General features: G+C 39.5%; 3 protein-coding genes, 3 long non-coding RNA genes and 1 pseudogene across 11 annotated transcripts; 4 read left to right on the forward strand and 3 right to left on the reverse strand.

The window, feature by feature from the left end:
• Nucleotides 1–42536: 42536 nt before the first annotated feature.
• Nucleotides 42537–44760, forward strand: LOC147566963 (putative serine/threonine-protein kinase PBL7). Its single transcript, XM_086653559.1, has 4 exons — nt 42537–42802; nt 43000–43308; nt 43871–44250; nt 44335–44760. The coding sequence occupies exons 1-4, from the start codon at nt 42739–42741 to the stop codon at nt 44548–44550; spliced, it is 969 nt and encodes a 322-aa protein (XP_086509685.1). The 5' UTR covers nt 42537–42738; the 3' UTR covers nt 44551–44760.
• A 21501-nt stretch (nt 44761–66261) lies between these two features.
• LOC147566964 (uncharacterized) lies at nt 66262–69698 on the forward strand. The gene is made up of 5 exons (XR_015230625.1): nt 66262–66448; nt 66711–66842; nt 68373–68477; nt 68565–68944; nt 69502–69698. It is a non-coding gene; the product is annotated as an uncharacterized LOC147566964 (long non-coding RNA).
• A 1310-nt stretch (nt 69699–71008) lies between these two features.
• On the forward strand, nt 71009–72610 carry LOC147566965 (uncharacterized; annotated as a pseudogene).
• Nucleotides 71284–77237, forward strand: LOC147566966 (uncharacterized). Of its 6 annotated transcripts, none has more exons than XM_086653560.1 (9): nt 71284–71462; nt 71666–71712; nt 74248–74314; nt 75242–75497; nt 75545–75748; nt 75828–75917; nt 76034–76144; nt 76239–76537; nt 77008–77237. In XM_086653560.1, the coding sequence occupies exons 4-8, from the start codon at nt 75252–75254 to the stop codon at nt 76473–76475; spliced, it is 888 nt and encodes a 295-aa protein (XP_086509686.1). In that variant the 5' UTR covers nt 71284–71462; nt 71666–71712; nt 74248–74314; nt 75242–75251; the 3' UTR covers nt 76476–76537; nt 77008–77237. The 6 variants fall into 6 exon arrangements, with proteins under 6 accessions (XP_086509686.1, XP_086509691.1, XP_086509688.1 ...); XM_086653565.1 differs by having other exon boundaries at nt 75647–75748; XM_086653562.1 differs by having other exon boundaries at nt 74248–74310.
• LOC147566967 (pectinesterase 3-like) lies at nt 73527–74051 on the reverse strand. The gene has a single exon (XM_086656299.1). It carries the CDS (start codon nt 74049–74051, stop codon nt 73527–73529), a length of 525 nt encoding a protein of 174 aa, XP_086512425.1.
• A 27714-nt stretch (nt 77238–104951) lies between the features above and the next one.
• On the reverse strand, nt 104952–106254 carry LOC147566968 (uncharacterized). Its single transcript, XR_015237516.1, has 3 exons — nt 105690–106254; nt 105223–105608; nt 104952–105143 (listed from the first exon to the last, which is right to left on the reverse strand). It is a non-coding gene; the product is annotated as an uncharacterized LOC147566968 (long non-coding RNA).
• Nucleotides 106255–107493: 1239 nt separating this feature from the next.
• Nucleotides 107494–121367, reverse strand: LOC147566969 (uncharacterized). The gene is made up of 5 exons (XR_015230626.1): nt 121089–121367; nt 120764–121003; nt 120160–120252; nt 108107–108249; nt 107494–107637 (listed from the first exon to the last, which is right to left on the reverse strand). It is a non-coding gene; the product is annotated as an uncharacterized LOC147566969 (long non-coding RNA).
• Between the last annotated feature and the right edge of the window lie 14866 nt (nt 121368–136233).

Raw genomic sequence — 136233 nt, forward strand, 5'->3', positions numbered from 1 at the left:
AGCGGAATCAAATAACAATAGATCTCCAAATTTTCGGTGTGCGTCCTTCTTGCGTGTCTGCCCAAAATTTTACTTCTCATAGATTGGTTTTCACCAGACTCAAGTGCATAGAAGAATCCAGGATGAACTGCTTGCATTCCCGAAAAGTATTCCAGAAGACTATAATTTTCGACTCTTATGTTATTCCTTTTTTCTTTTTTCATTTCGTTTTCAGTCTTGTTCATCACTAGGTATAGCCCGTGCCTTCGGCACGGTGAAATTCATTACGTAGTTAGCATGTATGAAGGTCTAGTGCATTTGCTTGGATTCGTATATTGCATTTGTGATAGAGTTGCCTATAGGTGGCTCTGCTCTTGCTATTGGGTATTGGATTTTTTCTTTAGGAATAAAAAAGTTATTTTCTACTACATAATGTTGGACGTTTCTTATTTTGTATCGCTATTCTAAAACCTTTAAATGTAGCAATTAAAACTGTTACTACCATTTACTTTCATTTTAATGGCATGTTTACTTGTATCCAAAACTATGAGGAGTGCGATGAACTATTTAAGGCAGTTCCAAACTTTAAGAGAAATAAATCGTAATAGATTCAAAGTCTATGCATCTGGGATCAATGTGAAGAGCGTCCTAATTGAGAAGAAATTTTCATCTCAGGGATGTTAAAGTGGCTATTTTGGATTGTAGTCGTATTCTACAATTTGAATAATTTCATTATTTGACTAGAGTTTTGTAAGACTTCTTCGCCGGATCCTCAAATATTTAATATGACTATATATATATGTGTGTACTTCGCGTATCGTGCTCGTAAAACCATCAAAACCCTATGCGCACATTGGGAAAATGTTTTTCTTTCTCTCTATTTTTCTCCCACAAATATATTTTCTACTTATGAATAAATATTTTGAATTTAGTTCCAATTGTTTATAACATAATAATTTATTTTTTTTAAACAAATAAACTACCATTTTTTTAATACGGAAAGATTCCCCTGTTCAGCTCTGCTTCTCCGTTATGATGGAATATTCTGTTGTGAGATGAGAGATTCCCCTGTTCAGCTCTGCTTCTCTGCTCCGCTCCTCTATTCCAGCTCTTCGCTCCTTGCTCCTTGCTCCTTGCTCCTGTTCGTCTGTTCCCAAGGGGGGGAAAACCTGCAAAGGGTTCGGAAACCCTTCCGACGCTCAAAACAGCCAGGGTGCTCTTTGCAGTAAAAGAATGAATGTTGATTGATCCTTTTGGGGGCGAGCTGTGATAACTCTGTTTTTGGGGGTGATCCTTCTGGTATGAGGAGATCGTATTTTTGGGAGAGAAAGTGTGTCTGTTCTCCAGAAACCGTGTCCGTTCTCCAGAAACCGTGTCCCTGTGAAGGACGATGTGGGGGGCCTTTTATAGGCGAAGTTAGGCCGACGTGATTAGTGCCGGTGGTGAGGCGGTGGCCGTCAAACCGTAATAGAAGTTACCTCTTTTGCGTATCTAGGGTTTCTCTTCGAGTCTATCCTGGATCTTTGATAAGTGAAAGTTCCTAAGTTCAAGGATACTTCGTTAATATCTTGCCGGAGTGATAGAGTCAAAAGGAGAACTTTCCCCCTTTAGATACGTGGAGTCCAATCGGGCTTAAAATACTTCAAAATGTGTAGTCGACTGAGATCTTTCAGGAAAGTCCGGGATTAAGTCATTAGGTCGCGCAGCGCTGATATCTCCCCAGTTCTGGGCGTAAGATATGGGTCAAACCAAGATCCGCAGTTCCTCCCAGATGCCGCAGTATCCATTTCACAGCCTGCCAATGACCTTTCCAAGGTCTACTCATGTATCTGCTTACTACACTAACAACATGTGAAATATCAGGCCTTGTGCACGCCATAGCATACATGATGCTACCTACTGCATTTGCATAAGGCACCCGAGACATTACTCCGTCTCGTCATCAGTTGTTGGTGACAATTCCCTCGAAAGCTTGAAGTGTGCTGCTGATGGGCCTAAAAGGTTACCCTAAATAGGTCTACACCCGCAAGTGCACGGGTGTCAAGTTGTAAAATTCCGGTAAGACCGGTTCGTTCCTCAGAGACTAAGTCGAATCTCAATTCTAATCTTAAAACTATTAGGTTTTCAAGAAATGATTTGATGGGTAATATATTTTTTTGAAATAATAAAAAGATAAATAGTAATTCAAAATTAAATAATATTAAAGTTGATATTCAGATAAAGGGAACCTAGGGTTTTCGAATCCGTTTTCCTAACAATTCTAAGGACAAATTAATTTAGTCTAATTCGATTGTTCTTTGTATAACTCAGGTTTTCAGTCCATGGATGGTCTAAAAACCCGGAAGATATTATCGTTAAAATAATAAAAACTGTAATAAATTAATCATTAGAATAATTATTGAAACTTCATCTAAAACCCTAGATAGAAAAATTAGTTACTCATAGGCATTATGTAAAAAGAATTGGAAAATAAAGTAAAAAATCGGAGAGAAAACACCTTTTTTCGCTTTTTTTCCTTCTGCCCAGCCAAACAGAACCTTAGGGAAAGGATTTCCTGCTGATTTTCCACTGTTCTGCCAAACGCGCCCTCTGGGAAAACGATTTTCTAGTCTTCCCGGAATTGGTTTCCCTCTGGGAAATTTATTTTCTCACCTTCTTCAACCTCCTGTTTCTCTCTCTAAACTTTCTGCTTCTTTCTCTTTTCTTAATCTTTCTGTTAATTCTCTCTCTCTATCTCTCTCACAAAGACAAAGTAATTAAAATCAAAGAGATATAAAATTGAAATCAAAAATTGCCTCCATTAAAGCTCTCGGGTTTCTCTCTCTCTCTACAATTTCCTTCTCTGTAAACTCTCTATCTCTCTGTAATCTTCCTATCTCTCACAAATAGAAAACCTAAACCAAAGAAATAAAAGGAAAACAAAGAAATCAGAAACCAAAACCTCTCGGTTTCCCTCTCTCTCTCTCTACTTTTCTTCTCTCAAAACCGAACTGATATCTCTCTTAATCTCTCTGTCTCTCTCTATCTCTCACCAATAAAGAAGGAAACAATCCAAAATAAAGAAAAGAAATCAAAACAGAAATAATAAACAAAACTTTCTTTCTCTCTCCTGTTCTATCTTCTCTGTTTTTCTTTGTTCTCTAAAACCCGATTCTTCTTAGTTGTGGAGAGATAATTCCATGTGATGGAGCAGCTCCCTGTTATATAATAGAAGAAGCTCCTCAATCCGAATCGACTCCCTCTTTCTAGAATATCCCCTCCATCAATCACTCTCCTTCCTTCTTTCCATTTTCATCCTTTCTATCGATCTCTCTTTCCTTCCCTGTTTCTATCTTCCCATTCTCTGTTTCTAAGAAAAGGAAATAAAAACTTTCCTTTCTCCTTCTTTCCATTTCTAAAATATCTCTCTCTCTCTCTGTTTCAGTCGGTCGGACTTGGTGAACCTCTGTTTTGGGAAGTTTAGATAGCTCTCGGTTCTAATAAAAGGAAGAAGAAGATGATGACGTCAGCTGACGTCATCGAGTCGGGTTGGGTCGGGTCACGCGTACAGCTCGGTGTACCCCTGGACGTGACAGACAGTAGCCCGCTGTCACGGAGTAAAGTTTCGGCCTATACTTTATCACCGCGCGGCACTTGTCTTAGCACAAGTCTAAGCCTTCTCCACTAAAATGCCTAAGTAACCTTGACTTATTAGGCAAGTTCCAACACTATGACTCCAAGAAAAGGAAGCTATCAAAGTAAGCACAAACTTGAGTGAAGATGATCTTTGTTGATAAAACTTAAAGATTACAAGGAAGCTTTTGGGCACAACTCCCAAGTCACTCAATCTCTCTCTAACACTTCTTGAATCCTTACTTGGATGTCTTACAAATGAGGGGTGATCCCCTATTTATACTAGTTCCTAGATACAATGGATGGCTAGGATTTACCCACATGTAACACATCTAAGGGTGATGGAAATCTCTAGATTACTTGGGCTCCAAGTATCTCTAGGAAATATCTCCTTGCCAATCTCTAGAAAACTCCTTGGGCTGGGCCAAAGAGTGCACAAAATGAGTTATCCAACTATGCACAAAGCAGCCTAGTGTATAGGTGCTGTTTGGGCTGCTGTATAGGTGCTGTTTGGGCTGCTGTTTGAGCTCCCTGTCCGGCCCTCTTAGCTGCTGTCCGGGCCTTCTTTAGCTGCTGTTTGGGTGCTCAAAATGGGTCAAAATGAGTGGGTTGTGACATTCTCCCCCACTTAAGCCGCGGACGTCCTCGTCGCGATATCCTCGTGGTACTTGCTGATAAGATCCTTGTGCTGCCACAGAGTGTCTTCATGCTCCCAGCTTGCTTCACTATCTGGTAGCCCCTTCCATCGTACCAAGTACTCCCTGTAGATGCGCCCGGCTCTGGAAATCCGCCTATGTGACTCAATGCTTTCTACCTCTTTGTCAAATGAGGTAGTCATAGTGACAGGTGCTCTACTGCTTTGGCCTCTGGTTGCATCTTCTGGATCTGCATGATACGGCTTTAGGCAGCTCACATGAAAGACGGGATGGATTTTGAGATGTGCTGGAAGCTCCAACCTATAAGATGCCTTCCCGACTTTCTTAAGTATAGGGAATGGTCCCTCATACCTCCTGATCAGCCCCTTGTGTACCTTCCTAAGGGACTTGAACTGATTTTGATTGAACTTGAGCATTACCAAGTCTCCATCCTGAAACTCCAAAGGACGCCTCTTTTGATCGGCCCATTTCTTCATCTTCTTGGCTGCCTTCTCTAAGTATGACCTGGCAACGTCGAGTTCCTTTTGCCATCCTTTGGCAACTTGATAAGCTGCCGGGCTAACTCCTCTATACCCACCTGCAACAGTATGGGGAGTAAGTGGCTGTTGGCCTATAGCCAACTCGAAAGGACTATGCCCAGTAGATTCACTCCTCTGCAAGTTATAGCTAAACTGGGCGATGTCCAAGAGCTCCACCCAATTCCTTTGGTTAGCGGTCACAAAATGCCTCAAGTATAATTCCAACAATGCATTGACCCGTTCTGTCTGGCCATCGGTTTGAGGATGGAAGCTCGTAGAAAAGCTCAACTCCGACCCAAGTAGCCTGAAGATCTCGGTCCAAAACTTTCCGGTGAACCTTGGGTCTCGGTCGCTTACTATGTTGGCCGGGACACCCCAATACTTCACGACATGCTTGACAAACAACCGTGCTGCTTGCTCTGCTGTGCAATCAACGGGGGCAGCTATGAAAGTTGCATATTTTGTGAATCTGTCCACTACCACTAGAATGGAACCCAAACCATCAACTTTTGGTAAGGCAGATATGAAATCCAAAGAAACACTTTTCCATGGTTTTTCAGCGATGGGAAGTGGTTCTAACAGTCCCGCCGCCTTCTTCTGTTCCACCTTATCTTGTTGACATATAAGGCAGGTTCTCACATATGCATCTATGTCATCCTTCATTCTGGGCCAATAATATTTAAGCTCGAGCAAGGCCATGGTTCTCCTTTGGCCAGGGTGTCCAGCCCACTTGCTATCATGGCACTCTCTCATGAGAGTTCTCCTAAGATCACCAACCTTTGGCACATAAAGTTGGTTCCTTCTGGTGAAGAGAAGACCATTATACATCATGAATTTCTTGGTCTTTCTCTCTAAGGATGCCTGGATAAGTCCCTTAGCATGGGGATCTTGTTGAAGACCCTCTCTAATCTGCTCCAAGATGGTAGAGTCCGGCTTACTAACCGTGGCATGGAACTCCATGGATGCAAGTTCGGCTTTCCGGCTTAGTGCATCAGCTACATTGTTGGTGCGTCCGGGCTTGTACTCCATCTTCATGTCGAATTCGGCCAAGAAATCCTGCCACCTTGCTTGCTTGGGACTTAGCTTCTTCTGAGTTTGGAAGTAGCTTGTTGCCACATTATCAGTATAGACGGTGAAGGAAGTCCCTAATAGATAGTGCCTCCAAGTCCTTAGACAATGCACTACGGCTGTCATTTCCTTCTCTTGCACCGTGTACCGCCTCTCCGTGTCATTGAGCTTCCGGCTTTCATAGGCAATGGGATGACCTTCCTGCATAAGAACACCTCCTATGGCAAAGTCAGAAGCATCAGTATATAACTCGTATGGCAGCAAATGGTTTGGCAACTTAAGAACAGGCTCCTTTATGATTGCATGCTTAAGATCATCAAAAGCGGCTTGGCACTCGTCTGTCCACGACCAAGCATGGTTCTTCTTTAGAAGATCCGTCAAAGGGGCGGCCCTTTTTGAATACCCTTCAATGAATCTCCTGTAGTAATTCACAAGGCCCAAGAAGGACCTAAGCTGAGTTACCTTAGTTGGCTCCTCCCAGTCTTTGATGGCCTGCACCTTCTTGCCATCCATCCAAATCTGCCCATCCCCAATCCAATGTCCAAGAAAGGACACCTTGCTAGAAGCAAATGAGCACTTCTCCCTTTTGACAAAGAGAGAGTTTTCCCTTAAGGCTTAGAAGACAGTTCGTAGGTGGTCGATGTGCTCCTCCATAGTCCGGCTATATATAACAATGTCATCGAGATATACTACTACGAACTTGTCTAAGTATGGGTGGAATACCTTGTTCATCAAAGTACAAAATGTAGCTGGAGCATTTGTTAGTCCAAAAGGCATCACAAGAAATTCATAGGCTCCGTACCTGGTGACGCACGTAGTCTTTGGTTCATCTCCTTCGGCTATCCTGACTTGATAGTATCCCGATCTCAAGTCAAGTTTGGAAAAGACCTTGGCGCTTCCCAGTTGATCGAACAGGTCTTCCACTCGTGGGATGGGATATTTATTCTTTACTGTCACCTTGTTTAAAGCCCTATAGTCTATGCAGAGACGAAGGCTTCCATCATGCTTCTTCTGGAACAGGACCGGTGCTCCATAAGGTGACTTTGACGGCTGAATGAACCCTGCATCTAAGAGCTCCTTGAGTTGCTTCCTTAACTCTGCCAACTCAGGTGGGGCCATTCTGTATGGTGCCAATGCAGGTGGTTTGGCCCCGGGTTCCAGCTCAATCTCATGATCCACCTCCCTCCTAGGTGGTAATTGCTTTGGTAACTCAGCGGGCATGACGTCCTTGTACTCTGCAAGGACAACATCAACCTCGAGTGGGACTAAGGCATCAGTCCCTTCATCTTCCTCCTTCAAGGTAGCCAGGAAGGTCTCTTCTCTTTTGGCAAGCCCCCTACTAAGTTGAATAGCAGAAAGAGTACCTTGCTTTGAGGTACTTCTAGTAGCTTGGACCATGCACGGACTCTTTTCATCGTTGATGCTCACCACATTGAGATATGGAATGACTGCAGCTCTGGCGGCTTCCATGAACTCTAGTCCCAACACGATTTTAAAGTCGTCCATCTCAGCTACCATGAAGTCCACTACACCACCCCATGTGCCAATCTTCAGGGGTACGCTCCGTGCTATGCCGTGTACGGTCTTAGGTGGGGCATTCACTGACTTCATCTTACTCCGGTCTTCTTCAAACTTAAGTCCGAGCCTCTTGGCTTCCTCTGGCCTGATGAAATTGTCTGTGGCTCCGCAATCAACCATGGCTTTAGCCTCCTTCCCGTTCAATGCTATGCTCACGTACATGAGGGACCTTCTCTTCTTTGGCTTGCCAGCTTTTGTCCCCTTTAGAGCATTCAAGCTGAGTGCTCCCATCTGTGGCTCATCCTCTTCTTCCTCTTCGAGATGCGGCTCCGCCTCCTTTGTGAACATGGCATTGACTTTGGTCCGGTTCGGACATTCGTATGCATAGTGATCTCCCGTGCAGATGAAGCATTTTCTGGGGCGATCTCCTCCGCTCTTCCACCGTGCCTTCCATTCTTTGGGACCTCTCTGGGTTTCCTTGGGTGCATCCTTCCTTGACTCCTTTATTGGTGGCCTCTCTCCCCCACTTTTGCTCAGGCTACTCTTTGGTTTGAACTGTTCCGTCCTACTGTACGAGTAGTCTTCTAGCTTCTCTACCGTGCACAAGGCTGTGGGCAGATCTTCGACACCTCTTCTTCGTAGCTCGGTTGCTGCCCATGGCTTGAGGCCATGAAGGAAGTGGTACAGCCTATCCTTCTCGTGCATATCTGGAATATCAAGCATAAGGGTGTTAAATTGTTTTACATAATCTGTGATGGTACCTGTATGCTTGAGGGTCATGAGCTTATCCCTCGCTCGGAACTCCACGTTCTCCGGGAAGAACTGCGCCTTGAACTCCTTCTTGAAGTCCTCCCATGTATCGATCCGACATAGCCCTCTCTCAACTTCCACGGTTTTGCGTCGCCACCACAACATTGCATCTTCCACGAGGTACATGGCCGCTGCATCCACCATAGCATCCTCGTCTTCAAGATGGAGGGCCTTGAAGTACCTCTCCATGTTCCATAGGAAGTTGTCAACTTCCTTGGCACTCCTGGCTCCACTAAAGCTCATAGGGTCTGGCACCTTGACCCTAGCTCCTCCTTGAGCTGAGCTACTCCCACTATTGGCCACTGCCTTTTCCATCAATAAGTATCGAGTCTTGAAGTCCTCGAACTCGGCAAGCATCTTCTCCGACGCTCTAAGCTTGCTGGCCATCTCCCTTTTCATCACATCTAATGTCGCCTCTACCGACTTCTCCATTCCATCGAAAGCATCTTGCTGGCGTGATAAGATGCCGGTAACATCATTAGCAAACTCCTCTTGCTTCTCTATACGTTCCAGCAGCATGTCTAGCTTCTCTTCAGCTGCAACCAACCTTGCCTCCAAGGAAGCTTCCCGGTCCCTTGACTTCTCTCGGGCAGCCCTCTTGGCTTTTGGACGTCCCTCCTGTGGAACATTCTCAATTTCACTCGACATAGTTTCGACGTGGCTCTGATACCAACTGTCACGGAGTAAAGTTTCGGCCTATACTTTATCACCGCGCGGCACTTGTCTTAGCACAAGTCTAAGCCTTCTCCACTAAAATGCCTAAGTAACCTTGACTTATTAGGCAAGTTCCAACACTATGACTCCAAGAAAAGGAAGCTATCAAAGTAAGCACAAACTTGAGTGAAGATGATCTTTGTTGATAAAACTTAAAGATTACAAGGAAGCTTTTGGGCACAACTCCCAAGTCACTCAATCTCTCTCTAACACTTCTTGAATCCTTACTTGGATGTCTTACAAATGAGGGGTGATCCCCTATTTATACTAGTTCCTAGATACAATGGATGGCTAGGATTTACCCACATGTAACACATCTAAGGGTGATGGAAATCTCTAGATTACTTGGGCTCCAAGTATCTCTAGGAAATATCTCCTTGCCAATCTCTAGAAAACTCCTTGGGCTGGGCCAAAGAGTGCACAAAATGAGTTATCCAACTATGCACAAAGCAGCCTAGTGTATAGGTGCTGTTTGGGCTGCTGTATAGGTGCTGTTTGGGCTGCTGTTTGAGCTCCCTGTCCGGCCCTCTTAGCTGCTGTCCGGGCCTTCTTTAGCTGCTGTTTGGGTGCTCAAAATGGGTCAAAATGAGTGGGTTGTGACACCGCGTATCCCCTGGACGTGACAGACAGTAGCCCGCGTATCCCCTGGTTCATTCGATTCCTTGCCGGATGCATGCCACGTGTCCCTCTTGACTTTTAGTATTCCAAATTTGACCCGAACTTTGACTTGCTCTAATTTATTCATCCGGACTCCGATTTGACTTCCGTTTTCGCCTACGGGTTCGTCTTGGACTCTACTTTCCATCCGAGCACTAATACTGATCATGAGATCAGAATCACAAAATGACCAAAATACCCCTAGTCTGCATTTCTCCGACTTTTATCCGTTTTTCACCCTGAACTCCGTAAAAGACACCTGAGAAAGAAAATCAAGCCAATAATCAGAGTAATAGCTCGAACTGGACTAACTAACCGGAGTTAAGAGATTCAAATGAGACATTTTCACGTCTCATCAAACATCCCCAAACTTAGATTTTGCTAGTCCTCGAGCAAAACAGAAAAATACAACCAAGCCCAGTTCACCACTTTCGTAGGGAATCACGATTGCACTTAGCACGTGTAACAAGCCGTTAAACCTCTAGGTTACCCTAAAGGACGAGTTTTGTCTCGTGAGGGTTTGCAGTGAATATACCCACAAAATTCAAAAATTACAAAAATGCAGAAGGGTCTAAATATGGTATGGACTAAAAATGTTTATCCGGTAAGTTTTCGTAAGTTAATAGAAATCAAATCAAAGTTGACCAAACCATACAAATGCTAAAAATCCCTTCACTAGTAATCAAGACCTAAAGTGCACATGACCAGCCAATATGAGTATCATTTCGGTTCCAAACAGACAAGACCTCGATTACCTTCTCAATACATTTCGCCTCGACTGCTGCCTCACGGTCATACACTCAAAAATTAAAGTCACTCAGAAATGTTTCACTCAATGTGCGAGTATGAGCATGAAGAAAAACTCAACACATTACAAAAGACAGACAAAATTTTTGGTAAACGACTGATCTCAAAGAAGGAAACAACCACTAATACGGAATGGGGAAGTTAACCAACTCTTCTCACCTAATCAACTATCTAACAATGCTTCCTAGAGGTCAATAGACTATAATGATGATGTGACTAGAACTCCTGAGAACTCGACGTCTTCAAATCTTCAAGAATTACTTCAAGGGATAAACACTTAAACAAAACCATATAAACACATTTTTTTTCTTTTTTTTTTTTTTTTTTCTTTTTTTGATAATATAACTCAAAATACACATCTTACTTCCTCAACAATTTCCTTGGGTATAATTTTCTCCACTTTGCTTCATGTTTTATTCTCAGGGTTCTAACAAATGGATTGGATCTATTTTCCTCTAGTTGACATTGCTTTCAAGTTTCTCAGACTACAAGAAAAGGGTTTACTTCCTGATGACATCCCTAGTGGTTGTAAAATTTGAACTCAAGAGATCATCAAATGAGTTCTAATGAATATTGCGAGGTTGAGTAGCTCTTCACTCTACTCGGAATTAGCTCAGAAGAGATCACTCAAAACAACAAGAAAGGCTCAGAATCTCACATAGGTTAAGTCTCCACTAATGATTAATCAGGTTCTCTCAGAGAAATCCACTCTTCACCTATCTAACACTCACATGGCTAGTGCACAGACAACTTCAAGACTCGAAATTCATGGAAAAACCTTTAGCAAACGGATAGTCTGACGAACTAGACTCTATAACTATTAACAAGCAAAAACAACTAGACTCACATTTTCAATCCAAAAAATTAAAAATTTTGAACCCTTTTTGAATTTTTGAAATAAGGACTAAAAATTCAATCCCCTATCCCCAAACTTAAACCGAACATTGTCCTCAATGTTCTGAAGACTATGCAGAAATAATAGGATGTAAGGAAAGATGTTACCAGATTCGGAAGTCCTATGCATGGGTTGCCTCCCAGAAAGCGCTAAGTTTAACGTCTTCAGCCAGACGATACAGATGTTTCAACAAACCTTAAGTAACAGCTCCATAAACCAATAGGCGAAACATCTGAGGATCTACCCAAGACACGAAGTGATTAGTGAATGGTAGTCTCACACATGTGTAAATGTGTTGTAATGCATGTGAGACTATCGTGATCAGATAAGAATCCCCAAACTTAGACGACAATAAAGTCGTTAAGTTTGGCAATGGACTAGCAGAACTATAGTCCTGATAGAAAGGATCTCTGTAGGGAGGAGAAACCAAGTGAGAGATTGCACAAACTTCCCAACATGCTCCCGATGGACACAATGCAAGAGGATCTTGAGGACTATCAAAGACGTCTATACTTAGACTAGCGGTTTCCAAAACATGTATGTTGGGTACTTCCAAAGGAATAACCCGACTTCCCGATTCAAGCTCCCTAGAAATCGGTTTAGATAGACCTTCTATACTCTCTCTTATCCCGATGTAAGCAGGGTCCTTAAAGGCATCTAGATCTTCACCTAAGTCAAGTGAGCTAATGGTCTCATTCAACAAGTCAAGTAGCCTTGACTCTTCATCTTTGGTTGAGGAATGACTCTCAAGTTTATCCACATGAAAATGGGATGAAGGTGTTGACGTCGGAGATAACCAAACCTCGACTTTTTGCTCCTCCAAAAGGGGCACAAAAGTCTCCTCAGAACTAACAATGGGCTCATACGGTGGGAATTGCGTCTCCATGATTGACAATGTAATTGGTTCAGACACCAACAATGAGCTAGATTCCAACATGTTATCCATCTCATTAATAATACCCTCCTCATCTAAGCTCAAAAGGGCTAATAGAGTTTCTAAGGGATCTCTCGACTGAGTCGTTGGTAATGCATCTTGAACTAATATATCTATTAGGTTCATCTCACTAAAATCATTAACATCATCAGGGAAAAGTCCAGCCTTAAAGATGTTCATCTCTACAGTCATGTTTCCAAAAGATAATTTTATAAGTCCACTCCTACAGGATATGACAGCATCAGATGTAGCTAAGAATGGTCGTCCTAAAATGACGGGAATTTGGTTTTGGGTATCACTAACTGGTTCAGTATCTAAGATGATGAAATCTACCGGAAAGATGAATTCACCAACTTTTATCAAAACATCTTCCACTATCCCACGTGGACGCCTAACAGACCGATCTGCCAACTGGAGAACTATAGAAGTGGGTTTTATTTCTCCTAACCCTAACTGTAAGTAAACCGAGTAAGGAAGTAGGTTAACACTGGCACCTAGATCTAACAATGCTCGTTCGATCTCATGTTCCCCTATGGTGCATGGTAAGGTAGGGCTTCCTGGGTCTTTATACTTAGTTGGAAGGGTTTGTTGGAGAATAGAGCTGACTTGATTAGTCAAGAAGACTTTTTTATGCACATTCATCTTACGCTTCCTAGTACATAGGTCTTTAAGGAACTTAGCGTAAGCTGGGATTTGTTTAATAGCATCTAATAATGGAATGTTAATGCTAACCTGTTTGAACATTTCCATTATCTCCTCAAACTGAGTCTTCTTCTTTAGTTCTACCAAACGCTGAGGATGTGGGGCTCTAGGAACATATGGCTCAGGTACAATGGGTGGGTTTTCAGACTCAGAAGCCTTCTCAGGCTCTTTACTAGGGATACTAGTTGGTAAGGTGGGTTGTTCAGAGTTTGGTTCACTATCTTCGGGAACTCCTACCTTATTGTCAATTACCCTACCACTTCTAAGGGTGGTTATTGCATTGGCCTGGTCCATCGACTGTTTACCCTTCGGGTTTGGCTCTGGTTGACTAGGAAACATACCCTGATCTCTTTGCCTAAGGGCTTCTACCTCGGTTTTTAGACTAGAAATTTCCTTGGCGGTTTGTTGCATAAATTTAAGCATGGTTTCCTCTAAAGATCCCTGAGGAGTATTTTGGGTATTAGGCTGACCTTGATTTTGAGCATAAGGATTCCTAGGAGCATTAAACCCAGGAGGGTTCATGGAGCTACTAACCTGACCCTGATCTTGACCCTTGGACCAAGCAAAATTGGGGTGATTTCTCCAACCCGGATTATAAGTGTTCGAGTAAGGATCATATTTCTGACGGTAATCTTGCCTAGAGTTTAGGTAAAGAGCATTAGCTTGCTCTTTTTCGTCAGAAACAAAGAATAGGGTACACTTATTCCCTGTATGAGATGGGTCTCCACAGACGGAGCATGGATAAGAGATGGATTCATTTCCAACACTCATGGCCTGAGTGGGATCCTCCCTAACTGCTTTAGGCTGACCAAGCTCTAGGGCTTCTATCCTTCTCGTCATGGCGGCAAGTTTAAGTTCAGAGTCATCAACTCTATAAATGCCGCCTTTATTCGGAGTAGGGTTTGCCCTAGTAGGAGGTCCTCTAGAAGTTTCCCATTGATGGGATTTCTCAGCTAAATCTTCTAGAAACGTCATGCAGTCATCGACGGATTTATAAGTAAATCCGCCACCACAGAATGACTCTACCATGGATGTAGTGGGATAGTCTAGTCCGTCATAGAGAATCTGGACTAGTCTGCTCTTATCGTAACCATGGTGTGGACACTGTAGTTCCAGTTCTTTAAATCTCTCAAGATATTTGTAGAGAGATTCTCCTTCTTGTTGCACAAAATTATTAAGACTTTGCCTTAAAGAGGTGGTTTTGTGCTTGGGAAAGAATTTCAGAAGGAATAAACTGGTTAATTCTTCCCATGTGGTGATGGAATGAGGTTGTAAGGCATACAACCAAGATTTTGCTTTCTCTCTCAAAGAGAAAGGGAACAACCTAAGCTTCACTATTTCATCAGACATATTGGGGAATCTTATAGTCCCACAGATTTCTTCAAAATCCCTAACATGGTGGTAGGGATTCTCGTTCTCAACTCCACGAAAGAGTGGGAGCATTTGGATAATGCTCGGCTTTAACTCGAAGTGAGCCGTGGAGTGGGGTAACTGTATGCTTGATGGTTGACATGTTCTAGTAGGGTTCATATAATCCCTGAGTGTCATAGGTGGATTTCCATTCCTGGCTTGGTTTAGATTTTCACCCATAGTGTCACTCAAAGAGAGATTGGCTAGAGATTACTTAGATGAGTTTCTCTACTAATGAAACGACCTCTCTTATCACGATATCTATCGGGCATAAACTAGAGCCCAATGACCAAGGATATTCTCAACAAATATATTTTTTTTTTTTTTTTTTTTTTTTTTTTTTTTTTTTTTTTTTTTAAATCGAAAACCGATGAATCACTACGAAGACCCTAGAGGAAAGCAAACACAATCAGTCTGACTCCACCAAGCAACCTAATCAGAATCTAGACGAAAGACAAGTTGGTCAGATTCACCCTAAAATTCTAGACAGCTCCTACTCCGTTACAAAGCTTGAACTATAATGTTTATGAGGGTTATTCCGTCCAAGTACTACGATCAAACAACTCTTGGAGACGACCAACGATAAACGTTGTGATAGCCGTCCAACCTGGTAACGTTTCCTCTTCTCGAGGCGACCTTATAAAGAGTTGAATGAACTATCCCTTTAGGAATGCCCAAATAAAAATTAAGTCCCTGAATTGTGTCAAAGATTCTATGAGCTCGTCACCTTAGGGGCTGATGTCTAATTCAGATTTTAGATTTTTTAGGTGAAGTTTGGGATCGTGAATGTTGTTACCTATTTGGGCAAGAGAACGGTGATGAAATCCGTCTCCTATCTTTCAATTGGGTTATTGCCCTTACTAGAATGCTTACACTAAGCAATTCGATCAAAACAATTAGGCACACAAAACACGCAAATACCCACTGACAAGGGCTTCGTGGGTGATTAGAGAAATTACCTCCCGTTCCAGACGGGCGATGACCCTTGCAGACGACCCGGGCCACTCTCCCCTTGAGTGTTCCAACCCGAGGCTTCGATTTTTTTGGTTTTTCGGTTACAATTTATAAAGCCCTCCAATTTAGGGTCAAAACTTTAATACCAAAAATAAAAACTAGAAAGTCTAAAAGTCTCTCTCTCACCAAAAATAAAAAATTACTAAAAATAAAATGTAAATTTTCCTTCTTGAGCTCCTCTCCTTGTTGCGCCTTTTCCTTCGCTCCTTAGCGTTCTACACACCAAAAATGGAAAAGCAAGTCAAAGTGTCCAAAAATAAAAACTTACCAAAAATAGAAATAAAATTAGATTCAATTCAAACTAAGTCCCCGGCAGCGGCGCCAAAAACTTGATGGGCCTAAAAGGTTACCCTAAATAGGTCTACACCCACAAGTGCACGGGTGTCAAGTTGTAAAATTCCGGTAAGACCGGTTCGTTCCTCAGAGACTAAGTCGAATCTCAATTCTAATCTTAAAACTATTAGGTTTTCAAGAAATGATTTGATGGGTAATATATTTTTTTGAAATAATAAAAAGATAAATAGTAATTCAAAATTAAATAATATTAAAGTTGATATTCAGATAAAGGGAACCTAGGGTTTTCGAATCCGTTTTCCTAACAATTCTAAGGACAAATTAATTTAGTCTAATTCGATTGATCTTTGTATAACTCAGGTTTTCAGTCCATGGATGGTCTAAAAACCCGGAAGATATTATCGTTAAAATAATAAAAACTGTAATAAATTAATCATTAGAATAATTATTGAAACTTCATTTAAAACCCTAGATAGAAAAATTAGTTACTCATAGGCATTATGTAAAAAGAATTGGAAAATAAAGTAAAGAATCGGAGAGAAAACACCTTTTTTCGCTTTTTTTCCTTCTGCGCAGCCAAACAGAACCTTAGGGAAAGGATTTCCTGCTGATTTTCCACTGTTCTGCCAAACGCGCCCTCTGGGAAAACGATTTTCTCGTCTTCCCGGAATTGGTTTCCCTCTGGGAAATTTATTTTCTCACCTTCTTCAACCTCCTGTTTCTCTCTCTAAACTTTCTGCTTCTTTCTCTTTTCTTAATCTTTCTGTTAATTCTCTCTATCTCTCTCACAAAGACAAAGTAATTAAAATCAAAGAGATATAAAATTGAAATCAAAAATTGCCTCCATTAAAGCTCTCGGGTTTCTCTCTCTCTCTACAATTTCCTTCTCTGTAAACTCTCTATCTCTCTGTAATCTTCCTATCTCTCACAAATAGAAAACCTAAACCAAAGAAATAAAAGGAAAACAAAGAAATCAGAAACCAAAACCTCTCGGTTTCCCTCTCTCTCTCTCTACTTTTCTTCTCTCAAAACCGAACTGATATCTCTCTTAATCTCTCTGTCTCTCTCTCTATCTCTCACCAATAAAGAAGGAAACAATCCAAAATAAAGAAAAGAAATCAAAACAGAAATAATAAACAAAACTTTCTTTCTCTCTCCTGTTCTATCTTCTCTGTTTTTCTTTGTTCTCTAAAACCCGATTCTTCTTAGCTGTGGAGAGATAATTCCATGTCATGGAGCAGCTCCCTGTTATATAATAGAAGAAGCTCCTCAATCCGAATCGACTCCCTCTTTCCAGAATATCCCCTCCATCAATCACTCTCCTTCCTTCTTTCCATTTTCATCCTTTCTATCGATCTCTCTTTCCTTCCCCGTTTCTATCTTCCCATTCTCTGTTTCTAAGAAAAGGAAATAAAAACTTTCCTTTCTCCTTCTTTCCATTTCTAAAATATCTCTCTCTCTCTCTGTTTCAGTCGGTCGGACTTGGTGAACCTCTGTTTTGGGAAGTTTAGATAGCTCTCGGTTCTAATAAAAGGAAGAAGAAGATGATGACGTCAGCTGACGTCATCGAGTCGGGTTGGGCCGGGTCACGCGTACAGCTCGGTGTACCCCTGGACGTGACAGACAGTAGCCCGCGTATCCCCTGGACGTGACAGACAGTAGCCCGCGTATCCCCTGGTTCATTCGATTCCTTGCCGGATGCATGCCACGTGTCCCTCTTGACTTTTAGTATACCAAATTTGACCCGAACTTTGACTTGCTCTAATTTATTCATCCGGACTCCGATTTGACTTCCGTTTTCGCCTACGGGTTCGTCTTGGACTCTACTTTCCATCCGAGCACTAATACTGATCATGAGATCAGAATCACAAAATGACCAAAATACCCCTAGTCTGCATTTCTCCGACTTTTATCCGTTTTTCACCCTGAACTCCGTAAAAGACACCTGAGAAAGAAAATCAAGCCAATAATCAGAGTAACAGCTCGAACTGGACTAACTAACCGGAGTTAAGAGATTCAAATGAGACATTTTCACGTCTCATCAGCTGCCAATGGAGTACCGACGGGTTTTGCCTCAGTCATACCAAAACGTTCCAACACCTTCTCGATGTACGTTTTCTGACACAAGAACAATTTTACAGCAGATCTGCATCTCCGTATTTCCATACCCAATATCTTCCTCGAAGCAACCAAGTCTTTCATCTCAAACTCACCTTTTAACTGATCCTTTAACATGTGGATTTCCGCAATATCCTTGCAAGCTATTAGCATGTCATCCACATACAGGAGTAGATATACATTAGAACCATCCGATACTTTCCTGTGGTACACACAACTATCATACCTGCTTCTGTCATAGCCGTTTTTAACCATAAACGTGTCAAAACGCTTATACCACACTGCCTAGGAGACTATTTCAGTCCATACCAAAACTTCTTGATGGGCCTAAACGGTTACCGTAAAAGGTCTCTACCCGCAAGTATACGGGCGTCAAGTAATAACCCGGTAAGACCGGGATCGATCCTCAAGGATAGGGAGGTAATTCGAATATCGAAAGAGTCTAGCCCACCGGTCTAGGTGTCACTGACTAACTAAGACTAAAAATGAAAAGATGATAATTGGGTTTTTGATTGGTTTATAATAAATAAACAAATAAAACGAACTAATCTAAAAGTGAGAGGTGAGAGTGAATCGGAAGAAGATCGAGTAGGAATCGAGTGAGACGGGTACTTCGATCCACAAAATTGATAGTGACTAGTACTAATTATCTATTGACATGCACGTTTGTTAACTTCACCCACATTGACAATCATAAACATAATATGTCAAACCAAGCATAGTCGATCAAAAGTTACTAAGCATCGACTATCAAACTAATAACATAATATCAAATGAGTTGACAATGATCAAACTATGACACTCCTAAGCATAGTATATCAAAATAAGTATAACCGATCAAAAGTCATTAAGAATCGGTTATCAAATTAACTACGAACTATCAAATGATATGTCAATAGACGATTACGAACGAGGCTTCTAATTGATAAAATTAGACAAAGTTAATGAAACTAACATATAACACACAATGAGTCTTTCATCACAAATCAATTCATGCTTCAAGAGTATCCAAATACAAAAGTTAGCTACACATGGCGATACAAATAATAAACGGGAAGAAAATAAAGAAAGACATGAGTTAAGGTGAGAATCTCCCTATTCCGATGAGGCGCGAGACTAAGATCATTGGAAAATATATGTGTTTAAGTGTTGTCGATCTCCCTGTAACAGAATGCAAGAGTCCTCTTAACAATATAAATGGGTGTCCTCTCAGCAGAACTTGACCTCCCCTTAACAACAGTGTCTTCTTCTTCCTCAAAATAAAACCACTATGAAAGCTTCACCAAGCTTTCTCTCTCTAAGATTTTAGCACCAAAGCAAAATCAAATCATATGGGAAGCAACACACACAATCATGTAATAAGTAAACTGTAAAAGCCCTAAACTTTCCGGCCAAAACACTGGCCGGAATCACCACGAAAGAGTCCGGTCAGATCTGGTTTTTCCGGTCAGGGCAAGTACCAAGCTCTTCCGTCCCTAGCTGTTGTTGTCATCCCGAGCTATGCGCGTTGCTGCAGCTTCTTCAAGTTCCGAGCCTCTGTGGTCGCGTCCCTTTCAATCCCGATCAAGTCCCATACCGGAGATGATTTTCCGAGCTCCTTCAATGGCAAACCGAGCTGCTGTCCGAGTGAAAACCCGAGCTGCTGCTGTTGAAGAACACCCGAACTGCTGTGTTCTTCCTTGCCCGATGCCTTGCTTTCGATTGTGGTGCCGTGCCGGCCAAGCTCAGGTCGGCCTAGTCTATTGGACGGCCAAGCTCTGGCCGGCTTTTTCTTGTCGTCCCCCTTCTCTCTCTCACCCTCTTGAAACCCCAGCTAATAGAGAAGATCTCAATCAGACTTCCCCTTTTTCTTTTTGTCTCAAAACCCTTGACTTAGTTTATCTATTAAGACTATGTGGACCTAAAAAGAGGTGCTCGTAGAATCTCTGTTTGTGTTTTCTTCTTTGGAATTGTGGGCTTGGGTTTAGGCTTTGATTTAAAAGTCATGGGACTGCCTTAATCATTCTCTCTACATGTCTAATTTTCAGAAAAAGACTAAGATGTCCCTCTGCTTCTTTCTTTTATAACTTTCTCGTCTGAACTCTGATTCGACTTCCGCTTTCGCCGTCGGACTCACCATTGACTCTACTTTCTATCTAACCTCTGATTTTCTTAAAATGACCAAAATAACTCTGGTTCTTTTTCCTTTCGATCTCTTCGACATGAGATGAAATAGTGATAAATGCTCTTTTTTATTTCGAATTAAGCGTCAAACTCCAAATAAGGTACTCCAAAATAACTCTGGTTCTTTTTCCTTTCGATCTCTTCGACATGAGATGAAATAGTGATAAATGCTCTTTTTTATTTCGAATTAAGCGTCAAACTCCAAATAAGGTACTTACCAAGAAAAACACATAAATAATTAGAAATAAAACCCGAAACGAACTAACTCATCCAAGTTACGTGATCCAAATGTGGCATTTGAACGCCACATCAAACATCCCCAAACTTAGAATTTTCTAGTCCTCGAGCAAACAAACAGAACAAAATAATAAAGTAAAATCCTAACTCACTTTCGGAGGAATCCCGGTTGCATTTAGCATATGCAACAAGCCGTTAAACCCCTAGGTTACCCCTAGTGGACGAGTGTCGTCTCGTGAGGGTTTCCAGTGAATATACCCACAAAATTCAAGATTCCAAAGATAAAAAAGAGTTCAACATCGATATAAATAAGATAATGACAACAAATGACACACTCAAGCATGCTAAACAAGCGAATCAAAATCGATAAACGCATATAAATGCTAAAAGTCTCCTCACTAATAGTTTCATCCTAAAATCTAAGTGTCCAATCATAATAAGCATCATCTAAGTTCAAAGTCACAAAACCTCGATTCCTATCTTAGTACATTTCGCCTCGACTTTAGCCTCACGATCATACACTCTTAAACATGAAATCACTCAAAAATGGATAATAATGGGTTCACTCGAAAGTGTGAGCATGAAATAAAGTGAAACTCAACACATACAAAAGAAATGAGGATAAAATGTTTTAGAACGAAATGATCTCTAAAGAATGGAAATAACCACTAAAATGGAATGGGGAAGTTAACTCACCCTTCTCACCCACTATACCCTCCAACAATGATTCCTAAAGGTCAACGGATACAAGTAATGAGATGGAAGTGATGAGATCCCGAGAATGTCGACGCCTTCAATAGAAAGAACGTTCAAACAACTTCTAAACATAGCTTTTTGCTTTGAATACTTTATTCTCACAACAATTACACATAAAAAAACAAATAACACATAAACTCAATTTTTTTTCTTTTCACTTTTTTTTTTCATAACAAAACAAGAACACTAACACTAGTATTCTCAACAAACAACTTTTTCTTCATTCTCACTTTGTTTCACATTCTTCTTTCTACAACTATCACGTATTCATTCTCGGGAGTAAGATGATGATGAATAGATGGTGGAGTATCCGTCTACCTAAAGTTGACACTATTATCGGGTTTTATGGACTACAAGAGTAAGGTCGCTATCCTGATGTCACTCCTAGTGGCTAAGAAAGTTGAGCTCATGAGATCGTCTAAGCTCTTTTAAGAGTTACGAGGTTGAGTAGCTCTTCATTCTACTCAGAGTTAGCACAGAAGAGTACACTCGAAAACAATATAAAGACTCAGATATCTTACAAGGGTTTAAGTCTCCACTAATGACTAGTATAGGTCTCTCAGAAATGTTTCTTCTTCCTTAGGATGCTACTCACATGATCAGACAACAAACGCTAAAGGACTCGACATTCATGAAAGAGACTAAGAACATGCATAACATTCACCAAAACTGAAACACATGCATCAACATACTTAAGCATACCACTAAAGTCATATCAAATCTACCAAAAAAAAAAATCAAATTTGGTCGAATTTATTGAACCCTCTTGTCTTTTGAAACCCTATGGTCATGGCTAAAAGTCATACCCTATCCCCAAACTTAAAACTAACATTGTCCTCTATGTTTCAACCATATACTCACCAAAGATAAGACATATTAATTTAAAGAGAAGAATGGAAAGATATTACCATAGCCGGAGGAGATAAGAGATACTACTACCGAGACTCGTGTATGAACAGGTTCCAAGTTGATGTCGAGCTCGTCGCCATCCCCAAACTTGGAACAAACCATGCCTCAGAAGCAAAACAAGTAAGAAATTCTCCTATGATCAACAAGAAATATGAGAATGAAGCACATAAGATGATGACCATAAAAATGACCACTAACGCGGGTAAACACAATTCCATTGAGCTATGCAATTAGCCGTTGATTTTCTTGCTTTCGCAAGAGCACGAGTTCTGTCTCGTGGAGGGTTTCCAGAGATGATATCCACAAACATCAAGACCCATCTCAATCAATCAAACGATCATACAATAAGAGACGAAAATTTTGGGGGTCAACCCAAAGAAAGCTATAAGCCGGTGCTAATCGTCTCACAAAAAGATAAAGAAAAAGAAGTGCACATGAGACGATAAAAGAAAATAAGTCATCCCAAACTTAGTGGGTGCACAATCCACTAAGTAGGCATAAATACAAGGAGCGACAACGAAGAAGTCATCAAAAGGATCGGCATACGCGTGAAGGGTCAATGTATCAGTCGAAGACAAAAAATCATCTGGAAGCTTAGTGGACAGAATATCCAATATGTCCATAGACGTCTTCAGAAAGACGTCTAAAATGTCCCAAAAGGGATCAACAACCGAGTTTGAGATCATGTGGAAAGTCGAACTAGACTCTAAGGGTAAGACAATATGCTCAGGGACCAAATCAAGGTCCATGGTTTCCTTAGGTAAATAGTCTGACAAACTATCCCACATGTCTCTAACTACTAAGTCATCAATATCCTCAAAGGCATCTGGAGCCTCGCAGTCAGCTATAACTTCAGGCCTCCCTAGCATTGCATCTAAGACTGACTCCTTACAAGTGTCAAAAATCGAAAAGTTTATAATCGTGTCATCCTCAAACTTGTTCATAGAGCTATCATCTTGAACATCAAAGTCTGGTGGAGTCCTATCATAATGAGACGGTTAAGATCGAGGTAAGGAGACCATAAGGTCATCAATCTGTTCAGAATCTTGGATACTATCAGTAAATTTATCGACATTTAACTTAGTACTAGGGTTAGACGTATTACCCTCGTCATCGTACCTAGTACCCTCTTGAGTTTGGGGTGGTGAAACCCCTTCCTCGTCGACGAATGACTGTGACTCAAGCATCTCTATCTTTTGAGTTAAGAACTTAATTCTCTACGTCGTTTGAGTAGCAAATTGTGACATCATCTCACTAAGACGACTCGCGGACTCTTCAAGAGTCTCCTCATAATAAGGCTCACTAGTATAATTAAATGAAGACTCTTGATCATAACTCCTACCGTACATATTAGGATCATACCTGCCGCTAAAGTCATTGGTCTCAGAATAGTGTGGACTATAAGGTCTCTCATACATATTTGGTGTCAGACCATATCCATCACTAATCTGACCATCGTCATCCATCTCTAGTATCCGCTACACTTTAGAAGGCATTTTTAGAGGGTAGAATGGGTTAGAATGGCGAGTGAGCTTCCTTACTCTATTTAGTGGCTAATTCATTTTCGAAGATCATTTGTTCCAAAATGTTGTCCTCACCCTTTTTTATGTGTTGAGTTCAAGTTAAGTGATCACACTCACACATACGAGCGAACCATTCTTAAGTGATTTCATTTTTGGACTGTATGTCCGTGAGGCCGAAGTCGAGGCAAAATGTACTAACTTGGGAATCAAGGTTTTGTGACTTCGGAACATAGATGTGCTCATTATGGTATAACACTTGCATTTTAAGGTAAGACTATTAGTGAAAAGATCTTTAGCTTTTACAAGAACTTGTTTACTTGATTCATTATGTTTTGACATGCTTAAACCCTTCACTATATGAACCATGCTTATCTATGATTTGGATGTTGGACCCTTTTGTTTTATGAAAATCGATGTTTGTGGGTATCATCTATGGAAACCCTCACGAGACCACACTCGTCCACTAGGGCAACTTAGGGGTTTAACGGCTTGTTGCATACGCTAAATGCAACCGGGATGCCTCCGAAAGTGAGTTAGGTTTTTCTTTTATTTTGTTTTGCTCGAGGACTAGCAAAATCTAAGTTTGGGGATGTTTGATGGGTCATGAAAATGTCCCATCTGAGTCGTTTAATTTAGTCGAGTTCGTTCGTTTCGAGTATTTATTATAATAAAATGGTTGATTTTCTTGATTAGGTGTTGTTTGTAGAGTTAGGTGTGAAAAACGGTTAAAAACGAGGAAAAGATGCATGAAGGGTATTTTGGTCATTTGGAGTCAAGGACATTCTGGTAATTTGGCCAAGGTCAGTGCGTGGTTGAAAAGTAGAGGTCGATACGAGTCCGTAGGAGAAAACGGAAGTCGAATCGGAGTCCAGACGAAGGAATAAATCAAGGTCAAAGCTAAGTCAAAGGATGTTGACTGGTGGGACACCTTCGGGCACGGTTCTGGCATGCGGTATTTCTCTAGACACGTGGCGCAATATGGAGACCGGCGTATCCAATTTCCACGATTCCGCTGAGCAGCGAAATGGACCCTATAGGCACGATCTGGTGTAGCGCGTTGCAACTTTCCTCCGTGGTCCCGCTCCCACGTTCTAATCTTGACCGTTCCCCTCCGCGCTTACGAGATCTAGCGGCTGTTGTGTGTCCCGTCCTTTATCATAACCCCGTGCACCCGAAGCTGCTTAACTTCTGTGCTTCCGACCACGTGGCGTTGTCTCGTCCATCCAGATCCCGTGCTCTCTCCCATCCGACGCCTACTGTTCCCGAAGCACGTTAGCTCTTTGCATCCGTCACTACCTTAGCCGAGACTCTTTGTATTTAAACCCTAGCCGCACCTGACTCCTTTATTGCTTTAACTTCTACTTTTAAGTCCTTGACAATTACCACTTTGCCTCTCTTTTTGTCCTTCCTTAATTTTCAACCAATAAGAATCCAATTCTTGAGTAGAAAGCAACCCTAACTTCCTATTTTAACCCTCTTTCTCCCATTTTCTCCCAATTAACTCCTAAAACCCTAGCCATCAACCCATCTATAAATAAATCTCTACCTCTTTCATTTCTCTTTAGACTTGAAAACCCTCTCAATCCCTCTCCTCTTTTAGCCTCCATTCTTTTCTAACCTACCTCTTTCTCTAACTCTAAAATCTTCTTCTTATCCCCTCTTACCTATTTCTTTTTCTCTTCTCTACTACTAAATACATCTTTCCCATTCTTTTTCCATCTTTCTCTAATACTACTACTATTACTTCTTCTCTACCACTATTCTTTCTTCAATTAATAGTCTTCTCCTTCTTCCTTCCATATTCTTCTATCATTTTTATCCCCCTTCATCTCTTCTTTCTAAATTCTTTCTACATCTAATTTCTTCCTTTTCTTTCTTTTTCTTATTTGAGTGGCAATAAAATAGCTATTACTTGGATTTCTTGGGGTAAAATTCTTGAGCAAAAATGGAGCAAATCTGGGATAAAATGGAGATACATGGGAATATGGATCTTGAACATTCTTGTTGATTTCTTTCCATTAATTTCTTACTATTTTCATTTATTTTACAATGTCAATGAATGTTATTCTAGATTTCATGTATAGTTAACTTAGCAATCTAAGGTTGTGAATGAAACCTATTTTGGATCTTTTTAATACTTGTTCTTGATTAATTAAATCCTTTGATGTGCTTTAATGCCTATTGATTGTTTATCTATATAGATTGGATTTTCTTTCCATTACTCATGCCTCATAATTAGATATTTCATACTTTCGTTAAGTTGTTAGATGGAGTATGCTTTTTAGATGATGAATAATAGTTAAGCAATCTGAATCTCTATAAGGAAGACAATTAGAATTAGTAATTATGAAATTGTTTTATCTAGAACATCATCCGGAATTCAAATAGTTCATTATATTGGATCCCGAGTAAATACAAAAGAGATTGGAGTAATTAAGTGCTTGTTTTATAAAGTGAAATTATGCGGTGGATTTTATACCCTTAGATATCCCCTTACCCCACACTTAGATAGTTTATTTAATTTTATTTGTTTTCTTATTTCTTACAAATCAATCATCAAATTCATGAAGTGGGGTGTGTGTGTGTTTTAGTCTAAGTAGTTATTGACATCTTGATTATTGGGTTAAACTCGCCTTCAATATCTGAAGTTGCCTACCTATCCCTTGGGACGATTCACGAATTTACTAACATACTATAACTTGACCCCGTATACTTGCGGGATTAGACCTATTTTAGGCCTATCAAGTTTTTGGCGCCGCTGTCGGGGATAGGTTTAGTAGTTTGGATATCATTTGCTTGTTTCTTCATTAGTTTAGTGTTAATTTCTTACTTAGACATTTTTGCTTTATTTGTTTTTCTATTTTCTTAATTGTATTTTCTTTTAGATACCATTTCAAGGAAATAGCCAGAAGAGACATAGGAGCGATGGAAAGGAAGGAATCGTGAAGTAAAGCGAAAAGTCGATAGTATCGCATTTTATCTCTTCCTTCTTACTTGTGTGTGATTGTTTAGTTCTATAATTGTTAGTTCCCATTTTGTGATTATGTGTTACCATCTTTGAATATTGTTAGATCATGGCCCGTTCTTATAACGGTTGGCCATTCGATGTTGATGATGATGAGCTTATTTCGAGGATTCCCCGCACTAACCGACCTGATATGACCCTTAGGTGAATACCAAAGGATGTGTAGGGATGCTCCGATTAGTGAGGGGAATAGACCATTTGAGCCTGACCGATCTCGTATGACCCTAGGAGAATACCGATGGATGTGTAGAGACGATCAGATTAGTGATGGATATGGTCCGACATCAAATATGTATGAGAAACCTTACATTTCACATTTTTCTGAGACAAATGATTTTAGAGGTAGGTATCATCCTAGCGTGTATGGTGGGAACTATCAACAAGAGTCTTCATCTCGTTACACTTGTGAGCCTTATCATGAAGAGACTCTTGAAGATAATTCTCAATTAGAGTTTGTGAGTCGTCTGATTGAAATCATGTTACAACTTAAAGAGACACAAGATCGATTTCAACAGACGCAAACTCAAATGCAACAAGAGTTACAACAAACGCAGACTCAAATGCATCAAGAGTTTCAACAAACGCAGACTCAAATGCAACAAGAGTTACATCAGAAGTTTGAGTCTCTAAATCATCAATTAGAGATGATTGCTTCACAATTATTAGCCGACGAGGAAGGGGTTTCACCACCCCAAACTCAAGAGGTACTAGGTCCGATGGCGAGGGTAATACGTCTAACCCTAGTACTAAGTTAAATGTCGACGAATCAACTGAGAGGACCCAAGAGCTTGAACAAATTGGTAACCTTGTTGTCTCGTTTCCTCACCATGTGTCATCTCATCATGATAGGACTACATTAGACTTTGAGATTCAGGATGATGGCTCTATGAACAAGTTTGGGGATGACACTATTTTGAACTTTTCGATTTTCGACACATGTAGGGAGTCAGTCTTAGATGCTAGACATGATGTTATAGCTGACTATGAGGCTTTAGATGACTTTGAGGACATCGATGACATAGTACCTAGAGACATGTTAGATAGTTTGTCGGACCATTTACCTAAGGAAACCATGGACCTTGACTTGGTCCCTGAGCCTATTGCCTTACCCTTAGAGTCCAGTTCAACCTTTCACGTGATCTCAGACTCGGTCGTTGATCCCTTTTGGGACATTTCAGACGTCTTTCCTAGAGTGTCTACGGACTTAGTGGATGTTCAATCCACTAAGCTTGCAGATGACTTTTTTCCTTCGATTGACCTCTTAGTCCTTCACTTGTATGTCGATCCTTTTGACGACTTCTTAGTCGCCGCCCCTAGCAGTTATGCTTACTTAGTGGACCGTGCATCCACTAAGTTTGGGGATGGCTTATTTTCTTCAATCGTCTTACTTGCACTTTATGGTTTGTACATAGTTGTGAGACGATTACCATTTGTATATAGCTTTCTTTGGGTTGACCCCCAAATCTTCCGTCTTTTGCTTTATGATCGTTAGACTGATTGAGATGGGTCTTGATGTTTGTGGGTATCATCTCTGGAAACCCTCCACGAGACATAACTCGTGTTCTTGTATGAAATCAAGAGAATCAAAGGCTAATTGCATAGCTCAATGCAATCGTGTATACCCACGTTAGTGGTAGATTTGTATGTGATCATGTCTTTTTTGTGATTCATTCTCATGATATTTGTTGATATTCTAGGAGCAATTCTTATATGTTTTACTTCTAAGGCGTGGTTTGTTCCAAGTTTGGGGATGGCGCGAGCTTGACATCAACTTGGAACCTCTTTATACATGAGCCTTGGTAGTATCATCTTTTATCTCCTTCGGTTATGGTAACATCTCTCCACTCTTCTCTTTAGATTGATGTGCCTTTTTATCTTTTGGTGAGTGTATGCGTAGAACATTGAGGACAATGTTAGTTTTAAGTTTGGGGGTGCGGGATATGACCATAACCAATGCATGACCATGGGTTTCAAAGACAAAAGGGTTCAAATTAGCCAAAATTTGAAAATTTTGAACATTTTGAGTAGATTTGCATGTGATTCTAGTGATAGTTTTAAGAATTTTGATGCATATGTGTCGAGTTGATGAGTTTTGTGATTGCTAATGGCCTTTGCATGAAAGTCGAGTCTTTTAGTGTTTGTGTTGTGCCATGTGAGTGACATCTTAGAAGAAACATTTCTAAGAGACCTAGAGTAGTCATTAGTGGAGACTTAACCCATGTGAGAGCTCAAAGCCTAAATTGTCATTCGAGTGTACTCTTCTGCGCTAACTCCGAGTAGAATGAAGAGTTACTCAACCTCGTAACTTATAAAAGAGCTCATTTGATCTCGTGTGCTCAATTTCCTTAGCCACTAGGAGTGACATCAGGATATCGAATTAACCTTGCCCTTGTAGTCCATGAAACCCATTGAGAATGCCAACTAGAGGAAAGCGGATACTCCATCACCATCCATCATCTTATATCCCGAGAATGAAGACATGAGATAAAAGAATGAAGAATGTCAAAAGCAAGTATGAAATGAAAGGTTGATTGCAATAATAGAGTTGTGTGTGTAGTATTTTGTTTTGGTTGATTGTATTTGTGATATGAAAAGAAAAAAAAGAATGAAAAAAAAAGTGATATGAAAAAAAAATAAAAGAAAAAAAGAAAAAGAAAAAAGTGAAATAAAGTGATTTTTGTTTATGTTTGAGCATGTGTTAGCTCTTTTGTGTGAGTGATGTGATTGTATATATGTGTTGGTGTTTTTGTTCATGAATAAGTATTCGCAGCAAGAAACAAATGTTGAGATGCTTAAGAGGTTCTACCATAATGAAGAGGTCAAAATTCTCGAGAATCCACCATCGTCATCCATCTCTAGTATCCGCTAAACTTTAGAAGGCATTTGTAGAGGGTAGAATGGGTGAGAAGAGCGAGTGAGCTTCCCCACTCTATTTAGTGGCTAATTCCTTTTCGAAGATCATTTGTTCCAAAATGTTGTCCTCACCCCTTTTTATGTGTTGAGTTCAAGTTAAGTGATCACACTCACACATACGAGCGAACCATTCTTGAGTGATTTCATTTTTGGAGTGTATGTCCGTGAGGCCGAAGTCGAGGCGAAATGCACTAACTTGGGAATCAAGATTTTGTGACTTCGGAACATAGATGTGCTCATTATGGTATAACACTTGCATTTTAGGGTAAGACCATTAGAAGAGATCTTTAGCTTTTACAAGAACTTGTTTACTTGATTCATTATGTTTTGACATGCTTAAACCCTTCACTATATGAACCATGCTTATCTATGATTTGGATGTTGGACCCTTTTGTTGTATGAAAATCGATGTTTGTGGGTATCATCTATGGAAACCCTCACGAGACCACACTCGTCCACTAGGGCAACCTAGGGGTTTAACGGCTTGTTGCATACGCTAAATGCAACCGGGATGCCTCCGAAAGTGAGTTAGGTTTTTCTTTTATTTTGTTTTGCTCGAGGACCAGCAAAATCTAAGTTTGGGGATGTTTGATGGGTCATGAAAATGTCCCATCTGAGTCGTTTAATTTAGTCGAGTTAGTTCGTTTCGAGTCTTTATTATAATAAAATGGTTGATTTTCTTGATTAGGTGTTTTTTGCAAAGTTAGGTGTGAAAAACGGTTAAAAACGAGGAAAAAATGCATGAAGGGTATTTTGGTCAATTAGAGTCAAGGATGTTCCGGTAATTTGGCCAAGGTCAGTGCGTGGTTTAAAAGTAGAGGTCGAGACGAGTCCGTAGGAGAAAACGGAAGTCGAATCGGAGTCCGGACGAAGGAATAATATCAAGGTCAAAGTTAAGTCAAAGGATGTTGATTGGTGGGACACCTTTGGGCACGGTTCTGGCATGCGGTATTTCTCTAGACACGTGGCGCAATATGGAGGCTGGCGTATCCAATTTCCGCGATTCCGCTGAGCAGCGAAATGGACCCTATAGGCACGATCTGGTGTAGCGCGTTGCAACTTTCCCACGTGGTCCCGCTCCCACGTTCTAATCTTGACCGTTCCCCTCCACGCTTACGAGATCTAGCGGCTGCTGTGTGTCCCGTCCTTTATCATAATCCCGTGCACCCCAAGTTGCTTAACTTCTGTGCTTCCGACCACGTGGCGTTGTCTCGTCCATCCAGATCCCGTGCTCTCTCCCATCCGACAACTACTGTTCCCGAAGCACGTTAGCTCTTTTCATCCGTCACTACCTTAGCCGAGACTCTTTGCATTTAAACCCTAGCCGCACCAGACTCCTTTATTGCTTTAACTTCTACTTTTAAGTCCCTGACAATTACCACTTTGCCCCTCTTTTTGTCCTTCCTTAATTTTCAACCAATAAGAATCCAATTCTTGAGTAGAAAGCAACCCTAACTTCCTATTTTAACCCTCTTTCTCCCATTTTCTCCCAGTTAACTCCTAAAACCCTAGCCATCAACCCATCTATAAATAAATCTCTACCTCTTTCATTTCTCTTTAGACTTGAAAACCCTCTCAATCCCTCTCCTCTTTTAGCCTCCGTTCTTTTCTAACCTAACTTTTTCTCTAACTCTAAAATCTTCTTTTTATCCCCTCTTACCTATTTCTTTCTCTCTTCTCTACTACTAAATACATCTTTTCCATTCTTTTTCCATCTTTCTCTAATACTACTACTACTACTTCTTCTCTACCACTATTCTTTCTTCAATTAATAGTCTTCTCCTTCTTCCTTCCATATTCTTCTATCATTTTTATCCCCCTTCATCTCTTATTTCTAACTTCTTTCTAAATCTAATATCTTCCTTTTCTTTCTTTTTCTTATTTGGGTGGCAATAAAATAGCTATTACTTGGATTTCCTTGAGTAAAATAGTTAACTTAGCAATCTAAGGTTGTGAATGAAACCCATTTTGGATCTTTGTAATACTTGTTCTTGATTAATTAAATCCTTTGATGTGCTTTAATGTCTATTGATTGTTTATCTATATAGATTGGATTTTCTTTCGATTACTCATGCCTCATAATTAGATATTTCATACTTTCGTTAAGTTGTTAGATGGAGTATGCTTTTTAGATGATGAATAATAGTTAAGCAATCCGAATCTCTATAAGGAAGACAATTAGAATTAGTAATTATGTAATTGTTTTATCTAGAACATCATCCGGAATTCAAATAGTTCATTATATTGGATCCCGAGTAAATACAAAAGAGATTTAAGTAATCAAGTGCTTGTTTTATAAAGTGAAATTATGTGGTGGATTTTATACCCTTAGATATCCTCTTACCCCTCACTTAGATAGTTTATTTAATTTTATTTGTTTTCTTATTTCTTACAAATCAATCATCAAATTCATGAAGTGGGGTGTGTGTGTGTTTTAGTCTAAGTAGTTATTGACATCTTGATTATTGGGTTAAACTCGCCTTCAATATCTGAAGTTGCCTACCTATCCTTTAGGACGATTCACGAATTTACTAACATGCTATAACTTGACCCCGTACACTTGCGAGATTAGACCTATTTTAGGCCTATCACCTATTGCCCTCATTCAACCGTCGGTATTCTCCTAGGGTCATACCATGTTGGTTAAGCTCAGCTCTACGCAACTGTTGATATTCTCTTAAGGTCATATCAGGTCGGGTAGTGATGGAACTCCTCAGATCAAGGTCATCATCATCAACATGTAATTGCCAACCGTTAGAATAACGTACCATGATCTCATAATGTTCAAGGAACAACACACAAGCTATAAACGCAACTATTCAACCAATCACACACAAGTAAGAAAGAAAGAGATAAAATACGATACTAGCGAATGTTCCACTCGCTTCGTTCTTCCTTTCGATTAGCTTTTTGACTCCTTTCTTTTCCTTCGCTCCTAATCTTTTTTTTTTGGTTTTTTTTTTCTAGTTCCTGAAAACAAGAAAGAGTCAGAAACTACGAAAATAAACAAAAAGGTCTAAGTTAACAAATAACACTAAACTAATGAACAAAACGAACAAAAAATATCCAAACTACTAAAACTATCCCCGGCAGCGACGCCAAAAACTTGATGGGCCTAAAAGGTTACCCTAAAAGGTCTCCACCCGCAAGTATACGGGCGTCAAGTAATAACCTGGTAAGACCGGGATCGATCCTCAAGGATAGAAAGGTAATTCGAATACCGAAAGAGTCTAACCCACCGGTCTAGGTGTCACTGACTAACTAAGACTAAAAATGAAAAGATGATAATTGGGGTTTTGATTGGTTTATAATGCATAAACAAATAAAACGAACTAACCTAAAAGTGAGAGGTGAGAGTGAATCGGAAGAAGATCGAGTAGGAATCGAGTGAGAAGGGTACTTCGATCCACAAAATTGATAGTGACTAGTACTAATTATCTATTGACATGCACGTTAGTTAACTTCACCCACATTGACAATCATAAACATAATATGTCAGACCAAGCATGACACTCCTAAGCATAGTACGTCAAACTAAGTATAACCGATCAAAAGTCACTAAGAATTGGTTATCAAATTAAGTACAAACTATCAAATGATATGTCAATAGACGATTACGAACAAGGCTTCTGATTCATAAAATTAGACAAAGTTAATCAAACTAACATATAACACAAAATGAGTCTTTCATCACAAATCAATTCATGCTTCAAGAGTATCCGAATACAAAAGTTAGCTACACATAGCGATACAAATAATAAACGGGAAGAAAATAAAGAAATACATGAGTTAAGGTGAGAATCTCCCTATTCCGATGAGGCGCGATACTAAGATCGACGGAAAATATATGTGTTTAAGTGTTGTTGATCTCCCTGTAACAGAATGCAGGAGTCCTCTTAACAATATCAATGGGTGTCCTCTCAATAGAACTTGACCTCCCCTTAACAACAATGTCTTCTTCTTCCTCAAAATAAAATCACCATGAAAGCTTCACCAAGCTTTCTCTCTCTAAGATTTCAGCACCAAAGCAAAATCAAATCATATGGGAAGCAACACAATCATGTAATAAGTAAAAGCCCTAAACTTTCGGCCAAAACACTGGCCGGAATCACCACGAAAGAGTCCGGTCAGATCTGGTTTTTCCGGTCAGGGCAAGTACCAAGCTCTTCCGTCCCTAGCTGCTGTTGCCGTCCCGAGCTATGCGCGTTGCTGCAGCTTCTTCAAGTCCCGAGCCTCTGTGGTCGCGTCCCTTTCAATCCCGATCAAGTCCCGATCAAGTCCCGTACCGGAGATGATTTTCCGAGCTCCTTTAATGGCAAACCGAGCTGTTGTCCGAGTGAAAACCCGAGCTGCTGCTGTTGAAGAACACCCGAACTACTGTGTTCTTCCTTGTCCGTGCCTTGCTTTCGGTTGCGGTGCCGTGCCTGGCCGACTTTTTCTTGTCGTCCCCCTTCTCTCTCTCACCCTAGCTAATGGAGAAGATCACAATCAGACTTCCCCTTTTTCTTTTTGTCTCAAAACCCTTGACTTAGTCTATCTATTAAGACTATGTGAACCTAAAAAGAGGTGCTCATAGAATCTCTGTTTGTGTTTTCTTCTTTGGAATTGTGGGCTTGGGTTTAGGCTTTGATTTAAAAGTCATGGGAGTGCCTTAATCATTCTCTCTACATGTCTAATTTTCAGAAAAAGACTAAGATGTCCCTCTGCTTCTTTCTTTTATAACTTTCTCGTCCGAACTCAGATTCGACTTCCCCTTTCGCCGCCGGACTAACCATTGACTCTACTTTCCATCTAACCTCTGATTTTCTCAAAATGACCAAAATAACTCTGGTGCTCTTTCCTTCCTATCTCTTCCACATGAGATGAAATAGTGATAAATGTTCTTTTTTATTTCGAATTAAGCGTCAAACTCTAAATAAGGTACCTACCAAGAAAAACACATAAATAATTAGAATAAAACCCGAAATGAACTAACTCATCCAAGTTACGTGATCTAAATGTGGCATTTTAATGCCACATCACTTCTTCAGCAAACAGACCTGGTCCTCTTTCCCGAGAATTTCAAAACCCCTCTGGCTGACGCATATAGATTTGCTCCTCCAGCTCTCCATGTAAGAACGCAGTCTTAACATCAAGCTGCTCCAATTTCATATCATACAAAGCAACCATAGTAAGTAATACTCTAATAGAGCTATGTTTAACAACAGGAGAAAATACCTCATTGAAATATATCCCTTCTCGTTGTGTAAACCCCTTAGCTACTAACTTTGCGTTGTATCGTGCATCTTCCACCCCTGGAATTCCTTCTTTCCTCTTGAAAACCCATTTGCTACCAACAATCTTCTGACCCTTAGGCTGCTCGACTAATTCTAAGGCCTGGTTCTTCCGAAGAGACTCAATCTCTTCATTCATGACAACAGACCATTACCGTGTATCATCACTCCTCATAGCTTCTTCATAGGTGCATGGTTCACCTCCATCAATGCTTTCTCCCACACTAAGTGCGAATGCAACCATATCTGCCATCCCATACCTTTCCGGTGCCCGGATGTCTCTCCTTCCCCTGTTCCTCACAACACTGTAATGAACCAGCTCTGGTTCATCTTCCTCAGCTTGCTCATCTACCTGAGGCCGAACCTCTTCCGGAGTGTCTATCTCAAACTCCACCTGTTCCCTATGATCTTCCTGCTCAACCTGTTTACCAACACCCTCCCGAGCATCTACAGGCGTTACCTTCTGAGTTATTATGGCTAACTCATCAAAAGTAACATCTTTACTTATGAGAAACTTCTTCGATTTTCCATCCGAATTCTACAACCGATAACCCTTAACTCCACGCTCATACCCAAGAAATACACATTTCTTAGCCCTCGAATCAAGTTTACCTTCTTTAACATGTGCATAAGGCTGACAACCAAAGATCCTCAAGTTCTAATAATTACCAAGATAACCAGACCATACCTCATTAGGAGTTTTCTACTCAATAGATGTACAGGGTAAAATATTTACCAGATACGCTGCCGTGTTCACTGCTTCAGCCCAGAACACCTCCGGCAGCCCTGCATTTGAAAGCATACAACGAGCTCGTTCCAATAGAGTTATGTTCATACGCTCCGCCACCCCATTCTACTGTGGGGTCTTTCTGGCCGTATGGTGTCTCACTATCCCTTCGTCTACACAGAATCTATTAAACTCGTTTCCGCAAAATTCCATGCCATTGTCAGTCCTCAAGCGATTGATCAATTTTCCAGTCTGCTTCTCGATCAAGCTCTTCAACTGCTTGAACTTGACGAATGCCTCATCTTTGCGTTTCAGTATGTAGACCCATACTTTCCTGAAAAAATCATCTATAAAGGTTAACTTGTATCTACCCCCACTATGTGAGCTAACCCGAGAGGGACCCCAAAGATCTGAATGGATGTATAACCCGGAGTTCCTTTGGTATTATGAACTGCTGTACTGAACATTACTCGACACTGCTTCCCGAAGACGCAATGTTCACAGAATTCCAGTTTTCCAACCTTTTGCCCACAGAGTTAACCCTGCTTGCTCAGTATAGCCATCCTCCTTTCACTCATATGCCCTAACCGCATATGCCATAGCTTGGTAGTCTCAACTTCCTTGTCTGATGATGATACCGCTACAGATCCGGTAACTGTGTTACCCTGTAGCACATATAGACCATTCTTTTTCAACCCCTTCATAACTGTAAGACTCCCCTTAGAAACCCGAAGAACACCACCTTCACTAATATATTTGCAACCATTATCATCCCGAGTTCCCAAAGAGATTAGGTTCCTCTTCAAATCTGAAACATGTCTGATGTCTGTTATAGTCCTCACAACACCATCGTGCATCTTGATCTGAATAGTACCAATTCCAACCACCTTACAAGGAGCGTCGTTCCCATTAACACCTTACCGCCATTAATGACTGTGTAAGTGGAAAACCATTCCTTATGAGGACATACATGGAATGTACAACCAGTATCCAAAATCCACCTGTCTTTGGAGAAGCAGACATTGATCACCAGAACCATAGCTTCATCACATTCTTCAATGATTGCCAAGACACTACCATCACCTTCTTCGATGACTGCTGCCTCTGCTGGCTTCTTCCAAAGCTCGGGACAATTCTTCTTGAAGTGTCCCTCTTTCTTATAATTAAAGCATCTGTAGTTCTTTGGTTTCGATTTAGACCGTGAACGACCCTTCCCATCGACCACATGCTGCGACCTTCCCCTTACCACCAAACCATCACCTGAACTTCTTTCTTCCATTGACCTCCGTCTCAACTGCTTCGAGTTCAATGCTGCTTTAACATCCTCAAAGGTTGCAGTTCTTTTACCAGACATAAAAGAATCAACAAAGCTTTCATATGATGGTGACAGAGATGCAAGCAATAGTACTGCATTATCTTCTTCTTCGAATTTGACATCTATGTTTGCCAAATCTCAGAATACTCGGTTGAGTTCATCCCTATGGTCTTTCAATGATTCCCCTTCTTTAGATACAAATGATTAGTTAGAGATTTCGTCATATACCTTGTCTTCAGCTTACTCCATAGTCCATCGGCTGTAGTTTCTGTCGCTACTTCCCGCAAGACCTCATTACTCAAACAGAGTAGAATCTGACCATGAGCTCTCTCCATGAGATCTTCCTTATCTACTTCTGAAAGTGATTCAGCAAGTTCAACCTTCCCATTCAACGTCTTCAGCAGACCCTGTTGAACTAATACTGCTCGCATCTTAAAAGAAAAGATTAAAATCGTTACTTCCATCGAACTTCTCCTATTTCGCCATCACAGAAAAACTGGAAACCATAGGTCTGATACCAGTTTGTTATGCGAATCAGGGTTAATGTGAACAATACGAGTAATCAAGACAAGCAATAAGAATAGTAAAGAACAACCAAGAACAGTGAACACAGAGATTTACTTGGTTCGGTTGGGGAGACATACTCCACGACGACAACGGCGCGATGATTTCCAGTATGATAAGCAAACAAGTTTACACAAGAGATTCGTGAGATTGTGCTTCCTGATATCTCCTTTGGGTTTAGTTTATATAGCCACTAAACCCTAATCCCACCGCCTCACCGATTCTCTACAATCGACTCTCTCTACAACCGACTTCATACACGGATAACACTAATCACCGACATAAGCCTAGCTTCCGCATTCCAGCTCTGTCTCGGAGTCCAGCTCTGCCTCACAGCCCTGCTTCGCATACCAGCTCTGTCTCAGTAATCAGCTTCGCTAACGGGTCAGAAATTCGACGCCGAGACCTAAGCGGGTTGGCGGGTCGTAAACCGGGTTCGATACCAATCCATATTCGAGTCACTTCTAACAGTAACCCTATCAGATGCGTCTTCAATTCATGAAACACCTTTTCTGCTTCGTCCGTCCACGTGAAATCTGGTATTTTTCGGAGAGTTTTGAAGAAGGGTAGGGCATTGTCCCCCACTTTGCTGAGGAACCTAGATAGAGAGATGCTAGCCTTTAATCGTTGAACATACTTTTGACTTTTCGGGTTGGGCATGTCCCTTAGTGCCGTGATCTTGGCCGGGTTGGCTTCTATCCCTCTGTGGCTTACCATGAAACCTAGGAATTTCCCCGACGTTACTCCGAACGCACAACTTTTCGGGGTTTAGCTTGAAGTTGTAGGCCTAGAGTCTATCGAAGGCGATTTTGAGGTTAGGTATCAGGTCCCTACGGATTCTACTTTACACAATCATGTCGTCCACGTAACCCTCGACAGTTTTTTCGAGCTGGTCTCTAAATATTCCATTGACCAAACGTTGATATGTAGCTCCGGCGTTTTTGAGACCCAAGGGCATTTGTTGGTAGCAATATAGCCCTCGGTCAGTTAGGAATGAGGTGTGCTCCTGATCGGTTCAGTGCATGGCGATCTGATGGTACCCCGCGAAGGCATCCATAAAACTGAGTAGTTCGTGGCCGACTGTGGAATCCACCTGCTGATCTATAGATGGTAGCGGGAAATTGTCCTTCGGGCAGGCTTTATTCAGATCGGTGAAGTCTATACACATTCTCCACGTATCGTTCTTCTTTTTTACTAATACCACGTTGGCCAACCATTCACCGGATATCGTGTTTCCCTTATGACAACTGACGCTAGGAGATTCATTGACTTGTTTGGCTATTTCGGCATGTTTAATCGGCGAAGTTCCTTTTTTTTTTGTTTTACGGGTCTACTCCCTTTCTTTGACGTTGAGTTTGTGAGTGATGATCCCGGGATCTGTCCCGGGTACCTCGTCGGTACCGAAGGCGAAAATATGACGTTGTGCCCTAAAAAAGGAACCCAGTTATTCCTTCTCGCATTCGTCCAAGGTACTCCCGACATAAGTTACCTCGCTGGCCTTTTCCCCAATCTGCTCCGGTACGGTCAGGTTCGTTGTCCTTTCTTCTTCCCCTTGGATTTCTTCTTTTTCTGGTTTTTTTGATTTCGGGTCCCCGATTTTAATGAATAAGAATCGGATTACCGAATTGATGATTTTGCTGGAGAGATGCCCTCCTTCTAGCGCCAAATGCTGATGTCAAATATTGGCCTTCCATTAAATCAACATGAAAAAGGGAGTTGATGCATGACAGCCTCCGTTACATATGACTATTCCGTTATGTTGGGTGTTATTCAACCTAGTGTTCCTGCTTCCAGCTCTGTTTCCTACTCTGCTTTTGTTAATTCCAGCTCCTCACTCCTATTCCTTGGTCTTGCTCCTGCTCCTTGTTCTAGCTCCTATTCGTCTGTACCCGAGGGGAGAAAACCTGCAAAGGGTTCGAAAAATCGCTCTGACGCTCAAGCCAGTCAGGGTGCTCTTTGCATTAAAAGAATGAATATTAATTGATCCTTTTGGAGGGAGAGTTATGAGAACTCTGAGTTTCTTGTGATCTTTTTGGGTTAAAGAGATCGTGTCCTCTGAAGGACGATGTGGGGGGGGGGGGGGCTTTTATAGGCAATGTGAGGCCGACTGTGATCAGTGGCAATGGTGAGGCGGTTGCCGTCAAACCGAAGGGAAAGTTTCTTCTTTTAAGTATCTAGGGTTTCTCTTAGAGTTTATCTCGGATCTTTGATAAGTGGAAGTTCCTAAGTTCAAGGATTCTTCGTAGATATCTTTCCGATGTGATAGACCCAAAAGGAGAAGTTTCCTTCTTTAGATACATGGAGTCCCAACTGGCTTAAACACTTCGAGATGTGTAGCCGACTGAGATCTTTCTGGAAGTTTCAGGATTAAGTTGGTAGGTCGTTTGGCGCTACTGCCTCCCCAGTTTTGGGCGTAAGACACGGGTCGAACCTGTGCAGCCCCCCCCCTTACTCCTTTGAAGACCCAGGGCTGATCTGTCCATGCTTAGGGTGTTTTGCAGGGTTGGTTTCTTCTGGTCGACCTCCTAGTTAGGGGAATATTCGGTGGACCATCAGGGGCTCAGCTGTCTTGCTGCCTTAAGCCGGGTTGACCCAGTAGACTTCAGGTCTGATCTTGACTCTTCAGACGTTAGTCAATGTCTGGACATTTTGTCATCATCAGTAACAGCTTAAATGTTGGAATCTTCAAGTTCGTCAAGAAATTTTTCAATGGTTTTGGTTCCGTCAATCTTTAGAGATTCGATTCCATGTTGGGGAGGTTTTTCTTCAAACATAGACAAAGTGGGTTGTTCATCGTCGTCAACTTGAATACCGATCCCCTCATCAATTACTCTTTCCTGTATCTTACAGTATTGTGGAAATAACCGATCCCACGTTGTATTTTTCTTATCAAGAACCTCTCTTCCAACAATATTGTTCATGGTGGTCGAAGGACTACTAGGTTCGAAGACGTCGATAATTTCCACTTCGTTGCTAGAATTACCAGTAGGACAAAACCTATTCTTGGACTTGTGGTTCACGTATCTAGGGATGGAAGGGGAATCCATATATGGGTCAGACCCAATACGAGAAGATATTAGACCAGGCATCTCAACTTCAGTGAGCGCGATCCTAAAACGGCTGAAATCAGCCGGAGACATATTCTTGACCCTGTATTTACGGTCTTAAGAAGTTTTCTCGACAATGATAGCCTTGGTTACCGTTTTAAGTCTTTCTTCCTTTATTGTTTTTGTTTGACTTGTAGCAGTTGAAACCAATGAAGATAGAGTCGGAAGAATTTTATGATTCGAAACGAGAATTTCGTCTCTTCCTTCTTCCTCCACGATTGAAAAAACTTTGTTCCTTTTGTCAAGAGGTTCTCCTTCAACATCACTGATCATAGTGGTTGGAGTAACTTTGGAGAACTGTCTGCGTGATTCATTCTTTGTTTCTACATATGATAAATATTCATCCAAAGGAAGAAAAACATACATGAAGAAAATTTTCAATGTAGTCCAATCATCGATGAATTTTTCCCTTCGTCAATGAGTCTCCATTGCATTGCATTGAATTGTTCATAAATTCTTTCAGACATATGTTGTTCCACGACAAAAACCTTATCTTCGATATGTACGTCTTGATTTATGAACCAATCTTCCATTTGTTGAATCCAAAAATCTATGTGATATTAACCGTCAAATAGAGGAATTTTGGAAACGGTATTAATTTTTTCTTGATCTTTTCGATCAACATAGAATTGCTTTGAATCTCTAAAGGGATCCCAACCTAAACGTGGAGAAAATTTCCAGCATTTAAGGGGAGATGTATCAATGAAACATAATCATCTTTTGTTCCCAGCAGCTTCAAGCTCTGAATACCAGCTGATCTAGATTGTTGCGGAAGCGTAAAAGTAATGGAATCCACCATTGTTATTAAACTTAACTAATGAAATAAAACTGATAAAATAATAATAACCGACAAAACCATAAACTTGATAATAAACTTGGTTGATAATGTCCTCTGATCCAATTAACAAGGACATAATGGACTTCCTTTTATAGGAACTTAGACACACTTCTAGATAGACTCAAACTAGGATTTATAAATATCAAGATACTCAAACATTGAAACTTCTAAACCTAGACTTAGTAGGAAATAATAAAACATAGAAACCCTAAATACTTAAACCGGGAAACTATATTAACATGGTGACTTAACCGTTAGGCCCGTTAATACTCTTGCCGAGAGACCCACTATAAGATGACCGCCATCACAGCTATAGGCAACCACATAAATAATAGTTTGACAACACTTATAACAGAGGTTAAATTTATGAGTGAGAGGGGTCAGTCAATGTCTTTTTTCTTGATAGGAAGCTAGAATATCATAAAATTAAACAGAAGGGTTTACAAAGTATTATCCTTATAAAAATAACTCAAAAAACTTAGAACAAAAGTCCAAGTAGCAAGAAGATCATTTGCTCTGGCTGTACCAACTTCTTAAAACTATTTGTAATAATATAGAGCAGGACCAACGAGTATTTTGGTGGGGAAAACAACATTGTCATACTTTTGCTTGGCATAATATTATTAAACCTACATTTTAGGGGGAACTAGGAGTTCATAAAATAGAAAAATTACATTGTAGCGATGTTAGCTAAACTAGCTTGGACCCTAATAGCTAATCCAGTGAAACCTTGGTGTCAATTTCTTGATTGAAAACAACAAGAATTGCAAGTAAACCGCCATAATCTTCATGGCACCGCCATATCTCCTTGTAGTTAGAGCATCTTCAACCCCAGCCGTGCGGAGGCCATAAATTCAAATTTATGGCCTCCGCCTGGTGCTCCAAACCCAGCAGCTTGGAGCGGAGGGAGGCCCTAAGTGACCGTTGGGGCCCCAACGGTCACTTGGGGATAGATCTTGGTCGTTGGTTTATCCAACGGCCAGATCTACCTCTTTTTTTTTTTTGTAAAATAAAAAATAAAAAATTAAATACAAAATTAAAAATAACTTAAAAATCAAAACCAACTTTTTTAATATTAATTAGTTTTAATTTTTTTTAAAAAATTCTAGAAAAACTTAAATATTAATAATTAAAATACATCCACTAAATGTCGGGCCCCGAATAATTTTTTTTCGAAAAATAGTTCAAACACGTGTTTTATATATACATAAAATCACACACGTTTTTCGCACACCAACTAAAAGTGCACACACGCGTTTCCCATATGAACAGATTTTCGGCCTCAAGAGAGGCTGGGCCTGGAGCTGAATTTTAGAGGCTGAGCTGAAGCCAAAAATGTTGAGTGAAAAAGTAGTTTTTTCGGCCTGACAGAATGGGGTTGGAGATGCTCTTAGTACTTGGGGCCGGGGGGTGAGTCTACGTTGGTTGTTTACAGGATGAATGGTGGACAATAACTTCACGAAAGGTCAGTCAATCAGTCAATGTTGGTTGTTTATGGGATCAACCGTGGACAATAACTTGACGAAAATCATTGGTTCAACTTCAACACCCGTCTTCGTTTCTGCTCTCACTACCCCTCTTCGTTTCTGCTCCTTTACCCGTTTTCGTTTCTGCTCTCTCGACACCTTACCGTTTCTGCCTCTCTCTCTCTCTCTCTCTCTCTCTCTCTCTCTAGTGGAGCAATGGATCGTAAGGCATGGTTTTGCAAGTCGTCTAAGAGAAAACCATCTGATGTGCAGGAACCTGGTAATGTTTTCATTTAGGGTTTATTTTCTTCTTCTTAGGGTTCATTTAGGGTTAATTTTCTTCTTCTTAGGGTTTATCTAGTTTTCTGTTTCATATGTGAAAATCAGCTAATTCATGTCAATTTGTTCCTTATATTTCCTTTAATCTCCATGATAAGATAATGATGTTGTTTTCTTCTTTATATATTTTCTTTACAGTTCCTTTGAAGGTTTTTGACATGGGCTTTCAGTTTTATACTCTTGCTGAAATCCTAATTGCAACGGATAACTTCAATGAAAACGGTGTAATTGAAAGGGACAGATTTGGTAAAGTATACAAAGGAATCCTACCTAGGAACAACCAGGTAGTAGCTGTCAAACGATGGAACCGCCATTATCCAACCCTTTTACTTCCGCTTGGCCGTCATCGCAACCTAGCCCATCTCCATGGAGCATGTGAAGAGGGAGACGAGCGACTTCTGGTATATGAGTTCCTCCCCATGGGGTCTCTGGACAAAATTTTACATGGTAATAATCTCTATGTTTGCTTGATGCGTGTGTCTTATTTAGTCCATAATCCTTTATCTGATTCAGACACTAGGGACTCATGGGGAGTAAACTAGTTGTGCAAAGATTCGTAGTTTTGAGTGAAACTGATTCTATGGTTCATGGGGAGTAAGCTCAGCGGTCATTACAACTTCAGTGACCTCGAAAAAATATCGACATGTGCATGAGAAATGAATCTCTTTGTGCAAACCTCAGTTCCTTAACCTGTATAAAAGCCTTACAGTGACGTTGACTAGCTATCGATGTTGAATGGACCATGAACCTACTTTATAGATTAACCAACAGTTGGCTGGTTGGTCGGGTAAAGTTTGACCAAACACTTCAGTATTTGGATTAAGTGAATTATGTAGCATTGTTGTCATCTACTTACTTTACTTTCCGAAGATCTGAGGTCTCTTGTTTTATAGGTTTTCTGTTACTATATCTGATAGCTTTTCATCTTAAATATGGGTTTGAATAAGCTGAGAAAGGGCTACGCAAATCAGTTCAGTCATCTTGGAACTACATGCATTTTATTTTGCAGGGGACACTAAAGATACCATACTTGATTGGGATACTCGATTGTTGATCGCCGTTGGTGTCACTGAGGGATTGCAGTATTTGCACGAGAGGGGGGTTCTACACCTCTACCTAAACAGCGAGAATGTCTTGCTTGGGAATGGATATGAGCCGAAATTGGCGAATTTTTGGACTACGATGCTTAATCCGATTGGGAAGGCCACACATCTTCTGATTGATCCTAGGGGCACGTACGGTTACATGGATCCCAACTATGTTGCCACAGGTGAACGTACAGTCAAAACGGACATTTACAGTTTAGGGGTAATCCTTTTGGAGCTCATCACGGGTCGAAAGGCTGTGGACAACACAAGAGATTACAGAGAATGCAGTATGGTTCTGTGGGTAAGACTTATTTCTCTACTACTTTCTTTTTGCAACTTCTTTTTTCGTTTCTTTGATTTGTTGATGCGCTTGATACACATGCAGGCACAGCCGAAGTTCAAAGATCGTTCCTTGTACCAAACAATGGTGGATCCAGAACTCAAAGGGAGGTTTGAAGAAAAACAGTTAGTCCGTATAATGATGATCGCTGCGAGATGTGTCAATGCAGATCCAAGACTACGACCATCTGCAGCAGAAGCATTAAAGACCCTGAGTTGCATCATCAGTTGTCCCAATGATGAATGTGACGCTGCAGAGTAAGAAAGGCCATCTGCAGCGGAAGAAGTCCAGTCTTTTGACACTATTGTTTTTTCGTCTCTCGACAGGTAAAACTGCATTATCAGTAGTTTGTCTATCTTTTTTTTCGTTAAAAGATTATCAGTAGTTTGTCTATCATGAACAAAAGTTTATTGCAAAAGATGTATTACAGTATCTACCAGAATATAATCTATTTGCAATGTTATTTGAAAATTTTGTAGGAAAATACTAGTAGGACTAAAATCAACTGCAATTTATTTTGAACAGTCACGATAATATTAGAATTTTGTTCTATCTGATAGCTACGGTCATGGAAAGGAAATTAGTACTGGACATATTGCTCACTGTCTAAACTTATTTCCCTCGCATGGGGAGTTACGTTCCCAGCCCGCTTTTTTTTTCCCTTTTACTACATTTTACTAGTAGAGATTATCTACATGTACATAAATAACCACTATGCAGCCCATCCATTCCATCTGTTTGCTTGGCTGGAGGTAAAATTATCAATTATCAACTAAGAACATTATAAAGTACTTGAGAAAAACTAAGGATTGACTCTTCGTATATGACGTGGAGGTGAAACTGGATGTAGAAGGTCATGTAGATGTAAGTTTCTATAAAGACCGGGACGATTTCCATATCTCAATTCGGTTATCTCTTCTATCTAAACGGAGGCTAAACGGAGGAATAAGGAGTTGAAAAAATTTATAGCAAAGAACTGTTGCAGACTCTATCACTAAAGCAGAGAATATGTAGCAGTTTTAAAAGCAGCCACAAAAAAATCGGATCAAGAAGTTACTTATAAATCAATACATACGATCATCACGACCAAAAATGAATCGAAAAAGTATCACCCTTCGAATGCAATCTTGAGGAGAAAGAGGAGTCAAGGTGAGACTCCGAAGCAGCTGCCACTGAAATGATGAAAAGCATCCCATCAATTGCTGTCTTCACCGTGTCAATTGCTTTGTCTTGACCGAGTCAACAAATGGCCGGAATAGTTCAATATAAGAACGCAGGAAACAAAACAGATAACCCTAATACTTTTTTCTTTTTTGCCCCAGGAGAAAATTCTAACTATTAATAGGTTTGAATGGGAATGTAAAGCTTCTTCCTTCCGATGCGGCACACTATTGAGGCCATCAAGTGACGAACACTTTTTTTTTGTAACAACTAACAAAGGTATACAATATACTTCAACAATTTCGCCACAGATCATGAGTGAGCCAAAGCATCATAAAAAAGTGAATGACTGTACATTTGTCTTGCCATATACAGGGGCAACTAAAAACCAAAATCTATCGAGACAAATCTCATATACCCGTGAGTAAAGTAGCAAAGATCGGCCTATTTATACAATGTACTATTTATACAATGTACATGAAATCAGTCTCCACCAACACCCGCTCGTAACCGAGATAGTAAAGTGAACTAGGGGTGGAGCCAGGATTTTGTACTAGGTAGGGTTGGCTTAAGTAAAATTTTCGTATCAAATTCTTATTTGAAAGGCGTCAGTGCTTGCAAAAGATAAAGACATCTTTTATTCAATTACAGTTGCTTTATATGTTTAATCATTTTGTACAGTTGATTTTTATGATAATTTATGTTTCTACTAACAGACATACCTCCCATTTGAGAAGAAAAGAAATTTTTTGAAATTAGACTCGAGATAAAATACAAAATAAGACAAACTCTTTCAACCAAGTGAATGAAATAATAAAATATGGTTGAAATACTAAACTGGTGGCCTATAAAGATGAAAAGTTATGACAAAGGAGATCCCCCCTGTTCGATACAACAACTAAAGAGTGAAGTAGATAAAGACGACGAGGAAAAGAGAAAAATGAAGTATGAGAGAGAAAAATGAAGTGAAAGAGAGACAAAAGAAAATAAAAAAATTAACACAAAAAAGAAATTAAAAGACAACAAAACACGCTCAAAAGAAATAGGGCAAAAAATGATGTCTGGACACGATTGAAGGACTAGATGGTAGCTAGTTAGGAATTAAGGATGAAATATTGTGTAGTTTTAAATTGAGAGCCAAAAATACCCAAAGTTCCTTCAACAAAAAAAAGAATTGAGGGCCAAAATATTATTCATTTAAAAAATGTCAGTGGTAGAGTCACCTAATGGGCGGCGCAAGAAGGAGCTACAACCAGCCAGGCTAACTTCCTTAGATGGTTACATCATGGTCCAGATTCCATAAGATATAACACAGGCTACAGCCGCGGTTAGTCTACAAGTAGTTCCGCCCCTGAAACAAACAAAGGCCATCTAAAGATGCCCACACTTCATAAACATTATCATTGTTAGGAGATAAATGTTGTGCTAAAGTTCGCTAAGAAAATCCCATGATGATCACGAACCACACCACCTTTACGTATAACACCAATCATAGGAGAAGGTCCATATACGTTAAGTTTTACAGAAGGAACGGGTGAATGCAAAACGATAAGATCAAGGGCGGAGCCAGGGTGTGGCGAACCCTGGCTCCAGCCAGGGGTAAAATTATATGCTAAGTTAAATTTAGGCAGATTTGTAAAATGAAATAAAGGCAGCCGGGATGGTTAGCCAGGTGGTTGAGCACACCAAAGAACTTGGGTTCGAAACCACCAGCAAGACCACGTAAATCACCTCAGATATTAGGTTTGACAAAACTGGATCAGACTCAAAGCACGTAATGAACAAGTAATAACTATAAGAACATAGAAACTTTAGATCCACACGGGAGTTTAAGTAATTTATTCCAACGATGATCAATATTTCCATGTTCACACATTTTTCTTAGTCCTAGAAAGGCATTAAAAAAGGCACAATTCTGTCCCATAAATTATAAAATGATCGTGTTTGTGGAAAGATCAGATTTTCACTTTGCATAGTGGTCTAAATGAGTACTTTTTCCTAAGAAACATTTGCCAGAAACTATAAATCTATGACTCTATGTAATTAATTTTGCTTACCATAACAAGCAAATCGGGCTTACTTTCATGGCTAAAACCGCCTATCTGACCCATGAATCTTGCTTTGCCTATAGAGAGTTTGACTGATAGATGTTGAGTTTTCCTCCTAGTGGGGAAACCTAGTTGGGTTTGGATTAGGAAACCAAACCCGGACCCGTCAAGCTTCTTTGGGTCGGTGACTGAGGTCGGCTACTTAGGTCGGTGATTAGGGTTAAGGGAAGTCTATAAATACTTCCTTAATCTTAATTAGAAGTCAAGTTGCACAATTAGAAACGCACAAGAGAAGAAGGAGAGAGAAGAAGGTTGCCGAGAAGAACAGGGTTGATCTGTTTCAGCGTGCACAGTCTTCGTTGTTCGGAAAATCTGACGGTGAGTTCTTTTTCGATTAAGCTGAAATTTTGCAGAGGTGTTCTTAACCTGTTCATCTAATATTTGTACGGAGGGATCGTTGATTGGTGGCCGGAATCTTAGTGAACTTAGGGTCGTTTTAGACTGAATATTTTTGGGTTGTTTTGTTCTCGCTTGTGAGGTTTTTTCGTGTTTCTTCGTGTTTGAGATTGATTCTTTTTGGAAGGGTCTGAGTATCGGGGGGACGTAGTCTGTAACTACTTTGCTTATTATAGTTGATTTGGTTGGACTACGAGTCCCGTGGTTTTTACTTCTCACTTTGAGGAGGTTTTCCACGTTAAAAATTGTTGTCTTATTTACTTTCAGTTCTTTGTTTATTGCTCCCACATATTCTTCTATTATCCTCGTAACTAACACAAAGGGAAAAACTCTCGTTTCCGCTATGCCTAAGTGCCCTTTTTTCCCCAACAAGTGGTATCAGAGCTCTAGGTTAGAGAGTTCTTTGGATTATGATAACTTTGGTTATTGGTTTGTTTGTGTTAGTGATGGAAAATAAGGGTAGAATCATAAGTTTGAATGGTACCAATTATCATTTATGGAAGGGTAAGATGGAAGACTTACTCTTTGTGAAGGAACTTCACGTTCCGGTGTTTCAGGAGAAGAAACCCGATGAGAAAACTAATGATCAGTGGAAATTGTTACATCGCCAAGTTTGTGGTTTGATGAGGCAATGGGTGGATGATAATGTGTTGCATCATATTGAGAATGAGACTAATGCTCGTTCGTTGTGGTTGAAGTTAGAGCAGTTATTTGTTCGAAAGACAGGAAACAATAAGATGTATATGATGAAAAAATTGCTTGAGTTGAGATATCAAGAGGGAACTCCGATGGCGGATCACTTGAATACATGCTAGGGGTTACTCAATAAACTATCTGATAGGAATAAACTTTGATGAGGAATTTCATGGTTTATGGCTTCTTGGTACATTATCAGATTCTTGGAAGGTGTTCAGGATGTCTCTTTGTAACTCTACTTCTGAAGGTGTTCGGGATGTCTCTTCGCATTCAGATTTGTTGGTTACTAAGTCGAGGGGGAGAAGTTCAAATAGAGGGTCCACGAAGAACAAGAGCAGGAGCAAATCTAACAAATTTGCGAATGTGGAGTGTCATTATTCTCTTAAGAAAGGGAACTTAAAGAGGAATTGTTGGTTGTTGCAGAAAGAGAGTAAGCAAGGAAAGGAGCAAGAAGATAGTAAAGACAAAGTGACTGTTACTGAAGATGAGTTTCTTATTCTTTACGAGAGTGATGTCATTAATGTTGCTTCCAAGGAAGGGATAGCGGGGCTGGTTGTTTAGGGTTGTCGAAGAAAAGTGGAGCTGGCTGTTTCCAGGGCTGTCAAGGGGACAACAGGGCTGACTGTTTCTCCCGCCTAATCGGAGGGGGAGTTTATTGGGTTTTCTTGCTAGTGGGGAAACCTAGTTGGGTTTGGATTAGGAAACCAAACCCAGACCCGAGTCGAGCTTCTTTGGGTCGGTGACTTAGGTCGGCTACTTAGGTCGGTGATTAGGGTTAAGGGAAGTCTATAAATACATCCTTAATCTTAATTAGAAGTCAAGTTGCACAATTAGAAACGCACAAGAGAAGAAGGAGAGAGAAGAAGGTTGCCGAGAAGAGCAAAGCTGATATGTTTCAGTGTGCGCATTCTTCGTTGTTCGGAAAATCCGACGGTGAGTTCTTCTCCGATTAAGCTAAAATTTTGCAGAGGTGTTCTTAACCTGTTCATCTAGTATTTGAACGGAGGGATCGTTGATTGGTTTCCGGATTCTTAGTGAACTTAGGTTCGTTTTAGACTGAATATTTTTGGGCTGTTTTGTTCGTGCTTGTGAGGTTTTTTTCGTGTTTCTTCGTGTTTGAGATTGATTCTTTTTGGAAGGGTCTGATCTTGGGTGGACGTAGTCTGTAACTACTTTGCTTATTATAGTTGATATGGTTGGACTACGAGTCCCGTGGTTTTTACTTCTCATGTTGAGGAGGTTTTCCACGTTAAAAATCGTTTTCTAATTTACTTTCAGTTCTTTGTTTATTTCTCCCACATATTCTTCTGTATTATCCTCGTAACTGGCACAAAGGGAAAAACTCTCGTTTCCGCTGTGCTTAAGTGCCCATTTTTCCGAACAATAGATTTCCAATTTCGGAGGTTTAGGCGTAATAAGAGCAGGTTTGGGGACTTAAAGGTGAAGTAGTGGTTCTTGAGGAGTAATAGGTGGGTTTTACATAGGTAAGTGATGCTCAAATGGGCGCTGAGTTTGTGTCGATAGGTCGAGATCGAGAGAGAGAGAGGTGGTGGCCGACTGGTGTGCGCAAATAAAAACTTGACTAGGCCTTAATCGATTAGCAGAGCAACGCATAAAACATGTGGGTGCTTAAATGAAGGATATAGTCCTTCGGTCTAAAGGAGATGTCTTTCTGAAGGAGTGTCCTTCGACCAAGATGGCAATGGGTACAATTTGTCTGTTAAGATGACGATCACTTTATCTAGAAGATCATCTCGTTCGGTCCAATTAGGGATCGTAATGGTATAGAATGAAGGAGTTGAAGGAGATGTCCTTCGACCAAGGTGACAATGCGAACAATTTTTCGGATAGGATAATTGATGTGGAAGATCATCAAGTCCGATTGATTTAGGGATCGTAGAGTTGTAGCTAGAGACCAACTACGATCGTCGAATTACGAAGTAATTCGCGGCTAACTTCGATCGGATCCTACAACGGGTTACACATAAGAGTGACAAATTGATCTAGGATATGACTAGTGGGAGTGAGGTATAATCATGGGAGTGTCCCATAAACATATCTCATAGGCCTAAAAAGGAATTAGGCAAAGATAGTACAAAAAGGCCAAAAACAGGGTTTTTGGGCCTAGACCGGTTCGGGTACTTCTAGGACTCGGATTGGGCTGAATTTTGGAGGGTTAGTTGCTGATATAATAAACATTATATATGCCAATTTTCGTGGTGTTTGGACACCTCCTCCTTAGGGAATTGAGAAAATACCAATAGTTGCTATTTTCGACTATTTCCCTAAATCTTATTCTAAAGGGTGTTTTAGGAAACCTAAAAGGAGGTGGATTCTTATTAGGGTTCTATATAAACACTCTTAGGGCAGAGAATAAGGTGTGTAATTTCTCTCTAAGCTTTCTTACTCTACCACATCAAGTAGAGAGGAGAAAGTGAGCTAATTCCCATTAACTATCAATCTAGTCAAAGAAGAAGGTGTTCTTCTTTTCCAACCACCATTGGTGTGCTAGCTATACAACAAGGTGGGAGATCAAATTGATTGCTCGTGTCCCAAGTATAGGAGCTACACTTGAAGCTCTTGGTCTTCTTCAATCAATTCAACTAGTTCGAGGGAAAAGCGATTAAGGTAATCTACTATCTCCATTAGATTAATTACTAGTTTTGCATGTGATCCTGGGAATACTAGTGTAGACATTAGATGTCATATTTCTGCTATAAACACTAGTAGATGGGTGTAAATCCCTACAGTGGCGTCAGAGCCTCTTGCCATTAACTAGTTTTTGCTAAGAATCGAACTAATTAATATGCTTGATAGTTTGAAAATTGAGTTTATAAAAGTATTTTAAAAGGTGTTTTAAAAGGTATTTTTAACTCATAATTTGATAGGATTCAATAAATTTTCAAATTGAGAATCACATTGATGATTAAAAGTGTTTTAAAAGTCTCAATTTGATTGAATTTCAAACTAATCCATGCTTGATTAAATTGATAGTTATGTTTAAAAAGATTTTAAAACATAAAATTTGATTAATTTTGAATTGGATTCAAAGATTTTTCAAAATTGATTTCAAAATTGTTCTTTGAAAAATTTCAAAAAACCTAGATTTTGATCCAAAATTGGTTTGATTAAGAGTTGTTTTTAAGTTTTGGAAACTTTTGAAAAACAAAATTTTGGAATTTTAGAATTTTAGAAGTGTTCTAAAAAGAGTAGTTTTGACTTTAGGAAGCTCTCAAAACAAATTTGGAAAAATTTAAAAGTTTCTAAAAGTTTTAAATTTTTTTTTTTTTGAAGTGTTCTAAAAGGAATTTCAAAAATTTAAGAAAAGTTTTAAAATTGGAAAATAGCAACTTAGAGTTGCATAAGAAAAAAATTTTTTTTTTTTTCTTTTTGGAAACTAGGGTTTTGAAAAACCCTAGTGTCCGGCCAGGAAGCTTCCTGGCCGGACCAGAAGCTCCTGGATGCGTCCTCTGGACGCGTCCAGAGCAGCTGTTGAGACGCGTCTTGAAGACGCGACCAGCAGCTGCGACAGAAGCTTCTGGACGCGTCCAGAGCAGCTACTAAGGACGCGTCTAAGACGCGACCAGCAGCTGCGAAGGAGCTTCCTGGACGCGTCTAGGACGCGTCTAGAGCACTCGACCAGACGCGTCTTGGAGACGCGTCTGGGAGGTTCTGGGTGTCTCGGACTAGTCCGAGACACCTAGTGCTGGTCCGGTCCAGTACCAGACACGTCTAGGACGCGTCTGGTACATGGACTAGCGTCCTGCCTCCGGCCAGGACGAGACCAGGCCTTGATAGGCCTCGGCCAGGACATGCCGGCCCTATGGGCCGTGCTATGTCTGGACCTTGTCCGAGCCCTTTTTGGGCTTGGGCCGGGACTTGTCTAGGACTTGTCCCGGGCTTTTTCGAGGCTTTTCGGACCACGAAAAGGGACCATCATTCGAGTGGGAGTTTTTGCCAAAAAATTTTCCGATTCCAACCAAATAATTCCAAAATCAATCCGGGCCATCCAATAGCCCAAAACGGATTTCTCTTTAAATTGATTTATGAAATCATTAAGAATCGAACCAATATTTTTTCCGAAATTGACCCGGGCTTTCTCGAGCCCAAAACGGAGTTTTTCTTAAAGATGATTTTAGAAATCATAAAAGATAAAACCGGAAAGCACCACTAGTAGAATTCTTCGAATTTAGACTTAAGGTCCGTAATGTGACATGTGATGTCAACAAAAGTATCTCCCAAGATAATCATGCATATATAATTCTTAGCCTTGATATATTATATGATTGCATGTGATGTGAATGCGGGAAACTAGTATGGCCATAGATTTATTTCTTTATTCTTGTTTTAAGCACGGATGGGTGCATGCTTTGTAATTAATTTTAATTTCAAGTTTATACGATCTGCGAATCGTTAGAGTCTTGTAATTAGAGTTTAGGGTCTATGAGTCCATTGAAGAAACTCGAGGATGAAATCCAAAGGCGAGTGGGAGAAATCAATGGAGGTTCAAAGATGGCGATCTAAGACGAACCAAAAGGCGAAACAAGAAGAAAACCAAGGGTGATTAGATCTTCTAGGTTAGGGGCCATACTAGGATCCATGTCTGCTTGATTTACTTTCTCGCGCGCATTTACTTACTTATTTACGCTTTATGTCGTGGATGTTAGTTAGGCTAAATAGTTCACTATAACAAACGCCAGACTAGCGTAAAAGTCCCCAAAAGTAATCTTGAGTAATCGCCTATCCAGATTAAGACACTCGTTGCGCCCTTGTTCGAGGAAGGTGGGTCGGCCTTCGCAGAGTACCTCCTCTACCTTGGGACAATGCGGGTAGGTCTATAGAAGAGGCCTACACGTCTAAATGGTTCTACTCAACGAGATCAGCAAGAGAGTCTTGGATACTCGAGGCAAAAGGATAGATTAGTCATTCATTAATGAAATCTATCAACCAAGAGTCATAAGGTATGATCAGTGAAGTAGTTCGCTCACCCGGAACGACGGAGTCAAAGGGTAGGGCCTTCGTCCGCTTTACTTCGAAGAACTGGGGTCTTGGAATCACTTATTCAATCGGGGACGATTTTATATTGAATAATGTGGGAAAACTAATGTTTTTTAAAAACGATAACGAGTTTTAAAACTTTGCCATTTCTTTTATGTAGTTCAAAGATGACAAAAGATATTTTCAACTTCCGCTCACTTCTCGACAAGGAGAAGCTGAATGAGCACAACTTCCTTGACTGGGAAAGGAACCTAGGAATAGTTCTCAGGATGGAAGGAAAGCAACATGTACTAGAAACTCCAATTCCTGTATTGGATGATAATTCGACTAAAGAAGAGATAGATGAAGAAAGGAGTGTGCGGAAAAAGGCAGAGCCCGTAACTTGCTTAATGCTAGCAACCATGGAACCGACTCTGCAAGAGCAGTTCATAGACATGGATGCTTACTCCATGATGCGACAACTTCGGGAAATGTTCCAGAAACAGTCGAGATTGGAGAGGTTTGAAACCTCTAAAGCGATTATGGACATGCGCCTTGAAAAGGGAAAACCAGTTGGGCCTCATGTTCGTCAAATGATCAGGCTCATAGGCAAACTGGCTAAACTAGGTTTCCCTTATAGCCAACAGACAGCTACCGACACTATCCTTCACTCCCTCCATAGTGGTTTTAATCAGTTTAAGATGAACTACAACATGAATGGATGGGATAAAACGTTGGAGGAACTTCATTCTATGCTTCTAACAGCCGAAAAGGACGTCGCTATAGTGGAAACTAAGAAGGACGTTCTTATGGTACAAAAGGACAAAGGGTTCAAGAAAGGTGGAAAACAGAAGAAGAAAACCACGTCAAAAGGTAAAAGCAAACGAGTTGCCAAACCTAAAGACAAAGGTCCTCCTCCTGACACCAAATGTTTCTACTGTGATGGCAAGGGCCACTAAAAGAAACTGCCCTAAGTTCTTGGAGGACAAAAAGAATGGAACAGTGGCTTCCAATTCAGGTATAAACAGTTAACTTATCAAATACTGAAAATTCCCAAACCTTGGTATATGATACCTAAAATTGCCCTTTCATTGTGAATGTACAGGCGCAGCTGGGAACTGAGTATTTGGCTAAGGAAGACAAGATCCAAGAGGGAGCAGAAGCCTCGACTGCTAAGGATGCTGAAAGGGATCGAAGTCTACTTTAGGCACTATTCTAGATTAATCGTTTCTAGTTTTTTAACATCATCTCTGTACTAAGTATTATGGAGAATCAATAAAGAACTTTATTGAGATGTTAATAAGTGCTAAATTTAACAAACTATACCAAAAGATTCTAAAATTGGTCAAAAACCTATAAGATAGGTTCATCCCAATCGGAAAGGGATGAGGACAACAAGTCCACTATAACCAAAACATGAATCAAACTGACAAGAAAGAAAGCCTTGAGTCAAAAACAGAGATTGATCTTCAAACGTACTTCAAACCTATCCATATTTGGAGTGTCCAAAAGGATTAAGATGAAGAACACGAATCAAACTCTATCCTCCAAAATCCATTTAGTCTAGACATAGCTTCTCACAAAACTACCAAAATTCCGTCTAACAGCTAAGCTTGTAAAAGCATTACAAAACTAGCTAATATCTGACGCAATTTCTTTTGAAAGAAATTTAGGCTTCTTCCACAACCAATCAAGAGAACAAAGTGTTTGTTGCTCATGATAGTATTCTTCTAATAATTAGCACACCTGGTCGTCTGGGAGAAAAACACTAATTATTACAAGAATAAGTGGGAGAAAAGTACAAGTCGATTTAATTCGATCATGAGAAAAATCATGGAGGGTCATGAAGAACAATCATGAAACTTGTACAAGACGATTAAAGTCGACCAAGAGCAACAAACTGCGGCTCCTCGGAAAAGGAAAGGTTAAAGACATGATCTTATAAACCCACCGCACAAAAGCGAATGTCATTCGCCGGAGAACTCTCAAAACAAGTGAAAGTGTCTCTAAAGGAATATCTTAAAGTAATTGAGAAAATTCCAAATTGTTGTTCAAAAGCCCTAAAAGGTCAAATCTCAAAGACACAGAAGATAAAGGTTATTTCTGAAGAGATAAAAGACCTGCGCAGAAACGGAAACTGACTCTAGATTTTGGCTAGAACCCAAAATCATCGTGGAAGCCATATCTCGTCAAGACATGAAGCTTGATAATTTAAGTCAACAAAAGACCTAAATTGGTTTTCCAAAATAGAAAACTGAGAAGGATGGAAACATTCGTGTTTCCCGAAACGAGACAAGAAGAATAAAGATTCTTCCAATCAAGTTATGTCCATAAGCATGCTTCAGAAATCTATCGACGGATTAAAAGCACGCAAGAGTTAGAATCTTCGATTCAAAAGGCAATCAGAGAAATTTGATTCCTGGAGAATGAAGAAAATCTTGAATCACGAGTTTCAAAAAGGTAAGTGGGAGTAAACAAACCTTCCGGGTCCGTATGCCGAGTACATACAAAAGATTGAGTACGACATAAGGTGTTGTATAACAGTAACGAACTGACTCAATAAAGGACCACACACAAAAGGATAAAATGCCATTTTGGGCATCTGAAGATCTATAAGCATATATCAAAAGGATGATAGGATTAGAGAGACTCAGTACGCTGAGATGCTTGAGATCCGAAACAGAAAATCTAAGACTCGGAAAGTCTAAAAGAATTTCGACCCAAAAACTCATGACAGAGGGCGTTGCAAAACTCGGAGTCTAAAAGACACCGATGAGCTAGCACGCATGAGAGAGACATTTATGTTCGAAAACATAAAGTCAATCATGTTGGACATGATTAGCATTTAAACATCCGAATTCGGATTGGAAAACTGAAACACTACTTAGTACATCCTAGAAGGCTAAAGGATGAAGTAGTACAAAGTTGAACATGTCATCGTAGCAAACTTCCAGACATGGAAGGAAAGTAGGCTAAAAGTGTTTTAAGCCGGGAACTGTTGCAAATACTACACAAAGAATTAAAGGCCTTAACTCTAGTAAAGATTACTAGATATTATCAAGGTTGAAGATAGTAATCTTCAAATTAATTGATAATAAGCAAAGTTTAAAACCGACTACCACGGTAGTCAAACTAAACTGTCACCTAAGACATAGTATGAGATTCATACACAGTCTAAGGCATGAGGTATAAATTTTAAACCTCGACAAGTAAAACTGAGTGGGTAAAAGGAGTTTTACGGAAGAGGCTCAGATTTACAACTCTCGTTATCAGAAATAATAAGAATTATTTCACCAGTCGTCTAAACTTGGTTTAGTGTTTAAACGACAGTCCATCGATAATAAAACGTTCCGAATAGGTTTGTCAGATACGTGATCTGATGAATGAAACCCTATTAAGTGAACTTGGAATATTTATTATCAAAAATCCCTGGTCCAGGTCATTGCATGGACAACAATGACTCACGAAGACTAGCACGGGAGTCGATGGGTTAGCGCAGTTTCATGGGCTATAGGAATAGTATATTCTATTCGACTACGTGGGTGTATAAAAGGTTTATACACTGGATAACCCTCAAATGAGAAGTACATCATTCGTGATGAACGTCAATACTTCTCATAAAGACAATTGGAGAGATTCCTCAAAACATGAGTGCTCCACTCATCTTATGTAAGGAATGCCCGACTTTGGTTCCGTTAAACGCCGCGCCGTAAAAGGAGGTTATAAAGACGGATACTGGGAAGGACAGGATAGACATGAATTTAAGTGGGAGCGCAAGAATGGATTGTGTCACCCTAATCACATTAGGTACAAAGTGTCTCAATGCCACTTGATGAGTAGCAACTGAAAATGCGTGGCCGCGCTCAAACGGATTAAAAGTTAATCGTTTGTCTTTTACAGTTGTACTCGGATATCAAGAAAGTCTGAATGATGTGACGTATCAGATGGGATACTAAATTGACACGGGAATCGAGGCATTGCACTTGTTCTAAGTCCAAGTGGGAGTTTGAAGGAGTTGAAGGAGATGTCCTTCGACCAAAGTGACAATGCGAACAATTTGTCGGATAGGATAATTGATGTGGAAGATCATCAAGTCCGATTGATTTAGGGATCGTAGAGTTGTAGCTAGAGACCAACTACGTTCGTCGAATTACGAAGTAATTCGCGGCTAACTTCGATCGGATCCTACAACGGGTTACACATAAGAGTGACAAATTGATCTAGGATATGACTAGTGGGAGTGAGATATAATCATGGGAGTGTCCCATAAACATATCTCATAGGCCTAAAAAGGAATTAGGCAAAGATAGTACAAAAAGGCCAAAAACAGGGTTTTTGGGCCTAGACCGGTTCGGGTACTTCTAGGACTCGGATTGGGCTGAATTTTTGAGGGTTAGTTGCTGATATAATAAACATTATATATGCCAATTTTCGTGGTTTTTGGACACCTCCTCCTTAGGGAATTGAGAAAATACCAATAGTTGCTATTTTCGACTATTTCCCTAAATCTTATTCTAAAGGGTGTTTTAGGAAATCTAAAAGGAGGTGGATTCTTATTAGGGTTCTATATAAACACTCTTAGGGCAGAGAATAAGGTGTGGAATTTCTCTCTAAGCTTTCTTACTCTACCACATCAAGTAGAGAGGAGAAAGTGAGCTAATTCCCATTAACTATCAATCTAGTCAAAGAAGAAGGTGTTCTTCTTTTCCAACCACCATTGGTGTGCTAGCTATACAACAAGGTGGGAGATCAAATTGATTGCTCGTGTCCCAAGTAGAGGAGCTACACTTGAAGCTCTTGGTCTTCTTCAATCAATTCAACTAGTTCGAGGGAAAAGCGATTAAGGTAATCTACTATCTGCATTAGATTAATTACTAGTTTTGCATGTGATCCTGGGAATACTAGTGTAGACATTAGATGTCATATTTCCGCTATAAACACTAGTAGAAGGGTGTAAATCCCTACATAGAAGCCGCTTACGATCGTCGGATTACTTCGGTAATCCGCGGCTAACATAGACCGGATCCTACAACGGGTTACACCAAAGAGTGGTAGCTTGATCGGAGAGAGTTGACTTGTGGGAGCTTTCCTATAGATGGATATGATTCAGTCTGATGGTGCTCAAAAGATAGAAAAGAATCAGGCTCGAAAGGGAAGCCCGAAAAAGGGCAAAACTCACTTTTAAGGGCAACCAAAGGATTCCCTTAAAGGGAGATCCCTGGCCGGCCATAGAATGAGGAAACTCGAATTAGGATTTTATCCCTAATTAGGAGTTTAAGTTAGATTAAACTCTAACTTGTGCTTATATTTTCTGAGGGACTTTTAGGATTCCTTATTTGAGTAAGACTCTACTAAGGTAATGCCTATATAAAGGACTAGTTATGAGAACAGAAAAGGTGTGGATTTTTCTTAAGAGAAAACTTCATCTCTCTCACAATATACAGCTAACGGAGAGAGAAGGTTTTAGAGAAAAAGCTCTCAATCTATTGATGGACTCAAAAGAAGAATGGTTCTTCTTCTCATAGTCACCGTTGACGTGGTTAACTATCAGTTGAGAATCGCTGAAAACCCGGACACTTGCAGCCTTGGCCTTCAGAGGCAATTTGAGTCCCGCCAGTAAAGCTTCGTATTCGGCTTCGTTGTTTGTTACCGCGAATTTAAACGAGGTAGTCTGGAAGGTCTTTTAGAAAAAGTGATTAGTTCTGAAGAAGTATTAAGTAGGATTCGAGTTACCGAATGTGAGGATTTGCTGGATAGATCCCCTCCTTCTAGCGCCAAATGCTGATGTCGAAAATTGTCTCCCGGTTAAATCAGCATGGAAAAGGGAGTTGGTGCATGATAGCCTCTGTTATGATGGTTTATTAGTCCTTTTGGAGGGCGAGTTATGAGAACTCTGTTTTTGGGGGCGATCCTTCTAGTATGAAGAAATCTTATTTTTGGGAGAGAGGGCGTGCTTGTTTCCCAGAGATCGTGTCCTTTGAAGGACGATGTGGGGGGCCTTTTATAGGCGAAGTTAGGCCGACTGTGATTAGTGGCGGTGGTGAGGCGGTTGCTGTCAAATCGTAATAGAAGTTACCTCTTTCGCGTATCTAGGGTTTCTCTTCGAGTCTATCCCGGATCTTTGATAAGAGAAAGTTCCTAAGTTCAATGATACTTTGTTGATATCTTGCCGGAGTGATAAACTCTAAAGGAGAAGTTTCCTCCTTTAGATACGTGGAGTCCAATTGGGCTTAAACACTTCAAGATGTGTAACCGACTGAGATCTTTCTGGAAAGTCCGCGATTAAGTCATTAGGTCGCGCAGCGCTGATGTCTTCCCAGTTCGAGGCGTAAGACATGAACCGAACCTGTGGAGACCCCCTTGATCCTTTAGAGATCCCAGGGATGATCTATCCACGTGAAGGGCGTTATGTGCAAAGATGGTTTCTTCTGGCCGACCTCCCATTTAGGGGAATGTGTGGTGGACAATCAGGGGTTTTTGCTGTCTTGCTGCCTTAAGCCGAGTCGTTCCAAGAGACTTCTGGTCTGGTCTTTGACTCTTCAGACGTTAGTCAACGTCTGGACATTTTATGCATCATCACTTACGACCCTCAGTGGGGATCGCGCTTCACTCGAGTAAAGTCTTCTGTTTAACTAGGAATGCTCCTTGTAAGGTTCTCTGGTCGTTTCCTTAGCTACCAGAGCTACCTAATTTTGCCAGCTTGAGCACGGCCAGTTTAACTAGGACTCTTCCTTGGGACCTTGGTGAGGGGTCCGTTTTACTCGAGTGATGTTCAGTTTAACTAGGACTGCTCCTTAAGGTTTCTGGTCGTTGCCTTAGCTACCAGAACTACCTGTTTTAGCCAAAGTAAGGCGAGCTTGACTAGGATTCCTCTTTTATAGTATTGCCTTTTTGCTAAAATATTTTGTTTATTAATAAAATATGTAGCTTGTAGCGCTACTTCTCCTGCCTAACGGCTTTATTCGCAAAATAATTTTTGGGATAGGAAGCTAAAGAGGAAAAGAGATGGTAACATGCGCGATTCTATTCTTGCATGTATGTCGCATGTTCACGATCGGCGGCGTCTTTTCCGCTGGCGGGGCTCGAAATTGCCGCCCTTCTCCTGCTATGTCGGGCTGAGACTGCGTAGCATTCTCTGGCCGTTGCCTGGTCTCCTTTCACCTTGCCTACGCGGTTTGTTCCCGGGATTGAGAATTTTATCATGAGATGATTCATCGATATTATAGCTCCCGATTCCCTCAGGAAATTTCTTCCTAAGATGACGTTGTATGCGTACAGCTCGTCGATGATCACGAAGTCCAACGCTATTGCTCTGCTTGTCGTTCCTTCCCCGATAAGTACGGGCAAGGTGATAACCCCGCCAACCTTTACTTGGTCCTGTCCAAAACCCGTTAGGTAGTGTTCATAGATATCAGTGCAGTGTGGCTTTACCTAAAGTTTCTGGAGGCACGTTCTTCTTATGACTTCGGTGGAGCTGCCGGTGTCGATTACGATGCGCCCTACACTCCAGTTCTCCACTAGTGCTGTTATCACTAGGGGATCTGCGTGCGGAGTGATTACTCCTCTTAGGTCTTCATTAGTGAAAACCACGGGGGGTGTCTTTTCTTCGCGCATTGTCATGACTTCGCAGTTTCTCTGGCGCTTTTTATTACCTCTGTTTATTTCGCGGGTTGGTCCTCCGGCTATGACATTGATGTCTCTCTCGCTCTCGGACTTCCACTTTGCTTCCCTACATGTGAGCTCTTTCACTAGAATTCTAGTTACACTATTGAACTCTTGCGCCAACTCTGACAGACGCTTGATCGTTGTTGTGGCGAGCATCGCTTCTTGTTGGTTGAGGTGCAGGGTTCCATCGTCAGCCCGGCTCTCCCTGTTTAGGCAGACAGTCTGCTTTCTGTTTGGTTCCCTCTCAAAAGCCTTGAGAAAAGCTTGAGCGAGTTCTCCGAATGTCCTGGTAGGTTTTGCCGTCATTGACCGGTACCAATCCTGAGCAGGTCCTTGTAGTAAGGCAATGAAAGTTGGGCACAAATCTTCCGTACTGGTCGTGCTCATCATTGCTACATATTTTCCAAGGAATTCTCGTGGGTCTCCCAACCCAGAATATGGTTCCAGATTTCCTTGGCTATTGGTCTCTATGGGACTTTCCCAGAATAAGGACTCTAGTTTTTCTAATGCTGGTGCTTCTAGCGTGATCTCTGCTGCGTTGAGCTCCTTCCGTAATTGCGTAATTTTCTTTTTCTGTTGCCTTCTTTCGGCTTTGAGTCGCTTTAGGGCCATCGTGAATATCATGCGGTTGACAGGTGTTTCCCGAACTTCGTCCGGGGCGTGGTCCTCTGTCGGAATGTCGTCTAAGGGACTCGGATAAATAGTTAGTCTGAAAAGTTTTAAATAGGGTTCGGGTTACCGAAGTGATGATTTTGCTGGAGATTCCCATCCTTCTAGCGCCAAATGTTGATGTCAACAAATGGGTTTCTGTTAGATTAGCATGAAATTGGGAGTTGATGCATGACAACCTCCGTTATGTTTGTTTATTCTGTTAAGTTGAGTGTTGCTCGACTTAGAGTTCCTGCTTCCTTCTCTGCTTCCTACTGTGCCTCATGTTCTGCTCCTTTTCCCAGCTCCTTGCTCCTGTTCCTGTTCGCCTGCTCCCAAAGGGGGAAAACCTGCAAAGGATTCGAAAACAACTCCGACGCTCATGCCAGTCAGGGTGCTCTTTGCAGTAAAGAATGAATATTGATTGATCCTTTTGAGGGCGAGTTATGGGAACTCTGAGTTTTGGTGATCTTTTTAGGGTAAAGAGTGTCCTGTGAAGGACGATGTGCGGGGCCTTTTATAGTCGATATTAGGCCGACTATGATCAGTGGCGGTGGTGAGGTGGTTGCCGTCAAACCAAAGAGAAAGTTGTTGGGTTTTACACCCTTATACTAATGTCAATGGCGGAAATAAGACATCTAATGTCTACATTAGTATTCGCAGGATCACATGCATAAGCCCATAATAATACTAAGCAAAACTAGAAGATGAATACCTTATTTGCTAGTTTTTCTCTCGAACCTTTCCAATTGCTTTTGAGAAGACCAAGAGCTTCAAACGTAGCTCCTCTACTTGGAACACGATCAATCAACTTGATCTCCCACCTTGTTGTTAGATAGCACACCAATGGTGGTTGGAAGAAGAACACCTTTCTTCTTTGACTAGTTAGATAGTAAAGGGAATTAGCGAACTTTCTCCTCTCTACTTGATGTGGTAGAGTAAGAAAGCCTAAAAAGAAATTCTACACCTTATTCTCTGCCCTAAGAGTGTTTATATAGAACCCTAATAAGAGTCCACCTCCTTTTAGGTTTCCTAAAACACCCTTTAGAATAAGATTTAGGGAAATTGTCGAAAATAGCAACTATTGATATTTTCTCAAGTCCCTAAGGATAAGACGTCCAAACCGATCCAAAATTAACATATTTCATGTTCATAACATAAGGAAACGTCCCTCCAAAAATCAGCCTAATCCGAGCCCTAAAAGTGCCCGAATCGGTTTAGGCCCAAAACCCCGTTTTTGGACCTTTTGTACTATCTTTGCCAAATTTCTCTTTAGGCCTATGAGATATATTTATGGGACACTGCCATTATTATATCTCACTCCCACTAGTCATATTCTAGATCAAATTGACACTCTTATGTGTAACCCGTTGAAGGATCTGATCGAAGTTAGCAGCGAATTACTTCGTAATTCGACGATCGTGGTTGGTCTCTAGCTTAAACTCCACGACCCCTAAATCAACCGGACTTGATGATCTTCTCCATCAATTGTCCTAGCCGACAAATTTGTCGTCGAAGGACATCTCCTTCTACTCCTTCAGACTCCAACTTGGACTTAGAACAAGTGCAATGCTCGATTCCCGTGTCAATTAGTATCCCATCAGATACGTCACGTCATTCAGACTTTCTTAATATCCGAGTACAACCATAAAAGACAAACGATTAACTCCTAATCCGTTTGAGCGTGGCCGCGCATTTTCAGTTGCTACTCATCAAGTGGCCTTGAGACACTTTGTACCTAATGTGATTAGGATGACAGAATCCATTCTTGCGCTCCCACTGAACTTCATGTCTATCCTGTCCTTTCCAGTATCCGCCTTTATAACCTCCTTTTACGGCGCGGCGTTTAACGGAACCAAAGTCGGACATTCCTTACATAAGATGAGTGGAGCACTCATGTTTTTAGGAATCTCTCCAATTGTCTTTTATGAGAAGTGTTTTGACGTTTCATCACGAGTGATGTACTTCTCATATCGAGGGTTATCCAGTGTATAACCTTTTACACACCCACGTAGTCGAATTGAATACTCCTATTGTATAGCCCATGAAACTGCGCTATCTCATCGACATCCCGTGCTAGTCTTCCTTAATCGTTGTTGTCCATGCAACGACCTGGACTAGGGAGATGATAATAAATATTCTAAGTTCACTTAATAGGGTTTCATTCATCAGATCACGTATCTGACAAACCTATTCATAATGCTTTATTATCCGTGGACTATCGTTTAAGTACTAAACCAAACTTAGACGACTGTGAAATAATTAACTTTATTTCCGATAACGAGAGTTTGTAAATTTGAGCCTCTTCCGTAAAACTCATTTTTACCCGCTCAATTTACTTGTCAAGGTCTATTCTAAATGTACCCCATGACTTTAGACTTGTGTATGAGTCTCATACTTTGTCTTAGGTGACAGTTTAGTTTGACTACCGATGTAGTCCGTTTTAAACTTTGCTAACTATCAATTAATTTGAAGATTGCTATCTTCAACCTTGATAATTTCTAGTAACCTTTACTAGAGTTTAGGCTTTTAACTCTCATGTAGTATTTGCAATAGTTCCGGGCCTAAACGCTTTTAGCCTACTTTCCTTCCATGTCTGGAAGTTTGCTACGATGACTTGTTTCAACTATTGTACTACTTCATCCTTTAGCCTTCTAGGATGTTTTAAGTAGTGTTTCGGTTTTCCGATCCGAATTTGGATGTTTAAATGCTAATCATGTCCAACACGATTGACTTTATGTTTTCAAACATAAGTGTTTCTCTCATGCGTGCTTGCTCATCGGTGTCTTTTTAGACTCCGGGTTTTGCAACGCTCTTTTTCATGAATTTTTGGGTTGAAATTCTTTTAGACTTTTCGAGCCTTAGATTTTCGGTTTTGGATCTCAAGCGTCTCAGCGTACTGAGTCTTTCTAATCCTATAATCTTTCATGATCTATGCTTACAGACCTTTGGATGCCCAAAATGGCATTTTATCCTTGTGTGTGGTCCTTTTATTGAGTCAGTACGTTTAATGTTACACAACATCTTATGACGTAATCAATCTTTTGTATGTACTCTGCATACGGACCCGGAAGGTTTGTTGCTCCCTCTTACCTTCTTGAAGTACGTGATTCAAGAATTTCTCCATTCCTCAAGGATCAAAACCATTTTGATTGCCTTTATGAATCGAAGATTCTGACTCTTGCGTGCTTTAATCCGTCGATGGATTCTTTAAGCATGCGTATGGGCATAACTGGACTGGGGAAATCCAATTCCTTTTGTCTAGTTTCGGGAAACTCGAATGTTTCCAACCTTCTTAGTTTTCTATTCTAGAAAACTAATTTAGGTCTTCCGTTGACTTAAATTATCAAGCTACATGTCTTGATGAGATATGGATTCCATGACGATTTTTGGTTTCTAGCCAAAATCTAGAGTTAGATTCCGTCTCTGCGCAGGTCTTTTATCTCTTCAGAAATAGCCTTTATCTTCTGAATCTTTACTTTTGACCTTTTAGGGCTTTTGAACAACAATTTGGAATATTCTAAACTACTTCGAGATTTTTCCTTTAGAGACAATTTCAACTACTTTGAGAGTTCTCCTGCGAATTACATTCGCTTTTGTGCGGTAGGTTTTAAGATCCAATCTCCACCTTTTCCTTTTCCGACGAACCACGGTTTTACTGTCTTTTAACAGTTTTGTTGCTCTTGGTCGAACTTAATCGACCTGTACAATTTTCATGATTGTTCTTCATGACTCTTCATGATTTTTCTCATGATCGAATTAATTCGACTTGTACTTTTCTCCCACTGATTCTTATAATAATTAGTACTTTTCTCCCAGACTACTAGGTTTGCAAACTACTATAAGAATACTATCATAATACTACAAAAATACGTCTTATTTGTAACGGCTTATTGTAACGGCTTTTTGGGAAGCCGTTATAAATAACACAATTATAACGGTCTACATCTGGCCGTTACAAGTATTTAATCATTTATAACGGTTTCAATTTAGGGAGCCGTTATAAATAAGTTATTTAAGTTAGTGCCAACTTTTCGATGGCACCAATTCCTTTCCCGCCTCTGGTGTGTTATAGTTTTATTATAACGGGTTTTTTTCCGTTATAACAGAGGCTTCTTATAACGGCTTAATTTGGTATGCCCGTTATAAAAGAGTAGGATTTTGTATAACGGCTCTGTACCCGTTATAAAAGAGACTTATTATAACGGCTTAATTTGGTCGAGCCGTTATACCAAAGGGATTTGTTATAACGGCCTTTTACCCGTTATAATTGAGATTTGTTGTAACGGCATTTTTGTTCCTCACCGTTATAATAGGAATTAGCCCTAGAACTACCACACGGGGTCCTCTTTCTATTTTTGGTATCTTCGTTTAGAAGAGGATTTCAGAGAGAGGGGGAGTTCAAATTTGGGAGAGTTCGAATCGAGGATTGGAAGAGTGATAGAGTGATAGAGTTCAAATCAATTTCATCAACAAAGATCTGTGTCTCGATTGAAACCAATTTTCTGGTGAGTTTTTGAATTTTCTGGTGAGTTTTTGAACTAACTAGGTTTCGTACAAATTTAACTCGTTTAACCGATTCATCTTACTTGTGTTCACTTCAAATCCTTGAACACAAGTAAGTTTTCACAAACTTTCAATTCTTTTTTTTGGCTTTCCTTGATATGTATTGAATTTATTGATTTATCAAGATACCAACTTTGGATAGAAATCTGTTTTTCCTGATTTGGGTTTTGTTATTTTTTTTTTGTGATTTTGGTGGTTTTGAAGTGTACCCAAAGGTGAGAGTGAAAGAACAAGAAGATAATGATTTTGATGTCCAAGAAGAGAAAAATTCTTCAATCTTTTTAAAGGGTTTTGAATATCTGCCACTGAAAGCTCATCCTTCACCAAGTATCATAGGTATTTCTTCTTCATTACTTGATAGTATCTACATTGTGAAAATTTTGGGTTTTAGAGTGAGATCTTTGCTTTTATGAAGATTTGACTATTTGGGTATCTCTTATTTACATTAGTTAACATATGGGTTTAGTGTTCAAGTATCATCAAATGACGAGTTTTTGAACTAACTAGGTTTCGTACAAATTTAACTCCCTTATTGTTCTTCAAATACGAGTGGTCTTGATTTTTTTTTCCTGTTTGCGTTTGTTTGTATTGTATCATTATTCATTGATGTTTTGAATAAAAAGTAGGTAAAAATTATGGCTTGATGAAGTTAAATTATTCGATACTGAATTGGTAGGCATAGTTAATTTCGTACAACTTTATCGGTGATATATCATTCGTTTCGTGTTTTACATCAATTTAGACCCTTTAAATTGAAAACATAACGTCACCAATAAGAAATTACTCGAAACACGGAAATTTTCCACACAAGTTATGATGATTCTTTAGGTGTTTCTAGTTTTACCTGGTAGGAAGTAACTTTGTTTGGAGAAGACATTACTAGAGCATATATCACACTATACTACACCCATGATAGTGATCTTATTAGAGGTAGTAGTAGTAGCAGTGGGCATGGTTCCATGTTTCGAGACGACTTCTATGCATAGTGAATTAGTGAAGATAGAAGCAAGTAGAAGTAGTGAGAGAAAGCTTGAATCCATGGGTAGATTGAAGAAAGGTTGTGAAGAAAGCTTTATTGAATTGAGATGATTATGAATGGTAGTAGTAGTAGTAGTAGTTGATGAGAGGTGAGAATGTGTGGGGTATATAAAGCTTTATTTTTGGCTTTAGGATGAAGTTTAATATGGTTAGCTGGGGGATATTGAGACATTTTGCGATCTATATAGATATATGTAGTATAATTTGCTTTAGGATGGCTAAGGGTTGAATTGGTTGATACAAACTTACCAGTTGCAGGTTACTTGTCCGATCAGACCTAGTAAACCTTGGACCCTGATTCGGACTATTTGCTATAAGATCAATTTGTGACTTCAAGTTGACCTGATCTGTTTAGAGGGAAGCCTGGGCGAATTATCGGCGATAAACCAAGTGACTGAAGTTAAAATTTTGATTTTTTCTTTCATTTTTAATTGAATTGCTTTAAGGTAAACTATTGGCATCCTCGGTTTCACTTAGCTATGAGTTAAATTGGTCCAATTACCAGAGAAAGACAAAAATTATGGTCTCAATGTCTGCCAAAGCACTCGAAATAGATACCGGAAATGCTAGAATCGCAAAGGATTTTGACAAACGAAGTTGCCCAGCTGATGTGGCGGTTGTAATTTGAAATTTTGACTAAATCTGGGCCGTTGAGAGATTTAGTCAAAATTCTTTTGTCAAAATCACAACTGCCACATCAGTTGGGCGACCTCTTTTGGTAAAATCTTTTGTGATTCTAACATTTTCAGTTTCATTTACGTTTTTTTTGTGTCAATTCAATTACTTTTGTACTAAAATGATAATTTTCATTTACGTTGTATATTGCAGCTTGAAAAGAAATATGGCACTGAGGTTAGTCGACTTCAAGTTTGGAAGAATACTAGATTAAAAAGTGATGGAACTTGGGTTACCGGGGAAGCATGAATATTTGCCGTAAAGTTTTAATTAAACTTAATTACTGTTTTTATTTCATATCATGTAGTTTTTGTCAATCTTATCGAGTGTGTCTAATATTAACAGGAAAAGTGTGACAGCGTCCTGGAACAACGACGAAGCGAGAACACCTCAGGATGCGAGTTTGTCGACACCCCTGGTCCAAATGATGTTTTCGGGAGCCAAATGCCACCCGAGACACGTGGGAGAATCCGACTCATGCCCTTTACATCACCAAAGGAAGCAGGTTTTAAAAAGCCAAACTCGGGTGTCATTTCAAATCTTCAAAATGAAAATAACCAGCTCAGAAAGGAAGTTGATCAACTTATGGAAGGCCAAACTGCAATGCGTGAAATGATAGAGAGACAAGCTGAAATGGCAGAGAGACGAGATAGAGATATTGCTGCACTGATGACACTCTTGCAGCAACAACGACAACCAACTACTTCAGAATCTTCACAACCTAGGTAAGCTTGTTTCCCTCCATTAAATACATAATAATTTTTAGGTTTATTAGAAAGAGAAGTGAGTTGCTTTCTCTTCACAACATCATGTTATCTTTCTGATTAGATTTGAATGATTATAGTGGAGTTTATGGCATAAAATGAACTCGGGTTTAGCCGAAGCCGAACTTAGGCTGAACCACTAAGTTAGTTGTTAATACTTGTTATGTTTGAAACTTTTAGAATTTGATTTGAATGATTATAGTAGAGTTTGTGGCATAAAATGAACTTGGGTTAAGCCGAAGCCGAACTTAGACTGAACCACTAAGTTAGTTGTTAATACTTGTTATGTTTGAAACTTTTAGAATTTGATTTGAATGATTATAGTAGAGTTTATGGCATAAAAGGAACTCGGGTTTAGCCGAAGCCGAACTTAGGCTGAACCACTAAGTTAGTTGTTAATACTTGTTATGTTTGAAACTTTTAGAATTTGATTTGAATGATTATAGTAGAGTTTATGGCATACAAGCGTATCAATATTCTAAATGTGGTTAATTTGTGTTGTAACTCTTATTTAACAGCTATAGGAGTTAAAGATGATGCAATGTGGAGCTATACAAGGTCGAGGTACGAAGTGGTCCAACTCCTGCTGATGATTTGAATGTAAGGGATAAGCGTGTGAGATTTTGATTTTATATAATGTAATATGTTTGGGTTGAATCGATGCACGAACTTGAAACTTATGTTACTATCAATCAATATGAGTTGTTTCGTTTTATTATTGTGTGGTTAACTCGAGATGTCTCTTTCGTTTTGGTTTTCTGAATTATAAACAGGTACATCAGTAAAAGCTGCAATATTTTGCAGCTGGATTCCACACAGCTTTTGAATTTTTTTTTTCAAATCAGACATTTATAACGGCCTTTCTCATCAAAGCCGTTACAAAAAGACACATTTCTAACGGCTACTTTCAAATGGAGCCGTTACAAGAAGAAGCATATATAACGGTTTTAGTCAAAACTGCCGTTACAAATGAGTCTTCTCATTTGGCGCCATCAGATTCCCGCAACTTTTGTGAGCTCTTTTTATAACGGCTGAAACACAACAAGCCGTTATAAAAAAAGTTATTGTAACGGCCTTTAGCCGTTGCAACTGTATTTGCAACGGGACTTTTTATAACGGCTCTTTTTTTTTATATGACGGCTTTCGGCCGTTATAAAAACCCTTTTATAACGGCTTTTCGGTCTTTTGTAACGGCTTTGGCCGTTATAATTGGGACGTGTTTTTGTAGTAACAAACACTTTGTTCTCTTGATTGCTTGTCGAAAAAGCCCAAATTTCTTCTAAAGAAATTGCGTCAGACTTTCGCGAAATTTTGTAACGCTTTTACAATCTTAGCTGTTAGACGGATTTGCGGTAAATTTGTGGGAAGCTATGTCTAGACTTAGTGGATTTTGGACGATAGGGTTTGATTCGTGTTTTTCATCTTTATCCCTTTTGGACATTCAAAATTTGGATAGATTAGAAATACACCGACGATCAACCATCTTTTCTGACTCAAGACCTTCTTTCTTGTCAGTCGATTCATTGCTTCTTTAAGCAATCTTGGTTATTTTGGACATACCGTCCTCATTCTTTTGTGATTTGGATGAACCTGTTTATGAGAGTCATAAGTCTCTTTGCAGGCTTAACCAAGTTTAGATCTTTTGGTATATATTGTTAAATTAGCACTTTATAACATCTCAATATAGAAATAAACTTCTTTATTGATTCCTCATAATACTTAGTAAGATGATGTTAATGTTGGGATTTACACCCTTATACTAATGTCAATGGCGGAAAAAAGACATCTAATGTCTACATTAGTATTCCCAGGATCACATGCATAAGCTTATAATAATACTAAGCAAAACTAGATAATCGATTACCTTAATCGCTAGTTTTTCCCTCGAACCTTTCTAATCGCTTTTGAGAAGACCAAGAGCTTCAACCGTAGCTCCTCTACTTGGGACACGAGCAATCAACTTGATCTCCCACCTTATTGTTTAGCTAGCACACCAATGGTGCACCACAAAGTGACGTGCTATTTATGACGGGCTATTTCCGACGGAAAGTAGAAACTGGTCGGAAAAAGGTCATATTTCCGACGGAGATCGTACATACCGTCGGAAATTCAATTATTTCCGACGGAATGTCTAAATTCCGAAGAAAGTATGAGGTATTGACGACGAGTTTACACTGACCTTCCGACGAAAATACTTACTTTTTTATTTGGAGAAATGACACTGTTCCGACGACTCTTTATGTCGTCAGAAAAAGACCCAAATATGACGGTTTAAAATTTTCTCCGTCGGAAGAGGAAATGATTTCCTGAGTTTCTTGGCGCGAACATTTTCCGCCAAATTTTCGTGGAAATATTTTCCGCAAAAATTATTTTCGTCGGCTCGTTGGTCGGAAGTAGATGACCTTAAACCCAAACTCTACTTTCTCTTTCCTTCCCTCTTTCTTCTCTATTCTCTCTCCACGAAAATTATTCTCGTCAGGTAAACCAACGCCCTCTCTCTCTATCTTTGTTTTTCCATTGTTGATTTTTAGGGTTAAGCTTGGATTTTCAAGTTGTACTACTAGGTTAGGGTAGTTCAGTTCGTCAAGTTTTGGTTTAAAAAAAAAAAAGTTCGTCAAGGTAAACCAACGCCCTCTCTCTCTAATTTTTGGTTCTTCATTTGATTTTTCCCTAATTAACCAGGATTGAAGTCTCTCTCTAGGACCTGGTTCTGCAGATCTAAATAGCAGGTTAGATTTTCCCCTAAATGTTTCCTATTTTGATTTCTAGTTCTTAGGGTTTCGATTGATTGTTTGTCAATTTTGATTCTGAAATTTTGTGGGTATTTCAAGTTTTCTGCTACTTTAATTAGGTACTTCATCATTAGGGTAGCTCAGTTCACTTCTTTTTCCATTACATGTGAATTATTAGTACCAAAATCTTGTTGAGAATTTAGGTTATAGGTTTTTTTTGTTGAGAATTTAGGTTATAGGTTGGGAATCTATTAGTAGTATGTAAAAGATAGAAGTTACCATTCTCCCTCTAGGTCTCTCTTTTTTTTTTTTGAAGTTGACTACAATCTACATCTAAGATAGTCATTAGAATAAATTTTAGTTTTGCTTAGTTCAGGAAGATGAAGAAGAAGAAGAAGATGAGGAAGAAGAAGAAGACAGTGAATGATATTTATTTTAGTTTTGCTTAAAGTTTTAGTTTAAGCTTCATCAAATTAATATAATGATGAGAATCAGAAGGTGAGAACTATTACTGCACTGTCTTGAAATCATAGAGCATGGTTTGAATGATGAGAATCAGAAGGTGAGAACTATTACTGCACTATCATTGGCTGCTCTAGCTGAGGCTTCTGCTCCATATGGTATTGAAAGTTTTGATTCTGTCTTGAAACCTTTGTGGAAGGGTATAAGGTCACACAGGGGTAAGGTATTGGCTGCTTTTCTGAAGGCAATTGATTTTATTATTCCTTTGATGGATGCACTATACGCTAGTTACTATACGAAGGAAGTTATGGTCATATTGATCCGTGAGTTCCAGTCTCCGGATGAAGAAATGAAAAAAATTGTTCTGAAAGTGGTGAAACAATGTGTTGGTACAGAGGGAGTCGAAGCTGATTATATCCGGAGTGATACATAAGGTTGAAGTGACTCGCTACCCGGAAAGGAAGGTCTTAGTTTCAAGAAAGGGCTTACTTAAAAGAGCCTACTGCCTATGAGATATGAATTGACTACCCTCCTATGCTATGAAAGAGATATGAATGGACTACAGCCTGCTTGGAAGGAAATAGATTCTCTAGCTACTTGCCCATCACTAGAAATATTTGGATCTTCCGGAGTTCTTTAAGAATTTCTGGGTTAGGAGGATGGCCTTGGACCGTAGAAACTATAAGCAGCTAGTGGAAAGCACTGTAGAAATTGCAAACAAAGTTGGCGTTGCTGATATAGTGGGAAGAACCGTTGAAGATCTTAAAGATGAGAGTGAACCTTACAGGAGAATGGTGATGGAAACTATAGAGAAGGTAGTTGCCAACTTGGGTGCATCTGATATGAATATATGGTTACAACAGTTTATGTATAAGAATAAATATCATTCACTGTCTTCTTCTTCTTCCTCATCTTCTTCTTCTTCTTCCTCATCTTCTTCTTCTTCTTCTTCTTCATCTTCCTGAACTAGTATTCTAGTACTAGTATAATGGTTACAACAGTTTTAGTTCTTCTTCCTCTTCCATGAGTTTAGCTTTATTTTCAATGAACAAAGTATTCTAGTACTAGCATACAAGTAATGCTTCTTTTTTCAATCAATTAGACTAGCTGTACTACTACTTTTACTACTACTCTCTTTGATGTTGTTATGTTTATTTTGGCAGTTATGTTAGTTGTGTAAGAGATGTTGGTTGTTTTTCATGTAGATAATAATCTTCTACCTATATATTGTCTTAATTAATGGGACCTATTTCATGGGTTGTTATTTTTCTTTTCTTTTTACATATAAGTATCAAATCTCATTGCGGAAAATAGGAAGCCCAAGAAACAGGAAATACAAATAGATAAGTTCAACAAGAGTCGTCAAGAAAATGAAACCTGTTAGTGCTGAAATTAGATGCCATCCCAACTGCCTTGCTGAAAGTGCTATAATTTGGACTGCCATTACTTGCTACGATAAAATTCGGTCTAATCTTTGGAGTAATTTGCATTAGTTTCCGATCTTTAGCCGTCATCTTGTGAACATGTTTAGTAGTTTCAATCTGTTTAACAATGGCTGAGCAATTACTAATCATCCAAGAAATAGGATTCCAAAGGTCTTGGATGTAATCTTTAAGACCCTTTTGATCATCAGGATCTGATTCTTCGATATCGGAAATGCCTTTGACACACTTGTTTTCGTTTGTGATTGCTGCTATAAGTAAATTCTTGATTTCACTATAGAATTGGGGAAGATTATCTGTTGATTCTGAAACATTTTGAAGTTCTTGAACTGCTTGTCTTAATTCATGAAGGGTTTGATCCAACATTTCCCTACAATCTTTCAGAGCATTCTTTTCATGAGAACAAGTCACCAATCTTGTAACTGCTATCATATGAATTATAATACCTTTATGTATAAGAAGAACGTTTGAGATTGTATAATGGTTACAACAGTTTTAGTTCATATTATAAACATGAAAATAAAGATACACATACCAGGCGAATGCTTCATTTTTATGTTGACAACAACCTTTAATTCTATGTTTGAACTATGTAATACTGATGAACCCCTTTGGTGTCCTTCTACAGCGGTGATTCTCCATAGATTCCACTACAGGAAAGCAGCATCTAGTGAGTGGCCTTCCTTCTCTGGTTGGTATGAATATCGTGACGGCTCACTAATCACTTGCTCTACTTACTCCGATTAAGTTGCATGAATGTAATCATGATCAAACAATTTCTTGTTCTTCTATTAAGGTCCAGTAGACCTGCTTACAAAGTTCTTTTTTTTTGAAAAATGAATTTTGATGGTTTGGGAGAAATATTGTTTTTGCGCGATTAGCTCGTGGTATCATTATTTTTCCTATACTCAGAGGCTTGAGACTAACTCTCATTATGATAGTATATTAATTTGTACTAGTCAAACTAATACCAATATCTGGTCAGTCGAAGTTTCGTTGATTGCTACCAGTATCAGTATCATTATCGAAGTAGTGGTATCATCTTTCATAGTAACATTTGATTTTTGGCTGTAACTTCTCTAAGGCTATTTGGCATGCTGTTTTGAGCCTCCTTGCTGTCCAGAAACTCCCTTTCCTTGACCAACAGGCTTGCTGATATGTTGGTTAGCACACGACCTAGTATAGGTGAGGAGGAGCTTGCACCTGGAGATCTTGGGGCTGAATTCCAAAGAATTTTGCAAGAAGAACAGCAAGGGGCAGTCCGGCAGAGGGTTAAATAGATTGAGTATTTGATTTTCTATTTTTTGGCATTAGTGGTTTAAGGTTGTGCTTTTATGCCATTGGGTTTTCCCAGTGACTTGGTGATGTTGGAACTGGCTTTTTAGCCTTCTTTGTTCTGTTTTATTGTTCTTTGGGTTCGGGTTCCCTTAAGGCCGCTGATTTATGCAAAAAAAAAGAACATTTTGGGCTTCAGGCTGATCAACATCAGATCCCTCTACCGGACAACAAAGTTAATACTCGTTTTATATACACGAGATGACGCATTGATGATTCTCTATCTCACTACATTAGTCGTATCTGTTTCATCATTCCTCTGATGACAATTGAAATTTTGTTTGCAGTTTATGAGAAATGGGTGATGAACAACATCAAAAAAAAAGAGGAAGGGGAAAGGGAAAGAATGGGTGGTTGAAAAAATTGAAGCCAAACGAGAAAATAGTAATAGAACTCAATGCAAAGAACTTACCAATAGGACAAAATGCTTTAGCATTGGCGCACTATATTTCCTTGCTCGCGAAAGACGGAAATAGGTTCTCACTCACGAAAGAGTGGGACGAGTTAAGAGAACAGATCGATGACGCCGTAGAAACGATAAAGGTAAATGTGTCATTTAATTACATGTGTTTTTCTTTCTTTTTATTTAGGTTTTGTTTGAATTTCCTAGTAATTGCGATAACTTTTTAAGAGAGAGATTAAATTCACGATGGAAAGATCACAAAAATTATTTGAAAACTACATACTACAAGAACGAAGAAGACAAAAACCGATGTCGCGAGTTTGTACCTGAAGGAGTTGTTGCAACTCAGTGGTTATCTTTGATTGAGCTTTGGGGAACTGATGATTCAAAGGTACAAACATTTTATTTTCTTACACATTTAGGTAAAAGTTTGATGTGTTCTCTAAAGTATTATTATTTTTTCAATATAGGTAGTTTTCGAAAGAAATGCTAGAAATAGAGCTGCTATGAAGTGTCTTCACACTACGGGTTCTAAATCCTTTTCACGAGTCATATCGGAGGTAAAGCTTCATCTTTCACTTAACATAAGTTTGTTAAAATGCTTTGGCAAACTTACATTATTGTTATGTTGTAATGTTATTACTTGTGAAGTATTTTCGTTTTTTAATTTTTGTAGGTCGAAATAGAAGAAGGCATCACAATCGAGAGTCGAGCAAAAATTTTTAAAGTCACTCGAACTCCTAAAGGTGCTAAAGAGATTTCAAAAGAGGATTCTGCGGAAAAAGCAGTAAGTTTCTTTTCATATTAACATTTGATATGTTCAATATCTTATTATGTATATGAAATACGTGGACGGTAATCAACTTTGTATTGCTTGGCAGAGACAAATGGATGAATTAGTGGCAAGTAGAATTGGCCAGAGTACTCCAGAAGATTTTGACGACTCGCCAAGCCCGAATGACGTATTTGGCACCGTCATGGGACGTGAGAGAGGTGGCCGTATTCGGTGTCTTCCAATGGTAAAACCAAAAGACATATGGGGTCGACAGTCATCTTCAGGCGTCATTAAGGATTTAACGGAGAAAAACAAAACATTAACGGCAGAAGTTGAGCTTTGAAAGAAGAGATGGAGTTATTTAAGAGATTCATGCAGTCACACACTGCAAGTTCATCGTCGCAGGTATAATTAACTTATATTTTTATTACGTTAATTACTATTACACCCAACCAATTTGCAAAAGTATCTCCTTTTATGATATAAAAGGACACCAAAACACACCCAAAAGAAACGGTTCCACTCGAATCACTTCTTTGACAAGATAGTGGAAACTTAGTACAAAACAGTTCATACCATTAAACTATACATAATTTTTTCGATCCTATTTGAAAGTGATTCTATCTATTTGTGTCCGTTAAAAGTATGAGAACCTCTTCATCACTTAAAGATGAATCCGCTGCATACTGCAAAGCAGTTTTACCATCTATATCTACTTAGTTTGCCTTGGTCGAATTTCAGAGTCTCATGTTTAGTTCAGGTTTAGTAAAGATACTTTTATAAGGATTTAGTTTGCTTTGGTCGAATTTCACATCATTGCTAGTTTCAAATCATAATACACTTACTAACTTCATTTTGTATGTATGTTAATGCAGTTACCATGATATCTCGAGTCGTTTGTGGTGTTGAATGGAATATCAATTGGATTTTTGAATCTCAGCCTCGATTTTGACTCGGTTGGTTTTATCGTTTACATTACTTAACGACTTTGTTATTTTACGGTATATATGCTTGTATGAAACCAATAGTGTATTAGTTTTCGACTTCATTACTTTTTATGTATATGACTTCAGTAATGAATATATCCGATACTTTTAATTTGTTATTCTTGTGAATGTTTGGAAGAAGAACACATTTCTTCTTGACTAGATAGATAGTTAATGGGAATTAGCTCACTTTTTCCTCTCTACTTGATGTGGTAGAGTAAGAAAGCTTAGAGAGAAATTCCACACCTTATTCTCTGCCCTAAGAGTGTTTATATAGAACCCTAATAAAAATCTACCTCCTTTTAGGTTTCCTAAAACACCCTTTAGAATAAGATTTAGGGAAATTGTCGAAAATAGCAACTATTGATATTTTCTCAATTCTCTAAGGAGGAGGTGTCCAAACACCACGAAAATTGGCATATATAATTCTTATTATATCAGCAACTAACCCTCCAAAATTCACCCCAATTCGAGTCTTTGAATTACCCGAATCGGTCTAGGCGCCAAACCCTTATTTCGGGCCTTTTTGCTATCTTTTGCCCAAATTCTATTTAGGCCTGTAAGATATGTTTATGGAACATTCCCAATGTTATATCACACTCCCACTAGTCATATGATCCGATTAAATACCCATTCTTATGTGTAACCCGATGTAGGATCCGATCGAAGTTAGTCGCGAATTACTTCGTAATTCGACGATCGTAGTTGGTCTCTAGCTACAACTCTACGATCCCTAAATCAATCGGACTTGATCATCTTCTACATCAATTTTCCTATCCGTCAAATTGTTCGCATTGTCACCTTGGTCGAATGACATCTCCTTCAGACTTCCACTTGGACTTATAACAAGTGCAATGCTCGATTCCCGTGTCAATTAGTATCCCATCTGATATGTCACATCATTCAGACATTCTTGATATCCGAATACAACTGTAAAAGACAAACGATTAACTCCTAATCTGTTTGAGCATGGCCACGCATTTTCAGTTGCTACTCATCAAGTGGCCTTGAGACACTTTGTATCTAATGTGATTAGGATGACACAATATATTCTTGCGCTCCCACTTAACTTCATGTCTATCCTGTCCTTCCTAGTATCCGCCTTTATAACCTCCTCTTACGGCGCGGCGTTTAACGGAACCACAGTCAGACATTCCTTACATAAGATGAGTGGAGCACTCATGTTTTGAGGAATCTCTCCAATCTTGTTTTTTGAGAATTATTTGACGTTCATCAAGAGTGATGTACTTCTCATGAGAGAGTTATCTAGTGTATAAACCTTTTACACACCCACGTAGTCGAATCGAATATACTCTTCCTATAACCCATGAAACTGCGCTATCCCATCGACTCTCGTGTTAGTCTTCGTGAGTCATTGTTGTCCATGCAATGACCTGGACCAGGGATTTTGATAATAAATATTCCAAGTTCACCTAATAGGGTCTCATTCGTCAGATCACGTATCTGACAAACCTATTCGGAATATTTTATTATCGGTGGACTGTCATTTAAATAATAAACCAAATTTAGCGACTGTGAAATAACTCTATTATTTCCGATAACGAGAGTTGTAAATCTGAGCCTCTTCCGTAAAACTCCTTTTACCCACTCAGTTTTACTCGTCGAGGTTTATTCCAAATTTATCTCATGCCTTAGACTGTGTATGAGTCTCATACTATGTCTTAGGTGACAGTTTAGTTTGACTACGTATGTAGTCCGTTTTAAACTTTGCTAATTATCAATTAATTTGAAGATTGCTTTCTTTAACCTTGATAATTTCTAGTAACTATTACTAGAGTTAAGGCTATTAATTCTTTGTGTAGTATTTGCAACAGTTTCCAGCTTAAACACTTTTAGCCTACTTTCCTTCCATGTCTGGAAGTTTGCTACGATGACATGTTCAACTTTTGTACTACTTTATTCTTTAGCCTTCTAGGATATTCAAAGTAGTGTCTTCGGTTTTCCAATCCGAATTCGGATATCTAAATGCTAATCATGTCCAACATGATTGACTTTATTTTTTCGAACATAAATGTCTCTCTCATACGTGCTTCCTCATCGGTGTCTTTTCAGACTCCGAGTTTTGCAACGCTCTCTGTCATGAGCTTTTGGGTCGAAATTCTTTTAGACTTTTCTGAGTTTTAGATTTTCGGTTTCGGATCTCAAACATCTCAGCGTACTGAGTCTTTCTAATCCTATCATCTTTCTGATCTATGCTTATAGATCTTCAGATGCCCAAAATGGCATTTTATCCTTGTGTGTGGTCCTTTTTATTGAGTCAGTTTGGTTTGTTGCTCCCACTTACCTTCTTGAAATTCGTGATTCAAGAATTTCTCCATTCCTCAGGAATCAATACCATTTGATTTTCTCTGTGAATCGAAGATTCTGACTCTTGCGTGCTTAATCCGACGATGGATTTTTCGAGCATGCTTATGGACATAACTTGATTCGAAGAATCTTATTGTTCTTGTCTAGTTTCGGGAAACATGAATGTTTCCATCCTTCTCAGTTTTCTATTTTGGAAAACTAATTTAGGTTTTCCGTTGACTTAAATTATCAAGCTTCATGTCTTGATGAGATATTGATTCCATGATGATTTTGGCTTCTAGCCAAAATCTAGAGTAAGTTTCCGTCTCTGCGTAGGTCTTTTATCTCTTCAGCAATAACCTTTATCTTCTGAATCTTTGAGATTTTTCTTTTGACCTTAAGGGCTTTTGAACAACAATTTGGAATGTTCTCAACAGCTTTGAGATATTCCTTTATAGACACTTTCAACTACTTTGAGACTTCTCCCACAAATTACATTCGCTTTTGTGCGGTAGGTTTTTAAGATCCAATCTTTACCTTTTCCTTTTCCGAGGAACTGCGGGTTTACTGTCTTTCAACAGTTTTGTTGCTCTTGGTCGAACTTAATCGTCCTGTACAAGGTCCATGATTGTTTTTCATGACTCTTCATGATTTTTCTCATGATTGAATTAATTCGACTTGTACTTTTCTCCCACTTATTCTTCTAATAATTAGTATTTTTCTCCCAGACTACTAGGTGTGCTAATTACTATAAGAATACTATCATGAGCAACAAACACTTTGTTCTCTTGATTGCTTGTGGAAAAAGCCCAAATTTCTTCTACAGAAATTGCGTCAGACTTTAGCTCATTTTTGTAATGCTTTTACAAGCTTAGCTGTTAGACGGACTTTGGTAAGTTTGAAAACAATCGTTTCTAGAATATGTCAAAAAATATTCAGAAGACTGGCTTAAACCCATCTTTGATCGAATTATGCATAGCAATGTTCGATTACTCCCACTAAATCCACCATCCCTCAGATGTGTTCCATGGAGCGAGTTGGGAAACAGTTTCTCAACTCCTTTGATGGTTATCAAGTATTTGACTCAAGTTTTTACCACTACAATCTAATGGGATGACTTAAACTCTCTTGTCAAAATGATTATTTTACTTCGGTTTGTACTTTGTTTGAACCTTTCAAACATTCTGACTTATACTTTATGATTTGTACGTTTCCATACTTCATGAAGTTGTCAGAGTAAGTATTTGAAGTTTCTCTCGTTAGCTTCTGCAAGTAAACTTATAGGTCTGCATAACACCGTATGAGTCCTAATAGATTACTAGTCTCTATGCCTTTTGAAAAGGGTGACTTTGTCAATTAGTCCTTAAGACCCAATTGACAATGTTGAAGTTAATGAGTTTGAATCTCTTGATATCAGCCATTATCAATGTTAACCTTTAGCTAATTTACCCTTGGTTTAAAACACCAGATATTTCTAGAAGAATAAAATAATTATTATTAAGTTCTAAGCTTGATCAGTGTCTAAGAGAAGACTTCGATCCCTTTCAGCATCCCCAGCATTATTGCTTCTGCTCCCTCTTGGATCTTTACTTCTTTAAGTCAAGTATGTAATTCCCTTCAGCTCCCACTGAGCCGCTCATCTTGTCTTAAATACCTGATGAAGGAATTTTGTGATACTTGTTTAACTTTGTTAACAAGGATTCTGAAACCTGAATTCATAATTCCATTCCTTTTTAAATGGTCTAACCATTACTTGGAAACATTTACAGTACTGAGGAATACTCTTGATCATGTACTCGGCAACTGCTTTTTTTTTTATCAAATGTTTGTCTCACTCGACTGATCCTTTGCCCTTTTGAATCTCAAGAACTCTTTCTTAGATTCCTTCCATCGAATCTCAAGAACTGTTGCTTAGATTTTGATGTTCCAGTGTGTGTTGCTCAGTTGTTCATAACAATCTGAGTGACTAATCTAAGGTCTTTTCTATCTAGGTTCAATCGATATTGAATTGGGTGATAGATGAATTATGTTGTCTTCCATTAGGATGACTTTCAGATTGCCATGGAGGTCTCAGGCCTCTCCATTTATGACTTCTGTAGGAACTATTTCCTCAGTTTGTCTCAATGGTCGTGTTAGCATCCATTACTCTTCCAAAGAGAATGCAATATGATTGCTTACAAATGGCTTTTGACCTTATCTGGTATGAGTCAACATTGGGATTGGGTATTCTAGATGCTTTCCTTTTTGAATCTGAGAACTATTCTCGGATTTTTCCATTCTAGAAAGTTGATCAGCACCTCCCTTAGGTGTGATTCAATGTTGAAACAGTTTTCATGTATCATCTTAATTCTACATAAAGAAATGGCAAAGTTTTAAAACTCGTTATCGTTTTTGAAAAACACTAGTTTTCCCACATTATTCAATATAAAATCGTCCCCGATTGAATAAGTGATTCCAAGACCCCAGTTCTTCGGAGTAAAGCAGACTAGGGCCCTGCCCTTTAACTCCGTCGTTCCAGGTGAGTGAACTCTTTCACTGATCATACCATATGATTCTCGGTTGATGGATTACATGTTTTAATGTTAAATCCATCCTTTTGCCTCGAGTATCCAAGACTCTCTTGCTGATCTCGTTGAGTAGAACCATTTAGACATGTAGGCCTCTTCTTTAGACCTACCCGCATTTTCCCGACGTAGAGGAGGTACTCAGCGAAGGCCGACCTACCTTCCTCGAACAAGGGCGCAACAAAGTCTGGCATTTGTTATAGTGAACTATTTAGCCTAACTAACATCCACGAAATAAAGGGTAAATAAGTAAGCAAATGCGCGCGAGAAAATAAATCAAGTAGACATGGATCCTAGTATGGCCCCTAACCTAGAAGATCTAATCTCCTTTGGTTTGCTTCTTGTTTCGCCTTTTGGTTCGTCTAGATCTCCATCTTTGAACCTCCATTGATTTCTCCCACTCGCCTTGAGATTCCATCCTTGAGTTTCTTCAATGGACTCATAGACCCTAAACTCTAATTACAAGACTCTAACGATTCGCAGATCGTATAAACTTGAAATTAAAATTAATTACAAATTATGCACCCATCTGTGCTTAAAACGAGAACAAATAAACACTTTTTATGGCCATACTAGTTTCCCGAATTCACATCACATGCAATCATATAATATATCAAGGCTAAAAATTATATATGCATGATAATCCGGGAGATACTTTTGTCGACATCCCATGTCACATTACGGACCTTAAGTCTAAATTCGAAGAATTCGACGACTGGTGCGTTCTCGTTTTATCTCTTATGATTTCTAAAATCAACCTTAAGAAAAACTCCGTTTTGGGCTCGAGAAAGCCCGGGTCAATTTCGGAAAAAACTTGGTTCGATTCTTAATGATTTCATAACTCAATTTAAAGAGAAATCCGTTTTGGCCTTCCGGGTGGCCCGGATTAACTTTAGAATTATTTGGTTGGAATCGGAAAAAAATTTGGCAAAAACTTCCACTCGAATGATGGTCCCTTTTCGTGGTCCGAAAAGCCTCGAAAAAGCCCGGGACAAGTCCTAGACAAGTCCCGGCCCAAGCCCACAAAAGGGCTCGGACCGGACCAGACCAGCACTAGGTGTCTCGGACCTAGTCCGAGACACCCAGAACCTCCCAGACGCGTCTGGTCGAGTGCTCTGGACGCGTTTCAGACGCATCCAGGAAGGTCCCTTGCAGCTGCTGGTCGCGTCTCCAAGACGCGTCTAGAAGCTTCTGTTGCAGCTGCTGGTCGCGTCCAGAAGACGCGTCTAGGAGCTTCTGGTCCGGCCAGGAAGCTTCCTGACTGGAAACTAGGGTCCAGAAGACGCGTCTAAGCGCTTCCTGGCCGGACACTAGGGTTTTCCAAAAACCCTAGTTTCCAATTTTTTGTTTGCTTTTGCAACTCTAAGTTGCTAAATTTCCAATTTTAATACTCTTTCTAAATTTTTGAAATCTTTATAGAACACTTCTAAAAATTTTCAAAACTTTTATAAACTTTTAAAATATTCCAAATTTTGTTTTTGGGAGTTTCCTAAAACTCAAAACAACTTCTTTTAGAATACTTCTAAATTCCAAATTTTTTTTGTTTTGGGGAGTTTCCTAAAACTCAAAACGACTCTTTAATCAAAACAATTTTGGATCAAAATCTAGGTTTTTGAAAACTTTTTTCAAGAATAATTTTGAAACCAATTTGAAAAATTCTTGAATCCCATTAAAAATTAATCAAATTTTATGTTTAAAACTTCATTTAAACATTACAATCTATTTAGAACAAGCATAGATTGGATCAAAATCTTGGTTTTTGAAACACTTTCAATAACGAATTTTGAAAACAACTTGAAGAATTCTTGAATCTCATTCACAATTAATCAAATTTGTGTTTGAAATACTTTTAAACACCATTATCTATCTAGAAAAGCATGGAATTGGTCCAAAACTTAGATAAGATAGGCTAATTGCAAGAGGCTCTGAAGCCACTGTTGGGATTTACACCCTTATACTAATGTCAATAGCGGAAATAAGACATCTAATGTCTACATTAGTATTCCCAGGATCACATGCATAAGCCTATAATAATACTAAGCAAAACGAGATAATCGATTACCTTAATCGCTAGTTTTTCCCTCGAACCTTTCCAATCGCTTTTGAGAAGACAAAGAGCTTCAAACGTAGCTTCTCTACTTGGGACACGAGCAATCAACTTGATCTCCCACCTTGTTGTTTAGCTACCACACCAATGGTGGTTGGAAGAAGAACACCTTTCTTCTTGACCAGATAGATAGTTAATGGGAATTAGCTCACTTTCTCCTCTCTACTTGATGTGGTAGAGTAAGAAAGCTTAGAGAGAAATTCCACACCTTATTCTCTGCCCTAAGAGTGTTTATATAGAACCCTAATAAGCATCCACCTCCTTTTAGGTTTCCTAAAACACCCTTTAGAATAAGATTTAGGGAAATAGTTGAAAATAACAACTATTGATATTTTCTCAATTTCCAAAGGAGGGAGCGTCCAAACACCACGAAAACTGGCAGATATAATGCATCAGCAACTGACCTTCCAATTTCAGCCTAATCCGATTCCTAGAAGTACCCGAACCGGTCTAGGCCCAAAAACCCTGTTTTTGGCCTTTTTGTACTATCTTTGCCTAATTCCTTTTTAGGCCCATGAGATATGTTTATGGGACACTCCCATGATTATATCACACTCCCACTAGTCACATCCTAGATCCATTTGTCACTCTTATGTGTAACCCGTTGTATGATCCGATCGAAGTTAGCCGCGAATTACTTCGTAATTCGACAATCGTAGTGGGTCCCTAGCTACAACTCTACGATCCCTAAATCAATCGGACTTGATGATCTTCTAAATCAATTTTCCTATCCGACAAATTGTTTGCATTGTCACCTTGGTCGAAGGACATCTCCTTCAACCCCTTCAGTTAAAAACTAGAAAAACACTTAATATAGATTAGTGCCTAAAGTAGACTCCGATCCCTTTCAGCATCCTTAGCAGTAGGCTTCTGTTCCCTCTTGATCTTGTCTCCTTTAGCCAAATACTCAGTCCCCAACTGCCTGTTGGGTTTTACCCCCTTATACTAATGTCAATGGCGGAAATAAGACATCTAATGTTTACATTAGTATTCCCAGGATCACATGCATAAGCGCATAATAAAACTAAGCAAAACTAGAAGATGAATACCTTATACGCTAGTTTTTTCCTCGAACCTTTCTAATTGCTTTTGAGAAGACCGAGAGCTTCAAATGTAGCTCCTCTACTTGGGACACGAGCAATCAACATGATCTCCCACCTTGTTGTTAGCTAGAAAACCAATGGTGGTTGGAAGAAGAACACCTTTCTTCTTTTACTAGATAGATAGTAATGGAAATTAGCTCACTTTCTCCTCTCTACTTGATGTGGTAGAGTAAGAAAGCTTAGAGAGAAATTCCACACCTTATTCTCTGCCCTAAGAGTGTTTATATAGAACCCTAATAAGAGTCCACCTCCTTTTAGGTTTCCTAAAACACCCTTTAGAATAAGATTTAGGAAAATTGTCGAAAATAGCAACTATTGATATTTTCTCAATTCCCTAAGGACATGACCAAACCCAGCCAAAATTGGCAGATTTAATTTTCATAACATAAGGAAATGTCCCTCCAAAAATCAGCCCAATCCGAGCCCTAAAAGTGCTCGAATCGGTTTAGGCCCAAAACCCCGTTATTGGGCTTTTTGTACTATCTTTGCCTAATTTCTCTTTAGGCCTATGAGATATATTTATGGGACACTCCCATTATTATATCTCACACCCATTAGTCATATCCTAGATCAAATTGACCCTCTTATGTGTAACCCGTTGTAGGATCCGATCGAAGTTAGCCGCGAATTACTTCGTAATTCGACGATCGTGGTTGGTCTCTAGCTTAAACTCCACGACCCCTAAATCAACCGGACTTAATGATCTTCTTCATCAATTTTCCTATCCGACAAATTATTCGCATTGCCACCTTGGTCGAAGTACATCTCCTTCAACTCCTTCAAAAGTTTCCTCTTTTGTGTATCTAGGGTTTCTCTTAGAGTCTATGTCGGATCTTTGATAAGTGGAAGTTCCTAAGTTTAAGGATCCTTCGTAGATATCTTGCCGATGTGATAGATCCTAGAAGAAAAGTTTCCTCCTTTACTTACGTGGAGTTCAATCTGGCTTAAACACTTCGAGATGCGTAGCCGACTGAGATCCTTCTGGAAGATTCGGGATTAAGTCGGTAAATCGCCTACCGCTGCTGCTTTCCAAGTTCTGGGCGTAAGATATTGGCCGGATATGTTTTGACCCCCCCCCCCCCCCCCCTTACTCCTCTGAAGACCCCAGGGCTGATTTGTCCATGCCAAGGGCGTTTGCAGGGCAGGTTTCTTCTGGCCGACCTCCCAGTTAGGGGAATATTTGGTGGACCATCAGGGGCTCAGTGGTCCTGCTACCTTAAGTCGGGTTGACCCAGTAGACTTCAGGTCTGATCTTGACTCTTCAGACGTTAGTCAACGTTTGGACATTTTATTCATCATCAGTGATGATACACCATTTTGGGAAGTTTTGATGTGACACGAAAATGTCACGTTTGGAGAGCCTAACTTAGACTAATTAGTCCTTTTCGAGTGTTATCAATAATATATTATGTACTTTTCTTGTTAGGTATCATTTTTGGAGTTAAACATGAAATTCAGAATAAAAAGAGCGAATTATCACTATCATTTCATGTGCCCAAAACGAGAGAAAAAGATTTCAAGCAAATCAAATTACAAGTGGAGGCAATGACGAGTCCGAAGGTGAAAATGGAAGTCAATTTGGAGTTCAGACTCGGAAGATAAGGTGGATAGAAGCTAAGGTCTTTTCTTGAAGGCATTCCCCTTTGGTTCTAATTGAAAGAGTAATTTAAGGCACTCCCTTGGTCTCTAATTCAAAGACCAACATCTAAGCCCAAGTTCAAGAATACCCAAAGAAGAAGGAAGGTGTAGAGATTTTATGAGCACCCACTTTTGGGTCCAAGTCAAAGTAGTCTAATGACTTAGTCAAGTTGACTAAGTCTAGAGTTTTAATCATGTTAGAGACTATTCATCTTCTTACTCATTCAATAACCAAGAGGGAGAGAGAGAAAGAGGAAAAAACTTTTTTAGGGTTCTTGTTCTTGAAAGTTAGGGGTTTTGGAAAGAGAGAGAAAAGGAGAGAAGGGGAAGGGGGACCGGCCAAGCTAGGCCGGCCAGCACTAAGGCCGGCCAAAGCTTGGCCGGAGCAGCAGCTCGGGTACGGGAAAGCTTCCACGGGAAGCTATAGCACGAATATTTATGTATTATTAGTAATAAAATTTATATTTTTACTAGGTTATAGCCCGTGCCTCCGGCACGGTGGAATTTATTAAGCACTTTACACGATAATGTTACATTTAATCATATTTTGTTTTAGTTTTACTTCTTTTCTTTTCTTAACTTTTGGTGTCTCTCCTTAGGATTTTAAGAATTGGATTTACAACATAGGAAGAGCAGTTCCTTTCCGAGACTAAATGTTTGAACATGAACCTCGACAAATTGCTCAACCTTCACAAAAGCTACAAAAAAGTTACTGTTGAGCCTATTAACAAAGCAGGTGGTCTGGCTCTCTTCTGGAAAACGGATATTGACCTCACAGTTCTTACAACCTCTCACAATATGATCCATGTGTCTTTGTCTTTTGACGACCACAATAAAAATATTCTGATCACTGGATTTTACGGTTGTCCATACACCAAAGACAAACTCAAACCCTGGGAAGCTCTTCAGAATCTCTCCACACCACAAACAACTCCCTGGCTCATCATCGGGGACCTGAATACCATCATGTACCCCTCGGATAAAAGTGGCCCCCCAAAACCTATCCCTCATATGGCTAGGAAAATTGTGTCCAGCATTCAAGATATGGGTCTACATGACTTAGGTTTCCATGGCCCACAATTCACTTGGTCCAACCGCCAGTTCCATGGTACTCTGATTCAAGAGCGACTGGACAGAGCGCTTGCAAATATGGACTGGCTCTCTACCTTCCCGTCTTCCAACATCACCCACCTTCCAGGGGTGGGATCTGATCACCTACCTATTTTACTCTCCACCCACTCCCCATCTTATCTGAGTGCCAAACCCTTCAAATTTCTTAGAACCTGGATGTCCCACCCAGACTGTCAAGCTTTTATCCTGGAAAACTGGATCACGAACAACTTCTTGATTCAGCAAAACCTCAACCAGCTAGCCATCAAATTGTCCCAGTGGAATAGAAACGTTTTTGGTCACATTGAGAAAAAAATCAAACACCTTACTACCCTTATTCAGGCTACGACAAATCATGTGGGCTTACTTCACCTCACTTCTCAACTGGAGGAGGCTTATAACCTGCAGGAGAGTATATGGAAAGAAAAATCCAGAGTAGCACACGTTCAGCTGGGTGATAGGAATACCAAATTTTTCCACGCCAAGGCAATCACCAGGAATCGGAAAAATCACATCTCATCCATCAAACAAGGTGAAAACTCGTGGTGCTCAGATACCCAGGAGATTTCCAACCTCTTTACGGAAAACATTCGACATATTTCCACCACCTCCCCCAACCCCACAAATACGATCAAATCCCTTTTCACCACCCAGATTTCAGCAGTGCAAAACACCCTCCTCATTCAAGTCCCAATAGAGGAGGAAATTAGAGCTGCCATCTTCTCTCTGAAACCTGAAGCTGCGCCAGGACCGGATGGTTTTCCTCCATTCTTCTATCAATCCAATTGGGATACTGTTAAACCAGAGGTCCTCCAGATGGTCCAAGCCTTTTTCAATACAGCCACCCTCCCTCCATCCACCAACCACACCCACATCTGCCTCATTCCCAAAACCAAGGCCCCCCAAACCACATCCGATTTCAGACCCATTAGCCTTCTCAATACCACTTATAAAATCATCACCAAAATCCTAGCTAACCGACTGAAAACCACTCTCCCGGACATCATCTCTCCATTTCAAGCAGCTTATGTCCCGGGACGTCAAATCACAGATAACATTATCATCAGCCAGGAAATATCTCACTCCTTCAAGAACAAACGTGGGTCTAAAGGCTTCTTTGGTTTAAAATTGGATATGTCCAAAGCCTTCGACCGGGTTGAATGGTATTATCTTGAGGAGATCTTGGTTAACCTGGGGTATGACACACACTGGATCAAAATGATACACACCTGCATCTCTACATCCTCGATGGCAGTTCTTATCAATGGTAGACCTGGCCAGTCTTTCAATGTGTCTAGAGGTTTAAGGCAAGGAGACCCTCTATCGCCTTTCCTGTTCGCCTTAGCCATGGAAGGCTTAAGTCGTCTTCTTGACTCACCGGATAGCCCTCACAAATTCATCGGATTCTCTACTCCTAAATCCACTTTCACAATCAACCACCTGCTGTTTGCAGACGACTGCATCATTTTTGGTAGGAATACTCTCGATAACATCTCCAATCTCATATCCATCCTCTCCTTGTTTGGGTCGGAATCGGGTCAAATCATTAACTACAACAAATCTACCATCTTTTTCTCTAAAAATACCCATCCCAAATTCAAAAGATTAATCACCAAATCCCTCAAAGTTCACCAAGCTTCGAAATTAGACAAGTACCTGGGTACTCAGTTGTTCATAGGGGCCCAAAAACAACAGACTTTTGAACCTTTGTTGGCGCAGATTCAGAACAAACTTTCGAAGTGGCAAACAAATCTCCTCTCTCAAGCAGGCCGTACGGTAGTCGTCTCGTCTATCACCGCGGCGGTTCCCCGATATCAGATAAAAATGCTTTGCAATTCCAAAGGGCATAAGCAGACGCATAGAGACCATTCAAAGGTCATTCTGGTGGGGAAAAACAAAATCCATTCATACCATCAACTGGGCCGCAATCTGTCGTCCTCGTAAACTCGGAGGGCTGGGACTCAGACTGCCGGCCATTGACAATGCAGCTTTTCTGTGTAAACTGGGATGGCGCCTGCTCAAAGCTCCCAATGCGCCCTGGGCTCAACTCCTAAAAGCCAAATATTATCCAAAAACGGAAAAACCAACCTCTCCAAAACAGCATCATTCGTGGGTCTGGAAATCTTTGGCGGAACCCCTTGGTAAACTCACAAAACTTCTCTTTTGGGATGTCAACAAAGGTACCAATATCAATATTTGGCAAGACTTTTGGATTCCAAATCAGGAACCACCGCTACTAAACCAAAATAATTGCCCTTTGAACACGGTTGACCAGCTGATCGATAATAATTCCTGGAGGACGGATCTACTTCAGAGATACTTCGATGAGGATACTCGCAATGCGATTCTTAGCATAAATCTCCATCCTTCGGCGGAGGATGAAATGGTATGGACTCTCACAAACTCTGGCAAATTCACAATAAAATCTATGTACAGGTATCTGAGTAATGGCACAAGAGACACAGAACCGATGAAGTGGGCGTTCATATGGAACATCAGAACTATACCCCGAATCAAACTTTTTCTTTGGAAATGTTGCACAAATAGTCTTCCGGTCAAAGACAAAATTGGTAGTTACATTGGTAATGACCATAAATGCACCTTCTGTGATGAACGAGAAACCACTACCCATGTTCTGCTTCAATGCAACTTTGCCAGAGCAATTTGGTTCCACTACAACATTCGAACGGATGGGATTGATTCAGTGCTCGCATGGATCACTAGCTGGCCTCCTTGGAGGATGTCACGACAGAGCATCTCGCTAAAATCATGTGGTTCATTTGGAAAGCTAGATGCGAAAAAAGTTTCGGTAAGAAAGAAGTCAAGCCTATGCAGCTTGTTCGGCATATTCAAAGCTACGCTACAAACCTCCCCAGGCTAGAAAGAGATAAAAGTAACACAGTCTCGCCCAAGTGGCAGCCACCCCCATCACCCTTTCTCAAAATAAATGTGGATGCCTCTTTCAAAACCCTCTCTGCCCAAGCAGGTATCGGAAACATCATCCATGATGCACATGGAAATTTCATGAGGGCTAGGGTAGCATGCGTCAGGGCACAGACGGCGGAAGAATGTGAAAGTATCGCTATTCTGCACGCAATCCATTGGGCGGAAGAGCTACATCTCACCAACATAATTATTGAGAGCGACAACAAAAATTTGATAATGAATATCCGGGACAGAAACATCGCTATAAACTGGCAATCTCTGCATAACATTGAACAGATCAAGGCCCGCATAACCCATTTCGAGCAAATTCACTTTCAGTTCTGTCCAAGAACATCAAATGGTCTGGCTGACGCCTTGGCGAAGTGGGGAAGGAAACACAAGGTCAATAGGACGTGGTACAGTTTGGACAATTTGAAGTGGGATCTTAGCTTGTAATATGTTTTGGCTTCATTTCAACAAAAAAAAAAAAAAAAACATAGGAAGAGCAGTAGACTATTCTAGAAATATTAGCTTTTTGGCGGCTTAACTGAACATATTGTTACCTTGAGTGCTATAGCTTGTTAGTAGTTCTCTCAAAGAAAATTCCATAGAAAAATTCAACCCGTTTAGAAGGGATAATCTATGTCCTTAATGTGAGATCAAAGAAGAAACCAAGGATTTTTAGTAATCGAAAAGAAGCACCGCCTTTGCTTTTAGTGTTATAACTTGCTGATAAATAATCCAACAGAGTGTTCCATCGCAAAATTCACTTGTGGTGAACCTTGAGACCATATCAAAACATGAATGAGAAAGTGGGACATGTCACTTCAAACTCTGGTTTGAATTAATTGCTAGTTTGTGGTAATAATTTACATTTCCAATCTCTCTCTTGAGCTTTTGATGATGTAATCTCTTAAATTCTATATTTTGTCTATTACACAGAAGTAATTAAGAAATGACTCAAGGCACCAGAGGAAGATGATGATGAATAGATTGCTTTACTGTGTTACAAAAATTATATATGAAGAAATGTGAAATTTAAACAGACAAATCAATTGAGTGCTTGACAGCTTGTTGCATCATGTAATGAACCGAAAGTGAAAGCACATAAAGAACTTGCCACAAATACAACATCGAACTATCGCTGGTAAAAATCAAACTGAATCTCACCACCCCAAACATATCTGTGTTGATTATCCTGTCAAAAAGAAAAAGAATACTTACTTCGTTGCCTATATCAAGGTCAAAGGAACAACATACTAATAAGCAGAAGCTGCACTTTGCAGATATAAAAAGTTTTACCTAGCTTTATCGTACCATTGTATAACCTAGTCATATTTAAACATATCTTAACATAGTTGTATCCAATTGGAAGTTTACCCACGTTATATCAAACTAATTCCTAACTTTATCATACAGTTACATAAGTTATCTCGAAACATCATCATCAAACCCAATGTAACTACGAGCATCTACTTCATTGCACTGAAAACGTCCGGAAACTTCACTTCTCATTTTCAGAATGCCTTTGTTTACTTTCATTAGTTTTAGAACGATATAAAGATAACCTACTCAAGCATATGAATGGAAATCTTAATTAATAATTATTATTCAAGAGAATACCTGTATGCAGTTGCTAGGCTCTTCCTTATCAACAAAATTGATGCAATGAAATACATTCACATTATTTGGGACATAAAAAGTACACCATTTTTTGATGATCCTCCATTTCTAACTCGAAAACTGACAAAGAAAAACTGCGGGGATGACTAAGTTTAAGAAGAAGCATCGACAAAAGTAAAAGGAACTATTTGTTACCTTCATTAGATTTATCAAGAAGCCTCGAAAAGATATCACAACCAACATCCCAGCAAATAACAATGAGATATACTACACATATGAAAATTAAAACAAAAACTAAGAGGACTATGACTCATTAAACTTGGGTAGAAACAGAGGATGAGTTTATGCCTCGAACATATATCACAACCATTCATGTATTCATGCAAATCTTTTCATATATACGAGTTGGTCTATACTTGACATGGCTTCAAAATACGTGTTTTGTTTATAAACTCTGATCCATAAGCTGCAAACAGAAATATAATACCTATATTAAAATGGCAGATCATAAAATAAAAATGAGTTAATTCCTATATGGCCCCCTACTTTGTGACCAGCTTCCTTTATGTCCCCCTTTTTTTCGTAAATTCAAATATGGCCCCCTTTTCTTAACACCGTTAGTCAACTTTTATGGTTAATCTTTTTGTTTTCATATTTACCCTTCTTATAAGAATGATTTCAAAATTCAAAATTGACCCCCTTTTGAATTTGGGTCAATTTCCAAAAACTTATAGCTACTTTAGAAAAAACTAGGGGGCCAAAATAGAATACATATAAAAAAAATTTAAAAACACCTCATCTCTCCCTCTCTCTCCTCCATCTCATCGCCTCTCTCCTCCACATCATGTATCTCGCCACCTCATCATCTTCTCCGATGAAGGTCGCCGACCGGCCAAATTTTCCGGCGACCTTCAAATTTTTATTTTTTTTTATCTTTCTCTAACTAATCTCTCTCTCATCTCTCTTTCTCACTCCCATCTCTCTCTCTCTCTCTCTCTCTCCCATCTCTCTCTCCCATCTCTCTTTCCCATCTCTCTCTCTCATTTCTCTCTCTCTCATTTCTCTCTCTCTCACCTCTCTATAATTCCGGCGAAGGGGAGGAGCCCCTTCGCCAGAATAACCAGACCTTGAAGGTCTGGTTTTAAAGTGAAACCAGACCTTCAAGGTCTGGTTAACGACCAGACTCGGTCTGGTTTCAAACCAGACTGAGATATGGCTTCAACCAGATCTCGGTCTAGTTTGAAACCAGACCGGGATCTGGTTTCAACTAGCCAGACCGAGATCTGGTTGGTTGAAACCAGATCCCGGTCTGGTCATTAACCAGACCTTCAAGGTTTGGTTATTCCGGCGAAGGGGCTCCTCCCCTTCGCCGGAATTATAGTGAGATGAGAGAGAGAGAAATTAGAGAGAGGGAGAAATTAGAGAGAGAGAGAAATTAGAGAGAGAGAGAGAGAGATGGGAGTGAGAGAAAGAGAGAGATGGGAGAGAGATTGGTTAGAGAAAGATAAAAAAAAAAAAAAATTTGAAGGTCGCCGGAAAATTTGGCTGGCCGGCGACCTTCATCGGAGAAGATGATGAGGTAGCGGAATACATGATGTGGAGGAGAGAGAGGGAGAGATGAGGTGTTTTTAAATTTTTTTTATATGTATTCTATTTTGGCCCCCTAGTTTTTTCTAAAGTAGCTATAAGTTTTTGGAAATTGACCCAAATTTAAAAAGGGGTCAATTTTGAATTTTGAAATCATTCTTATAAGAAGGGTAAATATGGAAACAAAAAGATTAACCTTAAAAGTTGACTGACGGTGTTAAGAAAAGGGGGCCATATTTGAATTTACAAAAAAAAGGGGGCCATAAAGGAAGCTGGTCACAAAGTAGGGGGCCATATAGGAATTAACTCGATAAAAATTTATACCTTCCATAAAAATTGTCATCACCACCATGACGCACCATCACACAAACCTCGATGAGGAACCACCTCATACCATGAAAACCACATAGAGCAAGTGAGAAATGGGGCGACAATGAAGGAATAGTGTAAAAGTGTAAAACAGAAGGAAGAAAATACCAGGTGGGTCTTGTGAAAACTTCATTTTTGCAAGAACTAACAGAGTGAGCTTCCACAAAACCAGTAATTGCAGGAGATTCCCTGGCTATGAGTATGACACTAATAAAATTACAAAAAACAATTTGGCACAGTTTGATGCTGTTAGAAAGAGAGAAGAAGATGAATAATTGAGAATCTCTTATTTCTTATGTTAATGAATTACAACTGAGATTACATATAAATAGAGTTTAGAGAGAGAGAGATATTAGAGAGAGAAAAGGTTGTTATAACCAACCAACTAACTTACTAACAGAAAGTTTCTCTAACTAACTTTTACACATTATCTAACTATAGTTTAATCAACTAATGAGTATCCTTAACAGCCCCCTGCAAACTCAACATGGGTGGAACAATGTTGAGTTTGGATCTAAGAGCAGAGAATCGAGAGAGGGATAGAGGCTTAGTTAGAATGTCAGCCAACTGATCATGAGTTGATATATGACGAACTTGGAGCTTTTGACGTTTAACCATGTCTCTAACAAAGTGATAAGCAATCTCAACATGTTTCATACGATGATGAAAGATAGGATTAGCTGTTAAGTAAGTAGCACCCAAAATTTCACACCAAAGTAAAGGACAGGATTTAGAAATGATGCCCAATTCATGAAACAAAGACTGAACCCAAATCAATTCAGAGGTAGCATCAGCAATTGCTTTGTACTCAGCCTCAGTACTTGATCTTGCCACTGTGGTTTGCTTCTTAGAACACCATGAAATCAGGTTAGAACCCATAAAAACCAAAATACCTCCAGTAGATTTTCGATCATCAGGACAACCAGCCCAATCAGCATCTGAAAAGGCTTGAAGATCATTATCAGAATAACCAGTAAGAGAGATAGATGGTTTGGTAATTGTAAAGGTATGATCAATAGTATGTTTGAGATATCTAAGAACTCTCTTAACAGCACATCAATGGTCTTGAGTGGGATTCTGAAGGAATTGACACACTTTATTGACTGAGAAGGAGATATCAGGTCATGTATTAGTTTCATATTGAAGAGCCCCTATTGTACTTCTATATAACTTAGTGTCATTTTCACTTAAAGGATCCCCAACATTTCTCTTGAGAACACAATTGGTTGCCATGGGAGTAGAAACTGAGTTGGCCTCAGTCATCTTAGTTTTAAGCAAAAGATTGCTAATATATTACCTTTGAGAGAGAAGCAAACCATTTGAGGAAAGAACAACTTCAATGCCAAGAAAGTAATTTAGAGAACCAATATCAGAAATAGCAAACTCAGAGGACAAAGTATCAATGGTGGATTGCACTAAAGATGGATCACTTCATGTGATGATAATGTCATCAACATATATGAGTATATAAATAGTATGAGAAGAAGTAACATTAAAGAACAAGGAAGTATCAGTTTGAGAGGCTAAGAAACCATGACTGAGAAGAAAGGTGTTGAGTCTCTCAGACCAAGCTCTAGGAGCTTGTTTCAGCCCATAGAGAGACCTCTGAAGTTTGCAAACATGATGTGGATGATCAGAGTCTATGAAACCAGGTGGTTGACAACTATAAACCTCTTCTTTAAGAAAACCATTGAGAAAAGCATTCTTAATGTCTAATTGTCTGAGAACCCAACCTTTAGACACAACAAGTGATAGGATGATTCGAATTAAGACAGGCTTAATAATTGGACTGAAAGTATCCTCATAGTCAATGCCTTCAACTTGGTTGAAACCTCTAGCAACTAGCCTTGCCTTGTATCTTGAGATAGTTCCATCAGCATTCTTTTTTATTCGAAAGACCCATTTACACCCAATAATATTCATTGAAGAAGTTGATGGAGTAAGATACCAAGTTCCAGTCTGAATTAGAGCATTAATCTCCTAAGACATAGCTTGTCTCCATTTAGGATCCTTAGAAGCTTGAAGATAGGTTGTAGGAGTGTCAATCGAGAGGTCATTGGAAGTTGAAATAGTGAAGACCTTGGGTTTTCGAGTACCAACCTTGCCTCTTGTGACATAGGGTGAGAATTTACACTGAGTAGAAGAAGTGGGAATAGGAAGAGGAGGTGAAGAAGGAATAGGAGGTGGAGAAGGAATAGGAGGTGGAGAAGGAATAGAGGTAGCTAGGAGAAGGAAGAGGAGGTGAAGAAGGAATAGGAGGTGGAGAAGAAATAGGAGTTGGAGAAGGAGAAAGAGATGGAACAGTAGGGAGAGAAGGAGCAAAAGTATAAGATGGAATAGAAGTTGAGAGTGGAATAGGAGTAGAAGTTGGGATGGGAGGAAGAGAGAATGATGGTGAGGAAGAAGAATCAAAAGAAGAAGAAGAAAGAGATGCATAAGGAAAAGAAGTTTCATCAAAGATAACATTAGAAGAGATTATGATTTGATGAGTTTTGGGATTCAAACATCTGTATCCTTTGTGCTTGAGACTATAGACAATGAAGATGTGACATGAGCTTCTATAATCAAGCTTGTGTTTGTTAAATGGCCTTAGACAAGGAAAACAAACACAGCCAAATGTTTTGAGATAAGACTTCAAGTGGCGAATTATGATGAAGCAAGGGAGTGGGTAATCTATTAATGAGATAAACTGTTGTCTCAAAAGCAAAATCCTAAAAACTTAGAGGCAGATTGGCATGAGCTAAGAGAGCTAAACCAGTTTCAACTATGTGTCTGTGTTTCCTCTCAATCATACCATTTTGAGCATGATCATGAGGACAAGAAATTATATGTCCAATACCATTTTTCTTAAGATATGTGGAGACATTTCGAAATTCTCCTCCCCAATCAGACTGAACACATTTAATCTTAAGAGAGAACATGTTTTCAACACGAGACTTAAAGAGCAGTAGGTAGAGAATGACTCTTAGCCATTTGACAAGGAGTACAGATAAAGGACAGAAGAGAAGCAAATGAAAGCTTATTTGTCTGAATAATGTGCTTCATGGTTCTAAAAGCTGAGTGACCCAATCGAGAATGCCAGTCAGGAGCAAATGTGGAGGAGAAGACAACAATTTGTGATGATGGAGAAGTCTGAAGCTTGAGATTATACAAACCATCCTCACAAGGACCATTGACAAGATCTTTATCAGTTTGAAGATCCTTGATATTAAAAAAGTCAGGATAAAACTGAAAATAGCAGTTGTTATCCTTTGCAAATTTATGAACAGACAAAAGATTCTTTGTAATAGAGGGAACATGAAGTATATTATGCAATAAAAAAGAGTTAGAATTAGAAGATGCATAAGTAGAACCAGAATGAGAGATGGACAAACCTGTAAGCCAATCCTCACTTGTCCTTTGCCCTTGAATTCAGACTGAATATTGAGATTAGACAAATCAGAAGTAACATGATAAGTGGCACCTGAGTAAGGATTCCAAGTGGTAGAGTTTGAGGCAGAAGAAGTGGAAGGAATAGAAGAATTGGGAAAAGAATATGTGTTATGAATTTCTGGAAAATAGGTTTCATTATCAGATGCTTGAAGAACATCAGGAGATTGTGGAAGATAATGATATTCTGGTTCAGCATATGGATAGCCTTTTATAGGATAGTAGGAGTAATCTTGGAGATAAGAATTGGAGTCATCAAACTCAGTAACATAGGATTGATGATCTTGAGAAGAAGCTCCAGATTTAGGTTTGAAAATTACCATTATTCTTATTGTAACAGTAATAGGCTAAATGACTAGACTTACCACAAATTTGACAAACAACTGGTGATGAAGAATTAGGTGATCTACCTTTGAATACAATTTTGCCATGAGAGCGCAAATCATGACGACCTCTACCTCTATAGTGAGAATAAGAAGAAGGCCTCCATGAAATCCTCTGAAAGAAGGAGCTTGAGTCAAATTGATAGATGAATTAGCAAGACTGAAAGAGATTTCATGCTATAATCGATTCTCTTCAATGAGTAGAAGACCAAGTAACTCACTAACAGAAAAGGATTGAGTGTAAGAGAGAATGCTGCTCGAAAAGAACCATAATCAGAGGATAAACCTCTTAGAATTATATCACAAAGATCATCATCATCAATTGGTTTGGAAGCTTGTCTCAATTGTAAAGCAATCGATTTTGCTTTATTAAAGTATGTTTGAATGGAATCTGAACCTTTCTTTAGGTTTTGAAGATCATTTTTAAGATTGGACACTCTGGTTCTTGAATGAGATGAATATGATTTTTCAAGTTCAGACCAGACTTCATGAGAAGTTGTTAAATCAAGGACTTGACTGTGTGTCTCCTCTGTAAGAGAAGCAAGAAGCCAACTAAGAATCATTTGATCTTGCTTATGTCAATTGAGATAATCAGGATTCAGAGTAGGTGGATCAGAAAGATGAAGATGAATGAATTTAGTTGGACAAGGTAATGATCCATCAACAATGCCAAAACATCATATGAACGTAATAGAGGAAGAAATTGAGATTTCCAAAAGATGTAATTGGTAGAAGAAAGTTTGTTGGAGACATATTGATTAACAGTAGAAGGTGAAAGGAGATGCAAGGAAGAAGAAGAAGAAGATGATGAGTGAGGTGAAGAATTTGAAGAAGTAGCTATGAACGAAATTGAAAGAACAGTAGAGTTGAAAAATTAAGATTGAAGAAGAAAAAATTTAAGATTGAAGAAAAATTAAAAGAACAAATAAGAAGAAGAAGAAGAAGAAGAAGAAGAAGAAGAAGAAGAAGAAGAAGAAGAAGAAGAAGAAGATTGAAGATTCGAAAATAGAAAAGCAGAAAACTTACTTGAAGAAGATGAAGAAAGAAGAAAACTTGAAAATTTGCTTGAATAGCAATGGCTCCGTTACCATGTTAGAAAGAGAGAAGAAGACAAATAATTGAGAATCTCTTATTTCTTGTGTTAATGAATTACAACTGAGATTACATATAAATTGAGTTTAGAGAGAGAGAGATAGTAGAGAGAGAGAAGGTTGTTATAACCAACCAACTAACTTACTAACAGAAAGTTTCTCTAACTAACATTTTCTCCAACTAACTTTTACACATTAACTAGCTATTGTTTAATCAACTAATGAGTATCCTTAACAGACGCAAACTGGTCTCTGGTTCCGTTATACACAAAATGTTCTGTCCGTCTTTCATTTTTTTTATTGTTCTTTTGATTCTATATGTATATATGCAACACTTGTACAAATGCACAATGATAAGGAACATATTCTGTATCGACAATTAAGAAAAGATCTTGCTTCGCATTTATCAATATACAACATCTTCATATCTGCCACCAGCATTCTCTTTACCAAATTCCTTAAAATGTATAGTCAGTGAGCCACCCATATTTCATAACAGTAATAGATAATAAACCCAAGTTTCTTTCTGACATTTTATCAAACAATTGAGAGCCAACATCTACTTCCAAAGCAAAATAACACAAAAAATAAAAATAAAGGACAGAAGAATTACCAACACAGGAAAATGAGTTCTTCACACACTGGAAAGTATTATGAGATTTAAATTTACCAATAGATAAGAGAACAAAAGATGAGAAAATGAATTTGGATTTCTTCCTCACTTTTTAACATACAATGAATTCATCCGGTACCATACTGAATGTGGAAGAAGGAAAAAATAGTGGAGCAGCAGTAAAAGAATGGTGATTTTCATCAAGGACCAGGATTAGCGCCGGAAGAAAGGGATGTCGATGAACGTAAGGTTGGACGTTTTAGGGAAAGTTTGGAGGTTGTAATGGCGGAAGATGAGAACTAAATATGGGGAAGATGAAATAGGATTGAAGTAATCTGGCGTGTCGGTTTTACTACCCATAAAATATAGCGGATGTGAAATGAGTAGATATGTCCGATGGAACTGAGAAGGTGCCCATCCGTTTGTTATAGGCCCTCGGTTGATGGAAAATGAGAAGATATATGGATTTTTGAGCTAACGGTCCAAAAACTGGGGGGTAAACCAAAAAAAAATCTACTATTGCCAAAAATTTCGGTGCAGGTCCTACTGTCAGGAAAAATAATTTTTTTCCTTTTTTTTCTTCCTTTCTTGCCCCTCGACTTGACCCAGCTCCTTCTCTCTCCCACGATTTCCTCCGATCATTAAATGCCCGTCCATTCCGTTGCAGCCAATCACATCCTTCCCTCCCATTTCGCGCCAACTCCCTTCTTCCTTATTTCCTTTTCTTTCTCTCTAAATTCCGAAAGCTTATCTCCTCCATTTTCCCTGAGTTTCCGCCCATTTTGCCCAAATTTTTGGCGAAATTTTAGGATCCCGCTCTTTCTCTATTCAGTTTCAAAAACTTTCAAAAAGTTTCAAATTTCATCTTCCAACCTATTTATACCACCGACTGTCTTAATATCTTCCAACCAGAATCTGCTCTAATCTTCCAACTTTTTCAGGTAATGCCTCTTAAATGAACAAATTCCATTTGTCTTCAATGATAGAATTTAAGGAAGCTGAATATTCAATTTGTCCTTTTAAGGAAGATGATAATTCCATTTGTAAATGAACAACTACTCATCTAAATCTATGTTGAAACTTGGACATTCTAAAATGACAGACTAAGTGAAAGTATTTTTTTTATTTTTTGTACATTATCGTTTCATACCTTCTTTATTTTTCTTTTGTGGACAGTATACAATGGATATTGAAGAATTGTTGTCTGGGGACATTGTTGCACGACGTCCTCTCTGGTGAAACAAACTTCAACTTAGTTGTAATAGTATACAATGGATATTGAAAGGATTTTTTTCTTTTCTGTATATTATCGTTTCATACCTTCTTTATTTTCTCTCTCTATCCAGGTTGGAGCGTGATTTTTTCGGCTATACTTCATCTACTTCTGCTGCAACATCATCTGAAATGATGAACCACAATCAAATATCTAATAAGTAAGTTTGGAACTAATTTGAACTTTACTGTTTCAGTATTGGTTTACTTAAAATTATAATTTGGTGAGTGCACATTTCAGTTTACCGCAAACCAAAATCTGGTGAGTACATATTTTTCTTTACCAAGAACAAAACTGTTTCCTTACCTAAATATAATTTACCCGTGCCGTTGACATGAACAAGTAACAAATGTCTAATAAGTAAGTGTGGAATTCATTACATATTGTTGTTTGTTGTGTACTGGTAACCATCCCTTATTTTACGGTAAATAAAAAAGTTTACTGGTTCAGTATACATAAATACTTAAAATTATGATGAGTACATATTTCTGTTTACCGTGAACAAAAATATGGTGAGTAAATAGTTTTGTTTACCGAGAACAAAACTGTTTTCTTACCTAAATTAAATTTACCCGTGCCAATGATATGTTTTCTTGTAGTGATATTTAGTTTATTGTTCTGATTTATCATTAAAAATGAAACCATTTTGTTTTGTGCAGTGTCCAATGGGATTATTCAAGAAATTCCTCTCTCACGGTTGAGGATGCATCTACTGCCATTGTTAGGGCTGAACCTCTAAGGTCTACTAGTTGGCCTGAGGTGTTTACACATTTGGGGCAGGAATTCCCTGGAGGCGCCAATGTCTTTCGAAATGCACTTGGACGATATTACATAAAGCACGGGTACAATTTTAATTATTTGAAGAATGATCTTGATCGTATTACTTGCGTATGCAAATCCCCAAAATGTTCTTGGACCATTCACGTTGTGGCTCCTCTGAAGTCAAGGTCAATGTTTGTTCTAAAAGCTTACAACCCTGTGCACACTTGTCAAGACTTTATAATGTCAGAATAAGCCAAGATTATCAACCGAAACTGTTAGCTTATTAATAGTCGATGACATTAGGGAGAATTTGACCAAAAGTACTAAAAACATTGTCACATCTTTCAAGAAAGACTATGGAATTAAACTCAACTACTACTATTCATATAAGGCTCGAAACAGGAGTATTTCTTTGGCCTATGGGGAGGAAGCTGATTCTTATGCCAAACTCAACTGGTATGTTGATGCCCTATCACGTTCTAACCCAAATAGTGTCATTGATCTTCAAGTTGATAAAGATTCCACCGTTTTGTTCGAATATTTATTGCTCTTGGAGCATGCATCCAATGTTTCAAGCACTGCCGCCCATTGATATTTGTTGATGGTACTTTTGTGAAAACTAAATACAATGGATGCATTCTTGCAGTTGTAGCGAAGAATGGCAATGATGGTATGTATTTTACCAAGTTTTTCTGTCCGGTACACATTTTGATTTACTGGATATTTTGTTTTTTCTTAACCTAAATATTTAGGCTGAAATATGAAATAATTTCCTGTTCTTCCTACTGCGAATTAATTCGAATAACATGTACTTTGCAGGTTTTTTTGTTCTCGCCTATGCTGTCGTTGATGTAGAAAATGATCAAAACTGGACATGGTTTTTTTGTAATTTGGCGAAAATGGTTGATATTAGTGAGTCTTTGACTTTCATGTCGGACAGGCACAATGGTATTATAAATGCAGTTGCAAACATTTTCCCAACCGTGCACCATTCATTCTGCGTTTGGCATCTACGAAACAATTTGAATGTACGTGTAAAGAATGGTGCCAAGAAGTCGGACTATTTCCAATCCCTCATGTTTAAGGCGGTTAGAGCCCTTACTATATCGGATTTTCAGAAGTACACTTCTGAACTCGTAGTCATGGGTGGCAATGGCGTGGATGCATTTTTGCACTCTGTAAATCCGGAACATTGGGCTGATGTTTACTTTCCAGAAAAAAGGTACGGTTTAATATGTTCTTCGCTCTCGGAATCCTTCAATTCGTGGATAAGGGATGAGAGAGTTCTTCCAATAACCATAATGCTAGATATGTTGAGGATTAAAATTATGAACATGATGCATGAAGAATTGAGTCGGCAACTTGGGACTCTTTCTTGTGCCCTAAGGTCAACGAAAAAATGCAGGCTAGATTCAACGTTTCTTGTAGCTGGAAGTGCATACAATCAGGTAAATTTGTATATGAAGTAATGTCCATGCCAAGTCACTCCGTTGACCTTGGGGCTCTTACATTAACATGTCATAAGTGGCAAGTCCAAGGTATCCCTTGTGAGCATGCCATATTGTGTATTAAAGTGCATGGAGGTCATTCATCATCCTTTTTGATCCCGCTGTTACAACGGATGCATATTGTAAGACTTATAGTCATTCCATAAACCATGTGCCAACTTTCGATCAACCAAAAACGTTTGAGGAAGCCAGCAAGATACTTCCTCCTTTAACCAAGAAACGTCCAGGCAGACCACGTTCTATAAGAATTGAAAGTTCTGGAAACTTTAAAAATAGATAGCGGATATGCGGTAGATGTAAAAAGCTCTCTTATCACAACCGTGCTTCGTGCAACGAAGCGATTTAGGGATTGAAACTGTTTTTATATCAGCAGGAAAACCTAGGGGCACTCTACAATTTTGAAAAGCATTTACAGTGTTGGAGCTTTTCAAATTTTTGAAGAGAGTCATATTTTAGCCTTGTGCTGCTTTGATTTTTTGTATCTTTTGTCGAACTTAATGTATTTGTGTTTGAACTTAATGTATTACATTATATTTTGTTAATGTGTATTGTGCTCGAACTTAATGCATTACATGAAACTTTTAGTTTTGTCCAGTACATTATTTTATTTACCAGAAAATTTAAGTTTCCCTGGATTTATAATCTTTATTTCTAAGTTTTGTCCAGTACATTATTTTATTTACCGGAAAGTTTAAGTTTTCCCATGATTTAGAATATCTTTTTTCTAAGTTATGTCCAGTATATATTATTATTTACTGGAAAGTTTAAGTTTTCCCGAATTTTAGAATACTTTTTTCTATGTTTTGTCCAGTAAATTATTTTATTTACCGGAAATTATTTGTTTTCCCGGTATTTTTTTCCTTTGTTTCTAAGTTTTTTCCATTACAATTTTTTCTACGTTTTGTCTAGTACATTATTTTATTTACCGGAAATTGTTTGTTTTCCTGGGATTTTTTAGGGAAAATTTCTTAGTTTTGTCCAGTACATATTTTTATTTACCAGAAAGTTTAATTTCTCCCGGATTTTAGAATACTTTTTTCTAAGTTTTGTCCAGTTTATTAATTTATTTACCGGTAATTATTTGTTTTCCCGTCAGTTAGAAATTTTTTTTCCTATGTTATGTCCAGTACATATTTTTATTTACCGGAAAGTTTAAGTTTCCCCGGGTTTTAGAATATAATTTTCTAAGTTTTGTCCAGTAAATTATTTTATTTACCGGAAATTCTTTGTTTTCCCGGTATTTTTAGTGGAAAATTTCCAAGTTTTTTCCAGTGCGAACATATTTTTGACTAACAAAAGGTTCACATAAACACAACCATAAGTTTCACAGTACTTATTAAAACTTAAAAAATTTCACACTAACAAAAATTTCCAAGTTTATTCCAGTACTTAGTAAAACTTAAAAAACACAACCATAATTTTCACATAAACAACTATATAGGACGCTTCCGCTATCATCCTTCTCCATACCTCCTTTGATTCATCCAAAATTTTGAATATTACTTCTACCCTCTTTCTTCTTGCTTTGTTTGCATAAGTTTCCAGCTGCGAGCAGCAACCCGGCAAATTGGACTGGTTGCTTATGTTGAAGATATCCTCCAACTGGAGCATTACGTAGAGGCCACAGTCTGGACTGTTTGATTCAAAAAAGATGCAGTTAGTTTAAAGAAACTTATAAACTACTAAAGTAAGGAAGCAAATTTTAGACTCACCTATCCCCTTGCCGAGGGCAATCAACCTCCTTTACATAGGTTATCTTTTTCGTCATCCTTTCTTTAGCGTAAGGCCCACTTCGTTTGCGTGTGCACTTCATCTTTATCAATGTTTCTGCCAACTGCGATGCAAATTTCTTTGCATTATTGTTGCATTGGTTAGCCAGGTTAGTGTCACGCTACAAAGAGTTGTAGTGTTTCCATTCATTCTCTTCGAATTCATAGACAAGCAGAGTCCAGTGATGATCCTCGAATGAGTCATCTGTGTACGGAGTATTCAGTGGCGCGCACAACGTTGTAGTATGATCTTTGATGTATTGTGCTTCCAGCCGCTGATTTAAATTGACCTCAATACTTGTCTGACTCCGCTCTTGTTTGATCAAGTTCTGCAAATCGTTATATAATTTAGACTACTATTTACTCAACACCATCTAAAAATGAATTATATGTTTGACAAGGAATCTTACAAAAAGCAATGAAGATAGGAAAATAACTTCTTTGTTCATGTCTCTAGCGTCCTGTGCCAGGTGGTCCTCAAACCAGTCTATGATTTGCGAGTCACATCCCCGATTCATCATAAGTTCATCTAAATCTTTCGCTTTCAGGCAATGTTCTTTGTCCTTGTTCCACACATCGAGGATGTACAAAGTAACATACATTTCACCAGCCACACAATTGTTTTCCAAAATGATATACATTTACTAGACAAATTGTTTACCACTCATTTTTTTGTTTACCAGACATTTAATTATTTACCAGACACTGAGTTATTTACCTTGTCCACCCGTATGTCATGAATTCTAACAGTAGTGTTTTTTCTTTCTCTTGCACGTAGGGCCATAACCCTCCATTTTTCCAGTTACTTATTTTTTCTTTCACTTCTTTCTTCATTGTTATCGACTCTATATCAATCACAGGGAATGTAATGGCAGCTGCTTTGGATGTTTGTTTTCGTGTTCTGGGATTATCCTTTACCCTTTTGATAAGAGATGTTGGCTTAGTCATTGGCCCTTTGTGTTTCTTCGATACTACTCGTTTTGGGGGGATGACGTGCGGTGATTTAATTTTTGTACTTGTTCCAACACGATCCAAGTATTTGGATACGTGTTCCACCGATGCTCTCCCCATTTCTGCAATATCGGAGAAATTCTGTTCAGCTGTTTTACAAACCTCATCTTCCTTCTTTTCCATGTCCGTCTGTGGTGGTGGAGTCCATACAATAATTTGCGTCCCAAAGTTAAGATCAAAACTTGGGAAATCATTGGTATTATCCTTCATACTCTCTGTCAAATAATGTATATTCAGAAAAATAATGTTTTAACAAACTCGGAAACTTTAATTATTTCACCACATAATTTGCCAACATTACCTCTCTTGTAAGGCATCTCTTTTTCAATAGTATCAGCCACCCACCCTGGCTCCTCACTTGACAAATTGATTCCAACATCATCCTTATCATCCATCTATATTCGTCAAAGACCACCTCACAATTCTAGGCACCTCATCCCTAAACCTCTCTTCTCGATCAAAACATATAGTATGAGACACATGAATGTTAAGTTTGAATTTAAATGATAGAAAGCATACTCACAGGCAGTAATACAAGGCAACATGAAGCTTTAAGTGGGTCGTTGGGGTACTTATTGATTCGATCGATCAGGTATGAGTGCAATGCCGTTGGCCAACACAAACTTTGAATTGATTCCATTGATTGCAAGTTGAATACACACTGGAACCGCGTAACCTAATAGCGGAGCAAATAAAACATTTGCAGAAATAGACATGATGATCACCTGATCACATCCATGTCATCTTCCTCTCCGTTGACAGCAATTCTCAGGGCATTGGATATTTGTAAGCATGATACCGAACCAGGGATCTCACCGAAGTACTTCATACAGAAATCTATTTATGGCTGCTTTAGTGCTCTATTTTTAGGGAAAATTTCTCTCACCTCTCTTGACAATGGCATACCTAGAATTAGGACCAAATCTTCAGGTTTCACTTGCATTTCTTTCCCCGCCAATGTAAACCTTTCTGTCAAACTAGAATAAAGGCAGAGTATTTCAAAGATTAACTTGTTGGGTTTGTTTATGTTATCCCAATCTATTTTGTCTTCAACAAAAGCCATCACCAAATTTTTGAATGGAGTAGCTCCTAACAACTCTTTTTGTCAGTCGACATCTTTGGATAAGTGGTCTTTAATTGTCTCCATGTATTACGAAGGGCATACTTATAAGCCTTGGACAACATTGCTGCAAGGTTGGCTGGTCGATTTTTCCGTTCACTTGAGCTTCCCACTTCACTTTTTGATTTCTTTGCCTTCTCTTTTTTACTGCTTTCTTATCTTTCTGCTGGAGCTTTTCTCTTGCCTTTTGCATGCTCTTTTACTTCAATGGTCTCAGCAGGTTCGTCCTGTAAAAAATTTACCAACCAGGAGTTTAGTTGTGTCACACATTACAACAAACACTTGAAGTGCATGGTTATCTTTACCAGGAACAAAAAATTTAGGAAAAATTTATATTTACCATGAACAAAACATTTTACAGTAAACAAAATTATTTACCAGGAACAAAACAATTTACTGTACAAAATATTATTTCCCATTAACACTAGACAAATCCTTATCACTTGGAACAAAATAATTTCAGTACAATAAAATCTTTTCAAGGAACAAAACATATTACAATAAACAAAACTATTTTTCAAGAACAAAACAATTTACTGTACAAAATATTATTTCCCATTAACACTAGACAAATCCAGATCACTTGGGACAAAATAATTCCAGTTCAATAAAATATTTTCAAGAGAAAAAAACATTTACGAGAAATTTATATATTTACCAGGAACAAAACAAATTATTATTTTTTCAGTTACATACCTTCTTCTTTCTTGGTCTTGTTCTTCTAGCCAGAATTTCTTGTACAGGGTTCTTTTCCTTTTCTGATATTGCTCTCGTGGATGTTGGTTCTTTGATTGTGACACTCTTTGATTTCTTCGTTGTATTGTTAGTTTTCACCATATCTGTGTCAAAAAATGAAAGATCATTTACAAATTTTAGGGTTTCTAAAAACTTGTATCAAACAAACAATAAGAGATTATTTCTAAAAACTTTTAGCGTTTCTAAAAACTTGCGTCAAAAAATGAAAGATCATTCACCATATCTGCGTCACAAGTTTTAGGGTTTCACAAATTTTAAGGTTTCTAAAAACTTGTATGAAACAAACTTGTATAAAAAATGAAAGATCATTCACAAAGTTTTTGTGCAGAAGGAAGTTTAGGGGGATGAGATAGAAGTAAAACCTACTATTTCTCGGTCTTTTTGCTTCAAATCTTGTAGATTTTGTTGTTTACGTTTCCCCTCCTTCAACTTAATAGCAGTAGCTGTTCTTAAGAAGTAGAAGTTGAAGGATTTTGGATCTTTTCTTGAGAACTGTTATTGAGAAGGAGGAAGATGAAGGATGAAGGATTTTGGATCTTTTCTTGAGAAGGAGCAAAATGGCTGGGTTGGAAGAGGCGTGGGATGAAGTTAATGTGGAAGAGACGTTTGCTGCAAACGGTCACTTCCGTCCCTCCATGCGTCAAAAATCCCGCTTAAATTTTCGCCAAATCGCGGTTTAATTTGGATGACACAGGTCGTAAATACGAAAATTTCGGAGGCTCTTTGCGAAATTTATAACCCAAACTGACACATTGAACCTCCCTTTCATTTATGGGCAATCATGGATGGGAATCCCATTTTGGGCCTCGTTTTGGACGTCCAACCCAATCCCCCAAGATATATCCCGTGGAAATGAGATCTGTTGCCAATTAATTGATTTTACTCAATCCAATGGTTAATGATGATGCTGATGTGGATCGGACGGCTGGATTTATCCAAGGGTTTGTCCCAGTCAGTACCCATTCACCTGTTTTATTATATAGATTATTTTTTATATATTATTTTCGGATACGGATAATTATCGGATAAGATATTGATGTATCCGAATCCGTATCCGATAGGTAACTATCCGCTAGTAAATATCCGAATCCGATATCCGAAATTTCGGATTTTTTTTTGAAAATCGGATGTCGAATATTCGGATATCCATTGACAGGCTTAGTAGGAGCAAGGAAACATAGAACCAGAACTGGAGGCAGAAACAATCGATAAAATCTAACCTGACTTAACAGTACATTCAACTTAACAGAGGCTGTCATGCATCAACTCCCTGTTTCATGCTCATATAACGGAAAGGACTATTTTTTGACATCTGCAACTAGAACTCACAATAATCCAATAAGCTATCTACATGGGCTAGAAAAATGCAAGGCAATAGATTCTGAAAATACATTCCAAAACTTATAGTATCTAATATGTATTGTAAAATGTAAATTGTAATGACACTCTTAATTTTTAGTAATACTAGGTTCCCTCCCCGTCCTACGGACGGGGAAGATCCCTCTTGGCTAACACCTTCGAGGAGAAGAAAATAAATTTAAATCACAACATAAATCAGATAAAATTACAGGGGAGAGTGATAACTATCTGTTTGAAGAGTAGAGAGGGAGAACCGTATTTATACAATTTTGAACTGACTTACAAGTCTAACCGAATCACTAAAATTAAGGGGAAAGTGGATGTGCAATCGTGAGTGAGAAGATGCCCAAGATATAGTTATTTTAGGGCGATTGTAACCGAATATTCAAAATAATTAATTGTTTACAGAAATACCCTTATTTTTTAAGTCAAATTACATTAAAAAGGATTTTATATCAGTCATTCGATCTAATTAAAGGTAAATCTCGTAGAATGAACGATCAGACTTATCCCATAGATAACCGACTGAGTTGTTTTAATATAATAGATATGCATAAATTTCAACAAAATAAAAATAAAAATAAATAGAAGTATCCTTTAAGGGTCTGTTTGATAGCCACTTTTCCCAGGGAAAGAGAAAAATTTACCCTAAAAGATAAATTTTCCTTACGTTTGATTGACAATTACGAGAAAAAGCAAAGCCCTATCACGTGACCTTTTTACCCAACTTTTTCTTCTAAACACGGGAATGTTTTACCCAGCTTTTATAAGAGAAACTTTTTCTCTAACCTATTGAAAAAAAATACACAGGAAAGTACTACCCACTTTGTCCAACTGTTGAAGTGTTAAAGTTAATTTAGTACTCACCACCACTTCTCACCTCTAAAGTTCTTCTTTATTTTCAAATATTATCACTCTAGATTATTCACTCTTTTCAACATCTAATTGTGATTTTAAACTACTGCTAATAATTTTGTAAAGAGGGCATAGTAAACTCTCTCTAGATTATTCACTCTCTCTAGATTATTCACTCACTCTAATGAAATCTTAAAACTCTTGTGTATAAGTTTGTGAAGAGGGCATAGTAAACTTGAATACTTGATTGTGCAGGAACACCTTTCTACCCTGCTTACCAAATTTACCCAAAAGTTATAATACTAAAAGTTCATCATCAACAAGAATGAGTGATATAGGTGTTGGAGATTATAGAGAAATGATTAGAGCTGCTTCTCAAAGAGGATTAAAGAATAAGATCAATATCAATACTGAATTCCCACCTACTAATACGAATTCAATTAATCATCAATATGATAATCCTCACGTACCCAGAAGTTTAATTTACAATTGGAATTGGGAGAATTGATAAAGATAAAGCTTTTGATTTTGATGAAAATATTCAAGTGAATACAGAATCAATCTACCCAAGAAGCAGAAGTTATGCAGTTTCATCTAAAAAATCTACTAATACTTTCTTCTCCTAGAGAGAGAAAATACTTCATGGCAAAGGATAAAGGTGATGAAGATCAATTCCTCTCTCTTTAATGAAATCTTAAAACTCTAATTTTCTTACTTATTTTCAGTTATTAACCTTTAATGATACCATGAGGTCCATGACTAAGATAACTTGTATCATTACATTGGCAATGAAGTCTTAACCTTTAATAATTTTAGACCGTTTCTCTTGCCGAACCAAACAGTGAAAAATATGAAAAGATTTACGGAGAAAATTATTCTCAGTAAAAAAATATCTCTGAGTAAAATTTACCCTATTTTTTTTCTTTTCCCCAAAATGCTATCAAACACAACCTAAATAAAAAAGGAGGAGGGTCAAATTTGTGAGGCAGAGGGGTCAGTCAATGTTGGTTGTTTATGGGGTGAACGGTGGACAATAAGTTTACCAAAGGTCAGTCAATCAGTCAATGTTGGTTGTTTATGGGATCAACGGTGGACAAATCTTCATACCTGCACCAAAAATCCCTAAACCTTAAATCCTTACCTTTTGTAAGAACCCAGAAAGTCCATCTTCCCACTCCAATTATTGTTCATAGGAATAAACCCCTAAATCCTAGATCTAGGTTTCATCATATTTCACTAAGATGGGGGGAAATATCTACTCTAATGGTTAAACAATCTCCTACAAGATAAAGAATTCACCCTGGAACAAATTTGTAGCAATCACCAACCGTGAGAAGGGAGTATCGCGACATACAAGATCTGGGCAAGCCAGGGAAGTACCTTAACCCTAAATTTCCTTTATATGCTCATGTTCATATCCTCTTGAACATGAGTAATTTTCTGGTTGCTCTTTAATTTCTAGTAGTTTTGACTTGCCTGACTTGATCTTATTGTCTTCTAGTAGTTATTTCAATTGTTGTTCTTGTTTAGACTGTAGTAGTGTTATTTTCTTTTCATTAATAATATATTTAGAGATAAAAAAAAAAAAAAAAAAAAGAAAAAAAGTTCTTTAATTTATAGGGTGATATTAGGTCTTTTCTTGCTCCCATCCTTGTTTTGTCATCTTAGCTACTTATTTTCAATCTTGTATGTGATGCCGTATTTTCCTTTATGCCTCTTTCTATTTCTCTTATAGTTCTCACTTAGTTCATCCATCGTGTTCTGTTTTCACCACAATCATACCCCTAACATCGAATTTAATTTCGTGTTCTCAGTGGGGGTTGATCATTTTGGTGGTTTTGTAGGTTTCTTTTTGGTCTTTAGCCTCTACCTTTTGGTGTTTGCCATGTATTTAGTTAGTCCTGATTTTGGTGCCTATGTTTTTAGTAGTAATCAAGACCTGCTCTGATCCACCTAGTTTCACTATTAGAGGTTTCTCACACTTGGATTGGTCTTTGGCTATAGGTTGATCTTGTTTTTTGTTGTTTCTGTTGTACGTTGCACTGTCTAGGGTTCTAGTCCGCCCTTATGTTAGCCTCAATCTAGTTAGTTACACATGTTGGTAGATTATTTTCGAGCAGCAGTTATCCTTCTTGTATAAGGTCTGTTTTTTTGTTTCATGTTAATTGCTTTAACTCAAAGCCTGAGTGATTGTTTAGGTTTTCAGCTGTGTTTTCTTCTAGTGGGGTTGGGTGGTCATGCTAAGTCTGTTCAGTTTGTTTTAGGTTGACTAGCTTGCTTCTGTTGTTAGTTTGTCCTGCAGAGATCCATCATCATACTTTCTCCCTCAAAAGCTTATGAATCTGAAGTTGATTGAACTCATCAAATCTACACACCACACATCATGATGGTATCCACTTCATAGAGAAACATCATCAATGCTTGAAGTCAACAATAGCAAGGGAGGTGGAATGCAATCTGCCATTGAAGACAGGGAAGCACCCTAAACTCTCACTTCAATTTAACTTCTTGCTTTTGTCTCCTTGTGTTTTGTATTGGTTTTCCTCCATCTACCATGATCCGACTTAATAGCATGATGAAAATAATTTACCTCAATCGGTCCTAGCCTGATAAATCCTTTTGGTATATCTTGAGTTGTTGTGTTTGTTTTAAAATTGTGTTAGTGTTTATCTCTCAATAATAATTAACTTAAATAACATATAATATTAATTAAGTGTTTATCTCATCTAGTGGTTTTAGTTCTTATCTTATTTCTAGTGGTTTTGGTTTTGTTTTTCTAGTGGATTTAGTTTCTTTTAGTCCTAGTGGGCTTTCGTGAGGTTTTACTTTTTCTTAGAAGAGACATCATGGAAGCCCACTCTACTCCTAGTCCCACTATCCTAAGTTGGAATGTTAGGGGGATTTCTTCTTACCTCACTAGAAAACACCTTATGACCCTAATCCACAAGCATAGCCCTGATATTATTTTCCTAGCCGAGACTAAGAATAAATCTAATAACATCAAAAAGCAGATTAAGATTAATAAGCATTATGATAATTACTTTGTGGAACCTTGTAATAAAGCAGGTGGACTAGTTATATATTGGAAGCATCACCTTAATACTGAGATTCTGTATCATGATAATAATATTATCCACATCAGTATAGATAACATTTCTATGAACTCTCAAATTATAGTCACAGGTTTTTATGGTTGCCCTTATCACAAGAACAAGCTTAAACCTTGGAAAACTTTAGATTCTCTTAAGGTTGACCATAATACCCCTTGGTTAGTTATAGGGGACATGAATAGTATCCTAGACAGTGAGGAAAAGATGGGTGGCTCCAACACTTCTAGTTCCCATATTCCCAAGATCCTCTCTCACATTAACCACCTCGAGCTCATGGATATGGGTTACAAGGGTAATCCATATACGTGGACCAACAGGCAATTCGGAGAAAACCTGATTCAAGAGAGATTAGACAGAGCTCTTTCTAACATTATCTGGCTAGAAACCTATCAATCCTCTGGCATCACTCATCTTGAAACTGTAGGATCTGACCATCTTCCCATCCTTCTCTCTGACGTAGACCAGAACCAACCTAATCCGAAACCGTTCAAATTCCTCCGCACTTGGATGTCCCACCCTGAATGCCATGATTTTATTGCCTCTAAGTGGACTAGTAACTTCAACATTCAAACGGACCTCAAAAACCTCAGTAAACATCTCACTAAATGGAACAAAAGAGTATTTGGAAACATTGAGATGAATATTAAGCGGATCACAGAATCTCTTCAGAATAGTAATAATAGCGAAGAGATTAGCTGTCTGAACAATCAGTTAGAAGAATGGTACAAATATCAAGAGAGCTTATGGAAAGAGAAGTCTAGAAATAACTTCATTGGGCTAGGAGACAAGAATACAAAATATTTCCACTCGCAGGCCATCCACCGTAACCGCATGAACAAAATTATGGCCATTAAGGATAATAAAGGAGAATGGCAGGAAGGGATCAAGAATATTCAATCTGTCTTTACCTCCCACCTCCTTCACATTAATACCACTTCTAACACTAGACCAGATCCCAATATCATCAGCCTCTTTCATAATTCTATTTCCCATGATCAAAATCAAATGCTGACTGCTATACCTAATCATGAAGAGATTGATAGAGCTATTAAGGGTCTTAAGAAAGAAGCGGCCCCTGGGCCCGACGGTTACCCCCCTTTCTTTTTTCAATCTAATTGGGACACGATTAGCCCGGATATACATAATTTAGTCCATAACTTCTTCATCTCAGCAGATTTGCCTCCGGAAGCCAATCACACTCACATCTGTCTTATCCCGAAAACAGCTACCCCGCAATCCCCGGCCGACTATAGACCTATCAGCCTTCTTAATACCACTTATAAGATTATTACTAAAATTCTGGCTGATAGACTTAAATATACTTTATTTCCTACAATTACCCCTTTCCAAGCCGCTTACATCCCTGGTAGACAGATTTCGGACAACATCATCATTGGCCAAGAGATTATTCATTCTTTCAAGAAGATGAAAGGTGCGACAGGGTATTTTGGTCTGAAGCTTGACATGTCCAAAGCATTTGATAGGATAGAGTGGAATTTTCTGACTGATATTATGGCTAAGCTAGGCTACTCTGATCACTGGATTAAGATGATCAACACCTGCATCTCTACCTCCTCCATGGCTGTGTTGGTCAATGGTCGCCCTGGCGACACGTTTTTCCCTACCAGAGGTATCAGACAGGGCGATCCGCTATCTCCGTTTCTTTTCACCCTAGCCATGGAGGGCCTTAGTCGTCTTATAGCAGCTGATCATGATACTGGCAAGTTCAAAGGTTTCCCCACCAACGACCCTGACCTAGTTATCTCTCACCTCCTCTTTGCGGATGATTGCATCATCTTTGGTAGAAACTCTCTCGACAACATTCACACCCTCAAAACCATTCTCAATACCTTTTGTGACTCTTCTGGTCAAATGATCAACTATAACAAATCCAATATTTTTTACTCCAAGAACTCTCATCCCAAATTCAAGCGTATCATCATGCGATCTCTCAAAGTCAAATATGCCTCCACCTCTGAAAAATACTTGGGAGCGCAACTCTTCATTGGAGCTCAGAAGAAGAAGGTTTTCAATGACATCATCCATCAGATTAAGAACAAACTAGAGAAATGGAACCACTCATTCCTTTCTCAAGTTGGGCGCACTGTTGTCATTTCGGCAATAGCTGCGGCCGTACCCCGATACCAGATGCAATGCTTTGCCATTCCCAAAGGCACAAGCAAATGCATTTCGACTATCCAAAAGTCGTTCTGGTGGGGTAGGTCTAGAGGCATATGTACCAAATCTTGGTCCGATATTTGTCTCCCGAAGTACATGGGTGGTCTTGGTATTCATAGACCAGAACTTGATAATATAGCTATGTTAAGTAAGTTAGCCTGGAGAATCAAATCTGAACCTCAAGCAATTTGGGTCCAATTTTTAAAAGCTAAATACTTCCCACACTCGGAGAGTCCTGGCCCTGCTAAATCTCATCACTCTTGGCAATGGAAAACCATCAGAAAGCACCTTAATAACATTGATGAGTTCACTACTTGGGAAGTTAAGAAGGGAGATAAGATTAATATTTGGGAAGATAAGTGGATCCCCTCTATCAACAACCCTCCACGCATTAATCATCTTTCTAACCTTTCTAAGGTCTCTCAGCTGATCTCGAATAATGAATGGAATGAGGACTTACTGAATAATCATTTCGATGAAGCTACCAAGAACCTTATTAAAACTATACCGCTTAATAAAGACGGTGAAGATCAAAGGAAATGGATCCTTACAGAATCAGGTAAGTTCACGGTTAAATCTATGTATAATCATCTTTGTATCAGTATGAACTCTCCTATGACCCAGTCACCCAATTGGAATTTTATTTGGTCTATCCCTACTGTGCCTAGAATTCAAATTTTCATCTGGAAAATTTGCTCTAACGCTCTCCCGGTGAGAGCGAGAATAGGTCAATATATTGACAATAATCAGACTTGCCCCAACTGTAATGAGATTGAATCTATGGAACATGCTCTACTACATTGCCCACTAGCTAGAAACGTGTGGTTCTATTTCAATATCATCTCTATTAATATTACCTCTGTGTCGGAATGGATTTTCTCTTGGGAGAATTCTATAAATAATAGTAAAACGGAAAGTAACATTCATTATGCTACCATCTTATGGATAATATGGAAAACCAGATGTGACCACTGCTTCCAACATGAAATCAACTCTATCACTACTATTATAAATATGATTATAAACTTCCCGAAAACAATTCCACCTTCGGAAAACAAGAAATCTATCTCTCTACAGAATTGGCAACCTCCAGAACAGTCCTATCTAAAAATAAATGTAGATGCTTCCTTTATAAATGTTGAATCTGTAGCAGGTACCAGTCTAATTATACACGATTCGAATTCAAAATTCATTGAAGCCCACGCAACTACTATCAGAAGTCGAACCAGTGAGGAAAGTGAAGCCATAGCTATCCTAAATGGACTGCTATGGGCAGAAGCAAAACAATATAAATCCATCATCATCGAGAGTGACAACATCAATATCATCAATCACTTAAAGAATGGCAATCAAGGAATTCAATGGCAAACCAAAATACACATCCAAAAAATCCATGAAGTTAAAAAGAGGCTGCAACAGGTGCAATTCAAACACACGATCAGGAATTGTAATGCTCCTGCAGACAAGCTAGCGAAATGGTCCAGGTTAAAGAAAAGAACGAAGTCTTGGCAAGCTGTTCCTTATTTTCTTGTTAATCTGTATTGTAAGAATGTTTTAATTTCTTAATATTAGAAGTACACTGTTTCAACAAAAAAAAAATACACCTTTCCGTTTCTGCCTCTCTCTCTCTCTCTCTCTCTCTCTCTCTAGTGAAGCAATGGATCGTCCATTGCAGAAAAAAGAAGCAATCGATCGTCCATTGCAAAAAAAAGAAGCAATGGATCGTCAATTGCAAAAAAAAGAAGCAATGGATCGTAAGGCATGGTTTCGCAAGTTGTCTATGAGAAAACCATCTTATGTGCAGGAACCTGGTAATGTTTTCGTTTAGGGTTTATTTTCTTCTTTTTAGGGTTTATTTTCTTCTTCTTAGGGTTTATTTTCTTCTTCTTAGGATTTAGGGTTTATTTTCTTCTTCTTAGGGTTTATTTATTTTCTGTTTTATATGTGAAAATCAGTTCATTCATGTCAATTTGTTCCTAATATTTCCTTTAATCTCCATAATAAGATAATGATGTTGTTTTCTTCTTTATATATCCTTCTTTACAGTTCCTTTGAAGATTTTTGACATGGACCTTCATTTTTATACTCTTGCTGAAATCCTAATTGCAACGGATAAGTTCAACGAAAACGGTGTAATAGGAAGGGATAGATTTGGTGAAGTATACAAAGGAATCCTACCTAGCAACAACAAGGTGGTAGCTGTCAAACGATGGAACCACCATTATCCAACCCTTTTACTTCCGCTTAGCCGTCATCGCAACCTAGCCCATCTCCATGGAACATGTGAAGAGGGACCCGAGCGACTTCTGGTATATGAGTTCCTCCCCATGGGGTCTCTGGACAAAATTTTACATGGTAATAATCTCTATGTTTGCTTGATGCGTGTGTCTTATTTTGTCCATAATCCTTTATCTGATTCAGACACTAGGGACTCATGGGGAGTAAACTCGTTGTGCAAAGATTCGTGGTTTTGAGTGAAACTGATTCTATGGTTCATGGGGAGTAAGCTCGGTCATGACAACTTCAGTGACCTCAAAATAATATCAACATGTGCATGAGAAATGAATCTCTTTGTGCAAACCTCAGTTCCTTAACCTGTATAAAAGCCTTACAGTGACGTTGACTAGCTATCGATGTTGAATGGACCATGAACCTACTTTATAGATTAACCAACAGTTGGCTGGTTGGTCGGGTAAAGTTCGACCAAACACGTTAGTATTTGGATTAAGTGAATTATGTAGAATTGTTGTCATTTACCGACTTTACTTTCCCAAGATCTGAGGTCTCTTGTTTTATAGGTTTTCTGTTACTATATCTGATAGCTTTTCATCTTAATATGGGTTTGAATAAGCTGAGAAAGGGCTACGTAAATCAGTTCAGTCATCTTGGAACTACATGCATTTTATTTTGCAGGGGACACTAAAGATACCATACTTGATTGGGATACTCGATTGAGGATCGCCGTTGGTGTCACTGAGGGATTGCAGTATTTGCACGAGAGGGGGGTTCTACACCACAACCTAAACAGCGAGAATGTGTTGCTTAGGAATGGATTTGAGCCGAAATTGGCGAATTTTTGGACTAAAATGCTTAATCCGATTGGGAAGACCACACATCTCCTGATTGATCCTAGGGGCACGTGTGGTTACATGGATCCCGACTATGTTGTGACAGGTGAACGTACAGTCAAAACGGACATCTACAGTTTAGGGGTTATCCTTTTGGAGCTCATCACGGGTCGAAAGGCTTTGGACAATACAAGAGATTACAGAGAATGCAGTATGGTTCTGTGGGTAAGACTTATTGCTCTACTACTTTCTTTTGGTAACTTCTTTTTCGTTTCTTTGATTTGTTGATGTGCTTGATACACATGCAGGCACAGCCTAAGTTCAAAGATCATTCCTTGTACCAAACAATGGTGGATCCAAAACTCAAAGGGAGGTTTGAAGAAAAACAGTTAGTCCGTATAATGATGATCGCTGCGAGATGTGTCAATGCAGAACCAAGACTAAGACCATCTGCAGCAGAAGCATTGAAGACCCTGAGTTGCATCATCAGTTGCCCCACTGATGAATGTGACGCTGCAGAGTAAGAAAGGCCATCTGCAGCGGAAGAAGTCCAGTCTTTTGACACTTGTTTTTTCGTCTCTCGACACTTGTGAGGTAGAACCGCATTATCAGTAGTTTGTCTATCATGAAGAAAAGTTTATTGCAAAAGAGATATAACAGTATCTACCAGACTATAGTCTATTTGCAATGTTATTTGAAATTTCTTGTAGGAAAATACTAGTAGGACTAAAATCAACTGCAATTTATTTTGAACAGTCACGATAATATTAGAATTTTGTTCTACCTGATACTCTGGTAGCTACGGTTGTGGAAACGATATTAGGACTACTGGACAGTTACTATGTTATAGCTCACTGTCTAAACTTATTTCCCTCGCATCAGGAGTTACGTGTTCAGACCCAGCGCACCTTATTTTTTGTCCTTTTACTACATTTTACTAGTAGAGATTATCTACATGTACATAAATAACCACTATGCAGCCCATCCATTCCATTTGTTGCTCGGGTGTTGGAGGTAAAATGATCAATTCATCTAAGAACATTCTAAAGTACTTAAGAAAAAGTAAGGATCGACTCTTCCAATATGACGTGGAAGAGAAACTGGATGTAAAAGGTCATTTAGATGCAAGTTTCTAGAAAGACATACTGGATGTAAAAGGTCATTTAGATGCAAGTTTCTAGAAAGACAGACGATTTCCATATCTCAATCCGGTTATCTCTTCTATCTAAACGGGGGAATAAGGAGTTGAAAAAATTTATAGCAAAGAAACGGGGGAATAAAGATTTAAAAAATATATAGTAAAGAACTGTTGCAGACTCTATCACTTAAGTAGAGAATACGTAGCAGTTTCTTGGATCAAGAAGTTACTTGTAAAACAATACATACGACTATCACAATGAAAAATGAATTGAAAAAATATCACCTTTCAGATGTGATCTTGAGGAGAAAGGAGTCAAGTTTGACGCCGAATCAACTGCCACTGGAATGATGAAAAGCATCCAAGTCATTGCTGTGTCTTCACCGAGTCAACAAATGGCCGGAATAGTTCAATAAAAAATGCAGAAAACAAAACAGATAACCTTAATATTTTTTCAATAAAAAAATGGAGGAAACAAAACAAATAACCCTAATATTTTTTTGGCTGCGGCTTTGTGGAATAAAAAATAATCTCCGGGGAATAAATTCTCTAGGGAGTCTATGGTTTTTTGTTTATTCGGGGGAATATTTTATTTTAGTCCAAAATCTCACTTGATCAAACATTGCCCCGTAATCTTCATCTTCCTTATCATCTTCACCACCACAACTTCCCACCACCACCATTCTGGCCACCACCATCCCCAATCAACTAAGATTTGTTGATTTCTCATCATTAACACAAAACTGGTTATGTTAATTCTAATATACGAATTCTCCATAATTAAAATAAAAAAAAATTCTTCTTTATAGTATCAAATAGAATGCGTCTAGTAATAGATTTATTTTTTACCTATGAATTGTTCTTCAAGAAATCAAGCCACATAAATTACCTGGTTAGCTATCATGACAGAAGACATTCTACCTCAATTATCATTGCAGTCATCTGGGCATCTAGGGCAACACAATCTGCACCAGAGAAACCCTAATCCACCCTCTCTCTCTTTTATTTTAATGTAAATGCCTGCAAAAACCCGCTACTCCCATTCTCTCTCTCTCTACGACGCTACTTTTGCTGCTCCTTCTAGTTATTGCAATAAAGCATCAAGATTCAAGAATGGCGGAGAGAATATCTGTTTATAAAGAATCCTCTAATCTTATTAATCCTAACGAAGAAGAAGAAGACGATGAAAACAGAAATGGGAAAGAATCAATTACAAAGATGATCGATCAAAGCTTGTTGATAGACCTAAACCATGTCTCCATTAGCTCCATCATTGGCAAAGGCTCTTACTCCACTGTTCACCATGGCATGTTTGTTGTTCTTCACCTATTCTAATTCTTTCTTCTTTTCTATTACCCAATACCCATCTCTCTCTCTATCTTTCTTCTTCTGCTCTGTTTACTATTGCGCTTTTTGGGGTTTTGAATTTCTTATTATTGAGTCCATGGGTTGATTCATTTATACTTGATATGAAGTTTTACTGAATGATTGGTCTTTTCCTTATTTGTTTTCTTTGCAAGAATCTAAATTTAGGGTTTCGGTTTGATTTAGTAAAGTGGGTTTCACAGAGCACTTAGATGAACATTAATGGAGGCGGGTTCTTCTGTACATCATCGAAAACAACAGCATTCCAAATCTGAAGATCTGGAGTGTTTTTAGTATCTGGATATTGATTGAATTAGCTTTAAGAGAGATAAATTGCAATTTCTATGAGAGAGAGCACAATGGCGGATTAGGGTTTCTCTGGAGAAAAAAAATTAGAGAGAGAAAGAGTAAGCAGCAGCAAGAGAGAGAGAGAGAAAGATGTGGAGATGAAGATTAGGGACCACAAAACAAAAAATCTAATTTTCTGACAAAAAATAAAGATGTCCACAAAGTCAATTCTTTTTTTACCAAAATCCTTTTTTACCAAAATCTTTATTCACCCCCGAGACTTTTGTTTATTCCCCAAAGTCGCGGCCTATTTTTTTTCTTTTTTGCTCAAGCAGAAAATTCTAATTATTAGCGGTAATGCTACGTTCACGACGGATGGTGGCGAATTCTTTTGCCGAAATGACGTGGCACTTGCTTTTTGAAATTTTGACTTAATCTGGACCGTTTATCTTTGAACGGTTCAGAATCGAATCACTTAAGACACCAGACCATCTTATTTCATCCCTTCGGACTTTTGAGAGAATACCAGAGGGAGAAACAACACGCAACCCATCTTGACATCTCCTTCAAGATAAGAAGTAACCTTTCCTCTTCTTAAATTAAGAATAAGAAAACAAGAATACTTAAAAGAGGGAAAACGGTTGAATTTGTTAGAACCAAAACTATGACTATTTGACTTCATCTTCTAGTTTATTAGAGAGGGAAAACGGTTGTATTGACCGTATTCATGAAAAAATAAACACAATTTTTTAGATGTTGCGAGTAGTAGACAGAGAAAGTAGAGAGAGAAAATAGAAGAGGAAGGAAACTGCAGGAAGGAAGAGAATTTGAATATGGGCCGTTCATCTTTTAACGCCCCAGATTCAGTCAAAAAAAATCAAAAAGAGAGACGTCGTTTCGGCAAAGTCATTTGTCACTCATTCTCCGTGAACGTAGCATTGCCGAATTATTAATAGGTTTAAATGGGAATGTAAAGCTTCTTCCATTATGAGAGTGACAACACTTTTTTTTATGTAACAACAAACAAAGTTATACAATATAACAAAGGAAAATGATTGTTTAGGTTTACAAAATTAACATAATAACTAAAAAACATCGATAAAGAGGCCTTAGACTTATTACATCCTTTCTTCTCCCTCTTTGAACCAGTGAAGGTATAGTTTTGACACAAACCTTACTGACTTTGCCATGTTGTGTGGACTGCCCTTCTAGATTTGTGTGGAGTGGCCTTTACCTTTCAGTGGTCTCCCTTTAGCTCATTGACCTTAGACCCCAGAGCTCTGTCTTATGGAACTGTCAGTTCTGGCTTGGAATGTACGAGGTTATGGCAACTTTGCTAATCGAAAACACCTTAGTAGGCTCATAAATGAACATAATCCGGACTTTGTATTCCTCTCTGAAACCAAATGCATCAACACAAACATCGACAAAATTCTCAACCTGAATAACATTTATGAGAAACATGTTATTGAACCGATTAATAAAACAGGGGGGCTAGCTTTGTTCTGGTCCCCTCAATTTGATATAGAGGTCATTTGCTCGGACAATAACATGATTCATGTGAAAGGCACCTAAGTGGACAATGATAATATCTTTCATCTCACGGGTTTCTATTGGTGCCCTTACAATAAAAACAAAATGAAGCCTTGGGATACCTTGAATCAACATGCTTATGATAACAATATCCCTTGGCTTGTTATTGGTGACATGAACTGCATCTTTGACCAATCAGAGAAGCTTGGAGGTAATGTCGCCTCTCAGATAACTATCTCTCAGAATAAGCAAACTATAACTGACTTGAGCCTTCAGGACATTGGTTATGTGGGAAACCGGTATACCTGGTCAAACAAGCAATTTAGAGGCAACTTCATCCAAGAGAGGCTAGACCGAGCCTTAGTTGATTACAAGTGGCTCACCACCTATCCCCAGTCTAAACTCACTCATCTCCCTACCCTAGGCTCTGACCATAACCCCATCCTTCTCACTACCAAACCTAATTCTTCTCTGGGACGAAGACCGTTCAAATTCATTCCCACCTGGATGTCCCACCATAATTGTGCTCAATTCATCAAAACCAACTGGATCACCCGTCCTAATCCCATACAAACCAAGCTCAACTCCCTTGCCATAAAGCTCTCTAAGTGGAACAAGGAAGTATTCGGTCATATCGATAATAATATCAAAAGCCTTACTCTCAAACTGCAATCGATAACAGATGCAGAGAGATTCAAGGAAACCTTCACCCAGATTGAACCCTTCTCCTCCAACAAGAGAGCCTATGGGAGGAAAAATAGAGAATTTCCAATATCAATTTAGGAGACAGATCATTCAGTACTTCCATGCGAAAGCTACCACGAGAAACCGTAAAAATCAAATCCAGTCCATCAAAAGTGATGACAACTCGTGGACTAATGATGAGGCGGAGATATCCACAATTTTTTCTACCCATCTTCAGAATATCTCCTCGTCAGTAGGTACGTTGTCGGATAATCTCATTGAATGCTCCACTCCTCAGATTTCTCAATCTCAGAATGAGGAATTAATTACGATACCTGAAGAGGAGGAAATCCGAAAGGCCATTTTCTCCCTTAAACCAGGAGCTGCCCCTAGGGGTGGGAATCGGGCGGGCACGGACGGGCTCGGGCTACAAAGTGTCGGGCTCGGGCGGATCGGGCTCGGATAAGCCGAGCCCGAGGTAGGGAGTCGGGCGGATCAGGCCGGACGAAACACGCCATCTAAGTGCCCGTAGCCCGTCCGAGCCCAGCTGCCCGAGCGGGTTCCAACGGGCCCGGGTCAGACGGGCTCGGGTTATTTACTTTCTATCACCAAACATATTCGCTACCCTTTGAATCATTCAACTTATTATATTACAATACTCTAAACAAAAAACCTCAATTCACTTCATCTCTTCTTCTTCTTCATTGAGTTTAACATAACTTCTAGATAAAATTTCAACTTATCAAGAAATGAATCAAGAAGATGAAGAAAATGATAATATGGGTATGGGTCGTTCTTATGAATGTGTATTTTGTAAGAGAGGTTTTACTAATGCACAAGCCTTAGGTGGACATATGAATATTCATAGAAGAGATAGAGATCGAAATAATCGTAGACCGTCTGCTGTTCCTCCAAGTTTGAATCAACCGAAAAACGATTTCTCCATGCAATATGGGTTTCTTCGAGGTAGTTCGAGTCATCTACCCTGTAATTCTTCGGGTTATTTACTTAAGAAAAATAAAAATTAATAATTACAACATCACTATTAAATCACAAGAAAAAAGATTACAGTGAATCTAACAACAAATGATCATAACATCAAATCATAAATACAAATCAACAAATAAGATTAGTTTTACAACCTTAAAACCCTATCTAAGAAGATAAAATGAAAAAGGCTCAAATGAGTTGAGTTCTATTTCAGAACTAAAAAAAATAAATAATCCACTATTTTTTCTTGTGTACAACTTACATCGACATCAACCACAAAAAAAAAAAAAATTACATGACAAATAGATTGTAGACCTCTATTTGATCTATTTGATCAGACAGATCAAAGGTTTAGGTCTGTGATCTGTCTGATCAAACAGATCTGACTCGTTAGAGTCGAGATCTTTACACATAAATCATAACAAATACAGTATACACATTATTCATTAATACATTATAACCTTTAACAAAAACAAACAACAAATAAATCAAATAACATCAAATAAAAAATAGATCTGACTCTAAGATGAGTTCGAAGGCTTAACTGCGCCTTTTGATCTGAAGATCATCAGCGTATACCCATTATGAACATAGCGTCAGAGAGATCAGAGACTTCAAGAGTTCAAACTTCAACCCACATGTAGTCTACTGGAAAATCACAGAGAGATGATCATGTACTAACCATTTTCTGAAGCGCCAAGGCAAGGACGATCAAAGAGAGACTTCGAATTCGGTGATATACAAACAGTAGAAGCGAAAGAGAGACTTCGACTTCGAGAGTTTAACCCCAATGGTCTTTAATGGAGATAGATTAGTTTGAGGCTGAAAGAGAGAGAGAAAGGGGCGGAAAGAGAGAGAGAGAGAGGCAGATTAGGGTTCGGTGAGACTTGAGAGTGAGAGGCATTAGGGTTTTTAACCTGAGAAAGAGGGGGTATTTATAGGGTGGTCGTATTTAATCCAACGGCTAAGATATTATTTAATCCCAGCCGTTGGATTAAAGAAAAACTCGCGGATCCTTCGGGCTTTTCGACGGGCTACTATTCGGGCTCTACAAACGGGCAACCTATCGTGCTATACAAACGCGAAACCTATAGGGCCGGGACTCGGAAGGGCTTTACGGGTCGGGACTCGGAATTGAGAGCCTGTCCGAGTCCCGACCCTATTAGCCCGAGCTATCGGGGCGGGTTAGCCCTGCTCGGATTTTGGCCGTTTTAGTCTGTCACCCTTGTATTTGGCCGCTTCGATCTCATCCATGTATTTCTCAGCCAATTCTTCTACATCAGTCTACAACGAATGACCGGAACGCTATTTCGCACCATCCCTCAAAATTTCGTCCAATTCCGACACCCGTAGCTTCGATTTTGGCCGTTTTAGTCTGTCACCCTTGTATTTGGCCGCTTCGATCTCATCCATGTATTTCTCAGCCAATTCCTCTACATCAGTCTACAACGAATGACCGGAACGCTATTTCGCACCATCCCTCAAAATTTCGTCCAATTCCGACACCGGTAGCTTCGATTTTGGCCGTTTTAGTCTGTCACCCTTGTATTTGGCCGCTTCGATCTCATCCATGTATTTCTCAGCCAATTCCTCTACATCAGTCTACAACGAATGACCGGAACGCTATTTCGCACCATCCCTCAAAATTTCGTCCAATTCCGACACCCGTAGCTTCGATTTTGGCCGTTTTAGTCTGTCACCCTTGTATTTGGCCGCTTCGATCTCATCCATGTATTTCTCAGCCAATTCCTCTACATCAGTCTACAACGAATGACCGGAACGCTATTTCGCACCATCCCTCAAAATTTCGTCCAATTCCGACACCCGTAGCTTCGATTTTGGCCGTTTTAGTCTGTCACCCTTGTATTTGGCCGCTTCGATCTCATCCATGTATTTCTCAGCCAATTCCTCTACATCAGTCTACAACGAATGACCGGAACGCTATTTCGCACCATCCCTCAAAAATTTCGTCCAATTCCGACACCCGTAGCTTCGATTTTGGCCGTTTTAGTCTGTCACCCTTGTATTTGGCCGCTTCGATCTCATCCATGTATTTCTCAGCCAATTCCTCTACATCAGTCTACAACGAATGACCGGAATGCTATTTCGCAGCATCCCTCAAAAATTTCGTCCAATTCCGAGACCCGTAGCTTCGATTTTGGCCGTTTTAGTCTGCCACCCTTGTATTTGGCCGCTTCGATCTCATCCATGTATTTCTCAGCCAATTCCTCTACATCAGTCTACAACGAATGACCGGAACGCTATTTCGCACCATCCCTCAAAAATTTCGACCAATTCCGACACCCGTAGCTTCGATTTTGGCCGTTTTAGTCTGTCACCCTTGTATTTGGCCGCTTCGATCTCATCCATGTATTTCTCAGCCAATTCCTCTACATCAGTCTACAACGAATGACCGGAACGCTATTTCGCACCATCCCTCAAAATTTCGTCCAATTCCGACACCCGTAGCTTCGATTTTGGCCGTTTTAGTCTGTCACCCTTGTATTTGGCCGCTTCGATCTCATCCATGTATTTCTCAGCCAATTCCTCTACATCAGTCTACAACGAATGACCGGAACGCTATTTCGCACCATCCCTCAAAAATTTCGTCCAATTCCGACACCCGTAGCTTCGATTTTGGCCGTTTTAGTCTGTCACCCTTGTATTTGGCCGCTTCGATCTCATCCATGTATTTCTCAGCCAATTCCTCTACATCAGTCTACAACGAATGACCGGAATGCTATTTCGCACCATCCCTCAAAAATTTCGTCCAATTCCGACACCCGTAGCTTCGATTTTGGCCGTTTTAGTCTGTCACCCTTGTATTTGGCCGCTTCGATCTCATCCATGTATTTCTCAGCCAATTCCTCTACATCAGTCTACAACGAATGACCGGAACGCTATTTCGCACCATCCCTCAAAATTTCGTCCAATTCCGACACCCGTAGCTTCGATTTTGGCCGTTTTAGTCTGTCACCCTTGTATTTGGCCGCTTCGATCTCATCCATGTATTTCTCAGCCAATTCCTCTACATCAGTCTACAACGAATGACCGGAACGCTATTTCGCACCATCCCTCAAAATTTCGTCCAATTCCGACACCCGTAGCTTCGATTTTGGCCGTTTTAGTCTGTCACCCTTGTATTTGGCCGCTTCGATCTCATCCATGTATTTCTCAGCCAATTCCTCTACATCAGTCTACAACGAATGACCGGAACGCTATTTCGCACCATCCCTCAAAATTTCGTCCAATTCCGACACCCGTAGCTTCGATTTTGGCCGTTTTAGTCTGTCACCCTTGTATTTGGCCGCTTCGATCTCATCCATGTATTTCTCAGCCAATTCCTCTACATCAGTCTACAACGAATGACCGGAACGCTATTTCGCACCATCCCTCAAAAATTTCGTCCAATTCCGACACCCGTAGCTTCGATTTTGGCCGTTTTAGTCTGTCACCCTTGTATTTGGCCGCTTCGATCTCATCCATGTATTTCTTAGCCAATTCCTCTACATCAGTCTACAACGAATGACCGGAATGCTATTTCGCAGCATCCCTCAAAAATTTCGTCCAATTCCGAGACCCGTAGCTTCGATTTTGGCCGTTTTAGTCTGCCACCCTTGTATTTGGCCGCTTCGATCTCATCCATGTATTTCTCAGCCAATTCCTCTACATCAGTCTACAACGAATGACCGGAACGCTATTTCGCACCATCCCTCAAAAATTTCGACCAATTCCGACACCCGTAGCTTCGATTTTGGCCGTTTTAGTCTGTCACCCTTGTATTTGGCCGCTTCGATCTCATCCATGTATTTCTCAGCCAATTCCTCTACATCAGTCTACAACGAATGACCGGAACGCTATTTCGCACCATCCCTCAAAATTTCGTCCAATTCCGACACCCGTAGCTTCGATTTTGGCCGTTTTAGTCTGTCACCCTTGTATTTGGCCGCTTCGATCTCATCCATGTATTTCTCAGCCAATTCCTCTACATCAGTCTACAACGAATGACCGGAACGCTATTTCGCACCATCCCTCAAAAATTTCGTCCAATTCCGACACCCGTAGCTTCGATTTTGGCCGTTTTAGTCTGTCACCCTTGTATTTGGCCGCTTCGATCTCATCCATGTATTTCTCAGCCAATTCCTCTACATCAGTCTACAACGAATGACCGGAATGCTATTTCGCACCATCCCTCAAAAATTTCGTCCAATTCCGACACCCGTAGCTTCGATTTTGGCCGTTTTAGTCTGTCACCCTTGTATTTGGCCGCTTCGATCTCATCCATGTATTTCTCAGCCAATTCCTCTACATCAGTCTACAACGAATGACCGGAACGCTATTTCGCACCATCCCTCAAAATTTCGTCCAATTCCGACACCCGTAGCTTCGATTTTGGCCGTTTTAGTCTGTCACCCTTGTATTTGGCCGCTTCGATCTCATCCATGTATTTCTCAGCCAATTCCTCTACATCAGTCTACAACGAATGACCGGAACGCTATTTCGCACCATCCCTCAAAAATTTCGTCCAATTCCGACACCCGTAGCTTCGATTTTGGCCGTTTTAGTCTGTCACCCTTGTATTTGGCCGCTTCGATCTCATCCATGTATTTCTCAGCCAATTCCTCTACATCAGTCTACAACGAATGACCGGAACGCTATTTCGCACCATCCCTCAAAATTTCGTCCAATTCCGACACCCGTAGCTTCGATTTTGGCCGTTTTAGTCTGTCACCCTTGTATTTGGCCGCTTCGATCTCATCCATGTATTTCTCAGCCAATTCCTCTACATCAGTCTACAACGAATGACCGGAACGCTATTTCGCACCATCCCTCAAAATTTCGTCCAATTCCGACACCCGTAGCTTCGATTTTGGCCGTTTTAGTCTGTCACCCTTGTATTTGGCCGCTTCGATCTCATCCATGTATTTCTCAGCCAATTCCTCTACATCAGTCTACAACGAATGACCGGAACGCTATTTCGCACCATCCCTCAAAATTTCGTCCAATTCCGACACCCGTAGCTTCGATTTTGGCCGTTTTAGTCTGTCACCCTTGTATTTGGCCGCTTCGATCTCATCCATGTATTTCTCAGCCAATTCCTCTACATCAGTCTACAACGAATGACCGGAACGCTATTTCGCACCATCCCTCAAAATTTCGTCCAATTCCGACACCCGTAGCTTCGATTTTGGCCGTTTTAGTCTGTCACCCTTGTATTTGGCCGCTTCGATCTCATCCATGTATTTCTCAGACAATTCCTCTACATCAGTCTACAACGAATGACCGGAACGCTATTTCGCACCATCCCTCAAAATTTCGTCCAATTCCGACACCCGTAGCTTCGATTTTGGCCGTTTTAGTCTGTCACCCTTGTATTTGGCCGCTTCGATCTCATCCATGTATTTCTCAGCCAATTCCTCTACATCAGTCTACAACGAATGACCGGAACGCTATTTCGCACCATCCCTCAAAAATTTCGTCCAATTCCGACACCCGTAGCTTCGATTTTGGCCGTTTTAGTCTGTCACCCTTGTATTTGGCCGCTTCGATCTCATCCATGTATTTCTCAGCCAATTCCTCTACATCAGTCTACAACGAATGACCGGAACGCTATTTCGCACCATCCCTCAAAAATTTCGTCCAATTCCGACACCCGTAGCTTCGATTTTGGCCGTTTTAGTCTGTCACCCTTGTATTTGGCCGCTTCGATCTCATCCATGTATTTCTCAGCCAATTCCTCTACATCAGTCTACAACGAATGACCGGAACGCTATTTCGCACCATCCCTCAAAAATTTCGACCAATTCCGACACCCGTAGCTTCGATTTTGGCCGTTTTAGTCTGTCACCCTTGTATTTGGCCGCTTCGATCTCATCCATGTATTTCTCAGCCAATTCCTCTACATCAGTCTACAACGAATGACCGGAACGCTATTTCGCACCATCTCTCAAAATTTCGTCCAATTCCGACACCCGTAGCTTCGATTTTGGCCGTTTTAGTCTGTCACCCTTGTATTTGGCCGCTTCGATCTCATCCATGTATTTCTCAGCCAATTCCTCTACATCAGTCTACAACGAATGACCGGAACTCTATTTCGCACCATCCCTCAAAAATTTCGTCCAATTCCGAGACCCGTAGCTTCGATTTTGGCCGTTTTAGTCTGTCACCCTTGTATTTGGCCGCTTCGATCTCATCCATGTATTTCTCAGCCAATTCCTCTACATCAGTCTACAACGAATGACCGGAACGCTATTTCGCACCATCCCTCAAAAATTTCGACCAATTCCGACACCCGTAGCTTCGATTTTGGCCGTTTTAGTCTGTCACCCTTGTATTTGGCCGCTTCGATCTCATCCATGTATTTCTCAGCCAATTCCTCTACATCAGTCTACAACGAATGACCGGAACGCTATTTCGCACCATCCCTCAAAATTTCGTCCAATTCCGACACCCGTAGCTTCGATTTTGGCCGTTTTAGTCTGTCACCCTTGTATTTGGCCGCTTCGATCTCATCCATGTATTTCTCAGCCAATTCCTCTACATCAGTCTACAACGAATGACCGGAACGCTATTTCGCACCATCCCTCAAAAATTTCGTCCAATTCCGACACCCGTAGCTTCGATTTTGGCCGTTTTAGTCTGTCACCCTTGTATTTGGCCGCTTCGATCTCATCCATGTATTTCTCAGCCAATTCCTCTACATCAGTCTACAACGAATGACCGGAAAGCTATTTCGCACCATCCCTCAAAATTTCGTCCAATTCCGACACCCGTAGCTTCGATTTTGGCCGTTTTAGTCTGTCACCCTTGTATTTGGCCGCTTCGATCTCATCCATGTATTTCTCAGCCAATTCCTCTACATCAGTCTACAACGAATGACCGGAACGCTATTTCGCACCATCCCTCAAAAATTTCGACCAATTCCGACACCCGTAGCTTCGATTTTGGCCGTTTTAGTCTGTCACCCTTGTATTTGGCCGCTTCGATCTCATCCATGTATTTCTCAGCCAATTCCTCTACATCAGTCTACAACGAATGACCGGAACGCTATTTCGCACCATCCCTCAAAAATTTCGTCCAATTCCGACACCCGTAGCTTCGATTTTGGCCGTTTTAGTCTGTCACCCTTGTATTTGGCCGCTTCGATCTCATCCATGTATTTCTCAGCCAATTCCTCTACATCAGTCTACAACGAATGACCGGAAAGCTATTTCGCACCATCCCTCAAAATTTCGTCCAATTCCGACACCCGTAGCTTCGATTTTGGCCGTTTTAGTCTGTCACCCTTGTATTTGGCCGCTTCGATCTCATCCATGTATTTCTCAGCCAATTCCTCTACATCAGTCTACAACGAATGACCGGAACGCTATTTCGCACCATCCCTCAAAATTTCGTCCAATTCCGACACCCGTAGCTTCGATTTTGGCCGTTTTAGTCTGTCACCCTTGTATTTGGCCGCTTCGATCTCATCCATGTATTTCTCAGCCAATTCCTCTACATCAGTCTACAACGAATGACCGGAACGCTATTTCGCACCATCCCTCAAAATTTCGTCCAATTCCGACACCCGTAGCTTCGATTTTGGCCGTTTTAGTCTGTCACCCTTGTATTTGGCCGCTTCGATCTCATCCATGTATTTCTCAGCCAATTCCTCTACATCAGTCTACAACGAATGACCGGAACGCTATTTCGCACCATCCCTCAAAATTTCGTCCAATTCCGAGACCCGTAGCTTCGATTTTGGCCGTTTTAGTCTGTCACCCTTGTATTTGGCCGCTTCGATCTCATCCATGTATTTCTCAGCCAATTCCTCTACATCAGTCTACAACGAATGACCGGAACGCTATTTCGCACCATCCCTCAAAAATTTCGACCAATTCCGACACCCGTAGCTTCGATTTTGGCCGTTTTAGTCTGTCACCCTTGTATTTGGCCGCTTCGATCTCATCCATGTATTTCTCAGCCAATTCCTCTACATCAGTCTACAACGAATGACCGGAACGCTATTTCGCACCATCCCTCAAAATTTCGTCCAATTCCGACACCCGTAGCTTCGATTTTGGCCGTTTTAGTCTGTCACCCTTGTATTTGGCCGCTTCGATCTCATCCATGTATTTCTCAGCCAATTCCTCTACATCAGTCTACAACGAATGACCGGAACGCTATTTCGCACCATCCCTCAAAAATTTCGTCCAATTCCGACACCTGTAGCTTCGATTTTGGCCGTTTTAGTCTGTCACCCTTGTATTTGGCCGCTTCGATCTCATCCATGTATTTCTCAGCCAATTCCTCTACATCAGTCTACAACGAATGACCGGAACGCTATTTCGCACCATCCCTCAAAATTTCGTCCAATTCCGACACCCGTAGCTTCGATTTTGGCCGTTTTAGTCTGTCACCCTTGTATTTGGCCGCTTCGATCTCATCCATGTATTTCTCAGCCAATTCCTCTACATCAGTCTACAACGAATGACCGGAACGCTATTTCGCACCATCCCTCAAAATTTCGTCCAATTCCGACACCCGTAGCTTCGATTTTGGCCGTTTTAGTCTGTCACCCTTGTATTTGGCCGCTTCGATCTCATCCATGTATTTCTCAGCCAATTCCTCTACATCAGTCTACAACGAATGACCGGAGACGCTATTTCGCACCATCCCTCAAAATTTCGTCCAATTCCGACACCCGTAGCTTCGATTTTGGCCGTTTTAGTCTGTCACCCTTGTATTTGGCCGCTTCGATCTCATCCATGTATTTCTCAGCCAATTCCTCTACATCAGTCTACAACGAATGACCGGAACGCTATTTCGCACCATCCCTCAAAATTTCGTCCAATTCCGACACCCGTAGCTCCGTAGCTTCGATTTTGGCCGTTTTAGTCTGTCACCCTTGTATTTGGCCGCTTCGATCTCATCCATGTATTTCTCAGCCAATTCCTCTACATCAGTCTACAACGAATGACCGGAACGCTATTTCGCACCATCCCTCAAAATTTCGTCCAATTCCGACACCCCGTAGCTTCGATTTTGGCCGTTTTAGTCTGTCACCCTTGTATTTGGCCGCTTCGATCTCATCCATGTATTTCTCAGCCAATTCCTCTACATCAGTCTACAACGAATGACCGGAACGCTATTTCGCACCATCCCTCAAAAATTTCGTCCAATTCCGACACCCGTAGCTTCGATTTTGGCCGTTTTAGTCTGTCACCCTTGTATTTGGCCGCTTCGATCTCATCCATGTATTTCTCAGCCAATTCCTCTACATCAGTCTACAACGAATGACCGGAACGCTATTTCGCACCATCCTCAAAATTTCGTCCAATTCCGACACCCGTAGCTTCGATTTTGGCCGTTTTAGTCTGTCACCCTTGTATTTGGCCGCTTCGATCTCATCCATGTATTTCTCAGCCAATTCCTCTACATCAGTCTACAACGAATGACCGGAACGCTATTTCGCACCATCCCTCAAAATTTCGTCCAATTCCGACACCCGTAGCTTCGATTTTGGCCGTTTTAGTCTGTCACCCTTGTATTTGGCCGCTTCGATCTCATCCATGTATTTCTCAGCCAATTCCTCTACATCAGTCTACAACGAATGACCGGAACGCTATTTCGCACCATCCCTCAAAATTTCGTCCAATTCCGACACCCGTAGCTTCGATTTTGGCCGTTTTAGTCTGTCACCCTTGTATTTGGCCGCTTCGATCTCATCCATGTATTTCTCAGCCAATTCCTCTACATCAGTCTACAACGAATGACCGGAACGCTATTTCGCACCATCCCTCAAAATTTCGTCCAATTCCGACACCCGTAGCTTCGATTTTGGCCGTTTTAGTCTGTCACCCTTGTATTTGGCCGCTTCGATCTCATCCATGTATTTCTCAGCCAATTCCTCTACATCAGTCTACAACGAATGACCGGAACGCTATTTCGCACCATCCCTCAAAATTTCGTCCAATTCCGACACCCGTAGCTTCGATTTTGGCCGTTTTAGTCTGTCACCCTTGTATTTGGCCGCTTCGATCTCATCCATGTATTTCTCAGCCAATTCCTCTACATCAGTCTACAACGAATGACCGGAACGCTATTTCGCACCATCCCTCAAAATTTCGTCCAATTCCGACACCCGTAGCTTCGATTTTGGCCGTTTTAGTCTGTCACCCTTGTATTTGGCCGCTTCGATCTCATCCATGTATTTCTCAGCCAATTCCTCTACATCAGTCTACAACGAATGACCGGAACGCTATTTCGCACCATCCCTCAAAATTTCGTCCAATTCCGACACCCGTAGCTTCGATTTTGGCCGTTTTAGTCTGTCACCCTTGTATTTGGCCGCTTCGATCTCATCCATGTATTTCTCAGCCAATTCCTCTACATCAGTCTACAACGAATGACCGGAACGCTATTTCGCACCATCCCTCAAAATTTCGTCCAATTCCGACACCCGTAGCTTCGATTTTGGCCGTTTTAGTCTGTCACCCTTGTATTTGGCCGCTTCGATCTCATCCATGTATTTCTCAGCCAATTCCTCTACATCAGTCTACAACGAATGACCGGAACGCTATTTCGCACCATCCCTCAAAATTTCGTCCAATTCCGACACCCGTAGCTTCGATTTTGGCCGTTTTAGTCTGTCACCCTTGTATTTGGCCGCTTCGATCTCATCCATGTATTTCTCAGCCAATTCCTCTACATCAGTCTACAACGAATGACCGGAACGCTATTTCGCACCATCCCTCAAAATTTCGTCCAATTCCGACACCCGTAGCTTCGATTTTGGCCGTTTTAGTCTGTCACCCTTGTATTTGGCCGCTTCGATCTCATCCATGTATTTCTCAGCCAATTCCTCTACATCAGTCTACAACGAATGACCGGAACGCTATTTCGCACCATCCCTCAAAATTTCGTCCAATTCCGACACCCGTAGCTTCGATTTTGGCCGTTTTAGTCTGTCACCCTTGTATTTGGCCGCTTCGATCTCATCCATGTATTTCTCAGCCAATTCCTCTACATCAGTCTACAACGAATGACCGGAACGCTATTTCGCACCATCCCTCAAAAATTTCGTCCAATTCCGACACCCGTAGCTTCGATTTGGCCGTTTTAGTCTGTCACCCTTGTATTTGGCCGCTTCGATCTCATCCATGTATTTCTCAGCCAATTCCTCTACATCAGTCTACAACGAATGACCGGAACGCTATTTCGCACCATCCCTCAAAAATTTCGTCCAATTCCGACACCCGTAGCTTCGATTTGGCCGTTTTAGTCTGTCACCCTTGTATTTGGCCGCTTCGATCTCATCCATGTATTTCCTCAGCCAATTCCTCTACATCAGTCTACAACGAATGACCGGAACGCTATTTCGCACCATCCCTCAAAAATTTCGACCAATTCCGACACCCGTAGCTTCGATTTTGGCCGTTTTAGTCTGTCACCCTTGTATTTGGCCGCTTCGATCTCATCCATGTATTTCTCAGCCAATTCCTCTACATCAAGATCTAC

This window comes from Eschscholzia californica, unplaced genomic scaffold (genome assembly GCF_041429995.1).
Source record: "Eschscholzia californica isolate CP2 unplaced genomic scaffold, dmEscCali1.0.p SCAF_1, whole genome shotgun sequence".
Classification (NCBI taxonomy): Eukaryota; Viridiplantae; Streptophyta; class Magnoliopsida; order Ranunculales; family Papaveraceae; genus Eschscholzia; species Eschscholzia californica.

What these genes read in the sequence shown, in the direction of transcription:
- LOC147566963 (XM_086653559.1), top strand. Translation starts at nt 42,739, where the DNA reads ATGGATCGTAAGGCATGGTTTTGCAAGTCGTCTAAGAGAAAACCATCT. An exon ending in ATCTGATGTGCAGGAACCTG is followed by an intron (nt 42,803 to 42,999) that starts GTAATGTTTTCA and finishes TTTTCTTTACAG; the next exon opens with TTCCTTTGAAGGTTTTTGAC. An exon ending in AATGCAGTATGGTTCTGTGG is followed by an intron (nt 44,251 to 44,334) that starts GTAAGACTTATT and finishes ATACACATGCAG; the next exon opens with GCACAGCCGAAGTTCAAAGA.
- LOC147566966 (XM_086653560.1), top strand. Translation starts at nt 75,252, where the DNA reads ATGGGTGATGAACAACATCAAAAAAAAAGAGGAAGGGGAAAGGGAAAG. An exon ending in GGGGAACTGATGATTCAAAG is followed by an intron (nt 75,749 to 75,827) that starts GTACAAACATTT and finishes TTTTCAATATAG; the next exon opens with GTAGTTTTCGAAAGAAATGC. An exon ending in AGGATTCTGCGGAAAAAGCA is followed by an intron (nt 76,145 to 76,238) that starts GTAAGTTTCTTT and finishes ATTGCTTGGCAG; the next exon opens with AGACAAATGGATGAATTAGT.
- LOC147566967 (XM_086656299.1), bottom strand. Translation starts at nt 74,051, where the DNA reads ATGATAGCAGTTACAAGATTGGTGACTTGTTCTCATGAAAAGAATGCT.